We start from the raw sequence: 144,179 nt of genomic DNA, 5'->3' as shown, positions 1-144,179 counted from the left end.
GCAGGAGGTGGAGGAGGAGGAGGAGGAGAAGGATGGTCGAACTCACACAGGTGGGTTTTGGTTGTGAGTTGGCCCCTCAACCCTTTATTTAAGGACAGATACCTAATTTCCTCACAGATGAGGCATTGGCCCTCCTCCATTTCCATTTTGCATGCAGCCATGGAGGCAAAGGCCTCTTGAAGAGTGGGGGTGGTTCTGAGGGCAGCATTAGCCTCCTGAATCAGCCCAAGCGCTGCCTCCTCCACGTTACTTCCCTTCCTGGGCCTTTTGGCTGGAAGGCGGAGGGGAGGGACCTGGGATTCGGTCAGGCTACTGGGCCGGGCCACCTCCTGGCTGCCACATTCCACAGCCTTCTCCTGGTTGCCACATTCCATGCCCTCTTCCTGGCTGAGGCTTTCCTGTGTATGAAAAAGGGACATAGTTTTAGTTTTTTATTCATCAATCACACACAATTTTGAGCTCATGACTGTTGCAAATTGAATGTTAACAAATAGAAAAGACTATCATTCTGACCCCAGCATTTTTCATTCTTGTCCCAAACATTTTTGGCCACTACTGTCTATTAAGATGTAAAACACTTTGTTAAATCAGCAATTAGTGATCAATAACAAAATCTAGTTATCATCATTAATTTTACGACAAGAAATATGTAGAACAATGCTATACCTGGCTAAAGCTGGGCTCCTCTACTTCTTCCTGGCTGGAAGGCCCAGGTTGGACATCGGAAGCCTCAGCTGGGGTGGAACGAAGCGTGGAAGGAAGAGTGAAAGGAAGGGTTGAGAGTGATTGCCTGGAGGGGGCAGGAGGCGGAGCCTAGCGGAGCAGACATGCATTGTTAGAGCTCCACACCGCTGAGGAGAGAAGAGAAGGACAAAGCGGAGCCTGCAGGCTCAAAAGGTATCCATTTGAACCTTTTTGCCCCAGGGAACAAACTGTGAAAGTTTGGGCAGGAAATATGGTACTGGGAGGAAACCGTGGCAGAAATAAAAATCACCTCACAAAGAGCTCACAGGCACTCACTGCAGCTGAAGCAGCTCCAGTCACCTCACAAGATACAGCATCAGGGCGCTCTCACAGACAGAAAATGTCACAGCAAGACTCTCCATTTGAGTCAGATACAGAACAAATCCTCTCACAAACTTCTCCACAAGCCTCCTCAGCATCCCCAGTAATATTATTACAATTTGAAAAGATGCTTCATAAGGCTTTAAAACAAACCTCAGACCAAATAACAAAAAGCCTAACCAAAGAAATAAGAGAGCTGGGAAACCGCACCGCAGCCTTAGAAATAAAAATGGATGAAATTGAAATTACAACCCAAGAAAATATAACAGAATTGGAACAATTAAAAAAAGAGAATTTAATACTTCAAACTAAGCTCGAAGATTACGAAAATAGAGCCAGACGTTCAAACTTGCGCATAAGGGGAATACCTGAAACTGTGACAGACCTGCAATCTACTATTACTGCTCTATTACAAGAACTAAAGCCAGATATCCCTATTGAACGTTTAGAATTGGACAGAGTACACAGAGCCCTCACAGCCAAAAAGAAAGATGGACCCCCACGTGATATAATCACAAAATTTCATTATTACAGAACGAAAGAACAAATACTAATTGCTGCAAGAGAAAAAAAGGAACTTAATTTTCAAGGACACAATTATCAAATTTTTGCTGACCTATCCCAACTTACTATTACTAAAAGACGATCCATGAAACCCCAACTAATGGAACTGCAACGCCACAACATTATGTATCAATGGGGCTTCCTCTTTTCAGTCAGATTTAACTACCAAGGTACAATTTACAGAAGCAGATCAGCAGATGAACTACAACAAACCCTTTTAAAATTAAATCTGACAGAACCCACAAGCAGCAACACTCCCACACGCAGAAGAATGGCATCATCTTCACCTTCAGGCAGCACCCAGAAAATTTCAGAACAAAATGGGAATCATCATTCTCACAAAAGAGGCCGTTATGCCACATCATCCATGGACCAAGAAGATTCAATGGACTGACATCCTAATTCCTGATATCTCTTCATTTATTATACTAAGAGATGGTTCTCTATAAAAAAACCTATATTTATAACTGAATGTAACTGCATTCTGATAGTCACACACTGTGTGGGATCATGTTACATTCCAGTTATATTTCTTATTACTTCTGATTCATATAGCCTTAGAATATATAAGCGAAATAAGGAAATTCTTGTTCAGTTATATATTATCAGGTAATAACAATAGATTTATTACTTTTTAGGACAAATATGTTCAATAATCCAGAAGTAATGGAAGCTTTTTCTTTCTTTTCTTAAAACAAATATATTATTACCTAACTAGTTCCTAGAATTATGTTTTTGTTTATTCTAATCTGAAGCAATACAACCTCAATTTTATGAGTTAACATATCTAAACAGTTACATATGAATAAAATATGTAATTGTTTACTCTAAAAGGGTTAAAATCCCAAAATAATTCAAACTATCTTCATCAATACCAAAGTTATTAACAGTACCTTTCTAACTGAATTATTTAGCCTAGGGCAAGACTAACCATATACAACCACCCTGGAATAAATAATTTCAACAAAAACTATATTCTGCACTCCAATTAATGAAACATCATTTTGATGTCTTTTGACATAGCACTTCTCTCCTGTAAGCGGAAGATCCGTGTACCCCCATTAGCCCTCCTCATTCTCCCAACCATATTATGTGGGAGTGTGACGAAGGCACTTATTCCCCTGAGAGAGATATTTATTCTCTTTCACGGGTAAATTGTGATTACTTGCAAAAAATAATTTATACAATGTATCATCTAATCTCATATGTTTTTTGTTTACTCTTTACTCCAGAATTAACTGGTTTCTTTTCTATCTATTCATCTCTTCAGTCCACACAGGTTGATCTGCGCAGTCAGCTCTGCATAACAAAAAGTAAGTCAAAACTATTTGATCTATTGCCATGGCACCACTGAATATACTTTCCCTGAATGTTCAGGGAATAAATGTCCCTCAAAAAAGGACCAAAGCCTTCCGTACTTTCCATAACAAGAAGGCTCACATAGTATGCCTCCAAGAAACACACTTCACCAAAGATTCTACTCCAAAATATATTTCTCCTTTTTATCAACAAATTTACACGGCTTCTGCCTGTACCAAGCAAAGGGGAACTCTAATTGCATTTCACCGATCCACACCATTCACCTTATCATCAGAAATTAAAGACCCAGAAGGTAGATACCTGATACTCATGGGTTATATAATGGATACAGCAATCACGGTGATTTCCTACTACGCTCCTAACAAACAACCTACACCATTCCTCTCACATATATTACAAGTGATTAATACACACAAAATAGGAACAGTGATAATGTGTGGGGATTCGAACCAGGTCCTCCTCCCATTTCTAGATAAATCACCTTTTACACCATCCAAAATAACCTCTAGATTACCTTTTTCTCAACTTCTTTCCAAATACAATCTGGTAGATTCCCACTGTGGGAAGCTCATAAGCCTGTCTTGCGTGGTACAATACAAAGATAAATGGCACTATTTAAACGGGAACGCAAAAATCTAGCAAAAAAACTAGAACTCAATTTTAATGCAGCCTACATATCATTTCAAGATAATCCATCTCAGAGTACAAAATCTCATCTGGAAAAATCTAGATTGGAATACGATCTATTTCTCACTGAGTCAGTTGATAAATCCCTCAAACGCTCCAAACACAATTTCTACATGAATACAAACAAACCAGGTACATATTTGGCTCAGGCATTAAATTCAACTAACAAATCTTTCAAACCAATACGTTTGAAATTATCAAAAAATGTTTATACTTGTAATCCAGTTAAAATAGTCCATAAATTTCACTCACATCTCGCAACTTTATACAAGACAAACAATGAATTTAATCCTACAGAGGCTGAATCCTTCTTCTCAAAAATAACCTTACCTGAGTTATCTCAGAATCAAAAAAGCAGTTTGGATGAGCCTATAACTATAGATGAAGTTGCTAACGCCATAAAAGACCTAAAACTTAACAAAAGACCAGGCCCAGACGGCTACTCGGCTTTATACTATAAAACATTCTCAGAAATACTCTCTCCCATTCTCACTGAAACTTTTAACAAACTCCTAGATGGACATTCTTTTCGGCAAGAAACACTAATGGCAATTGTTTGTATGATCCCAAAACCCCTTTCTGATGATACTTCCTGTGTGAATTATCGGCCTATCTCTCTGTTAAACCTCGATATTAAATTATTAGCAAAAATAATAGCAAAACGCCTCAATAGCATTATAGGAAAATTAATACATAGAGATCAAGTAGGCTTCATGCCAAATAGACAGGCAGGCGATAATATACGCAGGGCAGTGTTATTGGCACATATTGCTAAAAAACGGAAAATCCCTTTATGTTTTCTATCTCTCGATATTAAGAGGGCATTTGACACAGTATCCTGGCAATATATGCAATATTCATTACAAAAATGGGGTTTTGGACCCCACTTTTTAACATGGATCAAAGCATTATATAATAAACCCAAAGCCTATATAAAATATGCTGGATACAAATCTGAAGCCTTTAATATCGAAAGAGGTACCCGACAGGGTTGCCCATTATCTCCCTTATTATTTGCCCTTATACTCGAACCCATGGCCCAATACATCAGAACAAACCAAACTATAACTGGCATTGAAGTAGGAGGTATTACACACAAATTATGTATATTTGCAGACGATATATTACTTTTTCTATCATCACCACAGGTCTCTGGTCCTAACTTAATACCAGCTCTTGATGGATTTGCAGCCCTATCCGGCCTTATGATTAATCCTAAGAAATGCCTAGTGCTTAATATTTCACTCACAAACATGGAATTGATCCCGGCTAGGGCTGCACTCCCATTCACATGGGCAGAAAAATCAATCCCATATCTTGGAATTTATTTAACAGCATCTCATTCTGACTTATTCTCAACCAATTATCCTCCTGTATTAAGACAGATCACAAATCTAATAAAACAATGGTCGCAACTTCCTTTATCCTGGATAGGGAAGATTAATGCAATCAAAATGACTATTCTACCCAAATTGCTTTATCTATTCAGAGTCCTCCCTATTCCAATTCCTTCCTATTTTTTGAGAATAGTACAAAAAAGAGCAACTTCGTTTATATGGGGCTCTTCTAAACCACGTATACCTATACACACACTACATCTTCCCAAAAATAAAGGAGGCCTGGGATACCCTAATTTTACTAACTACTACAGAGCAGCACATTTGGCCAGTCTGTCCAAATACCATGCAAAACAGGAAATCCCATTATGGGTATTTATAGAGGCTTCAGAAAATGACCCTCTATTAATATCAAATTTATTATGGCTTGATCCTAAAGACCGCTTTAAAATTCATAATCCCATAACTAAACACTTCTTATCTCTCTGGGATAAACTAAAAACCAAATATCAGTTACAATCTCCACACAATCCTCTCCTTTCTTTTATCAGAAATCCGGCCTTTTATCCGGCATGGATCTACCCAAATTCTTTTAAAGCTTGGACAACATCAGGCATTCAGACACTAAATGACTTCATAGCATCTAAATCATTCCTTTCATTCCCATCGCTTAGAGAAAAATATGATCTACCAAACTCTGAGATATTTAGATATCTCCAAATCAAAAATTTCTATACACCATTCCTAAAGGGGGATACACCATTATCCCAATTATCCATTTTTGAATCAATCTGTACAAAAGATCCATTTGCTAAAGGTACAATTTCATCACTTTATAATCAATTATATGGAGTAGCAAATCTTAATAGACCCTCTTACGTTCAGAGGTGGGAGGAGGACCTGGGACGAACTTTAGAAGACACGGACTGGTCTAACATATGGCTCACATCTAAGTCATCTTCACCCAACATCTTAGCACTGGAGACAAATTATAAAGTCCTAACTCGCTGGTACCTTGTACCCGCTAGAGTGGCAAAATATTCACCTAATACCTCAGCTCTTTGTTTTCGAGGATGCCCAGAAATAGGCACATATTTACACATATGGTGGACGTGCCCAGTAATCCAAACCTTCTGGAAGGAAGTCTTCGTGATTGCATCTAAAATATTTAAAAAAATAATACAACCAGATCCATATTTAACCTTACTTAATCTAAAACCGGAATGGTTAACACTCTCTCAATTCAAACTTATGATCCAACTAATAACGGCTGCAGAACAAACAGTGGCCAAGGCATGGAAATCTCCTACATTGGTACTAGCAGAAACAATTCACAGAATGAATAATACAATGTCCCATGCTAAGATGGTAGCCATCGATCAAAATCAAATTCCAAAATTTGAAAAACTTTGGCATCCTTGGATAAAACAACAGTTCCTGTCAAACTTCAATGACTCTGTCCTATTGCCATGGTAACAGATTAAATGACTTACAGAGACACCCATTCTAAGGCTTCAAAGAGAACTAAAAAGAATAATAAACTGACGAGCGGGACAACCTTGTGGACCATACCTCTACCATTCAACCCTTTTTCTTCTTTCTCTTTCCTTTTCTCCACCTTACGATTAAAGCTCATTATCAGAATTTATTTGACCTATATACACTCTACTTGTAAACAATATGTATAGTAGGTATAAATCATTTAAATACCTACAAAAGTAACTAAGGAAATGATATATATCTTTAATTTAGGTTTACGTGAACCCAATGTTTAATATTTGAAATTTCATGATATTTACCTATATAAACCCTACTGTAAAACAATGAGCTTACTTTATAGATCCTTGTAAACTTACTTTATGTATCTTTATAACAATGTATACTCAATAAACTTCTTTTGACAAGGAGAGTGATTGCCTGACTTCAGTCTGGTCTGACAGAAAACGCAGTCTGTCATAGTATCACAGCCTGGGGACATAAATGGCATCTGCTGCAGCTCCTGATCTCATGGACTCCCTGACTTTATTGCGCTCCCTATTATAAGTACTCCTTAGCCCACCAATTTTTGCCTTCAAATAGGGGATGGTTGCCGTGGGGATCTGCTTCTTCACCAACTCCAGCAGTTTCTCCAGCGCTGCCTGCCTCTTTTGTTTATGATTATAATGCGGATGTTTCAACTGCCACAGAGCAGGGCAGCTCCCTGTTCTTGTCTATGAATAGGGGGAGGAAGTTGTGATCATTGAAGCCATCCATTTTCTCTGCAAGACACAACACAAGACAAACCCTAATGTCAGGCTAAACTCTCCTAATCTTGTACCAATATAGGCCTCAATCTAGAAGCAGTATAGGCCACTGATGCACCAAGTTAAACGTGTACCTTCATTAAAATGATCATTGTTCCGCTACTCCCTCCTCCACTCACAGATTTTACGTACGACGCACGCATGTTACGCTTTATTTACACTGCGCATGCGTGAAACTCCACCTGCCCCTGACTTTCTTTCTAGTCTATTCCCCTTGTCTTGTCTTTCGGCGCAGTGGGAGAGCACATGGCAGAGAAAGAGCAAGTGCATGCAGACAGCAGCAGCAGCAACGACGAAAGGCCGGAGCCACGGACGTCCCGATCCCAGAGGAGATTTAAGGCCTCTAATATGTCCTTTATAGAGATGGTGGAGATGGTGGACATCTTGAAGAGGGAAGCATGGACCTTACCCAAACCCAAATGTGAGAAAGGCCAAGATTATGACTATAGTTATAAAAAGTCTGCACAGGAATTTTGGGATACAGCGATCCAAGGATCAATTGAGGAAACGCTGGCCAGACCTGAAATTGAGGGAGCACAATCAGTACAGAAAGATCAAGAGAGTTCTTCAAAAAAGTAAGTAGTTGTCGTGTGTTCCTATTATTATCAATTATTGAAATGCAAACTTGAGTGTAAGCTGTTTACACATCTGGACGCAGGAGCACTAGTGTGGGACACCAGAACACCCTTTTTAGGGTGTCCCACACAGGTGCTCCAGTTGATACTAGGGGTGTCTCCATGTGTGAAAATTGTACAAAAAAGGTAGGTATTCCAGCTCTGTAAAGGAAAAAAAATGAATGTCTTCAGCTTGGAACTCTGACAAAAAAGACAATTGTACAACACTTCCAAGCAATGTTTCATATTACTATTTCTCGCATCAAATATCTGTGTGCTAAGTATACCTTTTTTATTCACATAGGGGAGAAAAGACTCTGGACATCTGAGGAAACCAGGGACCCCCCAGCTCCTAAAGAAAAGGAAATCCCCACAGCACAACCAGAAGATGTGGAGGAAGGAGAGGTTTATGAAGTGGGCGAAATAGTGACCACAACAGGTGAGTGTCTGAGACCACAGCTTCAGGTAATAGATGGATGCCTGCATATTTATAATACATGGTGTTTTTTTATTTTAGGTGATGTGAATGTTGTGGAAGAAGAATCTCATTTTACAAGTGCAAGTGCACACGTCCTCATCGGGGAGATCATGGTGTGCAATCGTGATTTACAGAAGATCAAGGAAGACATCAATGATGTGGAAAAAAGACTCAAAAACATCATTGATGTTTTAGGCAGAATATAAAACACCCCAAAATTCTTCTAGTTTGTTTTCACACATTTTAAATATTTTTTAGATTTTGAAATTTTGAAGATTCACACAGTGGTGTTGATTTAGTAAAGGCAAATAGACTGTGCACTTTGCAGAGTGCAGTTGCTCTCTGCAAGTGCAATTGCTCCAGAGCTTAGTAAATGAGGTAAGGCTTGACTTTGCAAAGAGTACCCAATCCTATGCAAGGAAAATTTAAAAAAACAGCATGTTTAGGTTAAAGCACTACTATGGAGCTGACAAAATACATTGTTAAGTCACTAGGCTAAGTGTGTATGGGCCCAGGATAGCATGCTGGGGAGGTTAGTGAAAGCAAATATGCATGTAGGACAAAAAAGGAAGTTTAAAAAATTCAAGCATACATGAGAACAAAGGGGACATTCACTGCATATTACAATTATGGTAATTAGGGAATGATGAAACAATATATTAGCAAACATTAAATACATGGAATGTGATGTTAAAGGAGAAAAGTTACCCTAATATAGTCCTTCTGCAGGACCTGAATGATGGCAGAACAGGTCTGTGGAATAATGGTCCCCAGAGCCTGGGGGGAGATGCCTGTCGAGAACTTGATGCCCTGCAGACTTCTCCCTGTCGCCAAGTACCGCAACGTGGTGACTAGCCTCTGCTCGGGAGTGATGGCTTGCCGCATGCAGGTGTCCTGCTTGGTAATATAAGGGGACAGCAAAGCCAACAGACAGTGAAAAAGGGGGTCCGTCATCCGGAGATAATTCCTAAAATCATCAGGATTATTCTCACGGATCTCCCACAACAAAGGCATATGAGAGAATTGGTCACACTGGAGTAACCAATTCTTGGTCCATGAACTTCTCCCTGCCCTGTTCATGGACTGGACTTGGATCAAAGTAAGAACCCCAACACCAAGCCTCTGCACAGCACGAACTCTACGATGAGTACGTACCCGCAACATGGCTTCAAAACGGTCGGCTGGTCAGAACAAACTAACTGAACGAACTGAAAATCAGAAAGGCCTGAGAAGAGTGAGCTGAAAATCAGAAAGGAGCGGACAAGAACGCACTGAAAATCAGATACATACTATAATAATACACACTGAAAATCAAATGTGAACTGACTACACGCAATGAAAACCAGATACGAACCCACAAGCACAAACCGAATAGCAGTAACGATCAGAAAAGCACAAGGCTGAAAAGCGCGAATCGTCTCTCACCAAACTTCTAATAACATGAGATTAGCAAAAGGAGCCCAAAGGGTGGCGCACTGGCTATTGAACTTCCCTTTTCTAGTGCCGTCGTACGTGTTGAACGTCACCGCGTTCTTGACGTTCGGAATTTCTGACAAGATTTGGGTGACCGTGTGTATGCAAGAGAAGTTTGAGCCAACATCCGTTGGAAAAAAAACATGGATTTTGTTGTCGGAATGTGCGATTATGTGTACGTGGCATTACAGTTGCATATAAATTTACATAGTGCTTTCCTCTGCAAGTCTATAATAAAGTAGTAGATAGCAGATAAAGTAGATAGTAAAAACAAATGAAGCAAAGGTATTGTAAAAGGACAATTATATATAACCACACCGTGATGGGGTTGATTTCAGGTTTTTCTAGGAAAATATAAACTTTTAATCACCATACGGTAGAAAACAACATATCACAAACAAAATCATACACAGATACAAGAAAAAAAGCATAGGCATAAAACACTTCATAAAATGGAAAATTGACAAAGTACAACTTCTTTTTAGTTTGAACAAGGGTTCCCATTTCGAAGATTGCTATTAACCACTTAAGCCCCTGAAGGTTTTACCCCCTTCCTGACCAGAGCACTTTTTACAATTTGGCACTGTGCGGTTTAACTGGGAATTGTGCGGTCATGCAATGCTGTACCCAAACAAAATTTGTGTTCTTTTTTCCCCACAAATAGAGCTTTTTTTTGGTGGTATTTGATCACCTCTGCGGTTTTTATTTTTTGCGATATAAACGAAAAAAGACCAAAAATTTGGAAAAAAATATGTTTTCTACTTTTTGTTATACAAAAAAATACAATAAACTCAATTTTACTCATACATTTAGGCCAAAAGGCATTCAGCCACATGTCTTGAGTAAAAAAAAATTCAATAAGCATATATTTATTGGTCTGCGCAAAAGTTATAGCGTCTACAAACTAGGGTACATTTTCTGGAATTTACGCAGCTTTTAGTTTATGACTGCCTATTTCATTTCTTGAGGTGCTAAAATGGCAGGGCTGAACAACCCCCCCCCCCCCAATGACCCCATTTTGGAAAGTAGACACCCCAAGGAATTTGCTGAGAGGCTTGTTGAGCACATTTTTGTCATAAGTGATTAAATAATGACAAAAAAAAATTTACACAAAGTTGTAATTGAAATGATGTATTGCTCAAACATGCCATGGGCATATGTGAAATTACACCCCAAAATACATTCTGCTGCTTCTCCTGAGTACGGGGATACAACATGTATGGGACTTTTTGGCAGTCTAGCCATGTACAGGACCCCGAAAACCAAGCACTGCCTTCAGGCTTTCTAAGGGCGTAAATTTTTGATTTCACCCACTACCTATCACAGTTTCGGAGGCCATGAAATGCCCAAATAGCACAAAATCCCCCAAAATGACCCCATTTTGGAAAGTAGACATGCCAAGCTATTTGCTGAGAGGCATGTTGAGTCCATGGAATATTTTATATTTTGCCACAAGTTTCGGGAAAATTAAAAATTTTTTTTTCACAAAGTTGTCACTAAATGATATATTGATCAAACATGCCATGGGCATATGTGAAATTACACCCCAAAATACATTCTGCTGCTTCTTCTCCTGAGTATGGGGATACCACATGTGTGGGACTTTTTGGCAGTCTAGCAGCGTACAGGACCCCGAAAACCAAGCACGCCTTCAGGCTTTCTAAGGGCGTAAATATTTTATTTCACTCCTCGCTACCTATCACAGTTTCGGAGGCCATGAAATGTCCAGATAGCAAAAAAAAAACCCAAATGACCCCATTTTGGAAAGTAGATACCCCAAGCAATTTGCTGAGAGGCATGTTGAGTATTTTGCAGATCTTGCTATTTGTCACAAAGTTTTGAAAATTGAAAAAAGAAAATACATTTTCCTTTTCTTTCTTCATTTTCAAAAACAAATGAGAGCTGCAAAATACTCACCATGACTCTTAGCAAATACCTTGGGGTGTCTACTTTCCAAAAGGGGATCATTTGGGGGAGGGGGGGGGTATGTGCTGTCATGACATTTCAGGGCCTTCAAAACTGTGATAGGTAGTAAGGAGTGAAATCACCATTTTACGCCCTTAGAAAGCCTGAAGGCGGCGCTTGGTTTTCGGGGTCCTGTACACGGCTAGGCTGCCAAAAAGTCCCACACATGTGGTATTCCTGTACTCAGGAGAAGCAGCAAAATGTATTTTGGGGTGTCATTTTACATATGTCAATGGCATATTTGAGCAATATATCATTTAGCCAGCTGATATATCATTTAGCTTCCAATACCAATATATCCAATATATCATTTGGGTCAGCTGATAGCCTCCCATGGCTTCCAATACCACCTCTACGCTGACGACACCCAAATCTATTTCTCTACCTCTTAGCTCACTCCCTCTGTCTCTTCACGTATCACTAATTTACTTTCAGATATAACAGTCTGGATGTCACACCACTTCCTCAAACTCAATCTATCCAAAACTAAACTCATAATTTTTCCTCCCCCATATGCCCCTTCCCCTGATCTCTCTGTCAAAATCGATGGCACAACTATAAGCCCATCCCCACTTGCCCAGGGTTCTAGGTGTAGTCCTGGACTCTGAACTCTCCTTTAAACACCACGTCCAATCACTGTCCAAATCCTGTCGCCTCAACCTCTGCAACATCTCCAAATTACCCCCCTTTCTAACCAATGACACAACAAATCTCTTAATTCACTTGCTGGTCATCTCTTGCCTTGACTACTGCAACTCCCTTCTCATTGGCTTACCTCTACATAGTCTATCACCTCTTCAATCCATCATGAATGCTCCTGCCAGACTCATCCACCTTACCAATCGCTCTGTCTCTGCTACCTCTCTCTGTCAATCCCTCCACTGGCTTCTGCTCGGCCAAAGAATTAAATTAAAAATACTAACAACTACATACAAAGCCATCCACAATTTAGCCCCCAGCTACATCACTAGCCTAGTCTCTAAATACCAACCTACTCGTTCTCTTCGTTCCTCTCAAGACCTTCTGCTCTCTAGCTCCCTCATCACCTTCTCCCATGCTCGCCTCCAGGACTTTTCCAAAGCCTCTCCAATCCAAATGGAATGCCCTACCCCAATCTGTCCGCTTATCTCCTACTCTATTAGCTTTTAGCTGATCCCTGAAAACTCTTCTCTTCAGAGAAGCCTACCCTACCCACACCTAATAACTGTTTTTTCATTTTCTCCATCAGCTCACCCCCCCACAGTTATTACCTTTTGTTTCCACTTGACCCTCCCTTCTAGATTGTAAGCTCTAAGAGCAGGGCCCTCTGATCCCTCCTGTATTGATTTGTATTGTAAGTGTACTGTCTGCCCTCATGTTGTAAAGCGCTGCGCAAACTGTTGGCACTATATAAATTCTCTATAATAATAACAATTTAGTGACAACTTTGTGAAAACAAAAAATATATATTGTCATTTTCCCAAAACTTGTGGCAAAATATACAATATTCCATGGACTCAAAATGCCTCTCAGCAAATAGCTTGGGGTGTCTACTTTCCAGAATTGGGTCATTTGGGGGGATTTTGTGCTATCTGAGCATTTCATGGCCTCCGAAAGCTGTGATAGGTAGTGAGGATTGAAATCAAAAATTTACGCCCTTAGAAATCGTGAAGGCGGTGCTTGGTTTTCGGGGTCCTGTATGCGGCTAGACTGCCAAAAAGTCCCACACATGTGGTATCCCCTGTGGAGATGCAACCCCGTGTCACAGGTGCATATGAGCAGTGTATGCCTGATTTTGGTAGGCTTGCTAATTGCACACCTGTGCGCTGGCTTCATAATCATCCCAGGAATAGAGGTCAGTGCTCATCCTTGGAGATAGCTCCAAGACCTCCTGTTGCAGAGAGGAGGTCTGCCCTAAGAGTCAGGAGGGAGCCAGTGCAGCACGAAGCTGCAAGCACAGAGTTGCTGAACATCAGGTCTGTGGAAGACAGACTAAGGCCTAAGATATAAGGCCTGAGCAGGAGTGCTGTGTTTTAGCCAGGAAGGCTGAATGCTGATTCTGAAGCAGGACTGTAATGCTAAATACCCCTGCAAGGGAATCTGATGTTTATTTTTAAACTTTGTTTCATCTGAATAAAAATGGGCTGCCATGCCTTTGAAAATGCAGTCGGGACGACGACGAAGATTTCTTCAACTTCGATGCACCACTAAAGCTTAATCACCCCATACTTGGAGAAGCAGCAGAATGTATTTTGGGGTGTAATTTCACATATGCCTATGGCATGTTTGAGCAATATATCATTTAGTGGCAACTTTATAAAAAAATAAAACTTATTGTAATTTTCCCGAAATTTGTGGTAAAATATAAAATATTCCATGGACTCAACATGCCTCTCAGCAAATAGCTTGGGGTGTCTAATTTCCAAAATGGGGTCATTTGGGGGGGTTTGAACTGTCCTGGTACTTTATGCACAACATTAGAAGCTTACACATCACCCACTCTTCTAACCATTTCAAGACAAACCCTTTCTGACACTTTTTGTTTACATGAAAAAAAATTTTTTTTTTTTGCTAGAAAATTACTTTGAACCCCAAACATTATATATATTTTTTTAAAGCAAAGGCCCTACAGATTAAAATGGTGGGTGTTGCAATTTTTTTCACACAGTATTTGCGCAGCGATTTTTTTAAACACAATTTTTATGGTAAAAAAACACTTTTTTGAATTTTAATGCATTCTCAGGTTCCCCGGTGGGACAGGAGAGCCCCAAAAAACCATGGAAGATAGCAGGAAGAGGGGGGGGGGGTTCTCTCCCACCGCTAGGATTTCCTAAAAGCTGACCGCTGGCTGAAAAGAAAGATACCAAGATGATACCTAAATCTGCAGGCATCATTCTGGTATAACCACTCAAAGTTCAGCAACATACCAGTATGTTACTGGTCCTTGTTGGGCATATATTGTAATGTTCTTTTTTTTTCATGCAGCCTGTGGGCTGAACGAAAAAAAAAAATTGATCAGAGGGTATGCCCACCATTAGAATATCGCTCTGCATCCACCCACTTCTAATGATATGCATACATGCACCTTTTTTTTTTAACTGTGGTGGTGAAATCACCTGCTACAGTGCTGGAGTCTCTGATTTACGTATCGTGAGAGCAAACGCTGTTGCTGTCAAGATGAATAAATCAGTGCTACAGCTGAATGGTGTACCTGAAAAGCAAACAATGGTAACAATAAAACATTAACTCAAAAGACAACAATCTGTGCCAAAAAAAAGAGTAAAAAATATATGCCGAAGCATGGGGGAAATCCGCCCCTAATATTAGGGGCAAATCGCCCCCTCCACCCCTGCCCCCATGCTTCTGCATATATGCTCTTTTTTTAACTGTGGTGGTGAAATCACCTTCTACAGCGCTGAAGTCGCTGATTTACATATCATGAGAGCAAACGATGTTGCTGTCAAGATGAATGAATCAGTGCTGTAGCTGAATGGCATAACTGAAAAGAAAATAATGGTTAACAATAAAACACAGTAAACAGTAAAGTATAAAAGAATTACATACCTGAAAAGCAAACATGATAAAACATAGTAAAAATAAAACATTGCCGTTAAAAAATACAGTAAGATCAGAACAATTAGCATGACATCTTCTTTGGGGTGATCGTTGGGGTACCAGGGGGGACATACGGAAAATGCCTCTCATGCAGCCGGCTCACTGCAATTGGATTGGGAAGTTGGGCTACAGCACCATCTGGAAACAGAAGGGCTGTGATGGTATCTTCCTGGAATTTAAGGAATTGAACACAAGTGTTCAGCAGAGCCAATTGGAATAAGTATACAGACACTTTTTTGTATCAGCGTCTGGCCTTACAGGCAATTAAGTACGGTGCCATCAACTGGTCGTTGAGGTCCACCCCTCCCCTATTAAGGTTGTATTTGTGGACACAGAGGAGTTCCTCCACAACACCAGTCACCGTTGGAATCTGGACTGTCGTATCTGCGTGAAGAGAGGACAGAACGAAAACATTCCGATTATCCCTCCACTTCACTGCAAGCAAATTATTGCTTCTCAAGCAGGCTCTCTCCCCCAGTCAAAGTCGATACTCTACAAGTTGCTGGGGTAAGCCCCGGCGATTAGATCGCACAGTGCCATATGCGCCTATTCTATGATCAAACAAGTGACTAAAAAGTGGCACGCTGGTGTAATAATTGTCCACATACAAGTGGTACCCCTTTCTGAATAAGGGTGGCACAAACAATCTTACCAGTGCTCCCTATGTAGTCTGGGCAATTCTCAGGCTCCACGTGACTATCTTTTCCCTCGTAAACCATAAAACTATATGTATAGCCTGTTGCCCTGTCACAGCTTATACATCTTGACCCTATATCTGGCACGCTTGCTGTGAAGATACTGTTTGAAAGACAAGCGGACAGAAAATGTAATCAGGGACTCATCAATGCAGACAACTTGATCGGGAGTAAACAAGGCTGCAAACTGTTGGTTGAGAACTAACAGGTAGTCATGCAAGCAGATCTGCTTGCATGACTACCTGTTAGTTCAGGAGTCCATGCTTTGAGGTGAAAGTAGATAATAGTACCGGAGGTGGAGGGACTGTCACCTTTTGTGGATTTAACATCACTGGTAAAGGCTTTCTGGGACTTGTTGTCCACCAATTATCTGGACTTTTTCTCATCACTTTTTGAAAATTAGATTCTGGGACTTGTTGTTCACCAACGTTTTGGAATTTTTCTGTTTGCGCTGCACTTTTACCCTGTTTAATGTTTACTATTTTGGATTTTTGTGAAAATTCTTTCAGTGTTCAGCTTGCATACGAAAGGGGGGGTCTGTTATTGTTATTTCTGCGCTGAAAATTTCAGTTAAAAGTAGTAAAAGTGGAGCAATCATCAAGGGGGACACAGGGGACTCTGGGAATGTGGGGGGGGGGGGGACTCTGGTGACCAGAGAGCACCTTCCGCAGAAAGAATACACTAGAGTAAGGGGGGGTGTGGGTTAATGATATGGGGGGGGGGGAACCTTTATATCAGTACCCCCTTACATTATTGTATTTACTCCCCCTTACATCAGTGACCCCCCCCCCCCCCCTCAGACTGGCCTGGCGGCGCTGTCACTGACCTTCTCTCAGGTGCACCTTGCAGGGATCATTCAGTTGGCTCCAGCTTGGTGGCTCTGGTTTTCCTATAGTCTCCTCTCCTCAGTCCACACACGTCTGACTTCTCACCATGATCCCCATCCCAGCGGTGCTCCCATTCTTGACTTCTCTCCAGACTCCCTCAGAGACTGCAGACATGATATAAGACAAGAGATGGTCAGAGGTTGCGGACATGATACAAGACATGGTTAGATGCTGCGGGCATAGTACAGGAGATGTCAAGATGTCAGAGGCTGTGGGTATGGTACAGGATGGTCAGGAGACTTAGCACATGATGCTAAAGATGTTAAGAGAATGTAGACATGATACAGGAGATGGTCAGAGACTGCAGACATGATACAAGAGATGGTCAGAGACTGCGGACATGATACAAGAGATCAATGCAGCCTCACCAGTGCCATCAAATGCAGCCTCACTGTGCCCATCATTGCAGCCTCACTGTGCCCATCATTGCAGCCTCACTGTGCCCATCATTGCAGCCTCAATTTGCCCATCATTGCTGCCTCACTGTGCCCATCATTGCCGCCTCACCGTGCCCATCATTCCTGCCTTACCGTGCCCTCATTGCAGCCTCAACGTGCTCTCATTGCAGCCTCACCATCATTGCAGCCTAACTGTGCCCATCATTGCCGCCTTACCATGCCCATCATTGCCGCCTCACCATGCCCATCATTGCAGCCTCACCGTGTCCATCATTGTAGCCTCACCATGCCCATCATTGCAGCCTCACTGTGACCATCATTGCCGCCTTACTGTGCCCTCATTGCAGCCTCACCATCATTGACGCCTTACTGTGCCCTCATTGAAGCCACCCTCACCATCACTGCAGCCTTACCGTGCCCTCATTGCAGCCTCCCTCACCATCATTGCAGCCTTACTGTGCCCTCATTGCAGCCTCACCAGTCAGTGTGTGCATTACGCACAGCGGGCATCTTCCACTGTGTCACGGAGCTAAGTGTGAAAAGTTTGGCCACGCTGTGATAAAAGTCCCACCCTCCTCCTAGACCAGCTTGTGTGTTATACAGAACACTGCGTCTATCACACGAGCTGGTCTAGGAGGAGGGTGGGACTTTTATCACAGCACGGCCGAACTGTTCACACTCAGTTTGACACAGCGGTCTCCCGCTGTGTGACAAGTAGACAGGAGGAGGGGAGGCCATGGTTCCTGCCTGTAATGGATTTTTGCCTTTAATCTAACTGAGTAACTGTCAGATCTTCACAGTGATCCAGCTGGGTTCTGCAAGCAAGTGAATGCAAGTGAGTGCTGGAGGAAGACGTGGAGATGTATATAGAGGCTGTATATAGGAAGAGTTGTCCTTGAAGTTGTTGTTGAAGTCAAGTGGGCATCCCGTAAGCTCCCATTCCTATCCAAGTTATTATTCCTCAATAAATAACAAAAACATAGTCACGGACTGTTTTCTGACTCAAGAATGCCTGTAAAAATTTGGTGTGCCTGACCGTGCATGGTTGGGAGCCCAGTTCATCTGCGGCCCACAGCAACCTGCACAGCCGTTGCTCCTAGCAACCGGAGTTCATTGAGCCAGAGGACTGTGCTTTGCTTCAGGACCACTGTGAGGGTTTAAACCGGGGAGACGGAATTATGTGCTCTGCCTATTTGTGACTGTGTGCTTAAGGCATGTGCCGTTGTCCATGAGTAATCTCCCATCCCTATCCAAGTTATTATCCCTCAATATATAACAAAAAGAAAGTCACAGACTGTTCTCTGACTCAAGAGTGGGTGTGAAAATGTTGTGTGCCTGGCTGTGCAGAGGAGGGGACCCCAGATCATCTGTGGCCCTTAAGGGGGTGTGCTACACGGGAATTGCAATGTGGTGGGCTACTTATTAGTCTGCCCCCCTCCCACAGTCTTCATAGTGCTGTATTGTGTTACATTACTGTTAATCAAAGCGTAGGGAGTCTACATATTATGTGGCCTAATTCAGCTGTGTACAAAGTTTGCATCCACTTTGCAAGATTTTAGGCTACTGTCTGTGAAATAATATACTAATTTTTATTGCATGATAAAACCTGCCTCGCCTTTTCCACTTAAATTGCAGCTAAATAAAGCTGCTTACATACTGTCCAGCAACTGTATAATATTTCTGGCTATTGTCTCTGAATTTGTACACTCAAATTTTTATTTCATGAAAAAACTGCCTTGTCTTTCCCTCTTATTGCAGCCCAATCAAGCTGCTTACGCACTCCTCAGCCCCTGTAATATAAGTTTGGATACTGTCTATGAAATAATATACTTTAATTTTTATTTCATGATAAAAACTGCCTCTTGCCACAGATTCTCAATTGGATTTAGGTCTGGCCTTTGACTGGGCCATTCTAATACATGAATATGCTTCAATCTAAACCATTCCATTGTAGCTCTGGCTGTGTGTTTAGGGTCATTTTCCTGTTGGATAGTGAACCTCCGCCCCAGTCTCAAATCTTTTGCAGACTTTAACAGGTTTTCTTATAAAATTACCCTGTATTTGGCTCCATCTATCTTCCCATTAACTCTGACCAGCTTCCCTGTCCCTGCTGAAGAAAAGCATCCCAACAACATGATGCTACCCCCCACCATGTTTCACGGTGGGGATGGTGTGTTCAGGGTGATGTGCAGTGTTAGTTTTCCGCCACACATAGCGTTTTGTTTTTAAGCCAAAAAGTTCAATTTTGGTCTCATCAGACCAGAGCACCTTCTTCCACATGTTTGCTGTATCCCCCACATGGCTTTTTGCAAACAGCAAACAGGACTTCTTATGGCTTTCTTTCAACAATGGCTTTCTTCGTACCACTCTTCCATGAAGGTCAGATTTGTGGAGTGCATGACTAATAGCTGTCCTATGGACAGATTCTCCCACCTGAGCTGCGGACCTCTGCAGCTCCTCCAGAGTTACCATGGGCCTCTTTGCAGGTTCTCTGATTAATGCTCTCCTTGCCTGGCCTTTTAGTTTAGATGGACGGCCATATCTTAGTAGGTTTGCAGTTGTGCCATACTCTTTCCATTTTCGTATGATGGATTGAACAGGGCTCCATCAGATGTTCATAACCTAACCCTGCTTTAAACTTCTCCACAACTTTATCCCTGACCTGTCTGGTGTGTTCCTTGGCCTTCATGATGCTGTTTGTTCACTAAGGTTCTTTAACAAACTTCTGAGAACAGCTGTTTTAATACTGAGATAAAATTACACACAGGTGGACTCTATTTACTAATTAGGTGACTTTTGAAGGCAATTGGCTCCACTAGATTTTAGTTAGGGGTTTCAGAGTAAAGGGGGCTGAATACAAATGCACGCCACACTTTTCAGATTTTTCTTTGTAAAAAATGTTGAAAACCATTTATCATTTTCCTTCCACTTCACAATATTGTGCCACTTTGTGTTGGTCTATTACATAAAATTCCAATAAAATACATTTACGTTTTTGGCTGTAGCCAAATACCCTTTCTCATCAGCAGTATATAACAGTTTTATGACTTCTATCAGTGTCCAGCCGAGCACTGGTTAAAGGACTTTTCATTCTCCCCGCCTTGCAGCTTTCACATGCGTTTGCAAATGTGTGCTAGCTAAACCCCTGCTTTAACCGCTTCAATACTGGGCATTTTCACCCCCTTCCTTCCCAGACCAATTTTTAGTTTTTAGCGCTGTCGCACTTTAAATGACAAGTGCGCGGTCGTGCGACGTTGTACCCAAACAAAATTGACGTCCTTTTTTCCCCACAAATAGAGCTTTCTTTTGGTGGTATTTGATCACCTCTGCGGTTTTTATTTTTTGCGCTATAAACAAAAGAAGAGCTACAGTTTTGAAAAAAACACAATATTTTTTACTTTTTGCTATAATAAATATCCCAATTTAAAAAAAAAAAATTTTTTTTCCCTCAGTTTCGGCCGATACGTATTCTTCTACATATATTTGGTAAAAAAAATCGCAATAAGCGTATATTGATTGGTTTGCGCAAAAGTTATAGCGTCTACAAAATACGGGATAGATTTATGGCATTTAAAAAAAAAATTTATTTATTTATTTTTTTTACTAGTAATAGCGGCGATCTGCGATTTTTTTTCATGACTGCGACATTATGGCGGACACATCGGACACTTTTGACACATTTTTGGGACCATTCACATTTATACAGCGATCAATGCTATAAAATTACATTGATTACTGTATAAATGTGACAGGTAGGGAAGGGGTTAACCACTAGGGGGACACAAGGGATTAATTATGTTTCCTAAGGGAGTTATTCTAACTGTAGGGGGAGGGGACGTACAAGGGGAGGAGACCGATCAGTGTTCCGCTGTACTGGGAACACAGATCGGTCTCCTCTCAACTGACAGGACGTGGATCTGTGTGTTTACACACACAGATCCACGGTCCGGCCCGGTTAACGGGCAATCGCGGGTTGCCGGGCACACGCACCGGGTCCCGAGCAATGCCGCGGTAGCGCGGGCGCGCGCGCGTGCCCCCTAGATGGCCGGGAATCCCAGGACGTCATATGACGGCCACCCAGGATGGGAGATCCCATCTCAGGCCGTCATATGACTATGGCCCGGTAATGAAGTGGTTAACAGACGGTTAGACAGGTTAATTTGGTTGATCAGCAGACTGGTTGGTGAGTTGAGCTATGGAATTGTTTTTGTTTCACATGTATATGGCCCTCCATGTGCTCCTTGCTGTGAAGGCCAGGTAAAGATGGGGGCAGTGGCCAGTTTTTTTGTTAATGTTTTTTTATATATGCTTCGGGGACACACTGGGCGCTGCCATTGTGCTCTTGCTGGGTGTCCAGTGTGCTCCTGTTCCTTTAAGGGGGCCTGGGCTGCCTCGAGGCTCACCTGCCCCATATCTATCCATTCCATGCATGTGCTTCCACTGTGGAGACACTTATAAATTTGTAGTGTTAGGACTGCAAGCAACACAGGGTGCCCTGACGAGGCCTTGCAGCTTTCACATGCGTTTGCAAATGTGTGCTAACTAAACCCCTGCTTTTAACAGACGGTTAAACAGGTTAATTTGGGGGTAAGACACAGTGAGGGTAGTACTGCTGCACATGCTCAGTTTGGTCTCTATTGCTGGAGAGAATATTTCCTGTTTGAGCGGAGCTTTTCAGGTCACATGATATTGACATCACACATGTGGGCGTGTATACAAATCCTAAATGACAGCCCAGTCCCTCCCTCCTCCTCCATGCCCAGTAAATAAAAAAGAACACAGTGGGTGGGATGTCACATCTTGATTGATGGATGATCCACCTCCCATAACAGCATGAGGACACAGGCTATAGTGGAAATCTCCTGCTACATGAACACTCAGAACTCAGGAAGACGCTGCTGTTTATCACATGACTGTGGCATACAGATCAGCCAAAAAGGCATATAGTGGCAGTATTTTATTGTATAAAGAAAATGAACTATTTTCATATTACTGAGTTTAGTAACACTTTAAGCCTCTGGATATTTCACGTTATGATTGCCCATGCTAAATTGTTGGGTGTTACTTTTAGAACAGTTATTTTGGGTTGAGGTTTGTTACTAAAGAAAATTCCATTTACAAAATGACTTTAAGAATATGGATTTAAAGTGGAAAGTTCTCAACAACCAATGTTTTTTTTTTTTCTTTCTCCATTTCATGCATTTCAGTCTGGTTTACCATTAAAAGCGGTAGTAAACAAAAAAGCAAAAAAAAAAAAAACCTGCAAGACAATGATATAATGTGCTAGAATGCATCGCATACTAGCACATTATGAAATACTTACCTTAGAACGAAGCCCCTGCAGCGGCGCCCAGTCACTGCTGAGGGGGCTGACATGTTCCCACTGCATATCTCCCGGTTTCGTGGGCTCCGTGGGCGCTGCGAGTGGTGGGAGCCACAATGACCTCACTCATGCGCACAGGAGTCCTGAGTTCTGGCAAGAAGTTCTGAAGTTCCGGCACGATATGCTAGACCTTCAGAGCGCATACGCCACTGACGTCAGCGGCTGCATGCAGGGTGAATATCTACTAAACTGTGCACATTTAGGAGATATTCATGTTACCTACAGGTAAGCTTTATTATAGGCTTACCTGTAGGTAAAAATAATGAAGCGGGGTACACAATCGATTTAATATACATTCTAAGTAACCCTGCAGCACTATAGGAAAGAAGTAAAAATAATAATCCACTTAGTTATCATACCAAAGTATCACATTACTCTCCTGAAATATATATTTGGGTGCTCCAGGTAAGGAGTCATAAGGGACAGAAGCTCATCAAAACTGCTAAATTTACATTGCAAAACACAAGTTTAAACATGCAACACAATAGACAGGGCTAACTAAATGAAGTTAAGGTTATTAAAAAAAAAACAGCATCAGAGGAGAACAAACGCGATCTAACAAACAGAGCAAACTGAGGGGGCCTGCTGACATTAATCTATCAGTACCTGCTCATGAACATGTTGGCATAATCCACAAATTTGTCCTTTGTGGACAGCTCAGTATAGAGGACCTAAAACTGGTCACTCTGTTCTAGATTTGCAATAACTGAATGCACCCAGTATCTTCACCAGCAAAACAAGCTGCTACCAACACCAAGGGCAAATCACATATGGCAAAGAAACAGTAGGAACTACAATACACTCTTTCCTTGAATCTATTTATTGGCTCCCAATAGTTACAATATGGGCTATATTGATTAAATTAAGCTAATAACAAGCTCCACCCAAGCTGCACAATTTACTTGAAAATTATTCAAAATGCATGACAACCCATCATGGTGCACATCAATAACACACCTCAAACGTGCACTGCAATTCAACGGAATACATGTGAATAGGCTCAGGTTGAATTTAACATTTGGGCTGGATTGCATTCTTAAGTATATATGTAGCACCCTCCGAGTTTAGGAGTAGGTTGCTAGGCAAATTTAGTTTATCTCCTCTGTAATCACTGAAGCAGGGGTTGATTGCTTAGAGCTGCTCAGTGTTTCAGAGGCTGCTGCTCTGTTACTTCCCTCTGTATTCTAGAGATTTCTAGAACATATGAGATGGAGGGCAGAATCCGCAGCCTGAGTATTTGTGGCACTTTAGCCAATCCCTGGAGGGGATATGCCCAGAAGGTGGGGAAGAAACAATAATAGTCTGTGGCTTGAGCAGCATGGGAAGTGTGTGTGTGTGTGTGTGTGTGTGTGTGTGTGTGTGTGCGTGTGTGTAGAGCATTGAGTCCAGATCTGCAGGAGGAGATCCTTGCTAAGGGGCCCTTCCCCCCCTTGGGCAGAAGCCTGGAGAGGAAGCCAGCCTGAAGACACCAAGGTCCCAACTATGCTTAGCTAGGGGGCCTATTCACAGAGCCAGCCCAAGGATCCAGTGGGGTCAGGAGAGAGCTCACGGGTGAAAGCCAGGAGGTAGCGATGGGAGAGAGCCCAAGTTGTCCAGAGGTGGAGTCTATATATCCATCACTAGGAACAGCCTTAAGGTTATCAGCAGGAGGCAATAGATAATCCTGTGGTGAGTGAGTACAAGACTCCAGTCATGCAAGGGTGACAGTGTAGAGCTTTGGGATTCTGAGAGGAGCACAGATCACAGGCAGCTGGAGATCCTGTGGGACATTGTTGTGCAGTGCAGGCAAAGCTGTACAAGACTGTAAGGAGTTGTGCAGAGCAGCCAGAAATTAAGCATTTCAAAAAAGTTGTTCAAGTTTTACAGTCCCTGGGTATCCCATGCTCCTTATCTTTACCAAAGTTCATTGTTCCTCAATAAAAACACAAAATTAAACCCCTAGACTGATTCTTAAGCCAGCGGGAGAGTGTTGTAAATGCTGTGTGCCTGGCTGTGTGGGCTCTAAGAGGGGAAAATAGGACTCAATTCATCAGCTGATCTTTGGGGGGGGTTGCGCAAAATATATAAAGCCAAAACTTGACAGGTTTTTATTGCTGTTTTCCTGCTGAGGAGATTCAACCTTTCATATTGTCCTGGTGACCACTATCGCTATAACAGGAAGTGATAGGAAATCCAAACTGATACAGTTGCCACTGGAACAGAAAGTAGGGGGGAAATCTTGTCTGCTGGCAGCTCTAAGAGAGGATTTCCTCTTACATTGGAGAGATGTCCTCCTATTTTGGGTTGTGTCTTCTGGATGAGACCTGAATAGAAATCTCCCCAACTGGAAAAGGACAGGATACTGAAGGAAGGGGTTTAACCACTCCCTATTCCCTATCTAACATACAAAAGTTGACTTTAGATATATTATTATCTATTGCCAGTTGTCTGCTCTTACTTCATTGGTACTGTATAAGTAAATTCCAAACTTTTAATTTTAGTTTTGCATAAAATCGGGGAGGGTTAAAAGTGTTTAAAACACCTATCAGTTTATTTTTGCTGTGTTCCAGTCAGATGATTTATCCTCACTTTATCCTCTCTTCCTGGCCTGGAGGCTCAAAAGAAGGGAGAAAACATCTACAAAGTGAGGGAAATTCCCTTTAGATAGTTACCATGGCAATGGGTCCTTATTGGAAGATTTCTCTTTACCTCTTTTTCTGGTTACATCTGAAAAATTTAGGATTTCCCATCCTTTTCTCTGCCTGTGATAATGGTTACTAGAATTAAGGGGGGGGGGGGCAGAAAGGGGTTCTGATCCGTACATTTTCTGGAATTTACACAGCTTTTAGTTTATGACTGCCTATGTCATTTCTTGAGGTGCTAAAATGGCAGGGCAGTACAACCCCCCACCCAAATTACCCCATTTTGGAAAGTAGGCACCCCAAGGAAATTGCTGAGAGGCATGTTGAGCCCATTGAATATTTATTTTTTTGTCCCAAGTGATTGAATAATGACAAAAAAAAAAAAATTACAAAAAGTTGTCACTAAATGATATATTGCTCACACAGGCCATGGGCATATGTAGAATTGCACCCCAAAATACATTCAGCTGCTTCTCCTGAGTACGGGGATACCACATGTGTGGGACTTTTTGGGAGCCTAGCCGTGTACGGGGCCCCGAAATCCAATCACTGCCTTTAGGATTTCTAAGGGCGTAAATTTTTGATTTCACTCCTCACTACCTATCACAGTTTTGAAGGCCATAAAATGCCAAGATGGCACAAAACCCCCCCAAATGACCCCATTTTGGAAAGTAGACACCCTAAGCTATTTGCTGAGAGGCATGTTGAGTCCATGGAATATTTTATATTTTGCCACAAGTTGCAGGAAAATGATAAACTTTTTTTTTTTTTTTGCACAAAGTTGTCACTAAATGATATATTGCTCACACAGGCCATGGGCATATGTGGAATTGCACCCCAAAATACATTCTGCTGCTTCTCCTGAGTACGGGGATACCACATGTGTGGGACTTTTTGGGAGCCTAGCCGCGTACGGGGCCCCGAAAACCAAGCACCGCGTTCAGGATTTCTAAGCGCGTAAAGTTTTGATTTCACTCCTCACTACCTATCACAGTTTTGAAGGCCATAAAATGCCCAGATGGCACAAACCCCCCAAATGACCCCATTTTGGAAAGTAGACACCCCAAGCTATTTGCTGAGAGGCATGTTGAGTCCATGGAATATTTTATATTTTGACACAAGTTGTGGGAAAGTGACAATTTTTTTTTTTTTTGCACAAAGTTGTCACTAAATGATATATTGCTCAAACATGCCATGGGCATATGTGGAATTATACCCTAAAATACATTCTGCTGCTTCTCCTGAATACGGGGATACCACATGTGTGGGACTTTTTGGGAGCCTAGCTTCATACGGGGCCCCGAAATCCAATCACCTCCTTCAGGATTTCTAAGGGCGTAAATTTTTGATTTCACTCCTCACTACCTATCACAGTTTCGAAGGCCATAAAATGGCAAGATAGCACAACCCCCCCCAAATGCCCCAATTTTGGAAAGTAAACATCAAAGCTATTTGCTGAGAGGCATGGTGAGTATTTTGCAGCTCTCATTTGTTTTTGAAAATGAAGAAAGACAAGAAAAATGTATTTTTTTTTCTTTTTTCAATTTTCTAAAGTTTGTGACAAAAAGTGAGGTCTGCAAAATGCTCACTATACCTCTCAGCAAATAGCTTGGGGTGTCTATTTTCCAAAATGGGGTCATTTGGGGGGGGGGGGGTTGTGCCATCTGGGCATTCCATGGCCTCCAAAACTGTGATAGGCAGTGAAGAGTGAAATCAAAAATTTACGCCCTTAGAAAGCCTGAAGGCGGTGCTTGGTTTTTGGGGTCCCGTACGCGACTAGGCTCCCAAAAAGTCTCACACATGTGGTATCCCCGTACTCAGGAGAAGCAACAGAATATATTTTGGGGTGTAATTTCACATATTCCCATGGCATGTTTGAGCAATATATAATTTAGTGACAACTTTGTGCAAAAAAAAAAAAAATTTGTCTTTTTCCCGCAACTTGTGTCACAATATAAATGGCATTTTTTACACAACATTTAGAAGCTTATGTCACACATCACCCACTCTTCTAACCACTTGAAGACAAAGCCCTTTCTGACACTTTGAACCCACAAACATTATATATTTTTTTAAAGCAAATGCCCTACAGATTAAAATGGTGGGTGTTTCATTTTTTTTTTCACACAGTATTTGCGCAGCGATTTTTCAAACGCATTTTTTTGGGAAAAAACACACTTTTTTAAACTTTAATGCACTAAAACACACTATATTGCCCAAATGTTTGATGAGATAAAAAAGATGATCGTAGGCCAAGTACATGGATTCCAAACATGACATGCTTTAAAATTGCGCACAAACGTGCTGTGGCGACAAACTAAATACATTTTTAAAAGCCTTTGCAGGTTACCACTATAGATTTACAGAGGAGGTCTACTGCTAAAATTACTGCCCTCGATCTGACCTTTGCGGTGATACCTCACATGCATGGTGCAATTGCTGATTACATTTGACGCCAGACCGACGCTTGCGTTCGCCTTTGCGCGAGAGCAGGGGGGACAGGGGTGCTCTTTTTTTTTTTTTTCTTTATTATTTTTTTGCTTTTTTATCTTATTTTTAAACTGTTCATTTCATTTTTATTTTTTTTAATCATTTTTATTGTTATCTCAGGGAATGTAAATATCCCCTATGATAGCAATACGTAGTGACAGGTACTCTTTTTTGAAAAAATTGGGGTCTATTAGATGCTAGATCTCTCCTCTGCCCTCAAAGCATCTGACCACACCAAGATCGGTGTGATAAAATGCTTTCCCAATTTCCCAATGGCGCTGTTTACATCCGTCAAAATCTAAGTCATGAAATGCTCATAGCTTCCGGTTTCTTAGGCCATAGAGATGTTTGGAGCCATTCTGGTCTCTGATCAGCTCTATGGTCAGCTGGCTGAATCACCAGCTGCATTTTCAGGTTCCCTGTTTGGACAGGAAAGCCAGAGAAAAACATGGAAGACGGTGGGGGGGCATTCCCTCCCACTGCTTGTAAAAGCAGTCTAGAGGCTAATTAGCCACTAGGATTGCTTTTACATGAAAGCCGACCGCTGGCTGAAAAGAATGATACCAAGATGATACCTAAACCTGCAGGCATCATTCTGGTATAACCACTCAAAGTCCAGCAACATACCAGTACATTGCTGGTCCTTGTTGGGCATATATTGTAAACTTTTTTTCATGCAGCCTGTGGGCTGAACGAAAAAAAGATATTGATCGGTGGGTATGCCCACCATTGGAATACCTCCCTTCATCCACCCACTTCTAATGATGGGCATACATGCACCGTTTATATATGCCAAAGCATGGGGGCATCCTCCCGCAAAAGGCAGGAGCAAATCGCCCCTCCACCCACTGCTGCCCCCACGCTTTGGCATATATGCTGAAGTATGTAACTGTGGTGGTGAAATCACCTCCGACAGCGCTGGCGTCACGGCTTTATGTATCGTGGGAGCAAACGCTGTTGCTGTCAAGATAAATAAATCTGCGCTGCAACTGAATGGCGTACCTGCTAAGCAAATGATGGTTAACAAAAAACAAAGTAACATTACAGTATAACAGTAATACTTACCATACCTGCAAAGCAAATACAAAAAAAAACATAGTAAAAAATAAAACATTTAACGCAACCTGTGCCTACCTAAAATATATATATGCCGAAGCATGGGGGCATCCTCCCACAAAAGGCAGGAGCAAATCGCTCCTCCACCCACTTCTGCCCCCACGCTTCGGCATATATGCTGAAGTATGCAACTGTGGTGGTGAAATCACCTCCGACAGCGCTGGAGTCACGGCTTTATGTATTGTGGGAGCAAACGCTGTTGCTGTCAAGATAAATAAATCCGCACTGCAGCTGAATGGCGTACCTGAAAACAAAAAAATGGTTAAAACACAGTAAACTTTAAAAAAATTACATACCTGAAAAGTAAACATGATAAAACATAACAACAATAAAACATTGCAGAATAGAATACAGTAAAAAAGAGCAGAACAATAGAGAGAAAATAGAGAGAGAGAGAACAATAAAACGACAACTATTTTTGTTTTTTTTTATTTTATATTTTTTTGTGTATTTTTTTTTTTTTACTTTTTTTTTTTTAACATTTTTTTTTATAACTAACGTTTAAAACTGTAACGGTTCCAGGTTTGGGTCTCTCAAAATGCGATGGCATCTTGGGAGACCCTGTGAAAGTGTGTCCTAGTCTGTGCAATGCTGTACCCTACGCTAAAACTCAACTAGTGTATGGTAGCGCTCAAAACATTCACCAATGCAAAGACCAGGATTGCCAGGGCAGGAGGGACAATAATACAGGGTGTCATGCCTATATCCGCGCTTTCTGCAGACATGACATTTTCTTTGGGGGGCTCGTTGGGTAGAGGTACTCGAGAGGACATAAGGAAAATGCCTCTCATGCAGCCGGCTTACTGCATTTGGTTGGGAAAGGTGAGATGGAGCACTGTCTGGAAACAGAAGGGCTCTGACAATCTCTTCCTGGAATTTAAGGAAGGATCCAGTCTGTCCTGAAGCTCTGTATAGCACATGAGCGTTCAGCAAAGCCAATTGAAATAAGTATACAGACACTTTTTTGTACCAGCGTCTGGCCTTACGGGCAACTAGGTACGGCACCAACTGGTTGTTGAGGTCCACCCCTCCCATATTTTGGTTATATTCGTGGACACAGAGGGGTTTCTCCACAACACCAGTCACCGTAGTAATTTGGACCGTCGTGTCTGCATGAAGGGAGGCAAGTACGAAAACATTTTTATTGTCCCTCCACTTCATAGCGGGCAAATTATTACACCGCAAGCAGGCTCTCTCCCCTAGCCTAAGACGGGAATCTACAAGCCGCTGGGGAAAGCCCCGGCGATTAGATCGCACGGTGCCACATGCTCCAATTTGATGATCAAAAAGGTGACTAAAAAGTGGCACGCTCGTGTAATAATTGTCCACATATAAATGGTACCCCTTTCCGAACAATAGTGACACCAATTCCCACACTATCTTGCCAGCGCTTCCTATGTAGCCAGGGCAGTTTGTCAGCTCTACATGACTATCTTTGCCCTTGTAAACCATAAAACTACATGTATAGCCTGTGGCCCTGTCACAGAGCTTATACATCTTGACCCCGTATCTGGCATGCTTGCTGGGAAGGTACTGTTTGAATGACAAGCGGCCAGAAAATTTAATCAGGGACTCATCAACGCAGACAACTTGATGGGGAGTAAACAAGTCTGCAAAACGTTGGTTGAAGTGGTTTACGAGGGGCCGAATTTTGTAGAGCCGATCGTATTCAGGGTCTCCACGAGGACAACAGAGTTCATTGTCATTGAAGTGCATGAACCGCAAAATCTGCTCGTATCGTGCCCTGGCCATGGAAGCAGAGAACACGGGCATATGGTAAATTGGGTCAGTGGACCAATATGACCGCAACTCACTCTTTTTATTTATGCCCATGTTGAGGGAAAGGCCCAGAAAGATCTTAAATTCGGAGACTGTAATTGGTCTCCAATCTCTGGCAAGGGAGGACTGGGGATTAGCGGCGATGTGTTGACCAGCGTATAAATTGCTTTGGTCCACAATAGATTTATAGAGATCTTCGGTGAAAAACAGTGAATAAAAATCCAGTGGCGTAAAATCAACTGTTTCCACCTGAATTCCGGGTTGGCCAGTGAATGGGGGAAGTACGGGTGCGGCAGAAGTGGTGGGATTGGCGAATGCAGCAGGAAGGGCACTATGGGCACGACGGGCCTGTGTTCGTCTTCTTGGTAGCAGCGGGACACTACTAGTGCTTGCCACCTCACCAGCTTGAACTGCACTTATGGGACTCGCCATGTCACCACGTGATACTGCAGTGCTGGATGTACGACCAGGGTGTACTAGGCCGCTGGTGCTTGCCAGTTCACCAGAAGGAATAGCGGCGCTAGTACTGCTCTGCTCCATACGAGGGACCTGCGGTTCTTGCACTTCAAGGAAAGAAGAAGTTCGGGGTCTGGTACGACTGACCTTGGCAGGGACCACAACTCCGTCGTCAGAGCTATCTGTCATGGAGCCGCTGTCGTCTACAGGATCGTATTCTGAGCCTGAATCTGACAGATGAGTGACTTCCTCTTCACTATCTGTCATGCTCAGAAACGTGTAGGCCTCTTCACTAGTGTACCTTCGATTTGCCATTTTGGGCTCTAAATTTAGGGGTACACTAGTGAGACTCACAGGCAAAAAAGCTCCTGACTGTCAGCGACTGTATCAAAACGCTACCAAAAAACTGTTAGCGATCGCAGGGATCAGGCCTGACTCTGTGAACGCTGCAGTTATGTGTGCTTAGTGTTTTGTAAGTGTCAGTGATCGATCGATACTGCACTTGGGTGGGCTGGGCTGGGCCGAGGGGCAAAACGCAGGTGCTAGCAGGTATCTGGGCTGATCCCGCTACCACTGCGTTTTTGAGGACCCTAAACTGCTGGGGATGCTAGTATAGATCTGATCGGATCAGATATTGATCCGTTCAGATACTATAGCACTAAGGGAAGTGTATGCTGCGTGCGTGGGTGTTAGCGGTACTGGCGCTAACCTGACGCTGCCTGGGGCGACGCAGACCTTATCTGACCCTAAAAACCTAACTTATATCACCGCCGGGCGATCAGGGGGTTAAACCTTTATAAGGTAATAAACGGCGGGTGCCCTAAAACTATAATAAACTATAATAAACAAACTAACTAACCAGCGTCACCCGTAACAATTATATGGTGATCACTGGTGAAAAGGTTAACTAGGGGGCAATCAGGGGGTTAAAATCTTTATTAGGTAGTATATAGGGGTCCCTGTCGCTATAAAACACTGACAGCGAACCTATATACTTACCTCCCTAACTAGCGTCACATGTGTCACTAATACAGCGATCAGAAAAACGATCGCTTAGTGACACTGGCGACGGGGGTGATCACGGGGTTAAAACTTTATTAGGGGGGGTTAGGGGGATACCCTAGACCTAAAGGGGGGTACCCCATACCTAAAGGGGGCTAACCCTAACTGCCCTAACACTTATAACTGTCACAAACTGACACCAATGCAATAATCAGAAAAAAAAACTGCTTTTGGTGTCAGTGTGACAGGGGGTACAGGGGGGTGATCAGGAGGTGACTGGGGGGTGATGGGGGGGTGACAAGTGTGCCTGCGTGTTCTACTGTTAGTGTAGTGTTGGTGCAAACTTACTTGGATGTCTTCTCTCCTCGGCGCCGGAACGAAAAGACCAGCTCGAGGAGATGTGACATCACTTCCTCCGCTTCTGTTTACATTACAGAAGCCGAGGAAGCATCTCATTCGCCAGGAGCGATCGCGAGGGGGGAGCCACGAATGAGTGCCCCCCCCCTCACCTTTGATCGCCCCTGACCTGAATCCGACCGCCGCAGGCACCGGGGGGGTCCGATCGGACCCCCCACCCGCGGGCAGGCAAGGACGTACCTGTAAGTCCTTTTGCCTGCCCGTGCCATTCTGCCGACGTACATTGTAGTGTGGCGATCGGCAACTGGTTAATGTCTAAACCGTTGGCAACAAAAGTGAGTACACCCCTAAGTGAAAATGTCCAAATTGGGCCCAATTAGCCATTTTTCCTCCCTGGTGTCATGTGACTCGTTAGTGTTACAAGGTCTTAGGTGTGAATGGGGAGCAGGTGTGTTAAATTTGGTGTTATCGGTTTCAATCTCTCATACTGGTCACTGGAAGTTCAAAGTGACACCTCATAGCAAAGAACTCGCTGAGAACTGTTTCTCTACATAAAGATGGCCTAGACTATAAGAAGATTGCCAAGACCCTGAATCTGAGCTGCAGCACGGTGGCCAATACCATACAGCGGTTTAACAGGAAAGGTTCCACTGAGAACAGGCCTCGCCATGGTCAACCAAAGAAGTTGAGTGCACATGCTCAGCGTCATATCCAGAGGTTGTCTTTGGGAAATAGACATATGAGTGCTGCCAGTATTGCTGCAGAGGTTGTATTTGAGAATAACTCAAGTTTAATTGCAGGATTTGTATTTTTTTAGATACCCCACCATGCCTGTTGTAAAAACAAAAAGCAGCTCTGGTGGCAATGCTCACCTCCTCTTCTACGGTCCTCTTCTGAGTAGAATGATGCTCAGTGTCATTTAACCCACCTACTGTGAGTGCAGGCAGTCATCCCCTTGGGTGTAGCATCACCACAGTGCTCCAGATTTACAATAAAAAGATGCAGAGAATGGAGATGACTTCACCTAAGCTTTCTTCATATTTGAGGCCCACCCAGAGAAGAAATGAAGAGGAAAAGGACCCTGCAAGTCATGTGACTAGTCTGAAGACATCTAAAAAAGGTAAGTATAAAAAAAATAATAATAATAAAATACATGTTGGTGTGACCTCTGGGGAGGAGGCTGGAAATTGGCTTTTAGTTGAATTATTTTGTGATCATCGTACAATCGACAAAAGGCAGAGGATGGACTGGTGTACTACAGCAATGCCTCCATGAAAAACCGTAGTCCTGGGGGGCAGGAGGTGGAGCCTAGCGGAGCAGACATGCATTGTTAGAGCTCCACACCGCTGAGGAGAGAAGAGAAGGACAAAGCGGAGCCTGCAGGCTCAAAAGGTATCCATTTGAACCTTTTTGCCCCTGGGAACAAACTGTGAAAGTTTGGGCAGGAAATATGGTACTGGGAGGAAACCGTGGCAGAAATAAAAATCACCTCACAAAGAGCTCACAGGCACTCACTGCAGCTGAAGCAGCTCCAGTCACCTCACAAGATACAGCATCAGGGCGCTCCCACAGACAGAAAATGTCACAGCAAGACTCTCCATTTGAGTCAGATACAGAACAAATCCTCTCACAAACTTCTCCACAAGCCTCCTCAGCATCCTCAGTAATATTATTACAATTTGAAAAGATGCTTCATAAGGCTCTAAAACAAACCTCAGACCAAATAACAAAAAGCCTAACCAAAGAAATAAGAGAGCTGGGAAACCGCACCGCAGCCCTAGAAATAAAAATGGATGAAATTGAAATTACAACCCAAGAAAATATAACAGAATTGGAACAATTAAAAAAAGAGAATTTAATACTTCAAACTAAGCTCGAAGATTACGAAAATAGAGCCAGACGTTCAAACTTGCGCATAAGGGGAATACCTGAAACTGTGACAGACCTGCAATCTACTATTACTGCTCTATTACAAGAACTAAAGCCAGATATCCCTATTGAACGTTTAGAACTGGACAGAGTACACAGAGCCCTCACAGCCAAAAAGAAAGATGGACCCCCACGTGATATAATCACAAAATGTCATTATTACAGAACGAAAGAACAAATACTAATTGCTGCAAGAGAAAAAAAGGAACTTAATTTTCAAGGACACAATTATCAAATTTTTGCTGACCTATCCCAACTTACTATTACTAAAAGACGATCCATGAAACCCCAACTAATGGAACTGCAACGCCACAACATTATGTATCAATGGGGCTTCCCCTTTTCAGTCAGATTTAACTACCAAGGTACAATTTACAGAAGCAGATCAGCAGATGAACTACAACAAACCCTTTTAAAATTAAATCTGACAGAACCCACAAGCAGCAACTCTCCCACACGCAGAAGAATGGCATCATCTTCACCTTCAGGCAGCACCCAGAAAATTTCAGAACAAAATGGGAATCATCATTCTCACAAAAGAGGCCGTTATGCCACATCATCCATGGACCAAGAAGATTCAATGGACTGACATCCTAATTCCTGATATCTCTTCATTTATTATACTAAGAGATGGTTCTCTATAAAAAACCTATATTTATAACTGAATGTAACTGCATTCTGTGTGGGATCATGTTACATTCCAGTTATATTTCTTATTACTTCTGATTCATATAGCCTTAGAATATATAAGTGAAATAAGGAAATTCTTGTTCAGTTATATATTATCAGGTAATAACAGTAGATTTATTACTTTTTAGGACAAATATATTCAATAATCCAGAAGTAATGGAAGCTTTTTCTATCTTTTCTTAAAACAAATATATTATTACCTAACTAGTTCCTAGAATTATGTTTTTGTTTATTCTAATCTGAAGCAATACAACCTCAATTTTATGAGTTAACATATCTAAACAGTTGCATATGAATAAAATATGTAATTGTTTACTCTAAAAGGGTTAAAATCCCAAAATAATTCAAACTATCTTCATCAATACCAAAGTTATTAACAGTACCTTTCTAACTGAATTATTTAGCCTAGGGCAAAACTAACCATATACAACCACCCTGGAATAAATAATTTCAACAAAAACTATATTCTGCACTCCAATTAATGAAACATCATTTTGATGTCTTTTGACATAGCACTTCTCTCCTGTAAGCGGAAGATCCGTGTACCCCCATTAGCCCTCCTCATTCTCCCAACCATATTATGTGGGAGTGTGACGAAGGCACTTATTCCCCTGAGAGAGATATTTATTCTCTTTCACGGGTAAATTGTGATTACTTGCAAAAAATTATTTATACAATGTATCATCTAATCTCATATGTTTTTTGTTTACTCTTTACTCCAGAATTCACTGGTTTCTTTTCTATCTATTCATCTCTTCAGTCCACACAGGTTGATCTGCGCAGTCAGCTCTGCATAACAAAAAGTAAGTCAAAACTATTTGATCTATTGCCATGGCACCACTGAATATACTTTCCCTGAATGTTCAGGGAATAAATGTCCCTCAAAAAAGGACCAAAGCCTTCCGTACTTTCCATAACAAGAAGGCTCACATAGTATGCCTCCAAGAAACACACTTCACCAAAGATTCTACTCCAAAATATATTTCTCCTTTTTATCAACAAATTTACACGGCTTCTGCCTGTACCAAGCAAAGGGGAACTCTAATTGCATTTCACCGATCCACACCATTCACCTTATCATCAGAAATTAAAGACCCAGAAGGTAGATACCTGATACTCATGGGTTATATAATGGATACAGCAATCACGGTGATTTCCTACTACGCTCCTAACAAACAACCTACACCATTCCTCTCACATATATTACAAGTGATTAATACACACAAAATAGGAACAGTGATAATGTGTGGGGATTCGAACCAGGTCCTCCTCCCATTTCTAGATAAATCACCTTTTACACCATCCAAAATAACCTCTAGATTACCTTTTTCTCAACTTCTTTCCAAATACAATCTGGTAGATTCGTGGAGAGAAAGTAACCCAATGAAAAAGAAATTCACTTATTTCTCGCACCCTCATCAAACCTTCACCAGAATAGATCATATTTTTCTAACAATAGGAATGATACCAGAAATTATTGCATCAGATATAATTCCGATTCCATGGTCTGACCATAATGCAGTATACACTACTATAGCCTCAGCCATACCAAAAGCGCATGACCCAACGTGGTACTTACCGGACATAATGCTCAAACACCCACTACATCAGATGGCCATTGAACAAGCTTTAAAGGAATACATATCAATTAATAATACAACAGACATCTCCCCAATAACACTGTGGGAAGCTCATAAGCCTGTCTTGCGTGGTACAATACAAAGACAAATGGCACTATTTAAACGGGAACGCAAAAATCTAGCAAAAAAACTAGAACTCAATTTTAATGCAGGCTACATATCATTTCAAGATAATCCATCTCAGAGTACAAAATCTCATCTGGAAAAATCTAGATTGGAATACGATCTATTTCTCACTGAGTCAGTTGATAAATCCCTCAAACGCTCCAAACACAATTTCTACATGAATACAAACAAACCAGGTACATATTTGGCTCAGGCATTAAATTCAACTAACAAATCTTTCAAACCAATACGTTTGAAATTATCAAAAAATGTTTACACTTGTAATCCAGTTAAAATAGTCCATAAATTTCACTCACATCTCGCAACTTTATATAAGACAAACAATGAATTTAATCCTACAGAGGCTGAATCCTTCTTCTCAAAAATAACCTTACCTGAGTTATCTCAGAATCAAAAAATCAGTTTGGATGAGCCTATAACTATAGATGAAGTTGCTAACGCCATAAAAGACCTAAAACTTAACAAAAGACCAGGCCCAGACGGCTACTCGGCTTTATACTATAAAACATTCTCAGAAATACTCTCTCCCATTCTCACTGAAACGTTTAACAAACTTCTAGATGGACATTCTTTTCGGCAAGAAACACTAATGGCAATTGTTTGTATGATCCCAAAACCCCTTTCTGATGATACTTCCTGTGTGAATTATCGGCCTATCTCTCTGTTAAACCTCGATATTAAATTATTAGCAAAAATAATAGCAAAACGCCTTAATAGCATTATAGGAAAATTAATACATAGAGATCAAGTAGGCTTCATGCCAAATAGACAGGCAGGCGATTATATACGCAGGGCAGTGTTATTGGCACATATTGCTAAAAAACGGAAAATCCCTTTATGTTTTCTATCTCTCGATATTAAGAGGGCATTTGACACAGTATCCTGGCAATATATGCAATATTCATTACAAAAATGGGGTTTTGGACCCCACTTTTTAACATGGATCAAAGCATTATATAATAAACCCAAAGCCTATATAAAATATGCTGGATACAAATCTGAAGCCTTTAATATCGAAAGAGGTACCCGACAGGGTTGCCCATTATCTCCCTTATTATTTGCCCTTATACTCGAACCCATGGCCCAATACATCAGAACAAACCAAACTATAACTGGCATTGAAGTAGGAGGTATTACACACAAATTATGTATATTTGCAGACGATATATTACTTTTTCTATCATCACCACAGGTCTCTGGTCCTAACCTAATACCAGCTCTTGATGGATTTGCAGCCCTATCCGGCCTTATGATTAATCCTAAGAAATGCCTAATGCTTAATATTTCACTCACAAACATGGAATTGATCCCGGCTAGGGCTGCACTCCCATTCACATGGGCAGAAAAATCAATCCCATATCTTGGAATTCATTTAACAGCATCTCATTCTGACTTATTCTCAACCAATTATCCTCCTGTATTAAGACAGATCACAAATCTAATAAAACAATGGTCGCAACTTCCTTTATCCTGGATAGGGAAGATTAATGCAATCAAAATGACTATTCTACCCAAATTGCTTTATCTATTCAGAGTCCTCCCTATTCCAATTCCTTCCTATTTTTTGAGAATAGTACAAAAAAGAGCAACTTCGTTTATATGGGGCTCTTCTAAACCACATATACCTATACACACACTACATCTTCCCAAAAATAAAGGAGGCCTGGGATACCCTAATTTTACTAACTACTACAGAGCAGCACATTTGGCCAGTCTGTCCAAATACCATGCAAAACAGGAAATCCCATTATGGGTATTTATAGAGGCTTCAGAAAATGACCCTCTATTAATATCAAATTTATTATGGCTTGATCCTAAAGACCGCTTTAAAACTCATAATCCCATAACTAAACACTTCTTATCTCTCTGGGATAAACTAAAAACCAAATATCAGTTACAATCTCCACACAATCCTCTCCTTTCTTTTATCAGAAATCCGGCCTTTTATCCGGCATGGATCTACCCAAATTCTTTTAAAGCTTGGACAACATCAGGCATTCAGACACTAAATGACTTCATAGCATCTAAATCATTCCTTTCATTCCCATCGCTTAGAGAAAAATATGATCTACCAAACTCTGAGATATTTAGATATCTCCAAATCAAAAATTTCTATACACCATTCCTAAAGGGGGATACACCATTATCCCAATTATCCATTTTTGAATCAATCTGTACAAAAGATCCATTTGCTAAAGGTACAATTTCATCACTTTATAATCAATTATATGGAGTAGCAAATCTTAATAGACCCTCTTACGTTCAGAGGTGGGAGGAGGACCTGGGACGAACTTTAGAAGACACGGACTGGTCTAACATATGGCTCACATCTAAGTCATCTTCACCCAACATCTTAGCACTGGAGACAAATTATAAAGTCCTAACTCGCTGGTACCTTGTACCCGCTAGAGTGGCAAAATATTCACCTAATACCTCAGCTCTTTGTTTTCAAGGATGCCCAGAAATAGGCACATATTTACACATATGGTGGACGTGCCCAGTAATCCAAACCTTCTGGAAGGAAGTCTTCGTGATTGCATCTAAAATATTTAAAAAAATAATACAACCAGATCCATATTTAACTTTACTTAATCTAAAACTGGAATGGTTAACACTCAATTCAAACTTATGATCCAACTAATAACGGCTGCAAAACAAACAGTGGCCAAGGCATGGAAATCTCCTACATTGGTACTAGCAGAAACAATTCACAGAATGAATAATACAATGTCCCATGCTAAGATGGTAGCCATCGATCAAAATCAAATTCCAAAATTTGAAAAACTTTGGCATCCTTGGATAAAACAACAGTTCCTGTCAAACTTCAATGACTCTGTCCTGTTGCCATGGTAACAGATTAAATGACTTACAGAGACACCCATTCTAAGGCTTCAAAGAGAACTAAAAAGAATAATAAACTGACGAGCGGGACAACCTTGTGGACCATACCTCTACCTTTCAACCCTTTTTGTTCTTTTTCTTTCCTTTTCTCCACCTTACGATTAAAGCTCATTATCAGAATTTATTTGACCTATATACACTCTACTTGTAAACAATATGTATAGTAGGTATAAATCATTTAAATACCTACAAAAGTAACTAAGGAAATGATATATATCTTTAATTTAGGTTTACGTAAACCCAATGTTTAATATTTGAAATTTCATTATATTTACCTATAGAAACCCTACTGTAAAACAATGAGCTTACTTTATAGATCCTTGTAAACTTACTTTATGTATCTTTATAACATTGTATACTCAATAAACTTCTTTTGACAAGGAAAAACCGTAGTCCTGACCAGATGGACTGCGTTCTCTGTATGCACCTCACAGCTTTATTTTCAATATTGTCTGTCTTGCATATACCCTAAAAATATGTTTTTGAAGCTGTGAAACACTTCTGAAGAAAACAATTCTACTTCTTCCTTCTAGTGGATGGCAAAGTATACAGTGAATTTGTTTTCTGCTTTCAGCAACTCTCACCTACATCAGCCTAAAGAAAGGGAAGTAATTCTTTATATGGGATATTTCCTTTTTTGCATAAGGAGGTGTGAGAGGTAGCAGATTCAGAACTTTCACTAGAGAGTGCCAAGAAATATTAGCAGCCAGTAGTTAAATTAACTCAACAAGTCTGAGAGACTGACCCGTTAAGAAGTAAACCAACCATCAATAAACAACACGTATGACGTATGAGTGCTGCCAGTATTGCTGCAGAGGTTGAGGGACCAACCTGTCAGTGCTCAGACCATACGCTGCACACTACATCAAATTGGTATGCGTGGCTGTCATCCCAGAAGGAAGCCTCTTCTAAAGATGATGCATAAGAAAGCCTGCAAACAGTTTGCTGAAGACAATTGGACTAAGGACATGGATTACTGGAACCATGTCTTGTGGTCTGATAAGAGTAAGATAAACTTATTTGGTTCAGGTGGTGTCAAGCATGTGTGGCGGCAACCAGGTGAGGAGTACAAAGACAAGTGTGTCTTGCCTACAGTCAAGCATGGTGGTGGGAATGTCATTGTCTGGGGCTGCATGAGTGCTACCGGCACTGGGGAGCTACAGTTCATTGAAGGAACCATGAATGCCAACATGTACTGTGACATACTAAAGCAGAGCATAATCCCCTCCCTTAGGAGACTGGGCCACAGGGCAGGATTCCAACATGATAACGACCCCAAACACACCTCCAAGATGACCACTGTCTTGCTAAAGAAGCTGAGGGTAAAGGTGATGGACTGGCCAAGTATGTCTCCAGACCTAAACCCTATTGAGCATCTGTGGGGCATCCTCAAACAGAAGGTGGAGGAGCACAAGGTCTCTAACATCCACCAGCTCCGTGATGTCGTCATGGAGCAGTGGAAGAGGGCTCCAGTGGCAACCTGTGAAGCTCTGGTGAACTCCATGCCCAAGAGGGTTAAGGCAGTGCTGGAAAATAGTGTTGGCCACACAAAAAATATTAACACTTTGGGCCCAATTTGAACATTTTCACTAAGGGGTGTACTCACTTTTGTTGCCAGTGGCTTAGACATTAATGTCTGTGTGTTGAGTTATTTTGAGGGGACAGCAAATTTACACTGTTCTACAAGCTGTACATTCAGTACTTTACATTGTAGCAAAGTGTCATTTCTTCAGTGTAGTCACATGAAAAGATATAATAAAATAATTACAAAAATGTGAGGGGTATACCCACTTTTGTGAGATACTGTATATATACCTCCAGTATAATGTATCTATCTTTAAATGATCGCAGTGACAGAAATGTTGTACTGCTAAGCAGTGAGTGAGTTATAGCTATATAAAGTAGTGACAGATGAATGGCAAGACTTGTAGTTCTACAGAGCCTGGCAGCTACAGGTTATCAAGCTCTGTGAACAAAGGAAATAGTATGTCCTGAAGCTTCCAGCACTGAGACTCATGTCCTGTGAGCAGCTGGTTTGCTATAATTTGAGGTTTCACACTTTAATATATCAGGCTTTAAGTATGCGAGATAGCAGGAAGACCACAGTATTTGAGAATAACTCAAGTTTAATTGCAGGATTTGTATTTTTATTAGATACCCCGCAATGCCTGTTGTAAAAACAAAAAGCAGCTCTGGTGGCAATCCTCACCTCCTCTTCTACGGTCCTCTTCTGAGTAGAATGATGCTCAGTGTCATTTAACCCACCTGCTGTGAGTGCAGGCAGTCATCCCCTTGGGTGGAACATCACCACAGTGCCCCAGATTTACAATAAAAAGATGCAGAGAATGGAGCTGACGTCACCTAAGCTTTCTTCATATTTGAGGCCCACCCAGGGCAAGAGAAGAAATGAAGAGGAAAAGGACCCTGCAAGTCATGTGACTAGTCTGAAGACATCTGAAAAAGGTAAGTATAAAAAAAATAATAATAATAAAATACATGTTGTTGTGACCTCTGGGGAGGAGGCTGGAAATTGGCTTTTAGCTGAATTATTTTGTGATCATCGTACAATCGACAAAAGGCAGAGGATGGACTGGTGTACTACAGCAATGCCTCCATGAAAAACCGTAGTCCTGACCAGATGGACTGCGTTCTCTGTATGCATCTCAAAGCTTTACTTTCAATATTGTCTGTCTTGCATATACCCTAAAAATATGTTTTTGAAGCTGTGAAACACTTCTGAAGAAAACAATTCTACTTCTTCCTTCTAGTGGATGGCAAAGTATACAGTGAATTTGTGTTCTGCTTTCAGCAACTCCCACCTACATCAGCCTAAAGAAAGGGAAGTAATTCTTTATATGGGATATTTCCTTTTTTTTGCATAAGGAGGTGTGAGAGGTAGCAGATTCAGAACTTTCACTAGAGAGTGCCAAGAAACATTAGCAGCCAGTAGTTAAATTAACTCAACAAGTCTGAGAGACTGACCCGTTAAGAAGTAAATCAACCATCAATAAACAACACAAAAAAAACAAAGCTTGAGATCCAAGTTTTTATTGTAACTAAAATGGATTGATGAACTGATATGAGCCCACACTGTAAATTAATGGTTGAATGAAAAGAAAACCCAACAAATTCTAGAAGAAGCCATCTTACACAAGTCATTTATGATTACACCAATATTTTTTTTTTCAAAATCCCAAAACTATTTCTGACTTCCAAAGAGCCATTGGTGCTTTTCTTCCAGAAAGAGAATGAAATCCACAGTGAATTATAGAGAAGCCATTTTGTCCAAACAAACACCCATTCTATACCCTCTTACCAGAACTATCAGCAATGTGCATTATATTTCAGTAGTTAATAAAACAAAACAAAAGTTATAAAAATATTTGCATTATATTTCTTTTACCAGTTCAGTAGTCCGACAATAAATTAATCTAATCTAAAATCTATCCTGACATCTTATATATTGATGTACACTGGTCTAACACTGTTTGTGAAATTAAAAATATAATGGACCTAAGGATTAAAAAAATACTGTTCTAATTGTTAATTGAGTGTAAGGAGGAGAGCTTTTCTTTTTTCTTTTTTTTTTTTGAATGGTATTGTTATTAGGATGAAATTATTTAACATTGCATATTATTTTTTTAAGGCACAAAGTGGGCAAACGCTCAAAGCAGTTGGCTGAAAAACCTGTAAGCTTTGTGTGCTATCTGTGAGAATCAGACAGAGTATGTCAAGTTAGTTTGTACAGTCATAGTCTATAGTCTGTCACTGATAAAATCAAATTTGACAGTAACACAATATGGAGATTTAATAGGCAGCATACGCAGCACATTTGCTAATAGAAAACCTAGAGTTTAATGACTGATGCATGTGGGAAGCAAATTCAGATTTTTCTTTTTCCTCTTCCGAATGGGATCAGCGAGCAAAAATTTAATGCTAATCACAAATTTAAGCCATGTGATCATATGAATGTTAAATGACCTTTGTCTATTGTGTGTATTCTGCCAAAGTGCCTAACAAGAAACACACACGCCATCTATTAATTGTTAATCCGAAGTTAAAGGGGGAATTAAAGATATAGCTTGAGTGAAGGTTTTGATGTACAAAAATTATTTTAAAAGAAATCAGCAAATATTTTGTGAAGTTGTATATTACGGACTAAATTTGAACTGATTTTTTAAAACACCGGAAATTAGATATAAGGTGTTTTTTATTGAGAAACTGATGATTATGGAATTATACAAGCAGACATATTATAAATAAAATATTCATATAAAAATAGTCTCTTACAAAATATATTCTTTTTTGTTCCATATGGTCCTTTTTTCCTTTTTTTGTCTGGAACATTCCAACAAATGGAATCCAAATTACTTACTTTAAAAAAAAAAAGAAAAGAAACATAACCAAACAATTAAATATTGATAAATGAGTTTCCAGACAGCTAGCAGCAAACAGCATTAAAGTATTAATGTAAAGATGTCTGCTTTCACCACGAAAAAGTAAAAGTAACAAGATTATCCCTTGTGCACAGCTATAAGTGGGATTTGAGTTATGTATACTATTTACATCTCTAGTTTCCCAAGACAGCATTTTAATTCCCTAATTAATTATATATACTTTTTTCGCAAAGAACTGTTGCACATGGCAGTAGGTTTATTTATTAAATAAATTAATATTAGTTTATTCTAAAATATATTGTTAAATATTCAATGCTAATATTTATAGTCCATGTGCCAACAAAAATAATTAATATATATTTATGTGTATATATATATATATATATATATATATATATATATATATATATATATATATATATATATAACAGCGCCTTATAAAAAAAGAAAAAGAAAAGGAAAATAATTGGTCAGCAAAAAAAAAACACTACAGCCAATCTGAAATGGTGGTAACCAAGTTCTGAGCATTTACAACCTTAATCTGTATAATGCACACTCGAAGCAGAAATTCACACATGTTCATTGTTAGCTCCTCCTAATCTCTTTCAAAATGGCAGCTGTTTTTTTCATATCCATCTGTTTCCAGGATATATCCTATATTCCAGTATGTCTAACCACTTACTCTTAGGTGTGAACCATCAATGAATATCTGATCCATTTGATTATTCATGTGTACCCAGATAAAGAAAATAAAACAGAACACGCACCTCGCCTACTTGTACAACATCACTCAGTTTGAAGTGGGTTCCATTATGGAATGCATAACTGAATGAATTAAGGTTATGGAGAGCCCTTCCTATCCTCAACTTTATGCCCTTATGTGCTAGTAATTCTCTCTATCAGAAGACAGTAAGTAAGAATCTACTAGATTGTTAGGCTGTCTCTGGATGAGCAATCTCAATAGTTTTCAAATGAAAGACAACAGGGGTCTGGTTGCTTAAAGACATAAGAGCAAAAGACCTCCAATTTGTGGTTTTTGAATTTGAGATTCTGTGCAAATGTACGGCAAAAGTTCCCAAAGCTGAAAAGCATTCTGTTTCAGGATATTTTCTCATTTACAGGTAAACACCTCTGTTCGTTCACTGCATGTGTTACATTTTACATAACAGCACCAGTGGAATTTACAGTTACATTGCCACACCCGGGAGTACTGGTGTGTATTGTACCCTCTCCCACAGCACATTAAGTCACAACCACTGACGTGTTGAGCGGTCTTGTTGCACATGCGGCCTTGCGTCCCAACGCTACCACTCACTGGGTCTTCATCACAATAATTTGGGGATTTTTCAATATACACCAAGTCTGTGTCCATGGGTTTGCGGTAGGACAAAGGCTTTTTAATCTTGAGAAACATTGGCCGCTTATTTCGGCTGGCACGCACTGGCTCCACTTGAACAGCTTCACTGTATTTGTCCTTCAGGAGAAATCCCACCTCTCTAAATTTTGGCAGTGTTGTCCAGCATGTTTTTGTGGTGCAGGATCCAGATACGCCATGACATTTACACTCCAGTTTCATGTTTTCTTCCAGGACCTGCAATAAAATAGAAGACATAAGGAAAAAATATATATTACTGTTGGTATCAACTAAATCATTTGTAAAATTCCCAGACGTGCAATACAGATAACTTATTAAAACAATTTATGGTGATATGGAGGTGTTTTTATTCCCTTTAAGCTTTCTTGGTCCTGGCTACAAAATAGACCAATTTACAGTATATTGCTGAAACTTCTAATAAAATAAATATTTTTTAAACAGCCAGAAAAGTGCATTGTTTTCTCATTCCTCTTTATTTTTGTGCTGTTGACTTACAACATACTGATTTCTTAACCTTTTTTTTTTTTTTTTATTGATGACATTTTTGATCCCCCTTTCTCCTTTCTCCATCCCAAAATAGGTCAAGCCCAAATACAAGAAGTATAAATTAATAACCAATTTCTGTCCTTGGGCAAAGTGCCATATCTATGAGATTTCACAACTATTGCCAAAATATTCCATAACGGATAAAGGATCAGTTCAGTAAAATGAGGTTAAAGTCAGGAATAAAGTACTTATATCCCCACATATTACACACCTGAAAACTTAAAACCTGTCCTGAGCTTTATATATATATCTTTCAAACTGTGGTCTAAAGGTGGCAATATATGAGCAGATGCTGGCAAGTGATATGTATAGGGCCAGATGAAGGTCTGTAGAGCCTTGTAGGCAAAACATTGTGTGGAACAACCTCACCATTTCGGACAAAGGGAAACAAGAAAATAACTTTCCTTCACCAGAGAATTGTGATAAGTCTACTTAAAATGTTAAATAAGCCATATATATTTTTTCACACTACAGAGTTCATCATACAGGATACATTGAAATTAAGTTACACATGGATATAGACATTTACAAATGTTACTATACATTAGGGAGTACTCTTAAGTACACATAAGACAATCTTATGGCAGCCTAAATGTCTGTGCTGATCTTGCATCTTATGTATAAAGATGTATTCTATATGCCTCCACCATTTGAATTCCCCCTTGAGCCACAGCCTCACAAATTAACCATGCTGAGCTTGGACAGGGGGCCTTATCATTAATGGTTTGTAACTTACTGCTTCAAAGGACTGTCAGCCTCCAATCTACCTTTGGTTCCTATGACAAAGGGTGACTAAGATATGTATGAATGAGCAAAATGCATTGTGCCAAACAAAAACCCTAGTTTAAAAAAGACCTTCATATAATGTATACAAAATGTGTAGCACTCTTATTCCTCCCCCTAACTGTAGTGAAGGTAGGAAATGGAGCACTACACTTTGATATACTGTATCGTAGAGATAGGGAGGGTAGGAAAGGGGGAGGGGTATGCCTGTATATCAAGAAGGATGTACAAGGGAACGTGCGTGACATCACTAGTGGAGCTAGGGAGGAGATGGAATCCTTGTGGGTAGAGCTCCAAAGGGAGGAAACTAATGGAAAAGTAATAGTGGGCGTATGCTACAGGCCTCTGAGGGAGGAGGGGGAGGCAGACCTCCTATCACAGCTTGGCGTGGCAGCAAGGCTGGTAAATTTTATTATAATGGGGGATTTTAATTATCCAGATATAGACTGGGCAGAAGAAACTGCGCATTTGTCTAAGGCTCGTCATTTCCTAAATGTCTTGCCGGATAATTTAATGGGTCCGTTGGTGAATGCACCAACAAGAGATAACGCATTACTAGACTTACTGATAACAAACAATACAGACCTGACTGCAGATGTGAAAATACGGGGCAACTTAGGAAACAATGACCACAGGTTAAATTGTTTTAGTATAAAGCACAGAAATAATAAGCCCAAGGGTAATACAAGGACACTGAACTTCAAAAGAGCCAACTTCCGTAAACTGAGTTCTTTGTTAGACACTATTAAATGGGCTAAAATCCCAGAAATAAAGAACATGGAGGAAAAATGGGAGTGTTTTAAAAGCATACTAAATAAAGGTATTGGCCAATGCATTCCAACAGGGAATAAGTTTAAAAGAGCTAAAATAAATTCCAGGTGGCTAAACTCGAACATAAAAATGCATATGAAAGCAAAAGAAAAGGCCTTTAAAAATTCAAGGCTGAGGGGTCATTGTCAGCATTCCAACAATACATACAAAGAATGGAATAATAAATGTAAGAGCGCAATCGGGGCAGCTAAAATAGACCACGAAAGGCACATAGTGGAGGAGAGTACAAAAAACAAGAAGTTCTTTAAATATATAAACCGTAAGAAAGTGAGGCCAGAACATATTGGCCCATAAAGGATGATGATGGGAAATTGGTTACCAAAGATAAAGATAAGACAAAGGTCTTAAATGCATTCTTCTCCTCGGTTTTCACAAAGGAAACAGGGAGATATAGTAACCAAGACTGTAATGTTAATAACACATCACAGAATGTACCCTCATGGCTATCAGAAATAGACTTGAAAAACTTAACATAAATAAGTCACCAGGACCAGATGGCTTACACTCAAGGGTCCTTAAAGAACTCAGTGAGGTGATAGCTAGACCATTGCTCCTAATTTTAGTGGACTGGAATGGTATCGGCTGATTGGAATAAAGGCCAACGTGGTACAAATATTTACAAAAGGGCAGAGATATATCCATGTAAACTACAGGCCAGTCAGCCTAACATCGATAGTATGTAAGCTAATGGAAGGGATGATAAGGTATTATATCCAAGATTTTAGTAATGAACACAATATCATTAGTGGTAATCAGCATGGATTCATGAAGAATCGTTCCTGCTAGACCAATCTATTAATGTTCTATGAAGAATAGAACCCCTCCAAGTTGCCATATTGGATGGAACTTGATAGAAAATTACAGTGGCTGCAGATTGAAAAGGAAAGGTATTTTTTAATAAATTCAATTACAATATAGCTTGTGCATAAAAGGTTTATGCTGTTTTTTCTTTTTTATTATTATTTGCCATATTTTTCCATAGTTATCCTTTAAAGTAATCCTGACACTCAATCATTCTTGATAGGAAAACTCCTCCTAATATTTACTGTTCCATTGCTGGGGCATTTGGGAATGCCTAGTATATCTGGGTATATGGGAACATATGACTTTCTCCCCTTCCTCCGGTGATGCTGGACTTAGCACCTGGGCAGCCAATTACTTGGTCTGAGCACTATAATGTGGGCAGAGGGGAAAAGATCTGTTTCAATCCAGTAATGAGTTTACATAGGCCCTTCTACTAAAAAGCCCTGGCAAGTAAACAGGCCTGCAAGGGAGCATGGGGAAGGTAAGAACCAGCGGTGTAGGCTGTCAAAAGAACACATCATTAAATGGGAAAACTGACAGATTTACTTTAAAGGAACCACAGACACTATACATTAATATAGTAACTGTCAACTGTGTGCATGCACAGTGATAGTTAGGAGACAAGCCATTCTAAAGGCTTGGGTGGAAGTATGGTCACATGTTTTACAGATCAGAGAAAAAAAAGAACAAGTTTGACTTACCTATAAATTCCATATCTTGGAGTACAGTACAGGACACAGGCAACTTGATCATAAACGATGGGTAATAGGCTTGTAGGTGTAAGTCTATAACTCATGGTATACTCATGAATAAGTTGCCTACGTCTTGTGCTGTATGATTAAGATAGAATGCTTGTGATATACAGACCAAATTGTTGGAAATTCTTATTAGGTTCTAATTATATTTTTTACTAACAAAAGGGAAAATGGGGAGTAGAAATAAAGAACAGACACGGACTTTTAACGGACTTTTGACGGACTTCCGACGGACTTTCGAACGAACGGACTTACCTACACACGATCACACCAAAGTCTGACGGATTCATACATGATGACGTACGACCGGACTAAAATAAGGAAGTTCATAGCCAGTAGCCAATAGCTGCAATAGCGTCGGTTTTCGTCCATCAGACCAGCATGCAGACGTGTGGATTTTTCGATAGGAACTGGGTCCGGCGGAGTTCCGACGTAAAGATTTGTAACATGTTCCAAATCTAAAGTCCGTCAGATTTTCGACAGAAACACTCTGCTGAAGGTCCGATGAAGCCCACACACGGTCGGATTGTCCGCCGGATTCGGTCCGTCAGACCAGTCCGGTCGAAAATTACGCTCTTGTGTGCAGGGCATAACACTTTAAAATGTGCAATGTCTATTCAGTCAAACAAACATGCAGCCCTTGCAAACTCTGTTCCTCTTTTATTCTACTTAGCTTGGTTTTAATTTTTTTTTAAGCTCAATGTAACTGTATAAAATAATAGAGAACAAAGGGGAAGCAAATCTTAGTGCTGCTCAGCCAAAATTTAACTAAGTACCCAGATGCGCTGCGAATTTAAACTGTCAATATATTGTCTATCCATCCATGTGTTCCTAATACGCCTCTTCCAAAAAGCATCAATTTCCTAGCCACGTATTTCATTAGCAGCCAAGCTACAGACAATGGCTATGCTCTGAGGGAATAAACAGTTTGATTGGAAAAAGCTGAGTGTGCTGCTAAAGTGGATCAGCAAGCGAAAGAGGCCACTGTTCATGGAGCCCCTATGCGGTATCACACAATATGCCAGCTGAGTCAGGAGCTTGGTGAGCTCAGAGCGTTCTGGGTCTCACATACCTGGCATGGTACCACTGTACAGATTCGGTATCCCTCCTAAACTGATAACTAAGGAAATGTACTCAGTACAGCCTTACTTACTGTATCTATTCACAGAAGCAGCAAAGTTAAAAAAAAATAGCTGTAGTATTGTTTGCCATTCTTCATCAGAAACCTTTTCTGCTAGAAACATGGCAGCTACCATTGCTAATTTTTCATTCTGCAAATGTTAGTTGCCTGTCTTCAAAGAAGAATTCCAAGCATGGTATATTTTTATATAATATATATATATATATAAATATATATTTATATAATATATGTATTTTTTTTAAACAAGTTACATTGGTCCAGCATGGTCCAGTGTAGCTATGTATCCCTTTCATGACTAAGCCTATTTCTGACATTTGGTGTTTACAAGTTAAAATCTGTATTTTTTGCTAGAAAATTACTTAAAACCCCCAAACATGTATATTTTTTAGCAGAGAATCTAGAGAATAAAATGGCGATTGTTGCAATATTTTATGTCACACGGTATTTGTGCAGCGGTCTTTTAAACGCAACTTTTTTGGGAAAAAAGACACTTTCATGAATTAAAAAAAAAGGAAACCGTAAAGTTAGCCCAATTTTTTTGTATAATGTGAAAGATGATGTTGTGCCGAGTAAATATATACCAAAGATGTCACGCTTTAAGATTGCACACACTTGTGGAATGGTGACAAACTACGGTACCTAAAAATCTCCATAGGCGACATTTAAAAAAAAAATAACGGTTACCAGGTTAGAGTTACAGAGTAGGTCTAGAATTATTGCTCTCACTCGGACGATCGTGGCGATACCTCACATGTGGGATTTGAACACCGTTTAAATATACGGGCATGACTTCCGTATGCGTTTTCTTTGCTGCGCAAGCTTGCGGGGACAGGGGCGCTTTAAATTTTTTTTTTTAATTTCATTTATTTTTTTACATTGTGTTTTTTTTTTTTTTTTTTTTTTTTTAATTTTGATCACTTTTATTGCTGTTACAAGGAATGTAAACATCCCTTGTGACAGTAATAGGTGGTGACAGGTACTCTTTATGGAGGGATCGGGGGTCTAAAAGACCCCAAATTCCTCCTTTGTACTTATTACAGTAGTATAGTATTCAGATTGCCAGAAACAGTGATTCTGAATACTGTATATTTTTTAAAAACCGGCGCCATTGGCAGCCGAGTAAACAGGAAGTGACGTTGTGACGTCACTTCCGTGTTTACAGAGAGAAGACTGGAACTAAGCTGTTTCCGGCTTCGTGCCAGTCTGTCTCTAGCTGCTGGAAGTGGTGGATCGAGGATCGGGTCTCTCGGTGGGACGGGAGGCCCATTAAGAGCGGCGGAAGGCGGCAGGAGAGGGGGATTTTAGCCGCATCGGTTGTTATCCCTGGACAGCCGATTGCCCGCTCTAAAAAATGGTACCGGGACGATGCCTGCAGAAAACCCCCTAAAGCCGAGGCCGCATATCTGCGTACCCTCGGCGGCAAGGGGGTATATACCAAACCTGGATAATGTCCCTGAAAGCTGGAAATCAATGAAGTAGACACTGCTACTCCTGTGATCTCCAATAGCTTCTGGGTCCCGTGCTGAGTAGCTGGGCTGATGCATTTTGAACATTCAGGGAATGTTTGCACTTTGTAAATAAATGCAAAGTGTTCTCTGATTGGACAAGGTGGAGAGTGTGACATCACTGCCCCGCCTCTCCCTCTCATCCAATTAGAAAATGCTTTGCATTCATTTAGAAAATGCAAAGTAATCTCTGAATGGTGTGTGTTCTGAGGCTGGGTTCACACCGTCTGTGGCGCAGCTCGCAGCAGGGGGTCCAGGGCGTCCCCGTTCACTGTTTCAGGTCTGATTTAGGTCCAAATTTTTGGATGAATTCGGAAATGAAATGGGGCCAAAGACGCACAGGACTCTTCTGCTTTGCGCTCTGTGGCCGCCCCAGAGATGTGTGAACCACCTCCATTGACAGCCGGTCACAGTCTCCTGTCACGCAAATTGCAATAGTGTGAATTAGAGCCTGAGCTGCCAACATCCTGCGTTCACAATGCATTAGGCCGACTGCTCAGCATGGGACCCAGAAGCAAGTCTAGATCACTGAAATAGCTGTGTCTACTTCAGTGGTTTTCAGCTTCCAGGGGTATCCATCATGTATGGTATATCTATAGTTACATTGGTTCAAGCTGCAATGTAAAAATATACCATGCCTAGAATTTATCTTTAACGCTGACCTTGCTATTATAGAGCCATTTATTCCAAACTGCCTACAGGTGTTTCTAGCTATTTGGCCATCATCACAGCATGTATGTATGGAAACCTTGGCTTCTATGGAGTAGGGCTTGGGACCCAAGGAGCAGCATAACCCTACAGGTTATGGTGAGAAGGGATTAAAGCAGCTACATTTTGGAATGACGCATGTGAAAACCTTTTGTTTTTTAGAAGGCCTTACTGTACTACAAGTTTACCTGATGAAGCCTGGTGTATTAGATTGAAGAATGCATCTATCATATATCATCCAGTCTATTCTTTGGATGTACTGAAGACTATGTTTTGCAAAGCATCCTCAATTCCACAAACAGTAAATAAGATAGCTGAAGTTTCTGATTTCTAAAGGTCAAAAAAGAATAGCTCTTATTTCTTATCTTCCAGTGAATAACTTTCTTATCTTTCAATCAGTAGATTCCCATCAATTACACATGGAGAGTGTTGTGTTCAGTGAGTGTTATTAAGGTGAATTTAGATATTCTGAGTCATAACATAATAATTTCCCTATATTACTCATTATAGTAAAATGTTCCAGACATCTAAACAGCCTTTTTAACAAAATAAATTAATTTATCACCTTTATCAATTCCTATTACTCCATTTTTAAAAGATGCACACTAAAAAAAAACAAAAAAAAAATATGTATAGAATACAAGTTGGTATTTATAAGCACTATAAGATCCACTAACACTTTTTTCACGTACAGTATAATGTCATGCCTTGCACTTACAAGAAATACAGGTATCACAGAGTTCCTGGACATCTAACACTATCCAGAAAACACTAGTATGTGGCCACTTTAAAACTAACGCCAACTAAAACTTTTTCATTTAGGTTAGGATAGAGTAGGGAAAAGTTATAATTTCTGCCAGGTCTTTTTTTTTTTTTTGTGACACCACTGGGGACATCCTATCCATTTGACACCAGGGCAAGAAATGACATGACAGGAGTGGTTGCGAGCAGGACAGGATGGCAAAGACCCCTTTTAAAGCACTGTTGGCAGTTAAAACATTTTTCCTACTCTTTGTCCCCATTGGGGAGATCCTATTTCCTGTGCTGACAGGAATCAAAAGGACATTTCCTCAATACTGACATATGCTCTAACCCTTTCCTGCTCTATCTACAAAAAAATTAAAGTTTGGCTGGTGTTATTCTTTAACTTATTGCCAAGCTATATGTCAACCGCAGTAAGATGGGTGACTGTGTAATTAAATCTTAGAAGAAAGTGGCATTTTATGTATTGAGAAGGATTCCCTTGACTACACCTTTTAGTCTATGCTGAATATACAGGGTGTCCCACAAGTTTGGATCCATGTGCATTGAATTATGAGAAAACATCATTTTGAGCCCTATGAATTGCAGCTGATCCAGGACAGACAGGTATATGGAATATTGTGAGTGGTTCTTACAACAGCAGGAATTAAAGTGACACTAAACAATATCCTAATTCTTCAGAAATAATTCATACATGGTTGCTAATTTGGTATCCAGTCGGCTACTGTCTACACAAATATTGTTTCTTTCTTTTCCTTTTTTTTTTTTTACCACATCACCGACTTTACACTAAAGGCTTTGTATTTGTTAATACTGTTAGTCATGTACAACTCTACGGCTGGATTTAATAAAAACTTAAAAGGAAAAAAAAATTCCATACGTATCCACTATATCTCTGTAATCTGTTTTTTCTGCCTCCTTGTAATGTTCTCGGTGAGCCTCGCAGTTTCCTTCTCACTATCCCTCATTTGTGTGGAATGGGCAGTGCACATTTGTTGATGTTATGTGCACTCCTCTTTGCATATTATAAATCCCATAGTCTATAATCCATAGTATTTAGTCGATCTTGGGAGTGAGCAAAAGAGACTAGGTTCCTACATAGAGTGGGAATATGGAGAACAATCGTAGCCACCCTCTAACAGGAAGTTGTGTCACAGCAGTAAAATGGAAACAAAAATGAATTTGGCTGAAAACAATAGAAAGTACATTTCTGAGTTAAGAATACATAGTTTAATAGAATTTTATTTTTTTACACCAGAATTTTTGGTCACTTTAATGGTGTTTTACACTAATGACGTGTCATTTCATTTTATTGGCAGTGTTGACCAGCACAATGCATGTTACTGGTCTGAAAACAACCCAAACTGGATAAGGCCATTTTCAAACTGATCCATGAATTATATTGTGGGTAGGGATATTTGGTGACAGAATAATCGGGCCATATTTTTATAATAACTTGGGAAAATAACCTTTGTGCTACAATTTTTTCTTGTCTCTTAATTTGTAGGAATGACAAAAATATGCTTTCATCAAGACAAAGGCCTCCTAGATCTCCAGAACTAGCACCACTCAACTTTTTCTTTGGTGTCTTCTAAAAACAGGTAGTCTATAGGTGTCTGCCCAGAAGAATTGGAATAAAGGAGGATTATCTATATAAGAACATCAGTTCTGCTACACAAAGCCATGTTCATTGTTCTTGTATTCAGTGTAAAGTGTTGTGAAGTCCAAGACCATCAATTTAGGCATTAACTAATAAAACCTTTAAAATACTTTTTTTGCCTATGAATCCAGACTTTTGGGACAGCCTGTCTATGATAAATATATCCTCCAGATATAAACAGGGAATTTTTGGAGTAACTTAAACAGTCTGATAAACTATCCTCTTTAGTCTTTTCAACTATGCAACAAACAACTCAGCCTAGAGCACCGAGCAGGATCATACTTGCTTACATTCATATCATAGTATTTTGTGCTTGTCATAGATGTCTCAAGAGTCACAAATCTTTCAGAATGACAAGCACTTCAGTGTGTCGATTCCTAACAGAAAGTCAGGCGTGAACAAAGGCTGTTAAGAATTCAATGAAGTTGTAAAATGAAATCAATTTTTTTTCTCTTTTAAGTAGAATTACCATCTTTTAAATTGCCGATTACAGAAAAAAATAAAACACCCTATGAAAGAAGACTATTTATACTTACCTGTCTCTATGGCTGTATTGTCAATCCTAGCTCTTTTAAAGAGCAAATGCAAAAAAGAATCTTTAGCATCTGACACATTTCCATACATGTGGCATGCCTGGTTCCTGACTGCAACTCTATGGTTCCACCTGCCATGTCATTAGTGTCTCCTGGCTGGTGGAATCGCAGTGCATGTTGGGGGCTCAGGTGTCTGATATACCTGAATATGTTATATGCTAAAAATTATGCAAGTAGCTTTGTTCTGCAAGGGTGGGAAGATTCATAGGACATGTGTCAGGGCAGGAAGGTCTAAATAATCTTCTTTTGAAGGGTTCTTTATATCTTAAATTGATAGCAGGGTCACAATAACCACTTGCTGACCACCGAACATACGTAAGCTTCCAGCCTGCAAATGAGTATAACAAGCTCATGGCTGCTGCTTATGGCAGACGCACGCAATTTTTAAGTCTTGACATGTATGGTATCTGTTTACTCAATGCAACATTATGTTTTATTTTTTTTTACCAAAAATTGGTTATTATATTGTGTTTGTGTGCATTAAATTCATTTTGGTGTATTTTTTCCTGAAAAAATTTATTTGGTAAGCGGTTTGCAGAAAATATATAATGATTGTGGGTTCTGAGTCATTTTCTAGAAAAAATGCTGTTGTAATTTAAAAATTGCCCTGGACAGCAAGTGGTTAAAGACAGTCGAGAGATGAGTGAACATCTACTGTGCCTGCATGGGCAAAGTAACAGCAGCTTATACTTGCTTTCCCTTTGATTCTTCATTTGCACAATTGCTTTGCTCACATGGGCAAAGCACATGTGCACTTTAAAGTTTAAAAGTCATGTAAAACTGATATTTAAGTTCTGGCAGGGGGAGCATGAGCCTAATCAGATATGGTCTTTCTGACTGTCAGGAATTCTGTCGGTGAGATCTGTGTATCTGTGTTCTCATGGCCACCCATCAGTTCTGACCTTTACAGTAGGGTCCTCATTTTACTTTCTAAATTGTTCCTTAAAGGAAAACTAAATTTAAAAAAAAATGATAGAGTTATATGGCGCTACCTATACACTAAGGGCACTAGAAGTATGAAAAAGGGTGAGGGGCTGTGCCAGGGGTGTACTAAGGACTGTACCCTACATGTACAATCAACACCAAGCCTCAGCTCCTATATCACAACCTGATAACCTCTACCTCTATCTTTCAGGATGTGTGTCTTTCACATATTTACACACATATATAAGTAATATTTCCACATTAAGCACTGGGTAGAGGTTATCAGGTTGTGATATAGGAGCTGAGGCTTGGTGTTGATTGTACACGTAGGGTACAGTCCTTAGTACACCCCTGGCACAGCCCCTCACCCCTTTTCATACTTCTAATGCCCTTAGTGTATAGGTAGCACCATATACCCCTATTATCTTTTGATTTTGGCATTTTCTAGAGCTCCCCTAGGGGAGCCCTATCAGGGGAGGCAGCAACCTTTACTTTTTAACCTCACTTTCTCCTAAGTGTGGCTTCCTTCTTTCCCAAAAGTAGTTTCTGTACTACTTGTGGCGACTTTGGGGTGCAATTTTAATAGACATCTGTGCAGAAACCCGCAGAGATGTCTCTGAAATTGCCCATGGAAGTCGGGGGAGCTGAACTCGCACAATTTCATTCCCGCTGTCAGTGTGATTCTAGGCTTATGTAAGGAATCCATTAAAGTAAAAAATGTTTAGGCTTTACAACCATTTTAAAGCTTGTCTACTAAAGGGATGCATGCACTGCAGCTTTCCTCGTTTAGCACACTACGTTTTGCTCAGGTGGTTTTAATGAAGGCTAACCCTCCTATACAAGAATTAGAAAGAACATGGTCAAACTATCAGTTATTTCTTTAGAACAGAAAAAGGTAGGAATCTGCTATAAAGTTTGTTAAAATCTTCGCAATGTAGAAACAACATCCTATGGGGATTTATTTTTTCAATAAAAGTGGAGTTGCAGTTAAAGATTCTGTCATGGTATATTTATAAATATAGGGCTTCATTAAATTGCGTCTTTTATATCTACCTAAAGCTCAGTTTTAAGATATTTGAGCCATTTTTCACAACACAACATCTCTAGCAGAATGTATCAGTTTACAGGGATGAGACAAACCACTTAACACTGGCAGGGGTGATTCAAATGATCAGCTTTTATTTATTCATGTGAAACCTTTATCCCTAAAGGTAAAAAAAAACTGTGGGCTGTAACTGCTTATAAAGTGGGAGCTGAAGTTTGGCTTCAAAGTGTTAGTGGTTCTAAATCTGCTAATACACTTAACGCTCTCATCTCCCACAGATTGGCAATGCTGCTGTCTGCTGTGCCTCCTGTGCTCATTCCTGCAGAGCTGTGTCTCACTAATACTGCAGTATGTGTTACTGGCCAGATAGATCACCAGCCAAAGAAAAGAAAACTGATGCAGCCACCACATCTAATGACTGGTAAGCTGCAATATATTAAATATTTGGTTTTGGGTTTAATATCTGTCACAAGTTAGTCTGCAGTTTCCTGCTTGTGTACTCTTACCTCCTTGCTGCAGTGTTTCACTACCCCAATTCCTTTCACATGTGTGCTTTGGCTGTGCTCACCTATGGGCATCGCCTGCTATTCTGTGGGCTTTTATTTCCTTCCCTTCCATCACTTCCTGGCCCGCCTCCTAGTTTGCTTGTCCATATAAGACATGCTTAGTGTAACCCACATTGCCTGAGCAACTTCACAGTTCTCTGAGCTCCCGTTGCGTGTCACTTGTTTATACTGTGTCTGACTACCCGTGTACTGACCCCGGCTTTGTTTACCGTCTGTGCTTGTTGCTACCTGCCCTGAACTCAGCTAATCCCCTGGATTTCCTTTTGTCTGCTGCTTGTACACTACACACACTAGTGGTCTCAGCATCCTCAGCTGGGCATACCTGGGGGCCGCGACCTGGTTCCAGCTTGCTACAAGTCCATTCCCACCATCAGGGGCTCTGCTGAAGAAGCAGGCTGGGGCTTAGACTCCGCGCCCTGGGGAACCCTTTGTTGGCGATCTAAAAGGGCTCACTACCACAGACGTTTGACAATAGCACTTTAATTATGAAAGAATAAATATGGAAAATGAAATAGTGGTTATGCTTGCACCCCTAACCTTATGAGCCCAGGGGCAGTTACAGCATTAGCACCCCCTGCAGTTATACCCTAGAAATAAAACATTAGAGTCTCAGATAAAAGAAGGCAGTGGGAATGGTCATGTTCGACTGAAAAATAGTAGAAGGACCTTTTTTAGAAGAAAATGGGTACAGATGAGGTCTCTAAGGCTTTTAAGGTTTCCCAGAACTGTTCAACAAGTAATCCTAAAGTGTCTAGCACCCAACGTCATAGGAAAGAACAGAATATGTAGAACTGGAATTCCATATTTGCCTTTCACCAAAGTGTTCACATAATGATAGAAAAATGCTACAGGTCTTTGCTCCAAAATCCACCCTCAACACGCAAAAAAAACAAAACATTTTTATTAAGCCCAATAAAAATAGCTTTTCCTTTTAGGAAACTATAAGTCTAGTCTTATTATTTAGTTCTACGATTTAGCACCTGTAGGGAGCAAAACACTTGCACAATAAAATTTTGAATGTATAGGAAGAAGCAGTGCGTGGAACTACATTTGTTCCTACTGCAACGGGGAGGTGATGACAACATCCGGTAGCTGGAGAATGGCTTAGAACAGCATTGGGGGACACGTCAGTAAAATACTTTTCTGCTCATTCCTATTGCTGGTCACACCCTCTGAACCTTCCAGTCACCTGTCTGTCATGCTGATCCTTGCCTTTAGTACATTCTGGGTCACTGAACAGGAACAAGTATGTAAATCGGGAGTACTGACTTCACTCTCTGCATACGGTCCAGAGCAAAGAAGCAGAAAGTATGTATATTATTTTTTTATTATTATTATATTATAATAATTATTATTATAGTATGTATTTTTTTTTTTTAAACCAGGTTGTATTTTAAATTTACTGGCCTTCCAATCCACCTGCTGATAAACTAACTCCCTATCTTTACCTTCATGTAAAACAGATGACAGTGTTGCCCCCAGTGCACAAAGCAAGCATTCAGCTTTTTAATCCCAGTAAGTGAAGGAATGAAATAAAATTAGGTCAATCACTAAGATCTTCTAAATAAACTGGACAAGATAAAATAGCCTTAATGTAAAATTTATCGTCCGGATTTCAACTTTTGTTCTCTATGATTCCCATTCATAATTCAGGACATTAATGTCTCGTTATCTCTCGCATTTGAAAAGATACAGAACTTGTGTGTCAAGTTTGACTTTCCTATATAATACAGCGTAAGTGTTCCACGATAGTCGTAATCTCTCCTAGTGATCTCTTAAAACAGAAACAACATATTGTGTAAGCTTAGGAGTGTCAGTAATTTGTCAGATGCAGGGCATGTTCATCCACATTACATTTGTGGGGGAGTGTAGGGAAATGTGTGAACAAGATAGTGTTTTCGGATTGCTTTGCTAGGTAACCTTAACTGTTTACAATTTGCTGTCTAACCGAGTAGGATCACTGTATATGCAAAATAAATATTCATTTCAGGATCAGGAAACAAAGTTAAAAAATAACTCCGGCAAGGATTAAAGTGTATGTCAAGCTAAAAATAAGATTTTTGTACTTACTGTAAAATCTTTTTCTTAAAGTCCATTGAGAGACACAAGAGTGTTAACAATTCCTGAACAGTCAGAACATCCAGAAGCAGTCCAACTGAGGGGAATGGAATAGCCCACATTTAGAACCATCAATGTGGAAATTATACTTCAAAGAGTATTGGAAGGAATCAGTAACTGAACAAAAACTAGAAAGGCCCACCAACTTGCTGTAACAGAAAGAGGGCACCAAAGCTCAATCTGGTATTGAAAACCAGGACAGCTGAAGACCAGGACAACACTACTAAGGGAAAACAGGCTATCTGAATGAGCAATGAATAGCAACTGGCCAATAGAGGACCAACCAGCCACAAATCCTAAAACTGGTGGAATGCACACCACCTGAATGTCAGAAAACTAGACCACGTGGCCAAGGACTAATGTGGCCAACAAAAAAGATATAGTTACATCCAATAGTGAAGAAACTATTTGGATAATTGCAGGAAGGCTAAAGGCTAGCAAACCTAACCCTTGAGCTCGGGGAAAGGAAGCTTGGACAGACAAAACAGTTCAAGGGAAAAGACTAACCGATCAACAACTGTAGGTTCTTCTTTTAATAAAAAAATGAAAAAGTTAACTAACACCCTATACCCTCCCCACCCCCACTAGTCCCCGCTGCACTTACCTTTGTGGTTGTCAGTGCCCATGCAGCCGGTGTAGCTGTCTGGGGATTTGAAACCCCTGCTTTTCTTATATATCTTTCTGTAAGGCCTCCACAATGGATCAGAGCTATTCTGATTTGTCAAAACATTTACATGCTGGTGCTGACCAATCAGACAGATAATCATCCATGAAGGTAAGTGAAACTAAGCATTTAAGTTGAATGCTTTTAACCTTTAACTTCAGGGAGAAGGAGGTTCAACATAAGAAAGGATGTTACTTGATAGACAGCTAATTTCCTAATGTGTGAGCTTTCACAGCATTAAGGTGTCCGTTTTTGAAACTGTGAACAGCGATGATCCCGAGGATCGCCACTGATCACAGTCCATAAACGGTTTATGAAATGAAGATAATCAGGGGAGAGCATGTATGAACGCATGTTCTCCCACCGATGATCTCCGGACACCAAGAATCTGTCATTGACTGACACAGAAACGGCCAGTTTATGAAGCTGCGATCTCAGCGCTTCACTGGTGATCTGTGTCAGAATTCACACTCCCAGATTCACCAGCTCAGAGGTGGAGAATCGGGAGTGAAGAGAGAATCTAGGAGGAACTGAGGGTGAAGAAGGAATATTATTAACCTCCTTCTACCTCGATCAGACCCCCCAAGACAGTAACCATTCCCCCTGTCATATATATATATATATATATATATATATATATATATATCATGATATTTCCCCCCTCTGGTGCTGCTTCCCCTGATTTCTCTGTCAATATCAACAGCTCAACTTGTCCCCCCAGGCCATGATCCTAGGTGTAATCCTGGACTCTGAACTAACCTTTTAGCCCCACATCCTATCGCTATCCAAAATTTGCTGCCTCAACCTCCGCAACATCTCCAAGATACGCCCCTTCCTAACCAATGTCACCACATAGCTTCTAATCCACTCCCTGGTCATCTCTCTCCTCGACTACTGCAACTTCCTCCTCATTGGCTTACCTCTAAATAGGCTATCCAAACTTCAGTCCATCATGAACGCTGCTGCCAGGCTCATCCACCTCACAAACCGCTCAGCGTCTGCTACACCCCTCTGCCAATCCCTCCATTGGCTGCCACTCAGTCACCAAATTAAATGCAAGATACTAACTATAACTTACAAAGTCATCCACAACCTGGCCCCCAGCTACATCTCTAACCTAGTCTCAAAATAATAACCTAATCGTTCTCTTCGCTCCTCCCAAGACCTCCTGCTCTCAAACTCCCTTGTCACCTCATGCCATGCTCGCCTTCAGGACTTCTCCAGAGCCTCTCCCATCCTCTGGAATGCTCTACCCCAATCCGTCCGATTTCTCCTACTTTATCCACTTTCAGACGATCCCTGAAAACTCATCTCTTCAGAGAAGCCTATCTGGCCCCCACCTAACAACCTGTACATGTATCTTCTCATTCACCACATCACCCACAGTTATTACCTCTTGTATCTCTTGACCTTCCCTCTTAGATTGTAAGCTCTAATGAACAGGGCCCTCTGATTCCTACTGTATTAAAGTGTATTGTGTTTGTACTGTCTACCCTCAAGTTGTAAAGCGTTACGTAAACTGCTGGCGCTATATAAATGCTGTATAATAATAATAATAATATAACGTGTGTGTGTGTATATATATATATATATATATATATATATATATATATATATATATATATATATATATATGTATAATGTAGGGGAACTCTTTATTTTATTAGCATTAACCATGCAGTCTGTTCGTGTACTGAGCAGTGATATTTTATCACTGCTTAATAAATGGACACCTTGGTGTTTCAGTGAACTTCTGGTACTGTAATCTCGTAAAGTCTCACGAGATTCCAGTATCAGGGGTCGTTCTCCACTGTTTGAAGCGTTTGTAGATCGCTTCACTCCTCCAAAGGAGAAGTGATCTACAAAGCTTCATAAACTGGCATCCAGAGGAGAACGATCTCCTCTGTGAATGCCAGAGAATGAAGCAGTGAAATCTTTTCACTGCTTCATAAACTGACACCTAAATGCAAATAGAAAAAAGGGAAAGAACCCCTAATCTGAGAAAAATGAAAGGGTACTAACCTTAAATCCTTCTTAACAGCCTCAAAACCAGCATGTGACACCCCCTTCCTTTCTATGCCATTTTTCTGTGCTATTATAGTTTGACTTACAATTACTTGATTGTGCAATGTGGTAACAAATTAATTGTATATAATTTTTGGTGGTATTTAATAACTACAGTTTTTTTTTTATTCCATAAAGAAATATTTAAAAAAAACTCCATGATACCCCAAAGTGTTCTTATTTTTTTCCACAATTTTTGGATATCAAGAATCCCTGCTGTTATTGAGTATCTTTTAAAATGACATTGTCAAGGGCAAGTCCAAAGAGACACCATCCCTTAAAGGGCAGGTGAACCAGATATTCTTTAGAAAAATCCACAGGTACATAAACCTAAATTGTTCCCATATGAAACACAAGCTTTGTGGCTTATAAAAGGCCACCACAGCTGAAGAACAAACATTTGTTTCAAAGTTCCAGGACACAGGGCTGACGTAAATAGTATTAGGGGCCTCAGGCACACTTGGGATGGAGGCCAAGTAGGGTCAGAATAAAACTCTGCTGTGAATGATGCCAGAGTGCAATTACAGCCTCTGCGAGTAGATTCAAATTCAAAGTGGATATAAGGGGTCTTATGGATACAGGGAAGGTCTCAGCCTCATGCAGCAGAGCTATAGAGGTCTTCAATGAGGAAGACCTTATAACAACTGGATCTAGGTTACAGATATTTGTTCCTTCCGGAGATACCGAGAAACTGCCTCTAAATGCAGTAGAGGGGTATGAGTTCACCCTTTACAACAGATCTGTCTTCTGCGTGTCCTTGAAAAGACATGTTGCACTGCATAGTGGAAAACAACTAGGGCCAAAGTGAGGTAAGCCCTCCCATAATCACAAACCCAACCAGCTAATAAGGGCTGCAAGGTGCTGATAAGGGTCACAGGTGGCCAGAAGTGATCAAATCACTGTAGGTAAACAGTGGGACAAGACCGGAGACTGGATGATCCACAATGTACTTCAGAAGAAAGAGTAACAGAAGGAAAGTACTTTCTCTAGGCAGAATGGCAGGAAAAAAACCTTGAGCATGCATATGTCCATAACACTCCACTTAGCTGATGATATCAGTGCTAGTTCTCTCGTCGTCAACCATAACCACCCAATGGTACCAACTGTGAGGAAGCTACTAGTGTTTCAGACTGACCAGCATTACTCTTTATGTGAGTCCTTAGAGGCTGGGTCACACCAGAGGCTGTGCCATGGCTCTTGAACCTGGGGAGCACTTCTGTGTGTCCTTGAAAAGACATGTTGCACTGCATAGTGGAAAACAACTAAGCCAAAGTGAGGTTAGCCCTCCCATAATCACAAACCCAAGCAGCTGATAAGGGTTGCAAGGTGTTGATAAGGGTTACAGGTGGCCAGAAGTGATAAAATCACTGCAGGTGAACAGCGGAACAAGACCGGAGACTGGATGATCCACGAAGTACGTCAGTGCTAGTTCTCTCCACGTCAACCATAACCACCCAACGGTACCAAATGTGACAAAGCTACTAGTGTTTCAGATTGACCAGCATTACTCGTTATGTGCGTGCTTAGAGGCTGGGTCACACCAGAAGCTGTGCCATAGCTCTTGACCTGGGGAGCACTCTGTGGCTCACTAAAACACAAATGTCTAGAAAGCGCCACAATGAAGACCCCGGTGCTTAAAGCTAACATTCCAGGCTACACCCACTATCTTCCAGTCCAACGGGATACAGGTATGGCTTGCAAAGCTGTTGCAGAGGATACATTGATCCTGATAGTTGCTGCAAAGAAAATGGCTCAAGCTGAATTTTTGACTAAAGTCAAAAAATTGCAAAGAAAGCATGGCAGTTGTTTAACAGGAGCTGGCTTAACATTTTTTTTGTTTGCCAGTGTACCAAACTTCTGTAGGTGGCAGTAAAACCTGACAGTTCAAGGATTTCCAAAACTCCATAAGACGATAACATTTAATTTAATGATTTTGGACAGAGAGGGGAAGGATTAGAACTCCTGTCTGTTTTTCACTCCTATCTGCAGCTCAATTAGAGATATTTACATTCACTTCCTATCCTGCTGACATTTTACCTGACAAGTGAGGGGAACTCTGTAATGTAACACAAAAATAAATAATATAATATAGGGTGGTAGGGGTGAGGAGACCTAAATTATTTAGTTTTTCAGAACATGTGGCAGTAAGTACGGTAGACTGTTTTCTAATTGATTTTTCAGGGGTCCTTCTTGTAAAAGCACCACTCCACTATAAGATGCCCAGAATAAGTGTTTTTGTGATCAAAAAGATATGCCAACGTGTTTTCAGGGACTGAAAGGGTACCCCTTTTTTTAGGGATTTAAAAAAATCCTGATGTTCAAGATTTGGACTGGGCTGGAAGATCAAAGAAATAAATAGGCATTAATTGTGTTTTTCTCAGGTCAATAGAGGAGCTGTCTATGCAATGTCAATAGAATATATTTACTTTCTATGATTGTAAGTTCCAGCTAGTGGTCATAATGCAGTATTTTCCTCATTCAGGTTTTTGTGGAAAAGAAGCGCATTATGACCACTAGATGGAGCAGGTAATTGTAGGAAGTATACATATTACACAAATTACAGGGATTATTTGCAATGGCTGTGCAAGTGCTTGAGAAATTTGCACAGCTTTTTTTAAATAAATAGATCCCTATTTGTTCCTGTTGCACATTTTTTTCTCACTTATCTGGTAAAACCATTGTTAAAAGGACAGTAAGGCTGGATTCAGACCTATGCATTTTTAGTGCTTTTTGCATTTTGCAGATTTGCACTACAGTCCATTTAGCATGGTTTCCTATGGAACATGTTCTGTAGTGCAAATCTGCAAAATGCAAAAAGCACTAAAAATGCATAGGTCTGAATCCAGCCTCAGGGAGGGAAAATCTATCTGGATAGCAGTAAGAACTAGAAAGGGCTTCTAATTCCTCCCCAGTCTATGAAAATAAAATAAAAAATAATCAGTTCGACATAAGCTTTAAAGTGGAAGTCCAGTCAAATCCTAACTATACCTAAACCTACTCTCACCCCCATTCTGAGCTTATTCTAACTACCCTCTAATGGAAAGATGTTTATGCTTACCTACGCTTAGAGTGCTGCGGTTTGGTCATATGATTAGCACTCAGCACTGGCTTCAGTGTAGAGGAGGGACAGCTGACATCAGATGCCCCATAGTAAGTTTATTGGTGATCTAATCACCCAGGCTCTGCATCTGTTGTTGGCGATCCCTCCTCTTCTCTTCACTGAAATCATGTGACCGGACCGGAGTGCTCTTGGCATAGGTAAGTATAGACATCTTTTATTTACAGCAGGAGTCTCAAACTGGCGGCCCTCCAGCTGTTTCGAAACTACAAGTCACATGAGGCATTGCAAGGCTGACAGTTACAAGCATGACTCCCACAGGCAGAGGTATGATGGGACTTGTAGTTTCGCAACAGCTGGAGGGCCACCAGTTTGAGACCCCTGATTTACAGGGTAGTTAGAATAAGCTTGGAATGGGGTTGGGAGCAGGTTTAAGTAGAGTTCTGTAAGAGTCCAGGGCTTACTACGCATGCACCAATGGCGCATTGCTGCAAGAGGAAATCCGTGCCAACTGAGCATGCGCCAAAGACGCCTTAGTGCGCTAACCCACACCTGCGCAGAAGACTTGATAGAAAAAGGTGGGGAAATGCCCAGGAGGCACACAGGAAGTGACCTCAAACTTCCCTATATAAGTCCAGCCCAGACACTGCCAAATTGCTGGATTATCTTCAGTCCCCCTTGTTCCTGTGCTAGTGTGTGATCTGTCTGAACTTGTTGTGACCTGGAAACCTATTTGACTACTCTTGATTGCTGCTTGCCTTTGACCTCGGATTTGCACCTTAACCATTCTACTTCTTTGCCCCTTTTGTACTCAGCTGCCAGATTGGAACCGACCCCGGCTTGGATCTCGACCATTCTTCTTCTGATTAACCCTTTTATACTTCGTTGCCCAACTGGACTTGACCTCGGCTCGGATCTCGGACTAAGACTTGTCTCGTGACAAGTTCCTTACTGTACCTCTTTTAAACCTAACTTACTTTGTTTCTTTTTCCTTATACATATTCATCTTAGGCGTCATGTATATATCTGTATAGATGTACTAATTATCTATCTATCTATCTATCTATCTATCTATCTATCTATCTATCTATCTATCTATCTATCTATCTATCTATCTATCTATCTATCTATCGCTTCACCATAGATAGACTCTTACTAGATGACATTTCGTTTGCTAAAGCCCTATTTACTCTTTCATAAAAATTGCCATGGTTTATTATTTTAGAAAGTTTTTTCACCTTTTTTTATCCATTCTTTGCTTCTCAATGCTACTCATCCCTTCAAGCCTCTTTTAGCCATTTCCTTTCTACATGTGTGCACTCCAATGTTAGCTGCACCTCATTACTCTGAAACAGACCACAACTGTGTGATTTGTGTGTAGGCACAGCTGTCCATAGTCTCAATAAGGGGAACAGGGGACAGAGTTACATTGCAGTGGAGGAACTTGTCAGCCCATATCAATAGGAGGTTCCTGTTTGGGTCTTCTTTACACAAAATCATGATGGGGCCTAAAAGGTTAAAGTAAAACTCCAGTCCAAAAAACTATTTCGTTTTATATAGTGTGAAAGGGTTACAACCCTAAGTTAGTCTAAAAAAGAATGCACCATGCCATAGCTGCCCAGATATTACCCTTTATTTGTCACACTGAAAGGTTCTTTAGAATAATTAACAGCCCCTCCAACAGGGCTAAGATTGATTTTGGCTCACTCTGTTTGCTAGCCTAGCCTAGGTTATAATTGTGTGCCTCAAATAATATATCATCCAGATTGCCTCTGCACAGTAAATCTAAGCCCTGATTGAAAGGGACCTCCCTTTTTACCCACACAAATGTTATACTTCTAACAAATCTTTTATTGTGACAAATAAAAAACAATATCTAGACAGCTACGACTTGTCTCACTCTTTTTTAACCTGCACAATTTAAATACCTCAAAGATCCTGGTACAGAGTATCCTCTGGTCACTGGAGAGCTCACTAGACATTATATTTTATTAATCAGGTCTAGCAGATGTCCTTGTGCAAATCCCATTCCAGTGTCAACCATAAACTTTCACCTTCTGTCCCAATGACATAGGTGACCATTAAAGGAGAGCCAAAGCTCGTTGACTGTACTTCTATGGATCACAGGAGCGCAATTTGTTTGACACTCCTGTGACCCATTTTCAGCAAAAGGCGGGCTGAAGTCCGCTATCTGCTGACGTCACAGAGTCAGTCCAGGCTCGGCGTCATAATGACCATGGAGTTGGGATCTGCCCAGATCCCTGGACCGACACCAGCTCAGCCTCTCAGGGAGCATACCTAGGTAAGTATGAATTAAAAAAAACAAACAAACCCATACTTCTCTTATAAAAATAAGGGGGGTAATTTCAATGGGGACTCAGCAATCTGGACTAATGCTTCACCACTTTAAGAAAAAAAAAAGAAGCAAAACCGTTTTGACTGGAGATCAGCTTTGATGTAGCATTACACTCACTTTTTACAAAATTGCTTACAGGAAGCGTTTTAATGACAGAACAGACTCTATTGATCTCTTACATCATAAATACTTATCCCTGCCTGTCATATGGCATGTACACTGAGCCACGCATGCTGTGGTGATGTGACTTTCGTGTGCACATAGGAGAGTAATGTCTTGCGCCCTGACCACTCAATAGGCTGAAAAGTCGAATTCAGAAGGAAGACCGGGAAAAGATGGATGCCGCTGTGACTGCCGGGAATGGTGACAGCGCACTACTGGAGAGCTTCCTTTGACAGGTAAGTCTGTCATAATGTGCTAGTATGCAGTGCATACTAGCACATTATGGCATAAACCTGTAGGGGACCTGGTTAAAAAGAATTTAACAGAGATTAATGCTGTTTTAATACTGTTCCTTTTCCTGCTGCTGAACTTTTGTTGCTGAGTGGGTTGGCAGCTTCAGGATCCCGGGGGTCAGCTGCACCAAAGATGATCCGACAGGGTGTCACTCATTGAGAAACGTTCTTTCACTGAATACACTGCCTGTAACTTGATTTCTAAATGAAGGAGAGTCTGATCAGTCACCGGATTCTTTCTGCCATTAACAGATCATCTTACAAGCAGTGTTACTAGTGAAAAAAACTGTTCCCAGTGGAGGAAAGGGCAGGAGGGAAGGTATCCCCATCAGATCATCTTTAGAGCAGCTGAGCCCAGAGACCTAAAGCTGTTAACCCCTTGATGTTTAGCAGCAAGAAGAGGACAGGGCAGCCCTGCAGTGAAGATTTCTGTTAAAAAAACAAAAAAAAAACAAGACTTTACAATTACTTCAAACCTCAGTGACCCCACAGAACCACATAAGAAATCAAATCGTTTTTTTAAGTCTAAATGCTAACTATGCTAAGAGTGCTAACTCCTGCTTACTAAGGTGTCCTTTGTTGATCTTTATGAGGCCACCACCTTCCAATGGGCTGACTTCATCATGACAGGCTGCTAAGTGCAATAAATAGAGAAGCACAAAAAGATTGGGATTCTCTTCCTGCCTTGCTAGTGAAGGCAGCCCTTCTTGGCCAAACAACTCTGCAATAGAAGATGAAATATTAGCCTCTTTCTGCTGCCATTGTTAAAACCTTGACTGCATTCTTCAGGAAATGCTACGTCTGACCCACAGATAAAGACAACTCCCAAATTCTGAATCATATGTGCAGTAAGAGAAAAAAAAAATACTTGAATCTAATTTACAACACTGATGATCCTACCTATTATACATTTTTAATTATCACAGCTATCATAATGTACAAAATGATGCATGTGTGTCTGTGTGTATATGTATATATATATATATATATATCTCTATATATATATATATATCTCTCTATATATATAAATATATATATATATAGAGATATATATATATATATATATATATATATATATATATATATATATATATATATATATATATAATATAAGAACTTCTCTTTTGGTCCCTTTAGATTTGATATACCAGTGAAAGCATTTTGTTATAGCTGTTTGATAAGCTTTAAGCTTGAGGTGATCTCAGGCTTATTAGTGCCTTTGCAGCAGAATCATTTGAGTACTGTCCGTGATACATTTTTTATATGTACTAACATACAATTTTTCAGGACAAGCTTTTGGGGTATGTCCCCTTCTTTAAAGTCCCAACAGTACTCCTGCTGGGATCTTGCTTGGACCTTGAAGAAGGGGACATATCCCGAAAGCTTGTCCTGAAAAATTGTATGTTAGACCCCTTTCACACTGAGGTGTTTTTCAGGTGCCTTTTGGCTAAAAATAGCGCCTGAAAAAACGGCTCCCCTGCAGTCCCAGTGTGAAAGCCCGAGTGCTTTCACACTGAGGCGATGCGCTGGCAGGACATTAAAAAAACTCCTGCAAGCAGCATCTTTGGAGCGGTGAAGGAGTGGTGTATACACCGCTCCTGCCCATAGAAATGAATGGGCAGCGCCGCCGAACCGCCGGCAACCCTTTTTTGGCTGCTAGCAGGGGTTAAAAGTGCCCCGCTAGCGGACGAAAACCGCAAAAACGAGGGTAAAGCGTTGCTAAAATTAGCAGAGCTTTACCGCTGACAGCACCGACACGCCAGTGTGAAAGCAGCCTTGGTGCAAATAAAAAAAGTATCATGGACAGTACTTAATAAGCTTTAAGAAAATCCCTATTGATCTTGCCAGCAATCTTGGGAGCTAATAACTCCCTGTGCTTGCTGCCTGTACTAACTGTTATTAATTACATTGTTCTGAACTATCTCTGAAGACTACTGATCCATGTTCCTTTGTGTTATGTGGTGGGATTTTATATTCCTATCTTGTTTTGTAGTTCTAATACAGAAGGGTACTAATCCTAGGACCAGAAGTGTTTAACTGGTAGACTCACCAGATGAAAAAAAAAAAACACACGAAAATAAAACAAATGCTGTCACCACACCTAGGGACTAGTAAGCTGCAGTATATGACATATTTGCTTTTGTGTTTAGCTATATATTATTATTCACATGTAATAATACCATAGATTGTTTATCCAGGGGGTATCCTATTGCCTTAAGAAATCTTTTTTTTTCCTTTTGCAGAAAATTGGACCATGCTTTATAAGGTTTTTTGTTTTGTTTTGTTTTGTTTTGTTTTTTTTTTTTGTTGCTGTCCCCTTGATCAACTTACGGGTTTACAGTTGTAAAGACAAAGATTTTAAATTAATATATTTGTGTTTTTTGATTAAACAAACTGGATATTTGTCATTTTTCAGCCTGTGCCTTGTATGTCCTTTGCTTTACTTTACTTTCCTTTGCATTGCTTTACTGTATAACCCCGGAAGTATCTATGCAATCTGCATCTTACAAAAATGTGCTATATATTGCTCATAAGGCCTACTGAGACTTAGCACACAACCACACTTTCCCTTACTATATGCATTAATTGCATGCTTAAAGAACGAATTACACGATAAAATAAGTCCTTTCCTTCTCTATTTGTCAGTTCCATTAGATAAATACACTGGCCCAGGAGCAAATTCCCTTTTGGGTTCTTGGCTTCTCAGCCATCCACTGCCTGTTAAACTTACCTCCTGAAGGCATCAATTGCTGCCAACATTTTAATTAAATTTCCATGGAAACTTAAGCTGGATGGCACACTTATCTACATATCATGCAGGAAACTGAATGCATAGAAGAGACAATGCAGCTATAGTAATAGGATAGCAGCTGAACAAAGGAATACTCTTAAAAGGTCAAGCCCAGCTAATTTTTATAAGATTCAAAATTCAATGAAAAATCTTTACCATAATGGCTATAAGTGAAAAAATTATCGTGACACGGTTGGCCTCATTTTATTCAACTTGCATGAGTTTGGTGCAACTGGATATTACAGTATTTTTTGGATGGTCTGTGCTATGAACAATTTCAGATATCTGTTATTGCATTAACCCTGCAATCTAAATAATTGTCTGTTCAACATTTTTTAATACCAAATATCAGCCTAGAACGATTTTCTACAAGCTGGGAAATCATTTCCTACCTGCAATGTATGTAATTTGTAACCCTTTGTCTGATATCCCCACATATGGAGGGCGACAGACTAGACAACTTACATGTCAAAAAGGTAAAAATACTGCGCTTATCCTATCCTCCTGGTTGAGGCAAATAATAAAAACTGATGATTATTCAAAGTAAAACTGAATAAATAAATAAGGAAAAGCTGCAACCAAAAAGGCCAAACCCCTGATACAAACATATAATATAGTAGGAGCTCACTCTGAGTTCCTGGTTTTGACCTGCTCACTTATGGCTTGTTGAGGAGGGAAAGTGCTTATACACTGGGGCAAAGCACATGTTTCTCTAAATGGGCCCTAGCAATTACAATGGTGAGGACACAGAATGGGTTCAAATTTTAATAGCAAAATTAGGCCCAAGCCATGTGGCCATGTTACATACAGGCAATACTTTTCCATTTTCCGTTATTAGGAAGTCTGACCTCAGTCTTTATGACCATCACATGCCAAATGATGCCAATGTCTGGATGTAATTAAGAGCCTAAGGTCAGATTCTTACCTTGCGTCCAGCCTCATTGTTGTGCAGGTTCATGAGTGTCCTTGCATTCTGCTTGATTTCCCTTGAGTCCACAAAGTCCTTGGAAAATACTAATCCATATCTGATATCGGCAGAACAGCCTCCCCATTTCCAGCCTTCTTCCCTGTGAAATTGTCCTTGTTTCTCCTTATCACACCCACAGTCACTCATGTTTCCTTGAGTACAAGCAGACGTAATGGCGTGGGCCACACTAGCCGCAATGATGGCGTAAGTGAATGCAGCTTCCCTGCTGCCTGTAGAGCAAGATAAGAAATGTTACACAAATTGTACACATCGGCCATTTCAAACAACTAGTGCTTAATAATGCTTACATTTAACATATAGCTATATAACATATAATTCATAATAATAATTTACAATTATTAATAATACAACCCTTTCTAGAACTGGTCATAATACTGATATTGGGTCCACCTTGACCCCATGCTGCCTAGCTTCACTTAAGTAATAAATGGAACCCAAATATTTACTTGGGACTCAGGGCAGTTCTCCAATGGGCCCTCTACATCCCCAATATTTTCTGCCTACCAGCCAAGGAACTGGGGATATTAGAGGCAAAGGCATTAATTGGCTGTTCAAGCAGGGGGCAGTCAACAAGTGCGATTGTCAACACACATTTCTAATTTTAGAGTTACACAGGAAGAAGCAGGGATACAGAGAACCTGAAGAAGGAGCATGCAGGTAAATATATAAATGCTATGTTTTTGTGGATGTAACTCAGTTTCCAACTTTGGAACCAGAGCCTGTAGGTAAAAAGGATAACAAAAAGTATACCTAGCTTCTTTTACATCTACTGCACTTCCTACTGCTGGATCCACTGACAAAAGTCCCTCATGTATTTGTTCTTCTGGGTAAGGGACACTAATGCATGGACTCACTGGCTTCTAAAATGCAGTGCTTGGTGCATGAAGAGCTAACTGCAAGGCTTAGGCACTATTGCATGGGGACCAAGTAATTTGCTTATGTCTGTGCAAGGTTCAACTGTGTAAGTCTATATTTGCATGGGAATTTCAGGGGTTCTAGCTGCAAGGAATAGCTTATAGTACCTGATAATCAGCAATGGACCTATATGTTTTTTATTCCCTACAGGGCTACGTAGAATATATACGTGAGGAAAGTCGAATGTATAGCAAGTAAAATATATAGCATATTTTTGTATGTGTTTTTTTTGATAGTTAACCAAGTTACTTGCGTGAGGTTATTTTTATTTGCTTCCAATAACCAGGTTATTTATTTATTTATTTATTTACATTTCTCATTACTACAACCATACTTTCAATAGAACATAGGTCTGATGCTCTGGAAACCCTTAGTAAATCACTCCTTAGAATTTAAAATAATCCAGATTCCTTCTATATTGTAAGGTGTCTAATGGAAATTCCATTCCATTCTATTATCACCAGACATTTTCCAAATATATTAGAATGGATCTTATCTAATTTTCCAAAGCAAGTTCTTCAAGCTTTTCTAAAAAAAAAAAAAAAGTTTGCAAAGCATTACTCATTAGAATTTAAGTCCTTAAAACAAAAAAGTGTAACCTATTTTCTAATGTGCCAAATCCCAACTAATGTCTTACCTGCTAAAGTGTAATTATATAAAGCAAGAAAATGTCAAAGTAACTAAGTATATTAGAAATATATCCGAACTATAGGAGCAATAAAAACTGCCATATTTATATGCGTTTGAAGTTTCCACACTCCTTGTTAACAATGCCCAGTTATGTCCATATCATTAGATAAGGGGCCATTAATCAAGGCTGACATGAAGTTAAAAATATTGCTAATTTGCTCTTTGGAAAAAACTGCAATGATTATATAAACAAAAAGGAACTTTTTGTGTCATTTAGGAAAAAGGGTTAAAAAAAGAAGTAAATACTTTCCACAATTCATTTTATAATCTTATCACTGATACATTTTAAAGTATTATTGTAAAAATATTTTAAGCCGTTATTAACTACTGTGAAATAGCTTCTGTATGCAGATCACACAGGGTTTAAGGTTTATTATGTCTTCATTAGTAATAGTACTGCACTGTACCCTTTATATTAACATTTCAAGTTTTGATACAGTTACCTAGAACATTTCTAAAAATCTGTTATTTTTTATCTTTATTTTAAAGTTTCTGCAAGTTAGGTCCCTAAATGACCAAGTTGATCTGCTAATTTCCAAGCCAGAATCTTACTACTTTGGAAGGGGTTTGAGTAATTCTTCTATACAGACAAATAAAAATAAAGAATATCGAGTCCACAGAGAAATATGGTGGAAAGTAACGTGTTGCCAGTTTTAATTGCATTGATAAATATAGACACATACAAACTTAAACACACATTTTATATACTGTAGTTGTAAAAATTCATAAATGTATGTTTAAATTCCATTGTCTTTGTCCTAGCCTCCTGTAATCCCCTTCACATTATCATTAGATTGGGAGAGGCAGGAACAGTGCAGTAAGCCAATAAAGGTTAGCAGCATTGCACTATATCGTGACTACACAGAATGGAGCTTTCTAATTGGAAGAGAGAGCTCCGTATCAGTGACCTACTGTTCCTTCACTACCTATTCACAAGCTTGGGATAAATTGTATCCCTTTGATTGCAATGAAGAAAAACATGGTCAAGACCTTGGAAAGCGTCTGGTAGGGTTGTCTGGATTTTAAAACTAGCTTAAACATTTTTGAACAATTGCACATCCTGAGGGATATTACTTTTAGTGGGACTAGCCGAGTCAAAATAAAATGAAAATACAGTTTGGAGCTTGATTGCCATCTTTGCCTTGAGTCCACAGATCCCTCAATGAACCTATAGGTGACGAAAGTTTTGACCTGGAAACATTTTATCCTAATCTTGCAAGATTTTTCAGTACGGCCTCAAAATCTCCCAATTAGAGGGATGGTACATTTAAATCAATTGTGTTTTAAGCTGCTCGTAAGAGGATCCCTTTACTGGCCCTTAACAGTCTCTGGGTGACTGGGTCAGATCTAGCTGGTAAACAAACAGGCCCTCGTTCAGTACCTATTTCTGAAATAAATATGTAGCACATACGGAGGTGATTCTTGATGAAGCATTGAATAATGAATTAATGGAAAATATGATTGTCCCTAAACCTGAGGAGAGGCACAAATGCATTCATGCATAGATGAATGACAATTGTGTGAGATTAGCATTTATGAAGGGGTAATAAATAAAACATACATTTTTTAACATACAGCTCTGGTTTTACATATCTGACATCCCTTTCTTTTTCTGTACGTGACAATAATTTAGAACATATGAAACAAAAGAAATATGAATTGAACATGAGGGTTTTTTCATAAAGTTCACTTGAGCACATCAGCCATTTTGTGTAGTTTTTTTATACTAAGTATGTGTAACCTTTTAAAGATCAATTGTTTAATATAATCATTATTTATTTGTGATTCTGCTTATAACACTGACCCAAATTATATTGCTTAAATACAGAATATGTATTGCTTTGCCTATTATAACAATGACTATAAATGATATATTGTTTTAGATGTCTTTCTTACATAAGACACTCAAGTGCAAGCTAATTCAAAGCAAGCTGCCACAAACTCTGGCAAGTCAAGCAGAGAATATTATGAAACAATGTACAAACTGAGGCTATGAACAGGGAAAACTGAACATTAAAGTGATCAGTTGACCTAAAGATACAGTTGTGCTTATAAGTTAAGATACCCTGGCAGAATGTATGATTTCTTGGCCATTTTTCAGAGAATATGAATAACACAAAAACTTTTCTTTCACTCATGGTTAGTGTTTGGCTGAAGCCATTTGAGTGAGTTGACAGAAGACGGTCGTGAGAGCCATACACACAAGCCAAAACTCGGCTGGTTCCAGCCTTTGTGTACCCAGATTAATTTTATAATTTCTATCTTCAGTCCCTAAGTCTTGTTTTGTGTTGTTAACACTCCCTCATTTGGGCAATCTTCTGTACAAAAAGCAACTCCTTCCTGCAAGGGGTCACTTACCTAGGAGCTAATTGGACAGGCTTGTGAAAGGTCATGCATAGTCTACAGCAGGGATATGCAGTTAGTGGACCTCCAGCTGTTGCAAAACTACAAGTCCCATCATGCCTCTGCCTCTGGGTGTCATGCTTGTGGCTGTCAGAGTCTTGCTATGCCTCATGAGACTTGTAGTTCTGCAACAGCTGAAGGTCCGCCAATTGCATATCCCAAATAGTAGTGATTTTAATGTACTGAGAATGCTGGAATGCATTGGCATTTTCTTTTTTTAACAGGTAGCATGGGCAATTTTATTGTACAGGTGAACTAACCAATTGAAGCTGAACTCTGGGCCATAATAGACAGATGTGAATGCAGCTCTGTAAACATTAACACATTTTTTAAATGCAAGCACCAATTTGGTCTGGTATCATAATTGTGGCCCCTGTTCAGCTTAAGTGCGTAAGTACTTAAGGCTTAAGTGTGGGAAGAAAAAGCAGCAGAAGAAGGCAATCAGTTGTAATCATGTACTGACAAGTAGCATGCTGATAGGATGAGTGGGGAGAGTGGCAGAGAGATGAGCTCATGACTATGCTGCCTCTGCTTTCATTGTCTACTCACAAACTGGGGCAGGTCGAGGACAGTTTGGGCTCAGAGGAAGCAGACTGAATGATACTGGCCATCAGACTGAGGACATCTTGTGGCAGAAAAAGAAGTACTGCAGGGGGAGTTCCTGGTTAAATGTCAATATTTCAACAACAGCTGCTTTTTAATTTTATCTTTTAATGGGCTATTGGTATTTCTGGCTAGGGTTCTGCTTTAATCATCTTGTGTACATGTCACAGTAAGCTTTTGTAAAAAAACAGTATTTATTCAATACAATATTTTTAATTTCTGTATTCTACTGTTCAGTGAATGGCACACTTTTACTACTAAAGAAAAGTTGACAACAAAAGAAACCCTCTTAGGAAAAAAAGGAGGGACGATGTTAGTGCACTGTGTCTCTAGTGACCCATGCATAGCCAATCTTCCATATATATTTCAAAAGAGAATATGGGAAAGTGGCATGGCATTTAAAAATTTGGCAAATTTAATGACAACATCTTTGCACAAATCACAATGCTCTATCTCAATCTATTTCACTGATTGACTGTGGCTCATTATGCCATACAGAAACACTCTCTTAAAAGAAGTGTTTGGCTTCTTTATTTAAAAGAAAATGAAGCATTTCATCCTGAAGAAGACAACATCAAAGCTTAAAGGGAAGAGGCCCAGGTGTCATTTTCTCAGAAGATGCAATGAGGCAGAACAAACGGTGGTGTCAAAGTCTTGGGAATTCTCACTTCTAAAGGCTTGCAAGGCAACCCCACTCCCTCCCCCCCAAGAATCCCTTGTACTCCTTTATGTAAAAGTAATGGACTTTAAAAAGAAAAAAAATCTGAAATATAGGTGTTAATGTTAAAAAGATAGAACGATGTGCAGTGTGGGTACAAGTCTTACCCTAGGTTTACATATCTGTGCGTGAGAAATGCAGGCAAAATTGCATGTGTTCCCACACCACAGTGAAACATGCAGCATTTTTACCAGACACACAGGGTTGTCAAGCATTGGCAACCGTGGAGCGTCTTCACGTAGACCAAACCAAATGGTGCTGCAGGGATTTAAACAAAAAGGGCACAGGACTATTTTCCCCAGGTTTCTGCAGAAATTCAAGAAGTGTGTTAAAACTACAGAACACTTCCCCCTACGTTATGGAGAAAAGAGTGATGGGGAAACCCCAAAACTTATGGGTTTCAGTAACATTTTTACTGCTGAAGCCAGATTGAAAAGTAGATGTCTTTATTATAAAAGAATGTAGTTAGATGCAACCAGTGTGTCAAATTTTTATGATGCGATTATTGCCAGCGGCTATAGCTGCTAGCAATAATCTCCTAGCAGGGAAGGCTCCCCATGCCCCATGCTGGGAGAACACAATAGCTCCACTGGAGGGATTCCCCCATCAACACTGACCTGTGGTTGCAAGAAAGAAAACCGTATCATCTGTGGCCTGCCTACCTCTTGGGTATTGCCAGCTTTAGTTCATTCTCAAACCCAAGAATATCTGTTTGCTCAATATTCATCCTGCATCTTCTGCCTCAGTAGGTACTTGGTCTTTACAGACAGCCCTCCCATCTCTGACGTGACCAGGTTTGGGTAGGAATTCCAAGTGTAGCAAACAAGTTGCCACAGCATGTCCAAGACAAAAAGTGAATTATCTCTAAGTGAGGCTTTGAAGGTATGAAGAGGGGCCCCTTGATAGAACACAGTCTGGGGCATATGAATGTACTAGGACCTCAGAGGCCCCAGAGTAGTGGAGAGAGAGAGTTTTTCTGGAGAGAGAGAGAGTGCCATCTCATGCAGGCTTTCACCGTAACACAGTAAAAGGATATTTCCTTGAAAATCCCATGTTGTAACTCAGAGAACTCTGACACTTCACTAGTAAAGGTCCTTTTTTAGAACAGAATACTGCAGCTGCACATTTCACTTTTAACATCACGTCTGGTAAATTCTAGTTTTGGAGAACAACCAAAATGTATCACTGCTTACCAAAGGTGCATGTATGTACCTAAAGCATTCTTCAAAGCCCTGCTGTTACAGCCACCACTTCTGATAATAACAATGCTTGCACCCCGCCACATTCATGTCAGTCACAGGGGTGCCGACAAACATTTCATGAACATTCCCTGATGGGTCTGCAATTGGCCACATTGAGTGTATGTTTTCTAATGTATGTGAGTATTTTTAAAGGATATGGAAAAAAACTAGCAAATAATAATAATAATAATAATAATAATATAGCATATCCAATTGCTAGACAAGGCATATTGTAATTTAATGTTATTAAAAATTACCTTTCCTTTTCAATCAGTCCGTTGTAGTTTTTTGTAAAATTCAATGCAATATGGTAACCCGGAGGCTGTAAAGCGTTAGTGTATGCAACACCCCCAGTAATTTAATTTCCTGCTTGTGTGATTGGTTCAACAAGTTTCCCAGAAGTCTACACTAATGCCCTGTACACACGGTCAGACATTGATCGGACATTCCGACAACAAAATCCTAGGATTTTTTCCGACGGATGTTGGCTCAAACTTGTCTTGCATACACACGTTCACACAAAGTTGTCGGAAAATCCGATAATTCTGAACGCGGTGGCGTAAAACACGTACGTCAGGACTATAAACGGGGCAGTAGCCAATAGCTTTCATCTCTTTATTTAGTCTAAGCATGCGTGGCACTTTGTGCGTCGGATTTGTGTACACGCGATCGGAAATTCCGACAACGGATTTTGTTGTCGGAAAATTTTATAGCAAGCTCTCAAACTTTGTGTGTCGGAAAATCCGATGGAAAATGTGTGATGGAGCCCACACACGGTCGGAATTTCCGACAACAAGGTCCTATCACACATTTTCCGTCGGAAAATCCGACCATGTGTACGGGGCATAAGACACAACTCACATTTTAGGCATCCTCTGCAACAGTTTTCATGAGAAATTATCCAAGGATTAAAGACTTCTAAAGGGATTCAGACACTGCAGCTTTTCCTATCAGAACACTAATGCCCTGTACACACGCAGGATTTTCCGATGGAAAATGTGTGATAGGACCCTGTTGTTGGAAATTCCGACCGTGTGTAGGTTCCATCACACATTTTCCATAGGAATTCCCGACACACAAAGTTTGAGAGCTTGCTATAAAATTTTCCGACAACAAAATCCGTTATCGGAAATTCTGATCGTGTGTACACAAATTCGACACACAAAGTGCCACGCATGCTCAGAATAAATTAAGAAATGAAAGCTATTGGCTACTGCCCCGTTTATAGTCCCGATGTACGTGTTTTACGTCACCGCGTTCAGAATGATCGGATTTTCCGACAACTTTGTGCGACCGTGTGTGTATGCAAGACAAGTTCGATCCAACATCCGTCGGAAAAAATCCATGGATTTTGTTGTCAGAATGTCCGATCAATGTCCGATCGTGTGTACAGGGCATTAGAGTGCACCAGCTGATTATAATCAACCAGACCCACCAATTGAGATTCAGTCTGCAAAGGAGGACATGGCGACACAAACAGCTTTTTCTTCAGAGCAGAAAATGGTAGGAGTAAATAAATTTGTTAGAATCCTCGTGACTGGCATAACAAAAATTCAACAAAAGTGGACCTATACTTTAAGTGTGCCAGCCTAAAGTAGCAAATAGCATACAGCAGAATAACTGGCACAATGTAAATATCTTTTCAACTTTTGCCAACCAGGGTTCCTCCACAGGTTGCTAGGTGTCCCTTAATTAATGAGCAATTTTTGCATCTCACATTAGTAACCACTGATCTTTTTAGAAATCTGTAAAGAGTCTATTATCCCCCCAACCACAAATGGAAGAAACATTCTGACCATCTTGCTGATGTACAGTGAGCTGTAGATATAGTCCCTATTAACAAGGGTTCCCTGAGACCTGAAAATTATTTCAAGGGTTCCTACATGTTAAAAATAATTAGAAAGGCTGTCTTAGATTATTTATATGGATATTTTAACACATACATTTGTGGATATTACAATACATTTTCCAGTATAGGTTTACTGGTATTTCAGCTTAGATACATCATAGGGCCAACTTGCACTTACTTAAACATGCAAATTCTTGTCAGATACTAATTAACCAACTAGCATGGTTTTTGGACCGTGGGAGAAACCTGGGTCCCCCCGACAAAAAAGCCCACACTTGTGAAAATATAGTTAAGAGCAAGGCTAACTGTATTTTCTAAAGTCACTTAAACAACATCGTATTGTGGTGTCTTTAACATGTATGGATATTATGCTTAACTGAACACCCTTTGTAGAACCTTTACAGCTGTCACAGAGTGAAAAGTGGATGATAATAAGACCTTTTAAGCGTTTTTAGAGGTTTTCAATGGAATTGAGAAACTCAAAGACTTATTAACACGCGAAAAATGCGTGAAAAATTGCAGGACAAAGAAAGTTAAAATATGCCATCCTGATGCATTGAGATTGAATGGATTGGATAGATTCTATAGTACAGAAAGTGATCAAATACAACAAGAAGAATGGAAAATAATGAGAGATCTGCAGTAAATTAATAAAGATGAATATCACATAAATAACCCAATTTAAAAGATGTCTCTGCCAGTCCTCTATATCTAATCGTTAATGCAAAGAGATTTGTTTATACCGAATACCTTTTTCCCACAACTACCATAAAAAGTTACACGTTTATTTTTCCAAATATTAACTAATGTTGGCCCTACACGTATAGATTTTAATTAGAAAAATTTAATTTTAAGAACGTTTGTTTGATTTTCTAACGGTTAGTTGGGTAAGAACAACGTTTGTTTTCTACCACAGTCATGGGACAATTCAAAGGAGCAGGATGGAGAATTTTTCTCGAAACAAGTGTGTTTTCAGATAGCTTATGTGGTTTTCATTTGAGAATTACATTCACTGCAAAATCAAGCAAGTGAAATTCTTGAAAAACATTTATCCATTCATCAAATGTGCAAACAATTTTCGGACAAATGTTCCTACGAACATTCTCCTTCGAAAATCTATTCTATGGCCAGTGTAAGGCTGGCCATACATTTTACAATCTTCTTGAACAATTTTCCTTTAGATTTACCAAAACCATATAATATGAGGTCAAACCTAAACCCTTTTAATTTGTATGCAATCAGGCAGGTCCTTGTACTACATAGTTTAAGGTAAATCTAAAGGATATTGAACAAGAAAATTGTATAATGGCCAGCTTAAGTCCAGACCTCATACCAGGACTTAGATGTACACAGCCTATTGCATTAGGGTGTGCACCCCAAAGCCCAAACACACATGTGCATTATAAAACTGTAGATAAAGATAAAACTGTATTGAGTAATATATACATCTCTGTGTGTGAATGAGGTCTTTGGGCTCATTCACATAGGTGCTGTGGCCTGTACAGTGTGAATCAGTGTTTTTTTTTTAATGTGGCTGAAGCTGTGTGCAGGCAGCCTATGTTATACTATGGGGATGCAGCAACTGTACAAACACAGCCACAGGTCCTAATTTGCAGGCGTGTGGATGCAGGTGTACGGCTCAGACTATAGACAGTATGCATTTGGGACCCCTCACTCACACCTGCACACCTGTCAAATTAGGACCTGCGGCTGTGTTCATATTGCTGCTGCATCCTCATAGAGTAACAGGTGGCTCCAGCCGCACAAATAAACCACTCATTCACACTATATGGGCTAGAACCCATGTCTTTTTTTTTTTTTTTTTTTTTACAATTTACATTTTTGTTTAAATGTTTGTATTGATAGTTATTTATTTTACAATGCTGTTGGGGTGGGGGGCTTTGGTGAAATATCAGGGATCTAAACAGACCCCTGATGTCTCACTTTTGAGACAGATAAAAGGGGCTGAGAATATTAATTCCTCGGTACCTTTCCCTGCAGCCTCAGCTGCACTGGACAGTGAATGAACAGAAGTCTCTGTACAGAGGCTCCTGTTCACAAACTGAAGCATAGTAAACACAGTATACTATGTTTCAGTTATGAATGAGCACAGTGAGTGATGGGTACTCATCACTCACTGTAATAATTCAGAAAAGGAAGGGGCCAGTAAATTACATATTTACCAACCCCTTCCCCCACTCTCCGTCCTGAAGATCCCCCGCCTTTTGTGCCTGCAGCAGCTAGTGGGAGAGGAGTGGAGGGAATCTGGCAACGCTGCAGCCCTGCACTGGGAGCACACAGGGGGACCCAGTCAGCAGGGGGATCAAATCCCAGACAGCCAGACAGGGAGGATGATTGCTGCGGCGGAGGCAATTACAAGAGCCAATCCTGTTGTGTGTCTCTCCCTGCAACAGCTGAACGCTGGAGGGGGTGAGGGAGAAGAGGAGAAGCTGGCTTTCAGCTGCTGCAGGGAGAGACACAATAGGATCGGTTCTTAGACAGGTCTCCACTGCTGCACCAATCTTTCCTGTCCACATACAATTCCTATGCTGTTTGGGCCCCTTGGAGCCAGTGGCGCATGAGGTGATTAGCGTGTGCCCAGACACATCTGACACACCCCATGCGCACGCCTATGTACCAGGAGTTGTTTCATGTGTTAAACAATGCATACTAAAACATCATTAATGATACTCTATGGAGTTGATTTACTAAAGGCAAATAAACCGTGCAATTTGCAAGTGCAGTTGCTCCAAAGCTTAGTAAATATGGTAAAGCTCTACAGACTTCCATCATCCAATCATGTGCAAGCAAATTTTTTTATTTTTTTTTATTTGGCTATTCTTTGTAAAGTGAAGTTTTGCCTCATTTACTAAGCTCTGAAGCAACTATACTTGCACAGTCTCTTTGCCTTTAGTAAATCAAGCTCTATGCTTATGCCAGCCTCCTCAACAGACAAATGGCAGCATATAGGATGCTGATAATAGCATTCTAAAGCAATATATATATATAAAAAAATACATAGTCTGCTATAAATTAATGGGTTTCAATACTTTAAAGCAGAGGTCTCCAAACTGCAGCATGGGGGCCGGATGCGGCCCTTTGCTTGCCTTTATCTGGCCCTTCGGGCACTATTCCATCCACTGACACCAACTATGGGGCATAATTCCTCTCTCACTGGCACCAACAATGGGGCACAATTTCTTCCATTGACACCAATGATAGGGCACAATTCTCTCCATTGTCACCAATGATAGGGCACAATTCCTTCCATTGACACCAATGATGGGGCACAATTCCCTCCATTGACACCAATGATGGGGCACAATTCCCTCCATTGACACCAATGATGGGGCACAATTCCTTCCATTATCACCAATGATGGGGCACAATTTCTTCGATTGACACCAATGATGGGGCACAATTCCTTCCATTGTCACCAATGATGGGGCACAATTCCTTCCAGTGACACCAATGATGGGGCACAATTCCTTCCATTGACACCAATGATGGGGCATAATTTCTTCCTTTGATACCAATGATTTTCTACTCCCAATGTCCCACAGTCCAGCCCCCCTGATGTCTTAAGGACAGTAAAGTGGCCCTTTGTTTAGAAAGTTTGGAGACCCCTGTTTTAAAGCATACCTAAACACCGTCCCCATCACCCCAAATGATAGTGTTGCAGCTTACCGTTCCTTTAATGCATTCGTTCTGCTTTTTTGCTAATGGCTTAAATGGCTAATCCTGCAATTAACTCCTTCCCTAGAGTAACAAGACAGTCATACTTAGTAGCATTGTCACCCTAGTACAGGAGTGTTTTAGGACTACATAACACTATATCGAGACTACATAAAATGTCCCTCTCTTCTGCATAACAGGGGGAGGTGTTTTGTAGCCCATGGAGATAGCAGGGAACAACGCTGATTGCAGTCCAGAGGAAGAAAGCACAAGAAATTATCATTTCACAAGATTTCAGGCTGGATGATTAGCTACCTTTTTTCGCACTTGTCGAACAAACGTAATAAAATGCTTTTGATGGTATATATAACAGTTTAAAAGAGAGCACATAAGAGAGATTAAGAGTTCACATACATTTTAAGACCTCATGCACACAGACACTCTGGGCTGTATGACATAAAATATGGCCATATTTCCCCACCCAGTCAGAGGTGCTGCATACAGCCACTAAATAAATGGCTATAAACAGGTATAGGCCAGTACTTGTGTAAACATGTGCATGCATATGGATATACACCAGTGGACATTGACTTTCTGCATCCAGGGACATACGTCAGTATACATGCACATGATCATGTAAGCACCGTTGTATGCCCACATACAGGTAATGATTTCTATGGCCAACTGTATGCAGCACCTGTGGCTCCCAGGCAGGGAAATACACCCAAACTTTATCCTATATGGCCACAGGTGCCCATGTGTATGAGACCTAAAAGGCAAGTCAATCCAAAAGTGATATTTTACCTATAAGTAGAATGAGATCTCCTTACCAAAGTTTCAGACTCTGTTTCTTGTCTACCTGGAATTTTTTGTAGGTCCTGCACAGCTTTGGGTATTTCAGCTCCTTCACTTGCATTCACAATAATACAAAATTCACATGGTTTCAACTGGAAGTAGGATCTTATGTACATCTTATGTATTGGCCATAACAGGTGTGCAGACCAAAGAACTCTACCAACACTAAAGTCCCCGAGAGGCAGAAGAAACTGTCATGCCCTTTTAATTTCTAATTTAGGGTAAAATATCAATGTAGGATGGACTGACCCTTTAAAATCACAAAAAGGTACACAAACTGGAACAAAAGATAAGTGTTGCTGCTCTGTTTGTGCCTTTAAAGTGATTGTAAAGTCTGTTTAAAAAAAATAAAAATACATGTAATACTTACGTCCTCTGTGCAGTTGGTTTTGTACAGGGTAGCCTGGATCCTCCTCTTCTCTGGTCCCTCTTCGCTGCTCCTGGCCCCTCCCTCCTGTCGAGTGCCCCCACAGCAAGCAGCTTGCTATGGGGGCACCCAAGCCGAGCTGCACCTCTGTGTCTATTCAGACATGGAGCTGCCATTTGGCCCCACCCCCCCTCTCTCTACTGATTGGCTAACTGACTTTGACTGACAGCCACAGGAGCCAATGGCGCCGCTGCTGTGTCGCAGCCAATCAGGAGGGAGAGCCAGGGACGGCCGAGGGACTCGTGGACAGAGATGGCTCTTAGGCAGTGGTGGCTGGTGCTCCAGTGGGGGCAAGCAGACCCTGATTAGCCGGGAGGAGAAGCAGGAAGACAATAGTGAATATTAATTTGCTATTGTCACATAACAGGGTGGGCTCGGGGGACAGTGCCCCGCGCCCTTGAGACAACCCTTTCTTGAAGCCAATTAGAGCCTCAGGCTCTAATCACGTGCTTAAAAAAAAAAACATTGAAATTCATGCGTCCGGTGCCCTGCATGTAGATTAGGGTCTGGGCGCCCTGCATGTAGATTAGGGTCCGGGCGCATGGATTAGGGGGGCAGCCCTCTGTATGGAGCGGCCGCCACTGGTATTAAGGGGTGCTGGGGAGGCTGCTACACACAGAAGGCTTTTTATCTAAATGCGTTCAATGCATTAAGATAAAAACCTTCTGTCTTTACAACTCCTTTAATTTCTTCCATGGGTGTTAAAGGTACAGCTAGTTAATGGAAATCTCCCCAAAGATGTCACAGACATGAATAAAAACTGTCCAAAATGTTAACTCTTCCCCAGTCTTGGCTGGAGTTGAGCTTTAAATCCTGACTTACATCAAACCTTTGTTTCCAATTTTGGAATGAATGGGGAGTGCTACAACTAGGACTAAAATACAAAACCTCTCAAAAGCTCTTTCCTATGCTCTCCAGAACCAAGATCAATGTTATGAAAAGAGCTGAGCCTCATTTTCCACTTGGAAAGCCTATGTATAATACTTACAAAACAAAGTTAGGCAGAGTTCTTTAGTAAGAATGCTACAATCTGTGTAGTGCATTTGGCTGACCTTTGTTCTTATCAAAAATTACATTTAAGTTCTCAATATTGCAAAAAGGAGACCTCTGTTTTGCCCATGCAGGGGAGTAACAGTTTCAATTAATTAGCTGCCCCCACTACCCCTACCCCTACCACCCCTTATATATGTACTTCTGCCACTAGTGAGACATATGATATCTCCCATGGTTGGTTATGGTTGGCCATGGCAGAATTGCAGTGAGAATGGGGAGGAGGCCCTCAAACTTGTCATGTGGGATTGAGTCCTTAGCTCCGTTTAAGCTCCAACCTGTCTGCCTTAGGCTACAACAAGAAAATGGGGTGGTGGGGAAGTGAATGGAAGGTGAACACAAGTAGCAGAGTAGTGCGGCAATGATGCAAACCGTTTTCTGTCCAGCATGGGCAAAACACAGGCTCACAGCCTGTGAACTTGTGTTATACAGCCATAGGAATTTTTTTTGTTATATAATTGTGAAATTTATTGCAAGCTTTTTATATTAGATCATTTTTATTTTAAGATTACAAATGAACCACAGACAAAAAAGGGATATGATCAAATACCTCTAAATGTGTAATTTTCCACACTAAATAGAAAGAAGACTTTCATGAATGACTCCTTGAAGATTCTACGATGAGTGACTCCCCAGTACATGACCCAGTTTTGCAGATGGCTGACTTAGACAGATAACTTTGCTATTGTTCAGAGGTAAGAAAATGACTGAGATGTCAGCTGTACAGTATCAAATCATTAGTAACATACCCACTTTCAGCTCTTTCCCAAACACTGTCCTTTCTCCCAGGGCAGAACAGTTCCAGCGTCCATTTCTGAACTGAAACTGACACTCATTGATCCCCATCTGAGCTCCTTCTCCGATCACGATGATAGCATCAGGTCTGTTGAGACAGATAGTCCTCTGTCTGGGTGCCAAGCCTGGAATCTTGCTGCAGATTACACTGGCCCCCAGTGCCACCACGGAAGAGAAGCCTCTATTATAGGAGACAGGAGAAAGAGTAACATTAGTACCAGTCATTGCCTGACCTAATAAGTCAATCACAGGTCCTTCTACAACGTAGAACTATCATAGGAATTGTCTGTTGCTAGCAATGTTGTTAATTAGAAATAACATCTGTGTTCATTGCTTGTGCATATCACATTTCGTTTGGCTCTTATTCATTACCAAGAGGGTCATCCCATGCGCGACTGATACAAAAACTCAGTTTTTGGTATATGCTTGTTAAGTCAATAACCCACCAGCTTCTCTTACCTCTTAAGGACAAGGTGGTCCTTGGGATCCCACATGCTGAGGTCAGTACAAGCTGATCTCACCCTCCCTTTTGTATTAGTAATATGCTTTATACTAGGGCTGTACTGAAAGTAATGCAAAACTGGACACAACTTTTTTAGTAACTTACTTAGGTCATTCAAATTTCACATGTTGGTACAGTAACTCTTCCTTCTTTTTTTTCATTGCAGGTAAATTACAGATTCAAAGCAGAAGCACCGTGTTGTCATTGAGTTCTTGACGAAGGAGGTGTACAGGCTGTCTGTCATCCACAGAAGGTTACGGAATGTTTACAGAGATGACACCATTGACAAAAGCAATGTTCACAGATGGATGAAGAAGTTTACATAAGGGAAAACCAGCATTTAAGACACACCACACGTTGGGAGACTATCAATGTTGGACAGTCTGTACCCCTCCTTCGTCAAGAACTCAATGGCAGCACATTGCTTCTGCTTGGAATCCTTTATTTACCTGAAATGAAAAAGAAGAAGAGTTACCATAGAGGAAGGATTATTCTACTGACGTGAAATTTGAATGACCTGTGTAAGTTAATAAAAAAGTTGTGCCCACTTTTGCATTTGTTTCAGTACAACCCTCATATTATATGGGTTGCAGAAATGGAATCTCCATTATACAGCAAAAGTCCAGAAGGATTCCAAGGCAATATTAGGAATGGTGGAGAACTATGCTAAGGAAATTTGAGCTGCCCAAGAAATAAAAGAAGCCTGTGAGTGGTTCAACTTAAAATATCACTTCTGGATGAACTTGTCCTTTAATTGTCATGAGGAAGTATAGAGTCTGCTATTGCTGTCCATCTTATGAAAATCCTAGTTGCCTGGCTATCATGCCAAGTCATTGGCTTCATTGCTTTCTTAGTGGCTGGCCTAAAAACAAGAGAGGAAATAAGGAATGTTGACACTTTTCTGACACTCAAACACAGCATGCACATTCCAGGTCAGTGATTTCAAGTATTGTCGCCAAGAATAGGCAGGCAAATAGCATTTTTAGAGGAAGGCCAGCAATGGCAGCCTCCATACTTATCACAAGACAGATGGGTTGATTTACTAAAGGCAACTAGACTGTGCAGTTTGCAAAGTGCAGTTGCACTCTGCAAGTGCAATTGCTCCAGGGCTTAGTAAATGAGATGAAGCTTCACTTTGCAAAGAATACCCAATCACGTGCAAGGAAAATAAAAAAACAGCATTTTTGCTTGCACATGATTTGATGATGAAAGTCAGTAGAGCTTTTACTCATTTACTAATCTTTGGAGCAACTGCTCTTGAAGAGTGCAACTGCAATTTGCAAAGTGTACAGTCAATTTCCCTTTAGTAAATCAACCCCAGAGAGTTCAACCCTGTAAATGATGCACCACCACCTGTGCATAACTTGTATTTGCAGGGTGGTTGCAATGAAACCCCATTCACTTAAATGGGTTGGGTTCAGCACCTGCACTGCCTACGGAATGCAACAGGGGGCATAATTTTCCCATTACACGTGTATATGCTCATCCAGCTGCCTTTGCAGTTCAAAGTATAACCATAGGCAAAAAGTTTTTTTCTTTTTTTCGAGTGGATGTCATATGACGGCTTTCTAGAACGACCACTCTCACGTGCCCGCGGCCACACAGTGTTGCTAGGACACAGCGCGACCCTGAACACTGTAAAGAGCCGCAGCCACGGGTCTTTAAGCATGTGATCAGCTGTGTCCAATCACAGCTGGTCACATGTAAACACGGAGATGCCAGTAATCGGCGCTCCTTGCCTCACACTGACAGAGTGTATGAGGAGAGGAGAGCCGATCAGTGGCATCTCCTCACAGAGGACATCTAGGGATGTAATCAGGGCACGGATCATCTGTGCCCTGATTACGATTAAGTGTCCACCAGTGCCAGAAATGTGTGCCCACCACTGCCAGCAATCAGTGCCCACCTTTGCCCACAAGTGCCAGCAATCAGTGCCCACAAGTTCCAGAAATCAGTGCCCACAAGTGCCAGCAATCAGTGCCCACAAGTGCCAGAAATCAGTGCCCACAAGTGATGCCAGTCAGTGTTGGCTATCAGTGCTGCCCATCAATGCCCATCACTGCTGTCCATCAATGCCCATCATTGCTGACAATCAATGCCCATCAGTGCCACCCATCTGTGCCCACCAGTGCCGCCTATCAGTGCCCACCAGTGCCACCCATCAGTGCCGCTTATCAGTGCTCATCAGTGCCACATATCAGTGCCACCTATCAGTGCAGCATATTAGTGCCTACTCATCAGTGCCACCTCATCAGTGCCCATCAATGCAGCCTATCAGTTCTGTCTCATCAGCGCCCATCAGTGAAGGAGAAAAAATAGTTATTTACCAAATTTACTGACAGAAACTAAGAAAAACTTTTTTTTTTCAAAATTGTTGGTCTTTTTTTTTTGGAAAAAATTAAAAACCCAGAAGTGATTAAATGCCACCAAAATAAAGCTCTATTTGTTTGAAAAAAAAGATAACAATTTTACATGGTTACAATGTAGCATGACCGCGCAATTGTCATTCAAAGTGTGACAGTGCTGAAAGCTGAAAAATGGCCTGGGCAGGAAGGGGATGTAAGTGCTCTGTATTGAGGTTGTTAAAGACTAGATTTGAAGAGCTTTTGTTAACTTTAAAAACTGCTTCTCTCCCCATACAAGTCAATGGGATGTCAAAATATAATAATCTCTGAAGCATCTCAAACTGATGTAGAAAAAACAAACATTCCTTAGCCCCCTTTCACACTGAGGCAGTTTTCAGGCATTTTAGCGCTAGAAATAGCGCCTGAAAACCGCCTCCCAGTCATTTCAGTGTGACTTTTCACACCTGGGCGGTGTTATTGCGGGACGTTAGAAAAAGTCCTGCAAGCAGCATCTTTGGGGCGGTTTGGGAGTGGTGTATACACCGCTCCAAAAATGCCCTGCCCATTGAAATGAAAGGGCGGCGCTTCCAAAGCGCCTGAAAAGCGATTCGGAAGCGTCGCAACACAGGCGCTTTTAACCCCTTCTCCGGCTGCTAGTGGGGGTTAAAAGTGCCCTTCTAGCAGCCGAAAAACGCTGCTTAAACAGCGCTAGAGCGCTGCTAAAATGGGTGCCGCTTTGGCGCTAACGCTCGGGCGGCCCCAGTGTGAAAGGTGTCTTAAACAGAATATATCTGTTTCAACATTTAGGTCAAAGTAAAAGGTTCCCTTGCAAACCCCCCTTCCCCCCACCACCAGCAGCACTTAATGCCCTCGCGGCCAATCACTAGGCCCCTGCACTGCCATGTAGAGTTGAGGGTGTGTGGCGTCGCCTATGTGATAAGATTTAGCAAACACAAATACAAGTAAAACCTTGGATTGAGAGTAACTTGGTTTGAGAGCGTTTTGCAAGACAAGCAAAATTTTTTTTATAAATTCTGACTTGATATACAAGTGATGTCTTGATATACAAGTAGCGTCATGTCACAACTGAGTATAAAAGAGAAGAGAGGTGCCTCAAAGTGTAGCAATATGGTTACAATTAATGAAGGTCCAACATTTAGCAACTCACATGGTTGATGATTAAAACGGGCACATCTAAGTGTGCAGGCATCCAGAGTAAAGCTCTCCACATAGACCATCCTCCGCACCGCCATCTACGTCATCCCTTCCACGCTGTGCTCCACGAGTGCTTCAAGCCTCGCTTTCAGATCGCTCTACTGCAGGGTAGTCTTCCCAGTCAAGATTGCAGACTGACGGTGGTGCGGAGGATGGTCTATGTCGACAGCTTTACCCCGGATGCCTGCATACTAAGATGCGCTTTTTTAACCATGTAAGTTGCTAAATGTTGTCTCTAAGTCTACACTTAGAGGCGCCTCTCTTCTCTTTTATACTCTGTAGCTTCTGCTGGATTTTGCTTCTAATCCCCTTGTGGAGGCTGCCATTTGTGGATGGACATTTTATGGTATGATAGAACCTATCACATTGCTATAATCTTTTTATATGGACTATAAACTGAAGGACCTATGAATATATGGTTGTGGAATGAATCATCTGAGTTTCCATTATTTCTTATGGGGAAATTTGCTTTGATATACAAGTGCTTTGGATTACAAGCATGTTTCCGGAACAAATTATGCTCACAATCCAAGGTTTTACTGTATTTACTGAAATATCAGATGGTGTAGTTATGAATCATGAGAGTGGCAGTAAAAAAAGTATAAGAACAGTACAGTGGCTTAGCAGTTAGCACTCCTGCCTTGTAGCACTTGGTTTGAATCCCAACCAGGATACCACCTGCATGGAGTTTTCACTGTGCTTGTATGGGTTTCCTCCCATTTTCTTAAAGCAGACCTTCAGTCATTTTTTCAACTTTCCATCTATCTAACTTTCAATCTTCTGCCCTTGTTGATTTAACTTTGGATAGTAAAACATATTTTTTTTGCCAGTAAATACCTTATACAGCCCACTTCCTGTTTCTTGCCGGGTCATTAGCCTTGGCTTATGACATCATGCACAGCTCTCTCTCTAACTCTGGTGAGAGTTTTCCAGGAAGGGAGGGGGGATGAGTAATAAGAAGGCCAATGAGAGCTGCAGAGCTGGAGGTGTGCCTCTGTGTAAATTCAGGAAGTGAACAGGCAGCAGCTTCAGCTGCCCACAGTTAAAATGGTTGCAGCCAGACTCAGTGGAGGGAGATTTCTGCAGCATATTTGGCATGTACAGAATCACAGTATATATCAATTAATATGCAACGTGGTTGTAGGGAAGCTTCAGAATGGCAAAGATGTTTTTATTATAAATTATGTGAGCAGACTGCAGTTCCTCTTTAAGGTGATTATAGCCATATTAGTGCACTTGTAACCAAACCGTTGGGTACTGTCTGTGTCTTATTTTATTTAAAGTTTCAGGACAAGCTTTGTTGAAAGGACATGCTGGAAACTTTTTCTTGATCAGTGGCTGCAGGTGCTGATCAGTGTATTCTGACAGCTGTGGGGACTGTCGTTCTAGGTTCACATTAGTGCGATGACAGACATTACATGTGATTCGCACCGCATTACTGTGCAGATCACATGCAATGTCTGTGCACTGTGATTTCAGCCATACAAACTGTGTGGCTGAAATCGCATCGCATTCGCACCAAAATGGTGCAGGACCCTTTTTTTGGTTCATGCCCATGCAATCCGATTCCTGCACCATTTGACAGTTTGCACTGCGATCTGCGAAACAATCTGGTGGTGTCATTAACTTTACATGGACACCCGCAGCGGTTTGCAGATGTCAGTGTAAACCACCGGCGAGTGACATGCATGGAATCGCGCTGGTTCACGCATCGCATAATTGTGAACCGGGACTCAGAATACAATATCCCAGAAGCGGGGATTCCTCCACCCACCTCGTTTGTGTAGATGGAGGCATTTATTAGTTTGTTTTCATTGAGAAAACCAACAGTGTATGACCAGCTTTACATTATTTTTTGCTCAGCCTGCAGGCTGAATTACAAAAATGAGTGTATAGCAAGCCTCAGCTCCTTGTGGGAACAGACTGTTATGAATACACCATATACAAAGCGCAAAGACAAAATTGTCAGGGCTACATAAATAAAATTAATTAAACCTGTACAACTTTAACCTCCAGCAGGTGCAGGCTCAGGAATGTACATGTGCGTTGCCCGGCTTGCTTTCGGGTCTGAGTTTGACAGCAGAATTCAGCCAATGATTTTGGCTGAAACCTGCTGATTAGCTGCGTCCAATCACACACAGCATTCTGTGTTTACAAACACACAGAACTTTGTGTGCTGTGAACAGCAATCTGGCTGTTTCTTCTCCCTAAAAAGAAGGGAGAAAGAACAGCCAGATTAGTAAGTAAAACAGCACACATTGTTAGGCAGTTAATCCCTTGATTGCCCATAGATGTAGTACAGTGTCAGTGTACAGTTTTATCACTGACCACTGCATTAATGTCACTAGCGATGTCATTTATTGACCCTCCCAGCCTATGTCTGTTAGTATCAGATTGGCCGCCACCCTATCACAGTCACACTATAGGTTGCTGAACGCCTTATGCCCTGTACACACGGTCGGACATTGATCGGACATTCTGACAACAAAATCCATGGATTTTTTCTGACGGATGTTGTCTCAAACTTGTCTTGCATACACACGGTCGCACAAAGTTGTCGGAAAATCCGATCATTCTGAACGCGGTGACGTAAAACACGTATGTCGAGACTATAAACAGGGCAGTAGCCAATAGCTTTCATCTCTTAATTTATTCTGAGCATGCATGGCACTTTCTGTGTCGGATTTGTCTACACACGATCGGAATTTAACTGATCGGATTTTGTTTTTGGAAAATTTTATATCCTGCTCTCAAACTTGTGTGTCGGAAATTCCGACGGAAAAAGTCCGATGGAGCCCACACACGATCTGAATTTCCGACAACACAATCCGATCGCACTTTTTCCATCGGAAAAACCAACTGTGTGTACAGGGCATATCAGTATAGCATCTATAGCTGCCTAAATTGCAGTATATATACCATAGTTAATAGACGCTATACCTTTCACACAAACTAAAATATATACACCTATTGCGATTTTTTTTTTTTTTTAACCAAAGACATGTAGCAGAATACATTTTGACCTAAATTTATGAAGAATTTTTTTCTTATTTATTGGATATGTTTTATAACAGAAAGTAGATTTTTTTTTCAGTATTTTTTTTTTTGTTTATATAATAAAGAACCCCGTGGTGATCTAGTACCCCCGAAAGAAAGCTCTATTTGTGTGAAAATAAATTACATAAATGGGCATCAAAAATGCGCGTTTGCATGTTGCTCCCCCAACCACACTTCTAAATGAAGCCTTAAAGTCTTGTTGATGAAACCTGCAGGATTGGATATCCCAGCTGTAATAATAAGTAGGGATCTCCTTTCTTCTCGTCCAGTTCCTCCCTGTTTTATGTATTGCTTGGTTAACCTATTGTCTCCTGCTTTGAGAGACTAAACAATGACAAGTTCATTCAGCTGCACATGTAGATCTGAAGACATTCCCGTCCAAAAGACACCGCCGGTTTTGTGTGCGTTAACGTCTGTTATTAAACATCTTCTCCTTCTCCAAAAGTAGCTCTTGTAATCACAAATTACGCTGGGAGGACGGATTGTGTAAATTTCACGGACAGCTCAACCTCGCCTTTTCCCTATCAGTTTGTGTGTGTTTTTGTGATTTTTTTTTCTTGCTATAATTATAACACCGATAAAAAGCCGGTGTCTTGTGCCAAATCCTGACATTACTTCCTGACTCATAAATCAGAGTGCTCAGTACAAGTGTACAATTACACACACAGGGCTATAGTGGAAGCGGTGCAGGGCGATCAAGCTGCTGTACTGATTTTCAAGTGTGGAAGGAAAAAGTTATTCCTAGTTATCTATAGTGCTACTGTCTTGCAGCTCTAGATCCAGAGTTCAAGCTGGAATGCTAAGAGCCGGTTCACACCGTACCAGCACATTACAAATTGTGTGCACAAAGTCCCAATGTTATAAATTAGGTTTGCGCTGTTTACAGCAGTTTTCCAAAACATGACCTGCCCATTCTGCAGCGTTGTAAGGTGTATGGAATAACATAAAAGTGCGTCATAACACGTTACAATGCGCATTAAAAATCGCTAATATAATGCACACGGGCCAGAATGGGCCCTAAGGGCTTGGGCGGGGTGAAAGCAGGTGGCTGAGCCACGTTATACTGCCTTCTCACCGCCTGTCAAACACCTCTGAAATGAGATCCCCTGCGCATCAATTAAGGATCGAGGATCACTAGGACTAAGCTAGTACTCTTGCCTTGCATTGCTGAAGGCTTGGGTGCAATGCCTCTCACAGATACTATGTACATACCTCTCAACTTTTTGAGAATGGAGGGACACCTATTAGCAAAAGTATGTAAGCATAGGACACACCCCCTACCACGCCCCCTTAAAGGAGAGTTATCCCCAAAAAATGATTAGTTAAACCCACAAGTGTTTTTTTTACTACAACTATTCCTTTATATTGGCTTTTGAAATTTACAAATGCAGCAATTTAGAAATTGGATGAAAGGTTTAGCACTGGAAAACACTTTTTGAAAGGTAAAAAGTGCATTTCATATACAGCTATACAGATCAGACCAAAATGAGGGACAAATGAGGAGGACAGAGGGACTTTGTTCTAAATCAGGGACAGTCCCTTAAAATCAGGGACAGTTGGGAGCTATGTATGTACTACGTTCCCCATGACTAAGCTCCGGAGGGGGCGGAGTAAAATGTGTTGGGGACGTGGCCTGGTCGGATTCCAGGCTAACGTTGCCACTCCATTCATTGCAGCAGGACATCATAAATGTGCGACTTCCAAGGGTCACCCTTCCTTCCTTCCTTCCTTGAACCTTTGCAGGAGCCAGGATGGGTTCCATCCCTTGCCAGCTCTCTAGCAGCAGCTGCGGACGCACTGTCTACATACCCTCCCTATCAAGCCTGAGTGGCCCACACACTTTTCCCAGGTCACAAATACTATGTACTTAGAGTTTGTATTTTTGTTCTCATGCTTTCATGGGTTACATGTTGGTTCCCTAGTTTCCAATCAAAATTCCAAAAAACATTAAAGCGGAACTTCACTCAAAAGGGGACATTCCGCTTGCTTGCATCCCCAGCCACCGAACCCCCTTGGTTTTGATAGGTACCCACTTCTACTTCCTGTTAGATCGCAGTGGCAATCTGTGTGGAAGTTCGTCCCCCTCCTCCTCCCCCACAGTCTTCTGGCACACATCACAGGTCCCAGAGGACTGCGGGACCATTCACAACGTGCAGTGGCAGTTACTTAAGATGCCGACACCTGCACCGATTAAAGAGGACATGCGGGTTCCCTGGACAGGTAAGTGTCCTAATATTAAAAGTCAACAGCTACAGTATTTGTAATGGCTGACTTTAATTTTTTGGGGGGGGGGACTGGAGCTTCTCTTTAAGGATATCTAAACCCAAAACTTTTCTTTTGGGGGAGGGGGGTGACTGGAGTCAAACAGGAACCCTTTGCCCCCCTCCCCCCACTCCAAAAAAAAAATTCAAAGTCAGCAACTACAAATATTGTGGGCACTTACCTGTCCAGGCATCCAGCAGTGTCCTCACCCGAGCCGATTGTCCCTGACTTCACAGCCGGATTCCTACTGCACTTTGGGAATAGGCTGTAGTCTTCTCGGACCTGTGAAGTGTCCCAGAAGGCTGCGGGGGAAGGAGGGGGTGGGCTGAACCTCCAGGTCAGTTCGCTATGGCGAACTGAGCCAGAAGTGGGAGCGGGCACCTTTCAGAACCAGGTAACCTCTCCCTCTAAAGGTGCCAAAATGTGTCAGCAAAGGGGGGGGGCAGACAAGCAGAGCTTCCCCTTTTGGGTGGAGCTCCACTTTATATTAGCACTTGAAATGCTGGGGTTCCTAGAGGCTACCTATCTGCATTGAGTTTGTATGTTCTCAACTTGCACAAGTTAGCTTCCTCCAATAATCCAGTACTAAACTATTAGAACATCGTCAGGTTTTTATTGCTGTGTCCTCACAGAGGAGATTGACCAAGTCTGTTTTGGTAACCATTGTCACCAGGACAGAAAGTGATCAAGAGTACTGAATTTTATTGCTGTCTCCTGAATAAGAGGGGAATTTTCCAATGGGCTCACCTGCCTCTCTGATAACTGTTATAGCCATTCAAATCTGAGCGTGTTGTTGCGCATTTACCCCATCTCCTTATATGCAACAAAGCTCAACACTGGAAATTCCATTCTGTTTTTCTTGAAGCTCAAAAAGGTACATGAGCATTTTGTAAAGCTGTGTCATGCATTTTTGCCCCATAAAGTTTAATAAAAGCACTTGTAAATGAGCAAAACAAGTGTTTTCATGCATTTTTGTGCTTGAACAATTATTTTCCTTTGCTTCCCTCCCACCCAGGAAGCCCAGCTAAAGAAAAAAATGGAGAAGCAAGGCCTTGCTATGCTGGATATGGAGATATTTATCTGTATGGTGCCGGCACACCCCAATCTTTACAACTCCAAAAATACACATTACAAAAGCAAGAGCAAAAGCCAAAGGTCCTGGGAGGACATTGGGAATCCAGCATACTCTGGGAGTCATACTCTGCCATATAGCATGACAGCCATAGTGCGCCTCTATTTGTCTGTAGGCCTAAGTATGCGTATATATGATGTCACAAACTATACTGCTTTACATTGACCCAAACAAAAATGCTTGATCTTGAATACACATGCAAAAACACTTGCATAACTTCCATGCAACCTCCTTTGCATAACTCCCTTGCAAAAACTCCCATTAATGACTTTTACCTATAGGTACTGTAACTATCATCTAAACATACACCGTTTAGGAGATATTTACTTTTCATGCAGCCGGTGATGTCACCAGCACATGCGCTCTGAGTCCTGTGCCGTGGACGGTGGCTCCCATGTCCACTCACACAGCCAGAGTCCGCAAACCCAAAAGGAACACCGGGTTAAGATGGAAGCGGTCTCCAGTAGTGACCGCGCATCGCTGGAGGGCTTTATCTTCAGGTAAGTTTCACATAATGTGCTAGCCTGCGATGCGTACTAGCACATTATGGCATTGCCTTGCAGTTTTTTAAAAAAAGAATCTATGCCCACAAAAGAAATGCTTGAAAAAACGCCTGATAAAAGCTCAGCTCAGGTGTGCATGGGGACTAAGAGGAGATTTCTCCTCATTTTGAAGAGATTTTCTCTCACTTCATGTAGTGGCTTTTTGGTTGACGCAGACACACACACACACAAAAACTGACGGAGGTTAGGAGATTTCAGGTGGTGGTGGTCCTCAAGTGAAGGACACACACACACACACAAAAACTGACGTAGGTTTTAGGATTCAGGTGGTCCTCAAAGGTCTGAGGACTCAGACCAAAAAAGCAGATTGGAGACCCATAGAGAGGCCTGAGGTATCCACTGGATAAAAGAGGCAGGAAAGAGCTTATAGTTTAGTAGGTATCTAAGGTCAAGTTATTACATCAAATAATTTTTATGATTAGTGAAAAAATTACATATGGAGGTTGTGGTCGAAACTATCAACTTTAAATGCAGATGGAGAACGAGCCCTGTCTCCGAGTGGGGTGAGATCAGTCGTTCTCAATGCTGTGACAGTCCCAATCCTGGATCCTTTTATGGGTTCTCTGGTGGGTTTTGTACTGGTAGGATTAGAGGAGGTCAAAAACTTGTTGGGTTTTTGACCTCCTCTCATTCTGACAGAGGTTTTAATTGTTCCTTACTTCATCCAAAGCTAAACAACAAATACTGTATCTCAATCGGTGTCTGATGAAACAAACTCCAGTGTGACTGTGTAGACAGGACATTAGATTGCAAGCTCTTCTGGGTAAAGGGACTGATTAAAGTGACAAATGTATTCTATCTATCTAAGAATTGCTTGTCTCAGTCACCAAGCCCCACACAGACTACTTTGCCTTCCAGACAGGTATGGTATCTTATTTACCTTCCGACAGACAAATGCCAGGACAGTGAAATTACTGTCTCGAGTCTGTTGAGAGCTTCAGTAGTGCCTCAAAGTGGCTCTTATATGAGGACTTGTTCACAAAAGCATTTTCCTTCATTTTGATGCATTCTCCAGCTCAGCCAGCATGCTTCTACTTACCCAAATCCATTATTTTAAACTAGCAAAGCTCCCAGTTGTCCCTCCTTTGAAGACACTGTCCCTCTTCTGGAACCGAATCCCTCTAACCCTTTTTCATCCTTGAATGTCTCTCTGTTAGGCCTGGGGCAGAGATATGAATAGATAAAACATGCTATTTAAAGGTTAAGTTTATTCTGCTTATATTCTGCCTTCCCTGGTACTTCCTTTCCCCCTCATCAACATGTTAATTAAAATTTTAAATGAAACCTTTTTGATTCCGTTAGATACTTTATGTTAGGCCCAGTGATGTCATCTGTGCTTTTCTATGCAATGCACCCAGATTGTGGCTGATGGGAAAGGCTGGGGGGTGCAGTACTCCTCTCAGAAGTAAGCAGTGGTCTGGCTATTGCGAGGAGTTTTGCAAATCTCAAAATGCCTCAATGGGTGGATGGAGACTGCCCTAGGTAAGGCCCACATGTCATGCTGAGCCTCCATGATTAAAACTAAAATCCAATAAATGACAGGGGCAGGCCAGGGACAATAAGGCTGGGAAGGAAAGGGCGAGGTGGTGCTAGAAGTCCATCAGCCAGGAAATGAGGTAGGCTTTATAAGCTTCTAATGCACACTGCAAGAAGCTTACAGTGTTCAGTGAAATCAGAGACAAGCCTGTACAATTGTGCGAGACTGAAGGGAAGGTTGGAGTTCACTTTTGCACCAAATGTTTTTGCTTCCTTTAGATTACTGCACTGCTTCCTATTTAATGTTAAATGCTTTATGCCCACATGCTGCACATACGCATCACTGGGCGGCAAGTGTTTTTGTGTTGAGAACGCCCTCAATGCACTTGGTTCCCACTAAAGATCAGTAGCCAGCGGGACCAGCTCTCGATCATGTGATCACTGTGACAGCCAATCACATCGTCAATCGTCAATCCTTTCTGCCCCCCGGGCATTCAGAATCTATTAAAGAAACACCAGGGCGGGCAGGAAGGATAAATAAAAAGAATTGCAGCAGTGAAAAAAAAAGCCCCAGTGGGTTTTTATAATCATTTTTGTGCAATGAGCTGTCATGGGGTGGGACAAAATCATACTTTGTGCTAAAAGGTGCCCTCTTTCTCATCTCAGGTGGTTGGAAACATCAACTAGAAATTCTCACACCAATGTGCTGCATAGGAAGCCTAAAAGAAACAGGAGGGCGTCATTACTGACCTGAAAAATTCTAGTCACCTGTCACTGACCCGGAAAACAAGCGCACATATTAAAAAGTCGGTGCAACGTCAGAACTCATGATCTGCAAACTTGATTCAGGTGAGTGACTCAAAGTACATAATTAGTGTAGCAGCCAGTCATCTAGCATTTTCAGAAGAAGAGCTCAGCAATAGTAGCCTCCTTATTCTCTCAGTACAGGTCTTCTTTAACCCTTTTAAAAAATAATTTCAGGCCTGATGATTACACAAAATCCACAAATATTATATATTTTCTGAAAGCAGATACCTACCCTAGAGAATCAAATAGTGGTAGTTCCAATTTTTTTATGTCACGCGATATTATCGCAAAGGTTGCACCGAGTAAATAGCTACTCAACCTTAAATTTTTGTGCGCCTGTAAAATGGCGTCAAACTTCTGTACCCTATATTTTCTATCGGCGACACTTCAAAAGCCCCCTATAGGTATCAGTTTAGTGTTACGCTGGAGGTCTTGTGTTAGAATTATTGCTCACACTCCGGCGTGCGCAGCGATATGCAAGATGTGTATCACAATCAACGTTTTCACGCGTAGGCGCCCAGATGCATTACGTTCATGCGTGTGTGTATATGTGGGGGTGGGGGGGGGCTCAAAAGATTGGGGGGAGGGGGGTGTTATGTGCTTGGGTGTTACTTTATTTTTTTGCAATAAAAAATGTATTTTTACTTAACTTTTTTTTCATCACGTAGGGGACAAAAAGTCCCCTATGTGATGTGTTTTTGGTGGCTGGTACTCTTTATTGAGATATGCAGGGTCTAAAAGACCCCACATGTTTCCCCTGTGCTCCACTAAATGTTTTGCAATGCAGATGGCATTTCAAAACATTATTTCCCAGCTGAGTTAGCTGGGGACACTGAGAGCTTGACCCGGAAGCAACATCAGAGACGCCGCTTTCCGGGTCACAAGAAGAAGGGGGGAGAGTGGACGTGTGTCCGCTCTTCTCCTTCCCCTTGAGCTGCCGGCACCCACCATGGAACTCACAGGCCCGCCGATGGGCAAGCGGAGCCCGGTAAGCATGGCACGGCGGCGGGGGGGTAGCGCCGGTACCGGGGGGTGTGCGAGTGATCGGGCGACAACAAAGACGCATGAATGCTCTCACCTGACAGGTAGGAGTCTGCCTGTCAGTTTCACACACAATCCCAGGGGCTGCAGCCACAGGATTGTGTGTAATACACCCCCCCCCCTCAGGTCTGTACGACATACCTGGCAGCGAAAGGGTTAAAGGCAGATATAAAAGACACAGATTATTGCAGCTCTGCAATCAATACATCAATAAGTGTATGTTTTAAATACAAGCAGTGTCTGAAGTTGACCTGATATCAGCCACTTTCTGTCCCTGTACAGCAGAGCTGGAGTGCAAGAGGAAGAAGCTGCACAAGGAGGCAATCAGTTCCTGTGCTGACAAGTAACATGCTGATAAGAGCAGGGAGCAGAGTGTGCTGCTTCTCCTTTCACCGTTCAGTCACAGGCTGGGGCACATTTCAGACAGCCTGGCTCAGGAGAGGTGGGTCGAATGGTGCTTCTCTTAACCACGGCAAAGTGGTTGCGATATCCTGACTGGACGTCATATGACATGGTCAGGATAATAAGGGGGGCGTGCATGGCGGCGATCGTTGTTGCGGCGCGTCAGTCTGACACACCGCAACACTGATCTAGGTAAAGAGTCTCTGACGGAGACTCTTTACCACGTGATCAGCCGTGTCCAAATACGACTGATCATGATGTAAACAGATAGAGCCGCTTATCGGCGTTTCCTTACTCGCGTCTGATAGACACGAGTAGAGGAGAGCCGATCAGCTGCTCCTCTGACAGGGGGGTCTGCGCTGATTGTTTATCAGAGCAGCCCCTCTTGGATGCCCACCCAGGACCACCAGGGATGCCACGAGAACCACCAGGGATAGCCACCACTGTTGACCACCAGATATGGCACCCCTGGTGGCCATGGGTGGCAATGTGCCCCCAGACATGATACCAATCAGTGCCCATGAGCAATACCTGCCAGTGCCTCCTAATCAGTGATGCCAATCAGTGTGCATCAGTGCCACCTATCGGTGCCCATCCATGCCCATCAGTGCCCACCTATCAGTGCCCATCAGTGCCGCCTATCAGTGCCCATCAGTGCCACCCATAAGTACCCATTAGTGCCCATTTGTGACGCCTATGAGTGCCCATCTGTGCCGCCTATGAGTACCCATTAGTGCCACCTATCAGTGCCCATCAGTGCCGCCTGTCAGTGCCCATCAGTGTCGCATTTCAGTGCCCATCAGTGCCACCTCATTGGTGCCACCTCATCCGTACTCATCAGTGCCACCTTATCAGCGCCCGGCAGTGCAGCCTCATCAGTGCCCACTAGTGAAGGAGAAAACGTACTTATTTACAACATTTTATAACAGAAACAAAGAAAAAGTTTTTTTTTTTTCCAAATTTTTGGTCTTTTTTTATTTGTTTAGCAAAAAATAAAAACCGCAGAGGTGATCAAATACCACCAAAAGAAAGCTCTGTTTGTGGGAAGAAAATTATAAAAATCTTGTTTGGGTACAGCGTAGCATGACCGCGCAATTGTCATTTAAACAGTCAAAAAGTCTTACCCTATAGGTACACCAACAGTCAGATACGACAAAATACGGGTGATGCAAAAATGTAACCTCCTAGACAAAGAGGGATGATCTTTGCCAGTAATCCCCATAGAAAGGTTGATTACCTTATCTGACATGTACAGAAATTTTATCAAAACCTTCCAATCCATCAGACATGCCTTACACATCATTTTCCTGTTTTGAATGTTTGTTCTGTCCCACCCCAAACTTTCTAAACAAAGGATCAGTTACTTGTCCTCCAGACTGTGTGGGGGCCGGACTGTGGCCAGCGGGAATATACAATTTTTCTGGCATCAGTGGGAGTAAACAGTGACCCATGTTATGTATTAGGGGGGAATGGTACCCCATTGTTGGTGTAAGTGGGGAAAATGCTACCCCATTGTTGGTGTCAGTGGAAGGAATTATGCCCCATTGTTGGTGTCAGTGGAAGGAATTATGCCCCATTGTTGGTGTCAGTGGAAGGAATTATGCCCCATTGTTGGTGTCAGTGGAAGGAATTATGCCCCATTGTTGGTGTCAGTGGAAGGAATTGTGCCCCATTGTTGGTGTCAGTGGAAGGAATTATGCCCCATTGTTGGTGTCAATGGGCAGACTAGTGTCTCATACCAGTGGGTTGAATCTCTACTTGTGCAGAGTGTCTGGTCTTGTCTCCACCCCCTCTTGTAGTTTTCTACAGCCAGCCTGTAGTGGGTGGAGCTACTGGGCCCCTCCCACAGTTCTGCTCTGCACAGATTATGTCCAGCACAGTGATGATGGCACTGATATATACAAGGTAATATCTGGGTTTGCAAAGGCATTTAATGCACACAAAGTAGGGATGCACCAATTTATTGGGTGCCAAAAATTATTGGCCAATAATAGGGTTATCAGCCGATAAAAGGTGCCGATAATGGCATACTGTGTCCCACTGACTTCAATGCAAAATCGTGTCCCATTGCCTTCAATGCAAAATTGCTTCCTATTGACTTCAATACAAAAACGCCCCCTGTTGACTGCAATTCAAAATTGCATCCCATTAACTTCAATGTAAAATCGCGTCCTATTGACTGCAATGGAAAAATACCCCCTACTGACTTCAATGCAAAGTCGAGTTCCATTGACTTCAATGCAAAATCACGTCCCATTGACTTCAATGCAAAAACGCTAGCCCAATTCATTAATTGTAAAAAAAAAAAAAAAAAAACATTTTAAAAACTGTCGGGTTTTGGTTATCCTTAATTTTTGGTTTCAACACCAGAATTTTCATTTTGGTGCACCACTAACACAAAGAAAATTTAAATAATTTGTGGGTTTTGAAGAACATAAAGGAAAGCTTTTTGTGTTTGGAATTCAAATTTAATGATGGAATGGAATGATGATGGAATGAGTACATGTAGAGTAGGGTTGCCACCTGTCCGGGATTCACCCGGACAGTCCGGGTTTTGAATCATGTGTCGGACTGAAACCCGGACACATTATTTAGACTGGGCTGTGGCTCCCCAAGTAACCAAGATAGTCACACACAAATATGTTGCCATTGGGGAGCTGTGGGCTGTTGTCTGGGGGCAGGTTTGACATCACTGGGGGGCAGGGTGATGATGTCAGCAGGAGCAATTTGGCCACACCCATTGTTCACTGCGGCACGCTATGCGTACCGCATTACTACTCTCCTTGAGGCACCCAAAGGTTTTCCAGGCCGCTAAAGTGTTCAGGTTTGGCTTGAAGAAAAGGTGGCAACCCTAATGTAGACAGGAAGTGACTGGAATAAACTAAAGCTCAGCAGCAAGATGCAAAAAGGATAAAAAAAAAAAAAGTTGAAAGATCAATGACTGTACAGGTATGCACATGGGACATGTAGTTATGTAGTTCCATAAAAGTTCCACTTGTAGTTGATGGATCGACATGGGCACAATCAGCCTGTCCACAGATGGTTCAAATCTCAGCCGGTCCCTGCTGGACCAACCAACATTCAAATCATCTATGGACAGCTTAAAGGGGTTGTAAACCCTTGAGGTTTTTCACTATTCTTTGTATTAAGATGAAAGACATTCTGTAATGCAGCAGCCCCCCAGAGCCCCACTTTTACTTACCTGAACCCGATCGTTCCAGCGACGGGGACAAGCACAGCATTTCCAGCCGCTGTCTCTGGTCTTCATTGGATAGATTGATAGCAGCAGGAGCAATTGGCTCCCACTGCTGTCAATCAAATTGAATGACGCAGGAGCCAGGGGCGGGGCCGAGTCCTGCTGTCTGTGTCGATGGACGCAGCAGAAGGACTCAAGAGCACGTCCGCATGAGTGCCCCCCATGGAATTCGGCTCTCCGTGGGGGCACTCGAGAAGAGGAGGAGACAGGAGCGCCGCCCGGGCACCCCAGAAGAGGAGGATCGGGGCCACTCTGTGCAAAACAGCCCCTTTAAGACATCTTATCATCATTAATTAAATGAAATCATAACTTCTCCTGGTTACAATAGACACTGGATACCCTTTGGGGGCCCATTCCCATTGTTGCCTTTTAATGCACACGTTCCGATGCGCTAAAACACGTGTGTTCTGGTTCCCCATGATTAATGGTGTCTGTTGCCATCACATTTTTAGAAACACATGTCCCTTTTTTTCTGTATTTTAGTACATAGAAGGGCCCATAGAAGTCCATGAAAACACATCACGATGCATATAACATGGATTTTGGGGTGTTGGGTACAGGTTATAATAAACCTTGGTCAATGGTTATTAACTCTATACACTCCACATTCTAAACTCAAAAACACACTGAAAAAGGTGTGTCAAAATGTATATCAGTGTACAAAGGTAAAGCATATTGATGAATGTCTAACACTACAAAGAACGCACCTCTACACACATACATAGATCTAAATGGGCAAAAGTATGTCACCGACTAAAGCCGGCCATAGACGGTTCAAATCTTGGCCAGTTCAACAGGAACGGGTCAAGATTCCATGTATGGGCAGGCTAAATGTACCCGTGTTAATCGATCGATCAACAGTACAACGTACAGTCTGTCAGATTTTGCATGCGATTATTGCCAGCAGCTGTTATAGCCACTAGCAATAATCATTGTGTTTTCTCAGAACTCTGAGAACACAATGGCTCTGCAGGAGGGACACTGTCTGTGGTTGCAGGAAAGAAAATCTCTCCGTCTATGGCCGGCCTTGGTGCTGACAGCAGAGACAGCAAGTGAAAGCTCAGACACCTCCAGTGTATCTGAAGGTCTGGAAACATTCAAATGTGACCTGTGACTAATTTTCTTTGTTGATCCAGGAGGTTGATTGATCAATGCCATGTCAATAATCAGTGCCATATCAATAATTAGTGCCATGTCAATAATTAGTGGCATGTCAATAATTAGCGGCATGTCAATAATTAGCGGCATGTCAGTAAGCAGTGCCATATCAGTAATCAGATGCATGTCCGTAATCAGTGCCATCTCAGTAGTCAGTAGTATTTCAATAACCAATGGCATGTCAGTAGTCAGTGTCATGTCAGTAATCAGTGCCATGTCAATAATCAGTGCCATGTCAATAATCAGTGCCACGTCAGTAATCAGTGCCATGTCAGTAAACAGTAGGATTTAAATAATCAGTGTCATGTCAGTAATCAGTGCCATGTCAGTAGTCAGTAGGATTTAAATAATCAGTGTCATGTCAGTAATCAGTGCCATGTCAATAATCAGTGCCATGTCAGTAGTCAGTAGGATTTAAATAATCAGTGTCATGTCAGTAATCAGTGCCATGTCAATAATCAGTGCCATGTCAGTAATCAGTGTCATGTCAATAGTCAGTGCCATGTCAGTAATCAGTGTCATGTCAATAGTCAGTGCTATGTCAGTAATGAGTGCCATGTCAGTAGTCAGTGCCATGTCAGTAGTCAGTGCCATGTCAGTAGTCAGTGCCATGTCAGTAGCATTTCAATAACCAATGGCATGTCAGTAGTCAGTGCCATGTCAGTAGTCAGTGTCATGTCAGCAATCAGTGGCATGCCAGTAGTCAGGGCCATGTCAATAATTAGTGGAATGTCAATATTCAGTGCCATGTCAGTAATCAGTGCCAAGTCAGTAATCAGTGCCATGTCAATAATCGGTGCCATGTCAGTAGTCAGTGCCATGTCAGTAGTCAGTGCCATGTCAGTAAGCAGTGGCATGTCCATAATCAGTGCCATGTCAGTAGTCAGTAGCATTTCAATAATCAGTGTCATGTCATTATTTGTGAAAGTGAATACTGGATATTACTTTCAGAAACTGCTCTCTCCAAACAGTGACACGGGACAGTAAAATAATCATCTTTATCAATACAATTGATTACCTATCTGTGTCTCTTGTGCCTGCAGAGAATCTTTAATTATACACTATGCCCAGTGGGAAAATGCTTCTGTTTACCAATGTGCACAGTGAGTTTTCATTCATTTATATTGTTTTCATCAGTTACATGTCTAAAAAGTGGAAAAAATAAAGAAAAATCTAAAACTATTAAAATGGTGGTGAAAAAGTATCAATAACTAAGATTCAGAACTTGGATGAAGATGAAGTTTTGGCAAATCTAGCACGTGGGTGTCGATCAGATTAATTGGATAGTTTAGGCAGGTCCTCGTATTACATAGGCTTGGTAAGTCTAACTAATGCATAAAAACAATTGATCTATAGCCATCAATCCATTCAATCGTTATAAAACATTTGTTGGAATACAGGATCTTAAGTAATTGGTTGCATCTGCACTTTCACAAAGTTTTGGCAAATCTAGCACATGCTTTGATAAATCATCAATTTATTTTCCTATTAATCCCAATATGTGCAATCGATCTATAGTCATCAAGCCATTTGACCGTTATAACACAAACGAGAAGGCAGGTTACGATCATTTGTTAAAAGATGCAATCTTAAGTAGTTCATTGTATCTGCAATTTCATGTACAATCTCCTAAATAGATGTGGTGCAGCTGATAGGTGCGGAATCAATCAAAAATGTTTGCACACGATCGTTTAAATCTGATCTATATCAAGTCTTGCTTGATTGCAAGGGAAGTTATAGTTATTTCATGGTTTATTGATTTAATTGGATTATAAAATCGGTCATTATTATCTTTATTATTGGAGAATAAAATCAATCTATAGATGTCCACCACACATAAAAGGAGGATTACGATCATTTGTTGGAAGATACGATCTTAAATATTTAATTGCATCTGCAATTTCATGTACAATATCCTAATTAGATGTAGTACAGCTGATAGATGCGCAATCAACCCATTTGACCATGATAAGACAGACAGGCAGGTTACGATCATTTGTGGGAAGATACAATCTCTTAAGTAATTGATCATATCTGCATGTTCATGTACAATCTCCTAATTAGATGTAGTGCAGCTGATAGATGTGGAATCAATCAATAACTTTTGCACCCTGGCTGATTGACTCACTTTGATCAAATCTGATCTTAGCAGGTATTGCTTGATTGCATAGGAAGTTATTGTTATTTGATCATTTATTGTTAGGACTAGATAATAAAATCGGTAATTATTATAATTTATATCATTATCATTGGATAATAAGTTTGATCTATAGATGTCAATCCATTTGACCATTATAACACATACAAGAAGGCGGGTTACGATCATTTGTTGGAAGATGCTATCGTGAGTAATTTAATCGCATCTGCAATTTCAATGTACAATATTCAAATTAGATGTAGTGCAGCTGATAGATGCAGAATCAATCAATAACTTTCCACCCTGGTTGATCGACTCACTTCGATCGAATCTGATCTATTTCAGGGCTTGCTCGATTGCAGGGGACCATACGGTTATTTCATTATTTTGATTTGATAATAAAATCGGTCATTAGTATCATTATTATCACTGGATAATAAAATCGGTCATTATTATCATTATTATCACTGGATAATAAAATCAGTCATTATTATCATTATTATCACTGGATAATAAAATCGGTCACTATTATCATATTATCACTGGAAAATAAAATCAATCTATAGATGTCAACCCATTTGACCATTATAACACATAAAAGAAGACAGGCTACGATCATTTGGTGGAAGATACGATCTTAAGGAATTTGATCGTATCTGCAATTTCATGTACAATATTTTAATCAGATGTAGCGCAGCTGATAGATGAAGAATCAATCATTACCTTTCCACCCTGGTTGATCGACTCACTTTGATTGAATCTGATCTATATCAAGGCTTGCTCAATTGTAGGGGAAGTTACGGTTATTTCATTATTTCAATTGGATAATAAAATTGGTCATTATTATCATTATTGTCACTGGATAATAAAATCAGTCTATAGATGTCAACCCATTTGACCATTATAACACATAAAAGAAGACAGGCTACGATCATTTGATGGAAGATACGATAATTGATCTTATCTACAATTTCATGCACAATCAGATGTAGTGCAACTGATAGATGTGGAATCAATCAATAACTTTCTACCCTGGCTGATCGGCTCACTTTGATCGAATCTGATCTATAGCAAAGTCTTGCTCAATCACAAGGGACGTTATTCGATTGTTTATCGATTTGATCTGAGATTAAAATTGGTGCACATGTATCTGCCATAAAGTCGATTTTATGGTCAGATTGTAACGTGTATGGTGAGCTTTAGGCTGCTCGCTGATCCTATACCATAGGTATACTTCTTTGTGCATCGAATTCCAGGTACACACACTATACACGGTCTATGATGTATGAGCATCAGTGGACTTGTCATGTGTGTAATACACCTCACACCCTGCACCTCCCAAACTAACTTCAATCCAGTCTCAAAACTTCTCCCCTGCTACAGCCAGGATGAATGAATGAAGTTGGGCACCAGCACTGCGTACTGACCACAGCTCCTGGTCAGCGAACCCTCCCTGGTGGTCATCCTCGCTTGTCATCCTACTTACCCAATCTTAATATAGACAATCCCCAGACTGAGAAAGATATGAAAAATCCAACGTCTCGTCTTCTTGTTCATATTCCTGGATTAGGATGGGGGGATCCAAAGCGGTGAGAGCCGACAGTCTTGGGGGGGAGGGGGGTGGGGGGGGACAGGAGATCCAGGTCAAAGCATCAAAAAAGCAAAAGCACACAAAAAAAAAAAGCCAAAAGCCCTTTTGGTGATGAGATGAGACAGCGAGTGTTTGTAAATCCCAAGGGACTAGAGCCAGGTCCGGTCAGTGTGGGCAGCCTCTTCCCCCCCCCTCCCCCCCCACCCACCCCCCAAAAAACGTCTCCTCCTTTACTCGGGGCTAGCTGAGGATTTTGTATGCCAGTCACATGTGGAGTTGGGTGATGCAGCCAGCGTGCAAAGCTCACCCTTTAGTGATCGCTCTTCACCATCATCCAGTGCATGTCTCCTTTTTTTTTGAAGCGTTGTCTCCCACCGGGGTGTGAATTTTGCAGCGGGGGGGGGGGGGAGAACAAAAAAAAAAAAAATCAAAAAACTAAAAAAAAGCAAAAAAAATTAAAAATCCGCAGGACGTTCACCTGTTTCCTGAAGCTGGAGGTTTGCAGCCGATGTTGGCGGAGAGAGTGGATTTCATGGTGAAGAGCCAGCAGTCTCTTCATGTGATAATCAACAGGTAGACAGCTTGGCCAGTGTCTGGTGAATACCTGAAGTTGGAACACTGGGATCCTGTTTCACGGCGTGCATTCCTCTTGTGTTGTGAATCTTCCAGCTCAGGCTGTCTGTCAGGCGATCCTTTAGCAGGGTGTGTAGTATTCCTCTACTGTAGTATGGACAATGCTGCAGGGGGCTGGTTATATCTGTTTACCACTCATATCACAGCCCCTCCTTCTCCACTTAGGCTTCTGATCTTTTCTTTTTTTTTTTTTTTTTACGGCGGATTCTTCCTAAAGTTATGCCAGGCGTATGTAACATATTGTTCCCTGCCGGGTTCTGACAGCTCCCTCCTCCTTTTTTTGAAAGTCAGTGACAAGCCAGCAGATGAAGACGTCTCCTCTGTCCTGTACCCTCCACTGGACGGAAACCGAGAAAGAGCATCCACCGGAGTCACACCATTCTCTCACTTTTCTGATCACTTGGCTTAAAGTGGAACTCTAGCTGAAAACGTTTTCGAAGAATAAAACAGGTTGCAAGCAACATAAGATGATGATTAACTAAAGGCACCCTGGCTGATCTGCTCACTTCGATTGAATCTAATTAGATGTAGTACGGCTGATAGATGCAGAATCAATTAATACCTTTCCACTCATGTTGATCGACTCACTTTGATTGAATCTGATCTATATCAAGTCTTGCTCAGTTGCCAGGGAAGTTATGGTTATTTGATTGTTTATTGTTACAACTAGATAATAAAATCAGTCATTAGGTTCCATTCACACTAATGCGTTTTTTGATGCATTTTGCATTTTGTAGAAATGCATGGGAATTTTTTAACATGGGTTCCTATGGAACATGTTCACATCAATGCATTTTTGTGCCTCTGCGTTTTTGGAAAGGGTCGGGGACTTTTTTTTCATGCAAAATGCAGCATGTAATAGAATTCAATGGACCCGCATCCAAAAATGCAAAGACCGCGTTATTACCGTGTTTTTGCCGCGTTTTGCGTCTTTTTTTTTCTTTCTTTTTTCGTACACTGTATACAGTATAAAAAAAAACACTGTTAAAAAAAACGCAAAACGCAGCAAAAACGCGGCAAAAACCCCTCAAAAACGCATGTTTAAAAACGCTGCAAGCACCACAAAAAGCACTGCATAAATGCTCAAAAGCAACATGCATAGGTGTGAATGTTGTTTAATTAGATGTAGTGCGGCTGATAGATGCAGAATCAATCAATAACTTTCAACCCTTGTTGATTGACTCACTTTGATTGAATCTGATCGATATCACGTCTTGCTCAGTTGCCGGGGAAGTTATGGTTATTTGATTGTTTATTATTACAACTGGATAATAAAATCTGCCATTATGATCATTTATATCATTATCAATGGATAATAAAATTGATCTATAGATGTCAATCCATTTGACCATTATAATACATACAAGAACGAGGGTTACGATCATTTGTTGGAAAATACGATCTTAAAGAGGAGTCGTCCCCCCTACCCACGAAAAAATTAAAAGTCAGCAGCTACAAAAACTGTAGCTGCTGACTTTTACTACTAGGACACTTACCTGTCCAGGGAGCCCACAATGTCGGCCGCCACCATTCGTAGAAAGGGAACATGGCAGTGAAACCTTTCGGCTTCACGGCCGGTTCCCTACTGCGCATGTGCGAAGTGCGCTGCGCTTTCCTATTGGCGGAGGAAGGAGGAGGAGGGCTGAACTTCCAAGGTACATCGCTGCGGCCCCGTCTCCCCGAACTGTGGGCGGGTATCTGTCAAAAACAGGTACCTGCTCCCCCTGAAAGGTGCCAAATGTGGAACTAGAGGTTGAGAGGAGTCAGTTAAGCGAAGGTTCCACTTTTGGGTGGAACTCCGCTTTAAGTACTTGATCGTATCTGCAATATCAAGTAAATCTCCTAATCAGATGTAGTGCAACTGATAAATGTGGAATCAATAACTTTCCACCATGGCTGACCGGCTCACTCTGATCAAAGCCAACCTATTAGATTGTAAGCTCTTATGACCAGGGCCCTCTTAACCTTCTTGTATTTTATCGTATTGTAGCTGTACTGTCGCCCTTTAGCTTGCAAAGTGCTGCGCAAACCTGAATAATAATAATCTGATCTATATCAAGTGTTGCTCGATCGCAAGGGAAGTTATGGCTATTTGCTTATCAATGTGATCAAATAATAAAATCAGTGCGTGTATATCCGGAGGGGGGGAAGGGAGCTGCCAGAATCCGTCAGGGAACAATATGTTACATACGCCTGGCATAACTTTAGGAAGAATCTGCCTCAAAAAAAAAAAAAAAAAAGTTTAGAAGCCTGAGTGGAGAAAAACAGGTTGAAAGAGACATAAGACTTATTTACTGAAGGCAAATAGACTGATCACTTTGAAAAGGTAGTTGCACTTTGCAAGGGAATTTTTCCGAAGCTTAAAGCGGAGTTCCACCCAAAAGTGGAACTTCTGCTTAATCGTCCCCCGCCCCTCACCAGTGCCACATTTGGCACCTTTCAGGAGGGAGGGGAGAACAGGGACCTGCTTCAGCAAAGCTCGGCCCCCCACTCCTTCCTCCACCACCGGGCCAATTAGAAGTCGCAGGAGGGAACCGGCTGTGAAGTTGAAAAGGCTTCACTGCCGTGTTCCCTTACCAGCAATGACAGCCGATCCGAAGATCGGCTGGGTTTCCGGCATCGCGGGCTCCCTGGACAGGTAAGTGTCCATATATTAAAAGTCAGCAGCTACAGTATTTGTAGCTGCTAACTTTTTTTATTTTTGGTGGGGTGGGCGGACCTCTGCTTTAAGACCTCTTTCACATGAACGTTGCCTGTCTGTTTTTCAGGCAGACCCGATCAGAACCTCCATTCTCCCCTCAGATGTAAACTGACCTCTTGTCCACTTACATCCAATCCATTCTGCTAAAAACAGACGGATGGGTATCCGTTCTGCTTCCGTCTAGTCTAGCGGATCAGATGGCCCATAGAGGAGAGTGGGCTGTGTCCGTGCCCGCTCTGCATAGGTGGAAAGGACACGGACCTGTACATCCACCTGCTCAGCAGAGATCAGCGGATAGATCCTCTTCTGAGCAAGGAGTCTTCTCTGTGTGAAAGGACCCTAAAGTGGCAATAAACCTATAAATCCAGCAATCATTAGATGTGGTGGCTGCATTTGTTTCCTTTTTTTCGAGCTTTGTTCCCTCTGTTTTCACCTGGTGATCTGGCCAGTAACACATCTCCTGTATTAGATGCCTCCACTCTGGATGAAGGCACAACAGAGACACCTTTGGACAGCAGCATTGTCAGTCTGGGGAAAAGGGAATGTAAAGCCAGCCATACATGTATAAAATTCCGGCCAGTTCAGCAGGGACCAGCCACATTTTAATCTATGTATGGGCAGGCTGGTTGTACAAACATTGATCTACCGATCGAGTTCTGTTCTATCGCCTGTCAGATTTCCCCGCTCAGTGAGTGCCGCCAGCTACAGCCAGCAGTGCTGATGATCAGTATATTCTAACGCCAGGGAAGTCGCCCAGCTGTCAGAACACAATAGCTCAGCGGGGAGGATTCCTCCATCCACATTCAGTGTGTTGATGGAGGAATCAAGTCATTTTATTTTCACTCAACTTGCTGGTTGAATGAGGAAATAAAAAGACTCATCTATGGGCTGTTTTAGATGTACTAGCAAATTGACGTTGTAAATACACTAAACAAATTAAAGCTGAACTCCAGCTAACACTTTTTAAGTAGTTAAAGCAATCAGTTTTTTTCCTTTTGGGATAAAGATTTTACATGAATAAATAAAAGCTGATCCTTCTAAGTACCTCTGTCAGCAGTAAATGGTTTGTTCCAACCCTCTAACTGCTACATCTGCAGGACAGCTTGTTCTGGTCAAAAACTGGCAGGATCACTAGGTGAAAATAAAAGAAAGAAAGCTTCAAAAAGAAAACAAATGCAGTCACCAAATCTAAAGCCGGCCATAGACAGTTCAAATCTCCATTTGTTTACCAGATGTTCCTTCATTACTTTCCCTATACACACAATGGGAAGGGAGGGGAAATCTCTGCAAAGTGAGGAAAATCCTGTCTTTTGCCAGCCACAGACGGGTCAAATCCATCAATTGACTTGGATACAACCAGCATGTCGGATTTTTAGGATGCGATTATTGCCAGCAGCTATAGTCGCTAGCAATAATCACTGTGTTCTTCCAGCAGGGACGGCTCCCTGCCCCCCCCCCCACCGGGAGAACATAATGGCTCCATGGGAGGGATTCCCCCATCAACACTGCCTGACGATTTTCTTTTCTGCAACTAGTGGTTCGTCTATGGCCGGCTAAAGAGTTGGTAAACTGCAATATAGTAAATGTTTGCTTTTGGGTTAAATACCACTTTAAAGTGATTGTAAAGGGAAAAGTTTTTTTTTGTTGTTTTTTTAATAACAAGCATGGTTTTGCACAGAGCAGCCCCAATTCTCCTCTCCTGGGGTCCCCTTTGCTCCTCCCCCCTGCTGAATGCCCACATAGCATTGGCACACACAGTGCAGCTTCACCCAACCCCCCTGCTCCATCCTCACTGGCTGTGATTGACAGCAGTGGAAGCAAATGGCTTGTCTGAGCCAATAAGGAAAGAGAGCAGTGATCCTGCTCTTGTGCACAGCGCTGGATTGACATCGGGCTCAGCTAACTTTATGAGGAGGCTGGGGGGTGAACAAAAAAAGTAAGATTTCTCCATTCACGCTATACAGCGCAGATGTGCAATGGCACCTATTAAATTCTGACAGCATGCACTGGTTGTCAGAATACCCAAACAGTGTCTGCATCTGATTTAATGCAGCTGTTGTTCACCTGACAATTTTCTGGCTGGCTTCTTCGATTTTTCCACCAAAGGATGCTGGGCTGCAGAGGGCCAACAGGGCCACCCACAAAGCAAATTTCAATTGGTCTATTGGTAGCTGGACAAAATTTGCTCTGTATATTGCCAATTTTATTTTCCTACTTGCAAAATGATGGCGTTTGAAAAATACAGTCACACAGCTACAATATCCTTATCCTCCTGTTTGAGTTTTATGAATTGAGCCTACAGTTGTCAGATTGCATAGAACAAAGCTAAACAGACCATAATCACCTACAAACTAAAAAAGATGGCTATTAACCAAGTCAGCCCCAGAAGGATTTACTCCCTTAATGACAAAGTCATTTTTTGCGATACGGTGCTGCGTCGCTTTAACTGACAATTGCGCGGTCATGCAATGCTGTACCCAAAGAAAATCGATGTCCTTTTTTTTCCCACAAATAGAGCTTTCTTTTGGTGGTATTTGATCACCTGCGGTTTTTATTTTTTGCGCGATAAACAAAAAAAGAGCGACAATTTTGAAAAAAAAAAAAAAACAGTATTTTTTATTTTCTGCTATAATACATATCCAAAAAACAAAAATAAAAAAAAAACAAATGTATTTATCAGTCTAGGCCAATATTTATTCTGCTACATATTTTTGGTTTAAAAAAATCGCAATAAGCGTATATTAATTGGTTTGCGCAAAAGTTATAGCATGCAAAATAGGAGATAGATTTATGGACTTTTTTTTTTTTTTCTATGTTTTTACTGGTAATGGTGGCGATCTGCGATTTTTAGCGGGACTATGACACTGCGGCGGACAAATCTGACCCCAAGTGACACATTTTGGGGACCAATTACATCATTATAGTGATCAGTGCTAAAAAAAAAATGCACTGATCAATGTATAAATGACACTGGCAGGCAAGGGGTAAACACTAGGGGGTGATCAAGGGGTTAACTGTGTTCCCTGGGTGTGTTCTAACTGTGTGGGGGCTGGGCTGCCTGGGACAACAAAGGGATCGCTGTTCCTGATTACTAGGAACAGCAGATCTCCATGTTGTCCCATGTCAGAATAGGGATCCGCCTACCTCTCTGTGCAGCGATCATGGGTGGCTCGCGGCCTGCAGCGGGCATGTCGCACACGCCCACACTATCTAATGCACGGACCGACGTACAGGTACGTAGCTTTGCGCAGCCGAGCCGTCTTGCTGCTGTAATCTGTGGAAGGCGGTCACTAACACTTTATAAGTTTTTCTTTTGGGATAAAGATTTTACATAAATAAATAAAAGCTGATCATTGTAAGCACCCCTGTCGGTGTTACACGATTTGTCTCATCCCTGTAAACTGATACATCTGGAAGAGAGTTTGTTCTTTTGAAAAACAACAGGCTTACTGGCTGGATCACCGGAAGAAAATATAAGGAAAAAAAGCCTATAAAGGAAAACGAATGTAGCCGTCACATCTAAGAATTGGTAATAAATGTTTGCTTTTGTGTTCAGTACTGCTTTAACATGTTACAGCTTATCTCCAAATATTAACCCCCCCCCCCTCCACCCCTCTCTCTCATCCTCCCAGCCCATCTGTTCTTGTTTTACCACTAACCTTGTGAAGATATGTCCCCCTCTGTCTGCTCTCTTGGTCTCTCAGGGGGACAGCTTCAGCACTGTGGATCCAGACAGTCTACTTGCTCTTGCACGGACGTCATCACTGCAGATTCCTCTTCTGGATCCCGAGAGTACCCCACTGCTGGACAGCCAATAGGAAGTGTCTACGCAACAAGGATACCTGAAGGCTCCTGTAAACAGAAGAATAGAGAGGAGTTGGGACTGAAGTGTCACATGACAGGGGCCATAGGTGAGTAGAAGGGGCATTCAGGTAGTTTTTTTTTTTCTTCAGTGAACAGTTTGAAGGGGAAAGGTGTTGGGGATAGGGGGAGCCCTGAGATCATCTTCAATGTCATTTCAAAAGTCATTTTCAATATTTCTTAAAATCTGCAGCTTTTAGTATAATAAACATTTCTGGTGATTTTGTGGTGCAGGTTGGTATTTGGGCACCTTCTATAATAAAATGACCACTCTCTGCTTCAATGATGCTCTGATCAAGACCGGTCATTTCAACACACATTATGCAGGCCTGGACTATTGTTGTCACCATCAGAAAACTCTCCCAGAGAAAAGCTCTGCAGCCATCGCTGGATTCTGTGCATGTTTAAAGGAAGTGACTGCAAAGAGGATGCATGAGATAAGCTGCATTAAGCTGCTGTTCTGCTGGGAGTTTTTGTATCAGCTCCTTCGACAAAAGTCGATTTAAAAATCGGATTCTGGCAAGTGGATGTTGTCTGACTTAGCAGAAATCAGACCAAATTTGAGCAGTGTATGGCTAGCTTAAATACTTAGGACTAAGCATTACTTTAAAGTCAACCTGTTAGGTTCTACACATGATCTTCACTAACAATATTGGTCAAGTATGGGTTATTCTTTAGCTCAGTTTCTATGTCACTGGCTTTCCATGCCGGCATGAGGCTCACCCCTTCAGGCACTAAGCCCAACCACTACCATTCAACATCCAATATCCAATAAGGCTTCTACTGGTCACTGAGCTTCGGCAATTGATTTTTGAATGGCAGGAGCGAAGCTTGATTCCAGGTTGGATTGTGGTTTAGTATAGGCTTGAGAAGTAGATACAGTATATAGCCTTTTCTCTCTAATCCAGAAGATGAATCACCGCACCGAAACCGAATTCAAGTTTGCAGTACAGTATTACAAATTAAGTACTTATACAAAACAACAACACGTATACCTGAATTACAAAGGTGTTTCCCTCCCTGGTTTCTATATAGAAGCCCGAAATAGCAAAACATTAAACCTTTTTTTGTTAAGTTTATATTTGTCCACTGTGACCCAATTGGGCTGGTATATAGTAAAGATAATGTTATTGACCATTAGGACCATCTTTGTTGTCCCTGTGACTCTGTAACAGAGAAATATAAAGATACATCTTGCATTTGTGGGACATGAGTGTGAAAAGTACTATTCACAACTGTAACACAATGTGATGAGTGTTGTTCTGAATGTAACAACATTTCAGTGTCTACCACGGCTTGTTGGTTGTCATACAGGTAGTCTCCCCATAGCTTGTTGGTTGACATAGTCTCCTCATAGATTGTTGGTTGACATAGTCTCCCCATAGCTTGTTGGTTGACATAGCTTGATCTCTGGTATGGTCTCCCTATAGCGTATTGGTTGCTCGAGGGGTGGATATACTAAAGGCAAATAGATTGTGCACTTTTCTCTTGTAAAAAAAAATAGATGGTGCACTTTGAAAGTGCAGTTATTCTCTGCAAGAGCAGTTGCTCCAGAGCTTAGTAAATGAGCAGCAGGCCATTATCCAATCATGTCCAAGCAAAAATGCTGTTTTTTTTTTCATTTTCTTTGCTCGTGATTGGTATTCTTTACAAAGTGAAACTTTATCTCTTTTACTGATCTCTGGAACAACTGCACTTTTCCTTTGGTAAATCAACCCCATAGTCCGTCCAAAGCTTGTTGAAGGACATACTCGTTCTGGGTTGTTGGTGGACATAGCCTTTCCATAGCTTGGTGGCAGACACAGTCTCTTCATAACTTGAGGGTGGACATAGTTGTGGTGGACATAGTTGTAGAACATAGTGTCTCCATAGCTTGTTGGTTTTCTCTCCATAGTGTGTTATTGGATAAAGTCTTTCAATAGCTTGTTGGCAAATATAGTGTAAAGTCTAGTACATACTATTCGCTCTTTTTCGCTCAACCCAGCGGTTGCCGCTGTACTAACCATTTGATGTTGGTACAGTGATCTCCCTACTAAGTTATTGTGTTCTGACAGGGGGATGGCCCCCCTACCAGAACACACCAGCTGGGTGCCGATCGGTAGACCTTTTCTGGTCATGCTCCTTTGACAGAAGCCAGCCAAACATCTGGCTTCTGTCAGACCAACTGCCATACACACGGGCTGAATGTCGTCCAGTTTCTATTGAACCATCCAATGCCACTCAATATTCCACCCATGTGTATGGCCCTTAACCCTAGCTTATTGGCAGACATAGCCTCTCAATAGCTTGTTGGCGGAAATAGTCTAACCATAGCTTGTTAGTGGACATAGTCTCTCCATAGCTTAATGGTGGACACAGTCTAACCATAGCTCGTTGGTGAATATAGTCTCTTCACAGATTGTTGCCTGACAGTCTCTCCATAGCTTGTTGGTGAACATAGTCTCTTCACAGCTTGTTGGCTGACGTTTCTGCAACAAATGAAAGAATTAAAAAAAAAAAAATGTCAAAGATTGCAATGCAGAATGAGCATGATTCCATGTCCTATGCCAAATGTATTCAGAGTTAGTATTGATGCTATTAATCGCTTGGATCAATTAATAAAGTGTTGATGCTATTTTCCTATAGCAGCTTCTCATGATGAGTGCAGTTACCTGAATTCTGAATGTTTTACATTTCTGTACTGGCATATCCCCTGGGCTCTTTGTTTTGTTTATTGAATAAGATTACAGATTCATGTGTAAATGAACCCTAATCATTAACTTCTCTTGTTTGCTTTCTTTAGGTCTGTTAAATATACCACTGAATTTTTTTTTCCCTATATCTGTTCAATAAATACAAAAGTACCCATCCATCCTGCCAGAAATCTTGTGAGCTTATAACTTCCTGAAGAGGAGAGAAGTAGATGATCTGTAGTCCTGTCCTCGGTTGACAATGCTGCTCCTCCTTATATACAGTACAGTGAGTAAATGTTGTCACCCTAAGACAGGAAGTGTATTATTGCCAGGTAAAAATATCGTCTGCATGCTGTCTGCATTCAGGGACACGCACGGCTATCAAAAAGGGACCAGCGGCTGTGATCATGCAGCTATTACGTCCCAATAGATATGAATGGGAGTGCCTGCATGCTGATGCATTGAACACTTCTACATCCGGTGTGGGCAAAGCCAACCCCTCGCACAGATGTACATGTACACCCATGTGAATGAGGAATCGAGAAAAAAAGTATAAAAATAAAACTAAAGTAACCACAATGTCTAAGGTATGGCAAGCTGAAATGTATTACATTGTTATTGTTTGTTGGGTTTTATGTGTGTTTTACCTTCTTTTGAGTCCCTGATTATTTATTCTGTTGGCAGAATGGGCACCCAGGTCTATAGCTCCTATCAAGAAGAATAGTCACTAGTGTTCCAGGTGTTATTCAAGAGATGCTGAGAAGGCTCTCTCCATTTCCAAGTTATTCCGGCAATGTAAGACTCACGCCATGATTGCTTTCTAAAGCAAACACTAGAAGTGAGGTATGAATTTGTGCAATTCAAGGTGCTGTAAAGTGGCAAGTAAGCTTAAAGAGGTTCTCTGGACTCAAGGAAGAACAGGATACTGTGTTACCCATCTTACTTGTAAAGGTAGAGAAAAAAAAAAAAAAATTTCGTCTAATGTTTGACTTCTACAAAAATCCTGTGCTTGTACCATCCCCTACATTACATTAGGCCGATTGACAGTACAACTTACAAAAGCAGATTCAAGCCAATTCATGCAATGTTTTGCATAAACGCAGCCTATTTATTTCGAATAGGCTGATGGTTCACATCAATGCACAAAAAAAAAACTTGTATCATTTTTTGCACTACAACACATATATGGCTCACATCTGCACATTTTGATGCACTACAGAACACATAGGTTTTGCTGTACTGTATAAGCCCATTGGGGGTCATTTATTTATTATTTATTTATTACAGGTACTTATATAGCTACATCATTTTACGCAGCGCTTTACATATACAGTACAGTATATTATTCATTCACATCAGTCCCTTCTATCAAGGAGTTTGCAGTCTAAGGTCCCTAATTCATGCTCATACATACACATACCAGGGCCAATTTAGACAGGAGCTAATTCATTTACCAGCATGTCCTTGGAGTTTAGGATGACACAGGAGTACCCGGAGGAAACCCATGCCGGCATTTACTTATTCCCTAAGGCCCCTTTCACACGTGTGAGACTTGTCCTGCGACTTGGGACTGCAAAGTCGCATGACAAGTCGTACCCCATGATTTCCAATGAGTAACATTCATATCTGTGCGACTTCAAGTCGCACCAACTTCAAAAGTAGTCCCTGCACTACTTTGGTCTGACTTTGATGCAAATTGAGGTCCATAAACCTCACGTTTACACAGGCATTCCCTGAAACCGCGGCAAAATCGCATCAAAAGCAGCGTGAAAGGGGCCTAAGCAAAGCTTTTTTGCATGTAAGCAGAGATTTCTCTCCTGATGCACATCAGGGATTAGACCTTCACTGATACAATCTAGCAAAGCATACCCGTGTTCAGGACCCTTTAAAGTTGTGCTGCCCCTCCCCTACATCTATAATATTCCCAAAAAACTTCCTCATTCAGGCCAGCTGACCCTAATCCGATAAATAATGCAATGATGCTGGAGCACTGTATCAAACCTGTATAGAAGTGCAGAAAGTAGCCAAAGTACCAAAGAGGAAAACTTATCATATACCTCTTCCTAGAAATTCGCACAGTAATGCTTAAGCCTCCATTCACATCCGCGCAATTTGACATGCGATTTGACATGTCAAATCGTATGCCAAATTGCAGCCAATTCCCGGCAACGGCACTGTCCCAATCGGTGCGACGCAGACTTTGCAGCGCAGCACCGATTTCCAAAAGTAGTTTCTGCACTACTTTTGGCGATTTTAGGGGCGATTTGAATAGATATCTGTGTATAAATCTGCACAGATGTCTTTCAAATCGCCCCCGAACTCGTACTGAAATGCAGGTTTAAAATTGTGCAAGTTCATCTGAACTCGCACGATTTCAAACCCACATTCAGTGTGAACGCTGGCTCAAGAAGGAATGGCCCTTCGACTGATGCACATCTTTTACTCTTGCAAAACATAATAACATATAAATGATAAGCAATAGAAAAAAATAGCACTGGTAGAGGATTGTCTGGTAGGATGACTTACGAGTGCTTTACACTCTAAGGGCTCATTAACACCCGAGTTGCTCTTTGAAGAGCGGTCCACATTGGATCACTTTTCACAGAGTGGCACTGGTGTGGCCTATAGGCATTTAAGAGGCAATCCTGCCAACTCCTGAATGCCTCTTATTTTACCTGTTATAAGGAACATCTAGAAATGTTAAGTGTGCCTGAGCAGCACCCTAACATTGTATATTTTTGTCTTAATTTTCCCCTGAAAAATAGCACTCTCACTTCTTGTGCCTAAAGTATCATAGCTATATATCTGCAGTGTGAGATCATCTAAGGCACTGTTCCTGGGTCTGCTAGTCTTAGTATTTAGAGTGGGATTAGTTGATATCACTACTGTGCTGATCACTGTTCTCCCTGCTGGAGAGGAAGCTGTACCTGATGACCTGCAGTGCAAGGATCTCCCTGCTTCTGTTTCATTCATTCCATGAAATAATCACTTCTAGCACAGGTGTGTTGTCATATGTATGGTAACCCAATTCTTTCTTTGAGCGTTTAGATGTATCATTGGGGTAAACTAGCATATACACTAGTGGACAGTCATTGGTCAGTGATTCACTAGGCAGTAAAGCCAGGATCAGGATGAGGAGCCTGTGCCTTTTAAAAACAAGTTAACAAATGCACTTTTCATATATCTATCTCAATATACTGTATTTATCACATATATCTAATTGTCACTTTTATTATCTGCACTATTCGGATGTACAGCTCTTTGCAGCTCGGGTGAGTACCCCCCCGTTGGGTTTTTACTGTTGTAATAGATGAAAGAGACTGCCGAATAAGAAGTCCTAATTTTTTTTGTTCCACTAGTTACAATAAGCACGGCAAAAGACTCCAATGCATTTTGATGGCCACACAATCCCCCTTCATTAGGGCCATGCAAACCTTGCCACTTTTACTGTGAACCGGCACTGACTGTTGATTATAACATACTTTGCATACAGATCAGTCTTTTTAGGAGTAATTTGGAGTCCATTTACCATTCACCCCATTTGGAGTCCATTTACCATACCATTTCACTCAGCCCTGCTGACGGGAGATTCTGTGGCCCTGTAATGCGTTGAATGTCCTTTATCCTGATTGTTGTAACCAGTTGAACAATAAAGACTTTGGACCCCTAAGGTATTTTTATTTGGCACTCTCACTTGGATTTTTCAAATGTTGTGAATGTCCTCTCCTGGGGAGGGTGGAGGTCCTGTCTCAGTGGTGAGCTGCCAAGAAGTAAAAGTCTATTGGGTTCAAGTAAGGACTTCATCCATGATTTGACAACCTGTAAAATTCTGTGCCCAACACCCCTCCACCATTACCTCCTAGGATTCACTCCCTTGTCCTGATCACCAATTTCACCAGGAACCAATTGTGAGCTGCCACAGAATAGAGGGGAAATTCTCCATTGACAGCACTTGTTCCTGTTACAGTTATCTAATACAGGAATTCCCTCACGTTTGAAAGATATCCTCCCACTTCCTGTTTAAGTCTACAAGACAGGAAGTGAAATCTTCCTAATGAAAGACAGATGGCAAAAAAACAAACAAAAAAAAACCAACAATAGTCTATATGCTGAATGCTGAAAGCCAACGCTACATAGTCATGATCTTTTGGGTCCTCCTTGAGCAGCTTTGCCTCTGCATACTGAACACAGGAGGTCGCTCGCTCAGGCCCTCTGCCATTCATATTTTCAATATATACAAAGCATCCTCTGATTGGATGAAGGTAGACCGTGATGTCTTGCCATTCCTATCTACCTTGTCCAATCATAAAACGACTTATATTCAATAGAAAAATACAAGGCGTTATTTGATTGGTGTTGGAGCCAAACAAGCGACCCCCTGTGTTTAGTATGCAGCAGAAAAGCCGCTAGAGTGGCACCTGAAGATTACAGCTATCACTGTATGTAGCCTGGACTTCTACTGTGGCTTACAGTATCTCCTACAGCCCTCCACAAGTTGGCAATTAAAGATGACTTCTGGAGTTCTGGAGTGTTACTAAACCCAGGACCCTGCATTCACTATATCTGGTCTCCCACAGTACACAGAACATGGAAATTCAATCATTTTAGTAAATATAAACTGCTAAATATCTTTTCTCATCAGCAGTATATAGCAGTCTTGTGACTTCTTTCAGTGCCTGGGTAAAGCTTGTACTGGTTGTCCTATCAGGATGCATAACTCTTGACCCTTTGTCTGGACAGTGATGATCACATGCACTCTCCAAAAAAAAAAAAACTCTAGTAATACAAAACAAAACTGAGCATGTGCAGAGTGACTCCAGTAACTCTGTCTTATCCAGACATGTTATGGAGACAATGCAATAAGGGGAGGATCAGAGAAGACAGGATCAAACAACCTTTTTACACAATGCAGATGATTAACCCCTTAGGTTCCACAGTATAAATTGCAGGACAGAAGTTGGACTGGAAAAGTATGAAAAGATTTTTCACTCATCATGATAGCAAGCCAGCAAAATATCAGTTGGCCAACATTGTTCACTGAATGCACATTTCCAGGAGAATAATGAAAAAGACTGGAAGAGCTCATCCATAAACACCCTTCTCTTTATGTGCGTGAATGCCAATCAAAATGGGCCATGGTTGGTCTTCCTTATATAAGGATATCGCTCAATGAAGAACTATATGGGTGTTTGACCATCACATAAAAAATGAACATCTTTGTATGGGTAAAATGAGCGCTAGTTTTAAAATTGACTACTTTCCACTAACCAGTACATTTTATTTTATTTTTATTTATTTTAAGAAAAATTTCTTGATATATTCCATGACATAATGTATGAAATACAAATAGAAAAAAATGACATTAACATTTTTTTTTTTTAAACGGAATGTAAAAAATGCATTTCATCTAAATAACTATGTGAGTTTTTTGTCAGCTCAGTGCCTGCTAAAACTTGTAACAGTTGCAGTGCAACGTAATTTGTATGTTATAACTTTATCAGTGTGCCCTCTTCTGGACAAAACTAGGTAGTGCTAGTTCCTTAACCATCAACATTGCAATGGAGAGATATAAAGTATAGTACTATTTGCCTTTTCCAAAAACAAAGGAACATGCTTGTCATCAATTCAACACAGACCCAAGAGAGCTCACAAAATAATAATAAAAAAAAAATATTCTTTAAAATGTTATGTCCTGACCATAATAAGGAAAAAAAAAAACTTGTACACAACCACTGTAGGTTTCCTTTATGCTGAAAGTATACCTTTCCATAGGTTTTCATGCAATTTCATGCGTTTTCATGCAATTTTACATGTGTTATCAGCGTGGGTTGACACATGCTTTAACGGGCTGTCATTACTAGGCCCATTAATGTGTGTCAATACGTTGTAGAACAAACAGGGACTTATTCAGCTACCGCATATCACACATTTATAAAATTATGTAGAAAAAAAAAAAAAAAAAAAAGAAAATTAACAAGCCAGTGAACATGCATTGATGTGTTTAAAAAAAATGAGTGTTAAAACACATAGGCTTCAATGGGCCCATACCGGCTTCACACCTTAGCAGTGCATGAAGACAAACTCATTAACAGACATTACATTGCATTAACCACTTCAGCCCCGGAAGATTTGGCTGCTCAATGACCAGGCCATTTTTTGCAATACGGCACTGCGTCGCTTTAACTGACAATTGCGCGGTCGTGCGACGCTGTACCCAAACAAAATGGACGTCCTTTTTTTTCTCACAAATAGAGCTTTCTTTTGCTGGTATTTGATCGCCTCTGTGTTTTTTATTATTTGCGCTATAAACAAAAGAAGAGCGACAATTTTGAAAAAAAAAACACAATATCTTTTACTTTTTGCTATAATAAATATCCCAAATTTAAAAATAAATAAATAAAAAATTTCCTCAGTTTAGGCCGATACGTATTCTTCTACATATTTTTGGTAAAAAAAAAAATCGCAATAAGCGTATATTGATTGGTTTGCGCAAAAGTTATAGCGTCTACAAAATAGGGGATAGATTTATGGCATTTTTATTTTTTTTTACTAGTAATGGCGGCGATCAGTGATTTTTATCTGGACTGCGATATTGCGGTGGACAAATCAGACACTTTTGACACATTTTTGGGACTATTGACATTTATACAGCGATTAGTGCTATAAAAATGCATTGATTACTGTATAAATGACACTGGCAGGGAAGGGGTTAATACTAGGGGGCAATCAGGGGGTTAACTGTGTTCCCTAGGTGTGTTCTAACTGTAGGGGGGATGGGAGTGACTAAGGGAGGAGAGAGATCGGTGTTCATACTTAGTATGAACACACAATATGTCTCCTCTCCCCTGAGAGAACCGGGATTTGTGTGTTTACACACACACATCCCCGTTCTCGTTCTGTAACAAGCAATCGCAGGTGCCCGATGGTCATCGCTTTGGGGACACTTCGGGCACTTGCGCGTGCCTCCGGATGCGTCTTAAAAGGCCGATGTACAGTATAACTGCGGCGGCTGGTCCAGAAGCGATTAAACTGCACCTGACCCATTTTTGTCAACACACTGCGGTTGATTTACTAAAACTGGAGAGTGCAAAATCTGGTGCAAATCTGCATAAAAACCAATCAGCTTCCAGTTTTTTTTTTTTTGGTTAAAGTTTAATTAAACAAGCTGAATTTAGAAGCCGATTGGTTACCATGCACGGCTGTAGCAGCTTTTGCATTCTCTAGTTTTAGTAAATCAACCCCACTGCTTGGCAAATTATTATCGCATTACCACGCATTGCGCAATGTAATGAAGGCAGGTTGCTTTAGTGCACAGGGGCACTGTTCAGCATGATCAGGAGTTGCAGCAAGGCAAATGTTACTCCAACGCAATGGTGTAAAGCCGGCCTACAACAAACCCTCGCTGATCTCTAGCTGCAGGCACCATAGAATTATTCATCTACGTTCATAAGTGAAGCACTGCACACTTTAGGATGGATTTACTAAAGGCAGACTGTGCACTGCGCAAGTGCAGTTGTCCCAGAGCTTAGTAAATGAGGGGAAGCTCTGCTGATTTCCATCATCCAATCATGCAAGAAAAAAAAAGCTTTTTTTTTTTTTTTTTTTTTCCCTTGCATGTGATTGGGTATTCTTTGCAAAGTGAAGCTTCATCTCATTTACCAGGCTCTGGAGCATCTGTACTCGCAGAGTGCACAGTCTATTTACCATAGCAAATCCACCTCTTTGTCTATGCAGACTTAGCTCACCCGACTCCCCCTCCCAGCAGTGACTTTGCAGCTTTCCATTCTAATGTAAACAATGAGCAGAAACTCTGGGAGGAGAAGCAGAGCTGCTGAGAGAATGACTTAGGCTCCATGCACACTGGGCTTAAAAAAAAATGTCTGTTCTCTTGGTTCTCTTATGCCCCGTACACACGGTCGGATTTTCCGACACACAAAGTTTGAGAGCAGGCTATAAAATTTTCCGACAACAAAATCCGATCGGTTAAATTCCAATTGTGTGTACACAAATCCGACGCACAAGGTGCCACGCATGCTCAGTAATAAATTAAGAGACGAAAGCTATTGGCTACTGCCCCGTTTATAGTCCCGACGTACGTGTTTTACGTCACCGGGTTTAGAACGATCGGATTTTCCGACAACTTTGTGCGACCGTGTGTAAGTTTGAGCCAACATCCGTCTGAAAAAATCCATGGATTTTGTTGTCGGAATGTCCGACCGTGTGTACAGGGCATTACTCTTCTAGTAAAAAACGCTCATATAGAGCATTTTTCGTACAAAGTCTAGACAAGTTTAGAAGAGTTTTACGTTTTTTTCTGCCAGTGAGCTCCAATCAAAAACGTGAACCAGAAGGGGTTTTTTTTTCCTACTTTTAAACGTTGAACTCAAAATATACCTGTAAACGTCCTAATATACATGGACACATAGGAGAACTTTGAGCTGCTTCTAAGGGCAGAGCACAAAACTTCTGTAGAAGCAACGATTTTTAAGCCAGTATGCATGGAGTCTTAGGCTTCGACAATTTTACAACCTCTCCTGAACGATTTAACTTGACAGTTAGTAACCGACGTTTAAAATGTGAGTTTTGCTGCGTTTAGCGGCGTTTTGATGCATTTTGCTGCATTTGCGTTTAGAGGCGTTTGAAAAATATATACATATATTCATTTTTTTTCAACATAGCCAAAAATGAAAAATGCCTGTAAACGAAACGCGGCTAAACGCGAGTTACCGCGTTTAGAAGTGTTTGGCTCTAAACTCAGCTTCTGAACCCATTTTTTTGTGCTCCAAACAATGTTTCTAAACTCAACTGCCTAGAAACAAATATAAACGACCCTGTGTACATGTACTGATAAGATAACATAGAGGAGAGTTCAGGGGCAGCTGAAAAAAACTCCCAAATGCTCCTAAACGTCCGTTTAGCAGCAGCAGCAGTGTACATGAGGCCTTAATCACTTGCCATCCGCTGCACGCCATTATACGTCGGCACAATGGCAGTGGTGGGCAAATGGGCGTACCTGTACGTCTCCTTTAATTGAAGTGGCTAGTGGGCGTGCACCCACCGCGTACAGCGTGACCGTGCCCGTGGAACCCGCAGGTTCAGTGTCCGGCGGTCTCACGGCGATCGTGTAATGGAGCCGCAGAGCAGGGAAGTGTTGTAGACAAGGCATTTCCCCATTCTGCCTTGTGACATGACAGAGATTTACTGATCCCCGTGATCGCTGTCATGTGAGTAGAAGCCCATCCCCCCCACAGTTAGAATCACTCCCTAGGACACACTTAACTCCTTGATTGCCCCCTAGTGTTTAACCCCTTCCCTGCCAGTGTCATTTACACAGTAATCAGTGCATTTTTGTAGCACTGATCGAAGGAAATAAATAACAATGGTCCCAAAATGGTGTCAGAAGTGTCCGATGTGTCTGTCATAATGTCGCAGTCACGATAAAAATCTCAGATCGCCGCCATTACTAATAAAAAAAATTAATAATAAAAATGCCATAAAACTATCCCCTATTTTGTAGAAGCTATAACTTTTGCGCAAACTAATCAATATACGCTTATTGCGTTTTTTTTTACCAAAAATATGTAGAAGAATACATATCAGCCTAAACTGAGGAAAATTTTTTTTTTTTTTTATAGTTTTGGGGGATATTTATTATAGCAAAAAGTAAAAAATATTGCTTTTTTTTCAAAATTGTCCATTTTTTTTTTTAATAGGGAAAAAATAAAAACCGCAGAGGTGATTAAATACCACCAAAACAAAGCTCTATTTGTGGGAAAAAAAGGACGTCAACTTTGTTTGGGTGCAATGACGCGCGACTGTGCAATTGTCAGTTAAAGCGACGCAGTGCAAAATCGCAAAAAGTGCTCTGGTCAGGAAGGGGGTAAATTCTCCCGGGGCTGAAGCGATTAAAGTGGTTCTAAAGCCTTCGTGTTTTTTTCACATTAATGCCTTCCCTGAATTAAGGTAAGAAACACCCCACTTACTATTTCCCTCCCACTCCCTCTCTCAACACTTACCTGAGCCTTGTCACCGATCCAGCGCTGTGTCCAGCTTCACTCTTCTCTCCCCTGTCTTTCTCTTCTCACAGGGACTTGGGCAGAGGCGGGAGCCATTGACTCCTTCTGCTGTCAGTCAAATCCTGTGAGCAGAGAGCAGGGGGTTGGGCTGAGCCATACAGTGTGTGTCTATAGATGCACACATCGCGGTGCAGGAGCGAGCCCACAGGTGTGCCCTCAAAGGCAAATGGCTTGCTATGTGATCGCACCAAGAAGAAGAGGAGCTGGGAGCGCTGGCAGGGAACCCGAGAAGAGGTGGCTTGGGGCCGCTCTGTGCAAAACCACTGCACAGAGCAGGTAAGTATGACATGTTAAATATTTTATGAGAAAAAAATGAGAGCGTTTAGAAAGACTTTAAATTATTTCAGCTCTTTTTTGATCTTTGAGTATGAATGACTCCACAGGGTCTGCAATGACAGCTTGTTAAGAGTATATAAATACTTGAATGTCTCTAACCTTTATTCAACTTAGAAGACTGAGAATATGTGAAGGCGGAAAAGTAGTACTGCTGGGGACAGTGCCGCATTAAAGCAGGCCATACATTATACCAGTGGTGTCACTAGGGTCGCTGTCATTCGGTGCAGGAAAAATTGGTATCACCCCCCCTCCCCACCGACTATAGTGCCCCCTCAGTACAGACCCCCCTCCACTAACTAAAGACCCCTCTCTTAGTATAGACCCCTCCACTAAGTACAAACCCCCCTCCCGCAGTATAGACCCCTCTCCCTTAGTACAGACCCCCTTTCGTCAGTATAGACACCACTCAGTGCAGACCCCCCTCCATGAGTATAGACACCCCTCACTGCAGACTCCCCTCCATCAGTATAGACACCACTCAGTGCAGACCCCCCCTCCATGAGTATAGACACCCCTCACTGCAGACCCCTCCATCAGTATAGACACCCCTCAGTGCAGCCCCCCCCTCCATCAGTATAGACACCCCTCACTGCAGACCCCTCCATCAGTATAGACACCCCTCAGTGCAGACCCCCCTCCATCAGTATAGACACCCCTCACTGCAGACCCCTCCATCAGTATAGACACCCCTCAGTGCAGACCCCCCTCCATCAGTATAGACACCCCTCAGTGCAGACCCCCCTCCATCAGTATAGACACCCCTCAGTGCAGACCCCCTTCCATCAGTATAGACACCCCTCAGTGCAGACCCCCTTCCATCAGTATAGACACCCCTCAGTGCAGCCCCCCCTCCATCAGTATAGACACCCCTCACTGCAGACCCCTCCATCAGTATAGACACCCCTCAGTGCAGACCCCCCTCCATCAGTATAGACACCCCTCAGTGCAGACCCCCTTCCATCAGTATAGACACCCCTCAGTGCAGACCCCCCTCCATCAGTATAGACACCCCTCAGTGCAGACCCCCCTCCATCAGTATAAACATCCCTCAGTGCAGGCCCCTCTCTATCAGTATAGACACCCCTCAGTGTAGACCCCCTCCATCAGTATAGACACCCTCAGTGCAGACCCCCTCCATCAGTATAGATATCCCTCAGTGCAGACCCCTCTCTATCAGTATAGACACCTCTCAGTGCAGACCCCCCCTCCATCAGTATAGACACCCTTAGTGCAGACCCCCTCCATCAGTATAGACACCCCTCAGTGCAGACGTCCCTCCATCAGAATAGACACCCCTCAGTGCAGACCCCCCTCCTGCTGTATAGACACTCCCTCAGTACATGTGCTAGTAGACCCCCCCTCTCTCTTCCCATAGCACCCCTCCAACACATGTCCATCTACATTACAATACACTGTACAGACCTCAGAACAGTGCGGGACATGCACAGCGGTGTGTCCCTCTCTCTCCTCCTGTGTATATGTAAATAGAGAGGAGGAGGAGGCCACTTCGGTCCGCTCCGCTGAGGGACACAGTTGGCTAGACGCAAATCAGTGTAGGGGTGCGGACCGCGCAGTGTTAGCAGTGCTGCTGCCCACAACTGCCACCCTTCTGGCGGGTGTCACCCGGGTGTGGCCCGCACCACCGCACACCCCCCCCCCCCCCCCCAGCGACGCCACTGCAATATACAATTTTCTTACTCAATTTCCTTTAGATTTATCTCCAACTCTGTAGTACAAGGGCCTGCCTGATTGCATACAAATTGAAGGTGCTCAGGTTTGACCTCATATTATATGGTTTTGGTTAATCTAAAGAAAATTGTACAAGGGAATTGTATAATGGTGTTAGCAGTGTGGAAGCAGCACTTTATCAATTTGGAATAATACACTGCCTTCAAAAAGTATTCATACCCCTTGAAATTTCCCACATTTTGTCATCTTACAACCAAAAACGTAAATGTATTTTATTGGGATTTTATGTGATAGACCAACACAAAGTGGCACATAATTGTGAAGTGGAAGGAAAATTATAAATAGTTTTCAATTTTTTTTCAAATATTTGAAAAGTGTGGTGTGCATTTGTATTCAGCCCCCTTTACTCTGATACCCCTAACTAAAATCTAGTGAAACCAATTGCCCTCAGAAGTCACCTAATTAGTAAATAGAGTCCACCAGCGTGTAATTTAATCTCAGTATAAATACAGCTGTTCTGTGAAGCCTTCAGAGGTTTGTTAGAGAACATAAGTCAACAAACAGAATCATAAAGTCCAAGGAACACACCAGACAGGTTAGGGATAAAGTTGTGGAGAAGTTTAAAGCAGGGTTATGTCATAATAAAAACATCCCAAGCTTTGAACATCTCACGGAGCACTGTTCAATCCATCATCCAAAAATGGAAAGAGTATGGCACAACTGCAAACCTACCAAGACATGGCCATCCACCTAAACTGACAGGCTGGGCAAGGAGAGCATTAATCAGAAAAGCAGCCAAGAGGCCCATGTTAACTCTGGAGGAGCTGCAGACATCCACAGCTCAGGTGGGAGAATCGGTCCAAAGGACAACTATTAGTCGTTTACTCCACAAATCTGGCCTTTATGGAACAGTGGCAAGAAGAAAGCTATTGTTGAAAGAAAGCCATAAAAAAATCCCATTTGCAGTTTGCAAAAAGCCATGTGGAGGACACAGCAAACATGTGGAAGAAGGTGCTCTGGTTAGACGAGACCAAAATGTTACTTTTTGGCCTAAAAGCAACATGCTATGTGTGATGGAAAACGACATCACCCTAAACACATCACCCCACCGTGAAAAATGGTGGTGGCAGCATCATGTTGTGGGGATGCTTTTCTTCAGCAGGGACAGGGCAGCTGGTCAGAGTGGATGGGAAGATGGATGGAGCCAAATACAGGGCAATCTTAGAAAAAAACCTGTTATGCCACGTACACACGACCGGTTATGCCGTCGGAATAAACTCCGAAGGTTTCTCCGATGGAACTTTGACAGAATTCCATTCAAGAGGTCTTGCCTACACACGGTCAAACTAAAGTCCGACCAAAGTCCGACTGTCTAGAACCCGGTGACGTACAGCACGTACAACGGGACTAGAAAAAGGAAGTTCAATAGCCAGTAGCCAATAGCTTCCGTCTTGTACATGCATCGTTTTTAGTCCGTTGGAACAGCATATAGACGAGTGGTTTTCCAGATAGGAATTGGTTCTGTCAGAAATATTTAGAACATGTTCTATTTCTAGGTCTGTCAGAATTTTCCGAAAAAATAGTCCGATGAGGCCTACACACGATCAGAATATACGATGAAAAGCTTCCATCACACTTTTTCTGTCGGACATTCCGCCCGTGTGTATGCGGCTTTAGAGTCTGCAAAAGATTGGAGACTGATGCGGAGGTTCACCTTTCTGCGGGACAAGGACCCTAAACATACAGCCAGAGCTACAATGGAATGGTTTAGATCAAAGTCCAGACCTAAATCTAATAGAGAATCTGTGGCAAGACTTAAAAATTGCAGTTCACAGACGCTCTCCTTCCAATCTGACAGAGCATGAACTATTTTGCAAAGAAGAATGGGCAAAAATGTCACTCTCTGGATGTGCAAAGCTGGTAGAGACATCCCCAAAAAGAATTGCAGCTGTAAATGCAGAGAAAGGTGGTTCTAAAAAGTATTGACTCGGGGGGGGGGGGGGCTTCATACAAATGCACGCCACACTTTTAAGATATTTATTTGTAAAATAAAATGCAAAAACCATTTATCATTTTCCTTCCGCTTCACAATTATGTGTTGGTCTGTCACATAAAATCCCAATAAAATACATTTACGTTTTGGGTTATAACATGACAAAATGTGGAAAATTTCAAGGGTATGAATACTTTTTCAAGGCACTGTATATTTAATAGCAGAAATGGGGTACACAATATCTCCATCCGTTTAAATTAGGTGTCACCAAGCAGTTCCCTGGCAATATATGGAAGAATTGACAACTTTTTGCCAATGGGTCAAACAGAAATAAGTGGCCTGTAAAGAAAACACTACAGCAAATGTGTATAATTACAGGTTATCGCTAGAGGAATGCAGCAGAAAGACTGTACCACGGGCCTCCACAATTGTTCTTGTACAAGTTAAGTACGTCAATGCCTATTTCCTCTGCAGCCTTTAGGGGATATCTGCTATGTGACAGCTGGTTTTAGCCAGACACAGGTGCTATCTAACTGCCAAGCAGGTAAAAATCATTTATCCTAGACAATTTTCCTACAAGCCAGGCTTTGCATACATATCAGACATTGCCCAGGTCAGGCATGCATTTCTAGCTACACATATTAGTTGAAGTAACACAAGTTTGAACAGCGCAATAACATACCTCCCAACTTTTTGAAATGGGAACGAGGGACACCTATTAGCAAAAGTATGCAGGCATAGGACACACCCCCTGCCACGCCCCCTTAAAGGAGAATTATACAAAAAAAATGATTGGTTAAACCAACAAGTGCTTTTTTTACCACTACTTTTCCTTTATACTGGATTTTAAAGTTTACAAATACAACAGTATAGAAATTGGATGAAAAGGTTTAGCACTGGAAAACACTTTTTGAAAGATAATTAGTACATTTTATAAGTGAAAAAGTATAAAAACACAAAGCGCTGTGATGCTTAATAACTGATAAATACACATAAACCAAGTGAGGCTGCTATCAAAAAAGTGTTTTCAGGGTCACTTAAAAAAGAATAAAATATGGTGTTTGAAGCGCTTCACAATGTAATATAATGAATGAGTAAATGGCCTATAAGCCACTAGTAAAATGCTCAAATGAATCCAGCAGTGAGTAATTACAATGGTAAAAATCCCTAAAATAAATCCAGCAGTAAAAATTGTGTGTAATTATATAAAAATGGTGACACCAAATGTGTAAAAAAATAAATAAAAATTAAATAATAATGTGTTCAAAAGAGTTCAATCCATAAAGTGTATAAAACAATCCGACTGACATAGAGCCTTGATCTAGTCCCACTAGCAAAGTTCTAGAAAATAGCACACACTTGCTTAATTGGGGTGCTCATTGATAGTATTCAGCAACAATGTTTCTATGCTTTTGTTCACATCAGCTGTGACGATCACAAACAGACCTCACAGATACAACAGATAAGAGAAAAAAGAGATCATTGCGCAATAGTCTTGATACCAGGTACACAGGCAAACTTGTATGTAATCCACTCACGTGTGCCTAATACTGACAAGGCATATGCAGGTTTCTCTATAGCAGTCAGCCGCCTCAGACAGGAGCAGAATCGCTGCAGTGCACTGTTCGATACTGCCAGTCTACACAGAGCGTCCTTGGCTCCTCCCACGCGTTGCGTGACCGTGACGCAGTATCGAACAGTGCACTGCAGCGATTCTGCTCCTGTCTGAGGCGGCTGACTGCTATAGAGAAACCTGCATATGCCTTGTCAGTATTAGGCGCACGTGAGTGGATTACATACAAGTTTGCCTGTGTACCTGGTATCAAGACTATTGCGCAATGATCTCCTTTTTCTCTTATCTGTTGTATCTGTGAGGTCTGTTTGTGATCGTCACAGCTGATGTGAACAAAAGCATAGAAACATTGTTGCTGAATAGTATCAATGAGCACACCAATTAAGCAAGTGTGTGCTATTTTCTAGAACTTTGCTAGTGGGACTAGATCAAGGCTCTATGTCAATCAGATTGTTTTATACACTTTATGTGTAGTACATTTTATATACAACTATATAAATCAGACCAAAATGAGGGACAAATGAGGAGGAGTGAGGAACTTTGTTCCAAATAAGGGACAGTCCCTCCAAATCAGAGACAGTTGGGAGCTATGCAATAATAGTTGTACCCATAGAAAAAGCACCGTCACAATGACCTGGCGGGGAGGGGGGCACATATATGAAATCCAGCCCTGGAATACTACTATACTATGGATACATAGCTCCGAACTGTCCCTGATTTCGAGGGACTGTCCCTGATATGGAGCAATGTCCCTCTGTCCCTCATTCCTCCTCATTTGTCCCTCATTTTGGTCTGATCTATATAGATGTATATAATAGTTACTTTTTATCTATCAAAAAGTTTTTCCAGTTCTAAACCTTTCATCTGATTTCTAAATTGTGCATTTGCATATTTCAAAAGCCAAAATAAAGGAACAGTAGTGGTGAAAAAAGCACTTGTGGGTTTAACCAATCTTGATTTTTTGTACAATTCTCCTTTAACTTCCCTGGCGGTATGATTATTTCGGATTTTAGGTGCTGAAAGCGGTACAATTATTTTGCATGGAAATTTTATATTGTAGGCCTGTAATTCTTAACAATAACACACTTAAATCTGTCCACCAAGAGTCTAGTAGATATCCCGGGTATGATGAAGTTTGAAACACAAAAACATAAATTATAATATAATAAATAAATATAAATAATTAAAAAAAATAATAATATAATAATAATAAAATAAATTTCCCCACGATTCACTATCGCTCAATTCTGTAAGTGTTCTTATTTACTATCGCTCTTTTCTAGCTGGTCTAAAGCCACTTTTGACGTAAAGGGTCACTTTTTGGTTGCTATGGACAATCTCCAGTTTCCAGGCAAAAAGAACAGTATATATAATATAAAACTGCATGCAGGGCATTGGACAAAGCACTGGGGACAAAAGGAATGTGAAATAATTTCATACAGTACTGTAATCTGTAAGATTACAGTACTGTATGTGTTATGATTTTTCCTTTTTTTTTAATTTGTCGCCAGGCTCCGCCCCCATGCGTCACAACGCTCGCAGGGAACGGAGCCTGGCACAGAGAGGCTTCGGAGGAGACAGAGCCCACAGACACAGCGGGGGACATCGCAGGATCCTGGGGACAAGGTAAGTAACACCGCACCAGGATCCTGCAGTGTAATCCCGAGTGTGGCTCGGGGTTACCGCTAATGATGCTGAAATTTAACCCTGAGCCACACTCGGGAAAACCGTCAGGGAGGTTAAGGGGGCGTGGCAAGGGGTGTGTCCTATGCCTGCATGCTTTTGCTGATAGGTGTCCCTCATTCCCATCTCAAAAAGTTGGGAGGTTTGTGGATACTACTATTGCTACTACTACTTGCAGCTTGTATATGAAATGACAGCTGGTACTATTGTTAATGCTGCTACTACTATTACAGGCAATGTTACTTATACTGTTACTGCTGCGATATAATGGCTCCTCACAGCCTGTCAAATATGGATCGCTCTTCAGTGGCACTGCACTCCACTGCGAGTGTGAAAAAGCCCTTATACACCTGTTCCAGATTCGACAAGATATTATCCATGGAGCTACAGAGCCGCTTGTCAAAATCTTCTGAGCTGTATCCCCACATGGGCTGTGCATCTTCCATTCAATCCTATAGCTAATTTACACTCCACTGGATCTCCCTGGATTAGGGACAGGTATGTATAAGACTGGCAGGGGCCTGGGGGAACAGAAATCTACAAAAAAAGTGTAGAAGGCTCGGTTCACACTGCCGCGACTTGGGATCTGACTTGCGAGACCCCAAGTCACGTGACATGTGAAATCCAATTTTAGTCAATGAAAGCTGTCTAATTCCGTGTACACATGGGTGGACTTTTCGGCATCAAAGGTCCAACGGTCTTTCCGACGGACTTTTGACGGACTTCCGACGGACTTTCGAACAAACTGACTTGCCTACACACGATCACACCAAAGTCCGACGGATTCGTACGTGATGACGTACGACCGAACTAAAATAAGCAAGTTGATAGCCAGTAGCCAATAACTGCCCTAGCGTCAGTTTGCGTATTTTTCGACTGGACTCAAGTCAGTCGGAAAGATTTGAAACGTGTTTCAAATCTAAAGTCCGTCTGATTATCGCTCGAAAAAGTCCGCTGCAGGTCCAATGAAGCCCACACACGGTCAGATTGTCTGACGGATTCGTCCCGTCAGACCAGTCCAGTCAAAAAGTCCGCCCGTGTGTACACGGCATAAGGCTCGGTTTACACTGCCGCGACCCGAAAGTCACGTGACTTACAGTGTGAATTTGCCAGGCGACTTCAGCGTGACTTGGCGCGACTTTGAAGAGACTTCAGGGAATGCCTGTGAGATGTTCCTGTAATATCGGATCCAAATCACATTAATATAGATAAGGATCCGACTTGGAGGTGACTTCCAAAGTGTATAGGCACAAGTGGGATAGAAATCGCCTTGAAGTAGTACAGGAAGCTTTTCTAAAGTCGAAGCGACTTCAGTAGTGCTAATTAAGACCGCTGTCATTGACTAACATGGGATTTCACATGTCACGTGACTTGCGGTCTCACAACTCGGATCCTAAGTTGCGGCAGTGTTAATTAGCACTACTAAAGTCGCTCCGATTTTAGAAAAGGTTCCTGTACTACTTAAAGGCAACTTCTATCCGACTTGTGCACATAGACTTTAATGGAAGTCGCCTCCACGTCAGATCCTCATCTTAATGGATGTGATTTGGATCTGACATTACAGGAAGATTACACTGGCATTCCCTGAAGCTGCTTCAAAGTCACTTCAAGTACAGATTGGGATGACACCATCACAGTCGGATATCACTTCCTACTGGATGGTGTCGCCCCTCTGATGGGTGTCATCCAGGTGCGGTCCGCACCCCCATAGCGACGCCATAACTGCTAGGAATTAGCATTATGGTCAGATATGAGAGTTTCTTTTAGCAATGCCTAGTTTTATACTATTTACACATAATCATCAACCCTACATTAGGTTTTAGTCGCTACATGCAATGATACATTAGAGCAGATTCAGGAGGAGAGAAGTAGAGCTTATAAGAGACATTGGGGTTGATTTACTAAAGGCAAATATACTGTGCACTGTAAGTGCACTTTGCTCCAGAGCTTAGTAAGCCCAGGTTCACACTGAGCTGCGGGAATGAAGCTGTGCGAGTTCAGCTGAAATCACACGATTTCACTCCCGTATGTCAGTCCTGATTTCAGCCGCGATTTCAGAGACATCTGTGCAGGTTTCTGCACAGATGTCAATGAAAATTGCAGCCCGAAATTGCAAAAAGTAGTACAGAAACGACTTTTTGAAATTCGTGCAGCGCCGTAGATGTGGCGTTGCACCGATTAGGACAGTGCCATTGACGGCAATTGCCGCTGATTTGACATGTCAAATCGCATGTCAAAATGCTCCAATGTGAACCAGGGCTAAAAGAGGTAAAGTTTCACTTTGCAAAGAATACTCAATCACACGCAAGGAAAATAACAACAGCATTTTTGCTTGTACATGATTGGATGATAGAAATCAGCAGTGATTCAGATTACATGCAGCCTGTTCATTCTGGGGTTTTGTCTTTTCTTATGCCCCGTACACACAATAGGATTTTCTGATGGAAAATGTGTGATAGGACCTTGTTGTCGGAAATTCCGACCGTGTGTGGACTCCATCACACATTTTCCATAGGAATTTGAGAACTTGCTATAAAATTTTCCGACAACAAAATCCGTAGTCGGAAATTCCGATCGTGTGTACACAAATCCGACGCACATTGCTCAGAAGTAATTAAGAGATGAAAGCTATTGGCTACTGCCCCGTTTATAGTCCCGACGTACGTGTTTTACGGCACCACGTTCAGAGCAATCGGATTTTCCGACAACTTTGTGTGACCGTGTGTATGCAAGACAAGTTTGAGCCAACATCTGTCGGAAAAAATCCATGGATTTTGTTGTCGGAATGTGCGATCAATGTCCGACCGTGTGTACAGGGCATTAGGAAAATGATACAAGCTTAGAAAAGAGAGAATGTAGAATCTCATGCTTACACAATTAAAGTTCATAATTGGTAGACATCTGAGCGGAAACTTTGGTTTAAATCAAGTATGTACGCTGTTCTTCCAAAAACTATATAAGTTATATACAAAGTGCAAATGCTACACAAAGTGATTCAATATATTGAAAGAACATATTGAAAAAACATACAGTGGTATACTCAATGACTACCCACTGTAAAAAGTGACAATAGTGCAATATATAAGAAATAAAACAATATAAAATAAAACATATATATATTGCTTGTGATAAATATATGTGCATAAAAATCAGGAATAAGTGAATGACGAAACATTGGTTTGCTATCTTTCTTATTATAGTTTGCAAGGGTGATCTGAAACACCGCTGGAGAATATGTAACTACCTACCTAACTGTGAAAGAATGAGTGGCTTGATTAAAGGCTGATATACCAGCTGGTCTCCCCTGAAACAATAAAAATCAATATACTGTGTTTCCGATTGACTTACTATAATATTTTCAAGGTAATTCATAAAATAGCCTCTGTGCTATTTTTAGTATGTAGTGAACTCTACTCTAAATGTTTATCCATATATCAATTGAATGGTGGCCTTTCAAGAATTTTAGCTATTTAAATAGATAGATATGTCACATGGTAGTGTTTAATACAATATCCCCGCTTATGATACAATGTCGATACAGGTCTTCAACTGACCAAGTAAACCCGTTTTGTACACAATAGTGTCACAAGGCTATGTCAGCATGGGTTCACGCCTTGTATTAGAATGATGAAAATGTTTAGGTCTCCATAATGCTTAAAGAGAGAGTGAAAAGTCAGAGAAGTAAGTATTAAAACCAAAGTTAGCTCAATATATATATATATATATATATATATATATATATATATATATATATTAGCCAGTATGGTAGACTAAATTTTTGGGAGGAGTCCGGGGGGGTATTTAACCACTTCCATACCAGGCACTTCCCCCTTCTTGCCCAGGACAATTTTTAGCTTTCAGCGCTGTTGCATTTTGAATGACAATTGCGCGGTCATACAACACTGTGCCCAAACTACATTTTTATCATTTTCTTCCCACAGATAGAGCTTTCTTTTGGTGGTATTTGATCACCTCTGCAGTTTTTAATTTCTGTGCTATAAACGAAAAAAAAACAAAAAAAAACTGATGGGCACTGATAGGCAGCAATGACGGCACTGATAGGCGACACTGATAGGTGCCACTGGATAGGCAGCACTGATGAGGAGCTACTGACAGGCATTACTGAGTGGCACTGATTGGCACTTTGATGGGGCACTGACAAGCATTACTGATGGGGCACTGATTGGCACTTTTTTGGGCACTGATCGGCACTGTTGTGGGCACTGACAGGTGTTTATTATGGGGACAGGCTGGCAGGTGTTGGGCACAGATTGGCAGCTGATTGGCACCTTTTGATGGGGGCTGTGCTGATAATCAATGTGCTGATTATCAGCACAGACCCCCCCCCCCCACCTCTGACTGGGAGAGACGCTGATCGTCTCTGTCAGCACGAACCACGGAAAGCCGTTTACCGACACTTCCTGGTTCACGCGCAGCTGTGATTGGTCACAGCTGATCACGTGATAAGAAGCCTCCATCAGAGGCTCCATACCATGATCAGAGTTGTGGTGTGTCAGACTGACACACAGCACCTCTGATCGCCACGCTGCGCGCCGGATGTGTGATCCTGATCACCTTATATGACTTCCGGACAGGATATCACAACCACTTTGCCGCCGTCATTCTGCTATATGGCGGGTGGCAAGTGGTTAAGCAGCCCACTCATCTGTGGTCTTTGTCAGTTCCTGTTCGCGATACTAAACGTCACTAGGCTAACTCTTCCCAGCTCACCTCATGTTCATGAGTCTGTGCATTCGATCACAAGTGTGTTGCGGCTTCTCCGTTTGTGGTTTTCATCAGCGGTTCTCGCTCACTGTTGCAGGTAGGGTTCAAACCTTTTCGTTCATGCGCAATGTTACGATTCGTCATGTTTCCTATCCTGCAAACTTGATTTGCAGGTTCCCTCTGCATGGTTTGTCATCCCACCGTCAAACATACAATTCATTCATTGATCCAAGCCTCCGAGCCACTGTCGGTCATTGTCCGATATCACTCGATACAGGCTTCATCACTCATAGGATTCACTAAGGATGAGCTCAGGCGTGTTCGCACACTCCACATGCAGAGCCCGCCAGGAAGTCGGCCCGGCGCTGCGCTAATCACAGGCAGTGAGACATTTCCCGAACTCTGCAGCCGTGCATCGGGAAAATGTCTCACTGCCTGTGATTAGCGCAGCGCTGTGCCAACTTCTTGGCGGGTTCTGCACGTAGAGTGTGCAAACACGCCGGAGCTCATCCTTAGGATTCAGGGTCGGTTCACACTAGGGCAACACGACTTACAGCGCGACTTAGCAAGGCGACTTGGAGGCAACTTCAACGCGACTTTGAGTGATTTACAACACAACTTCAAGTCGCCCCCAGGACAGGCGACTTTGCCTGTGGTCAATCAGAGCTAATCAGCTCTTGTGACATACAGTACTTGCAGGCGAGAATGTGTTTCCAGCGCGATCCCATCACGCTGGTTCTCAGCGACAGGGTACTGTACATCTCGCGCTGGCTGCATTAGGAAAAACACATTATCCTATTGCAGCGAGCGCGAGAGAGAATTCCCCTCCAAGAACATACCAGGCTCTTAGGTCTGGTATGGATGTTAAGGGGAACCCCCATGTCGAAAAACGGCATGGGGGTCCCCCCAAAATCCATACCAGACCCTTATCCAAGCACGCAGCCCGGCCCCCCACACTATGTGAATTAGTATGGGGTACATGGTACCCCTACCCATTCACCTGGGGGAAAAAAGTGTCAATAAAAAAACACACTATAGAGGTTTTTAAAGTAATTTATTAGGCAGCTCCGGGGGTCTTCTTCCGACTTCAGGGGTCTCTTCCGACTTCTCCGCTCTCTCTGGCCTCTTCTCCACTCTCTTCTCCCACTCTCTGGCCTCTTTTCCCGGTGTCCAGTTCTTTTCCAGCTCTCCAGTTCTTCTCCCGCTCTCCGGTTCTTCTGCCGGGCTCCTCCGCTATCTTCTGCTCTTTTGCCGCTCTCTTGCTAGCGGTGGCCCGGTCTTCTCTGTTGTCTTCCTCCTTCTTTTCTTCTTCC

At 41.4% G+C, this 144,179-nt stretch overlaps 1 protein-coding gene across 4 annotated transcripts; it reads right to left on the bottom strand.

Moving 5' to 3' along the window:
* Positions 1–42,902: 42,902 nt before the first annotated feature.
* LOC141103106 (protein Wnt-7a) lies at positions 42,903–111,914 on the bottom strand. 4 transcript variants are annotated; one of them, XM_073592343.1, is made up of 4 exons: positions 111,403–111,914; positions 87,935–88,161; positions 72,697–72,968; positions 42,903–45,858 (listed from the first exon to the last, which is right to left on the bottom strand). In XM_073592343.1, exons 1-4 carry the CDS (start codon positions 111,456–111,458, stop codon positions 45,379–45,381), a joined length of 1,035 nt encoding a protein of 344 aa, XP_073448444.1. In that variant the 5' UTR covers positions 111,459–111,914; the 3' UTR covers positions 42,903–45,378. The 4 variants fall into 4 exon arrangements, with proteins under 4 accessions (XP_073448444.1, XP_073448445.1, XP_073448447.1 ...); XM_073592344.1 differs by having other exon boundaries at positions 111,529–111,913; XM_073592346.1 differs by lacking the exon at positions 111,403–111,914 and adding an exon at positions 111,232–111,321.
* Positions 111,915–144,179: the final 32,265 nt, after the last annotated feature.

This window comes from Aquarana catesbeiana, linkage group LG07 (assembly GCF_042186555.1).
Source record: "Aquarana catesbeiana isolate 2022-GZ linkage group LG07, ASM4218655v1, whole genome shotgun sequence".
NCBI classification, from domain to species: domain Eukaryota; kingdom Metazoa; phylum Chordata; class Amphibia; order Anura; family Ranidae; genus Aquarana; species Aquarana catesbeiana.
Note: the sequence above shows the minus strand (reverse complement) of the source record. Positions and strands in the feature narration are given on the sequence as shown.

Coding starts and splice junctions, on each gene's coding strand:
- LOC141103106 (XM_073592342.1), bottom strand. CDS start 110,890: ATGAACAAGAAGACGAGACGTTGGATTTTTCATATCTTTCTCAGTCTG. Junction 88,162..110,819: donor ATTGTCTATATTAAGATTGG/GTAAGTAGGATG, acceptor CTCCTATAATAG/AGGCTTCTCTTCCGTGGTGG. Junction 45,859..72,696: donor ACAATGAGGCTGGACGCAAG/GTAAGAATCTGA, acceptor ATTTTATTGCAG/GTCCTGGAAGAAAACATGAA.